General features: G+C 52.6%; 2 protein-coding genes across 2 annotated transcripts; both read right to left on the reverse strand.

Moving 5' to 3' along the window:
* Positions 1-7617: 7617 nt before the first annotated feature.
* Positions 7618-10887, reverse strand: LOC119861303 (TSC22 domain family protein 3-like). Its single transcript, XM_038416297.2, has 3 exons — positions 9897-10887; positions 9724-9775; positions 7618-8900 (listed from the first exon to the last, which is right to left on the reverse strand). The coding sequence occupies exons 1-3, from the start codon at positions 10016-10018 to the stop codon at positions 8655-8657; spliced, it is 420 nt and encodes a 139-aa protein (XP_038272225.1). The 5' UTR covers positions 10019-10887; the 3' UTR covers positions 7618-8654.
* Positions 10888-10911: 24 nt separating this feature from the next.
* On the reverse strand, positions 10912-107122 carry LOC119860913. The gene is made up of 3 exons (XM_038415112.2): positions 107034-107122; positions 58953-59633; positions 10912-12315 (listed from the first exon to the last, which is right to left on the reverse strand). Exons 1-3 carry the CDS (start codon positions 107120-107122, stop codon positions 12291-12293), a joined length of 795 nt encoding a protein of 264 aa, XP_038271040.1. The 3' UTR covers positions 10912-12290.
* Positions 107123-142568: the final 35446 nt, after the last annotated feature.

The raw sequence follows: 142568 nt of genomic DNA on the forward strand, positions 1-142568 counted from the left end.
ACCAGTGAGAGCGTTCCTGGGGCTGTCCTGTCCTGCCAGCACCTGCCTGGTGATGCTGCTGCCCTGGGAACACCCAGCAGGGAGGGGGCTCAGGACTGGCAGTCAGAGGAACAGCTAGTACAGAGGGCATGGAGGGTGGGGGGAGGACACACAGGGTGCAGGGAGGAGTTGGAGGCACAGGCAGCAGCGGGGTAAAGAAGTGAGTGCTGGGAGATGGAGAGAAATCCGATGGGGTGAGTGTGGTGACTGAACTGATCCCCCAAATCACATGGCTTCACTGTAGGGGCTATATGTGTGTGGATGGACAGACAGACAGACAGCGAGGGAGAGCGGGCGGGTAAGCAATGTACAATTGGACAGTTGAGGAATATGGATGGACAGATGGACAGTGTGTGTGTGTGGGTGTGGGTGGATGGACATACGGACGGTGGGGGATGGATGGATGGACAGATGGACAGTGTGTGTGTGTGTGTGTGGACAGTATGTGTGTGTGTGTGAATGGACAGACAAACAGACTGTGTGTGCACGTGACTGGACAGACAGACAGTGTGTGGTGTGTGTGTGTGTAGATGGACAGTGTGGGGGTGGATGGACAGACGGATAGTGTGTGGATGGACAGATGGACAATCTCGAGGTCATGGAGACACGAAGGGAAGCCAGTTACAGTCTCAGGCTGGGAGGGCACCACAGCCCCTCCAGAATGTGCCATGTTCCCCAACCAGCCAGGCTGGCCAAGTGAGCAGCACAACTCCAGGATGCAGATCCCAGGCCTGAGCCCCAGCCCCTGTTGGTTCAGGGACTTTCCACAGTCCCCCTCAAAACAATGCACCTCTGGCTTAGCACCCCTCTTTGTGCACAGTGCGAGTACCAGCGTGTGGGTGCTGGCAGCAGTGTGGGGCGGGGATGCACCAGCCCGGGGGCAGCAGGGGAGAGGCTGCATTGGTGTGTGGCGCCTGGGCACTGCAGAGCCATGAGCAGTGGCGGGTGGGGCATGTCCCCTCCAAATCCGCAGCGAGCGCAGCTCCCCTCCCCCATGCCCGCGGCCGGGTCTGGGTTTGTCTGTTTACGCAGCGTTGCACAGGGAACCGATGTTCTTGGAGCTCTGTGGCTCTTCTGCCACTTCCCCTCCTGGCATCACTGACTCCCCAGGGCTGGCTCTGAAACCTCCCCAGGCCCAGCTGTGCTGGGTGTGGCATCAGAGCCCAACAGCAACAGGAGAGGGGCTGCCGGGTGCCAGCAAGAGCCCAGCCACCTACCAGCGCCCCCAGGCCCGGGCACTGCCAGCCCCACAGGTGAATCCCCAGCCAGCCTCGGAAATGCAGCCTCTGTTTATAACAATGGATGTAATTCTCACTCCTAGTGCCCCCCCCAGCCCTGGGCACCCCCGAGCTCTGCCGATGCCCCTCAACCCCTCTGCTATCTCCGCGCTGGGCTCCACACACAGCTCTAGCCTCTGCTGATGCCCCTCAGTCCTGGCCCACAGCCCACCTCTAGTCTAGTCCTGGGCCTTGCCCAAGCTATGACTGACACCCCCTGCACCCTCATTGTGCTGCGTTTTTGCATTAGACACTGTCTGCAATGGACTCTCTAAGCCCACTTGCCCCTGTACTGCATTGTGCTCAGCCCTCAGGCAGTGCCCAGCACGCATGACTGGCATTCATGGGCCAGGGGCTCTATGGTTCCCTGCCATTGGACCCCCTCACCTTTGGAGCATCTGTAAATTGCCTGACCCGGGACTGGGCTGTCAGCCTCCAGCCTGAGCAAGGCTGTGCTGGCTCCTGCACCTTGGGATAGGGGGTGACAGCACTCAGGCATGAACAGGGAAAGGGGAACATGGGGATTGGCTGGAAGGCAAAGCCACCTCTGTCCTGCAGCATGAGTGGGGTGGAGCCCCTCCCTGTGCAGGGGAAGGGGAGCCTGCCCAGACATGCAGGGCTGGCTGCTCACCAGCTGCTTGGGAAGCACCATCCCCACTGTGCTGGGTCCCCCAGTTGCAGCTGCATTGTCCAGCACCTCCTGCGAGGTGCAGGGCTGAACATGTGCTGCCTCCCAGCTCTATGCACTTCGAGGGGCTGCAGGCCTGGAGCCATGGGGCTGGGAAGCTGGGAGCCAGGAGAGTTTAGCTGGGGGAGCTCGGCCTGGCTATGGGCCCTGGTGACAAAGCCAGCTGGAGCCAGGGACTCTCTGAGCCGTGGGAGCTAGTGTGGCCTGACACCATCACTACATGCAGGCTGGCCGGGAATCAGCAGTGACACACCCACCTGGGATGTCTGTGAGACCCCCCCCCCCCCCCGCTGGGGCACCTGCAAACCCAGCTCCAGCAGGCACAGCCTGTCTCGCCCATGTGCTGAGCCCAAGGGCAGGAGGACGCATGAGTCACATGCCTGCAACTCTTCATCAGCCACTCGCTAGGGCGAGCACAACCAGGGTTCAAGCCTCGTGGGGCATTTCAGGGGGGGGTTCCCCATGGGGCTGCAACTCCCACCTGCGTTACCGCTCCCAACCTTACAGTCACTCTGTTGTGGAGGGGACATCAGACCCGGGCAAAATCATGGCAAAGCTGATACAGGATTCAATCGAAAAAGCCTTAAGGCTGGACCAGGGTTTTGCGGCGACTTGTCAAACCAACCTGCTGTCTGTCTAGAGTGCATTCGGACCATGTAGTTGGACTAGACTTTTGTAACGCGTTTGATTTAGTACTGCACAGTGGTCAGCTTACAAAACAATCATTGCAAGTCTGCCCTAAACCCATGTGGGGTAGTGATTAAGACCTAGGGACCTGACAGATCTCACCATGTAATTCTCGCTGCAGAACCATCACGAACTAGGGTGTTGAAGTGGGGCACATAGGGCTCCATTCTGTGTTCAGTGTGTTCAGTGCCAACATGGACCATTTGCAGCTGACATGAAGCTGGGCAGCGCAGTAATGAGCACTGAGTCACATAGCAGGTGCAGGATCACTGGGGAGCTGGGCCCAGTCAAACAAAATGCAACGCCAAGTCATGCACCAAGGAGCGCAGGCTGCACCCCTAGGCTGGGGACCAGGAGAGCAGTGACTGGGAAGGATTTAGGGGACCTAGTGGACAAGCACCTGCACACAAACTCCTAATGCAACTCTGTGGCAGGAAAATGGCTCACGCGCCCGTTGACTGAGGGCCCAGGGGAATAGTGCATAGGCATTGGGAGGTGACCGCCCGGGGAGCAGCAGAGCACATCCTGGTTCTTTCTGCTTGCCATTCCCTGGGAAACTCGCCCCCTACCCCAACCCAGCCTCACCACCTCACGCCTTGCCTCTTTCCATGACCCATCGCTCCAGGTGTCCCCGCAGCCAAGCCCCACTGAGCACAGAGGAGGCTGTGCCTGCATTTGTTACCCTGGAAACGCTCTCCCAAAGGTGCCCAAAGCATTCCCTCCAGCCTTGCGGGGACGGCCGCCACTGGCCGCACAGACAGCCTGGTAGGTCCCCGTGTGCAAGGCGTGGACGGGGGTAGAGTGCGGACAGGGGCAACTGGGTGACAGTCTGGCAGGATGCTGCAGCCCAGTCCTGCCCTGGAGTGATGCCAGTGGGGAGTCACAGGCCCCTAAGCAGGAGTGAGGGTGGATGGGGATGGGATCGAACAGATCTGGCTAAGCAGAGCTGTCTTGCACCCTGAAGCTGAGAGCAGCTGTGGGGGAAGGTGGCCGGAGCTGGAAAGCCCCTTTCTGAGCAGCTCCCTGGGCAGCGTGGTAGGTGCCAGCTGGTCGTGGGCTGGGAAGTTGGGCAGCGGGTGGAGGGGTGGGCACCGCACTGCTAAGCCAGCCCACTGTTTGCCCCAGGTAGGTCAGAGGCCGCACTGGAGGCTGGGGTGCTGGGAACAGAAGAAGTGGGGTCAGTATCTCTGCCAGCTGCCATTCCGCCGCTGGGGACTGAAGGGAAAGGGTGCTTTGCCTGTTGGGGGGTGGGCTCTGGAAATGGCAAAGCCCTAGCTGCTCATTTGGCCCCCAGGGGCCAGGACAGGGTTGTTCCCTGGCGGATAGGATCCCTCAGAACTCGCCCAGGGGTGCATCTCCCAATCAGCCTGAGTCTCAGTGCATCAGGATCAGGATCCCTGTATCCCCTTGCATCCCCAGATTGCTGCCCTCCCTGGGCTCCTGGATCCAGTGCAGGGACAGTCCAGCCCTTTCCAACCTGCACTTTCTTCCCAGCGGGACCCATCCTGGCATGACTCCCCCAGGTTCGTCCCAGCAGCATCCACTGATGCTCATGACTAGAGAGGAGCATCGGTAAGGGATGATAGGGGGACATTCTTCACCACATAAGAACAGCCATCCTGGGTCAGACCAAAGGTCCATCAAGCCCAGTATCCTGTCCTCTGACAGTGGCCAATGGAAGGTGCTCCAAAGAGAATAAACAGACAGGTTATCATCAAGTGATCCATGTCCTGTCACCCAATCCCAGCTTCTGGCAAACAGGCTAGGGACACCATTCCTGCCCATCCTGACTAATAGCCATTGATGGACCTATCTTCCATGAATCTATCTAGGTCCCTTTTGAACCCCATTATAATATTGGCCTTCACAACCACCTCTGGCAAGGAGTTCCAGCGGTTGACAGTGCGTTGTGTGAAAAAATACTTTCTTGTGTTTGTTTTAAATCTGCTACCTATTAATTTTATTTGGTGGCCCCTTGTTCTTGTATTATGAGGAGTAAATAACACTTCCTTATTTACTTTCTCTACACCACTCATGATTTTATAGATATCTATCATATCCCCCCCTTAGTCACCTCTTTTCCAGGCTGATAAGTCCCAGTCTTATTAATCTCTCCTCATATGGAAGCCGATCTATACCCCTAATCATTTCTGTTGATCTTTTCTGAACCTTTTCCAATTCCAATATATCTTTTTTGAGATGGAGTGACCACATCTGTACACAGTATTCAAGGTGTGGGCGTACCATGGAGTTCTATAGAGGCAATATGATATTTACTGTCTTATTATCTATCCCTTTCTTAATGATTCCCAACATTCTGTTCGCTTTTTTTGACTGCCGCTGCACATTGAGTGGATGTTTTCAGAGAACTATCCACAATGACTCCAAGATCTCTTTTCTGAGTGGTAACAGCTAATTTAGATCCCATCATTTTCTATGTATAGTTGGGATTATGCTTTCCAATGTGCATTATTTTGCATTTATCAACACTGAATTTCATCTGCCATTTTGTTGCCCAGTCACCCAGTTTTGAGAGATCCTTTTGTAGCTCTTCTCAGTCTGCTTTGGACTTAACTATCTTGAGTAGTTTTGTATCATCTGCAAATTTTGTTTATCCCTTTTTCCAGATCATTTATGAATGTTAAATAGGACTGGGCCCAGTACAGATTCCTGGGGGACACCACTATTTACCTCTCTCCATTCTGAAAACTGACCATTTATTCCTACCCTTTGTTTCCTATCTTTTAACCAGTCACCAGTCCATGAGAGAACTTTACCTCTTATCCCATGACTGCTTATTTTGCTTAAGAGCCTTTGGTGAGGGACCTTGTCAAAGGCTTTCTGAAAATCTAAAAAAGAAAAGGAGTACTTGTGGCACCTTAGAGACTAACAAATTTATTAGAGCATAAACTTTCGTGAGCTACAGCTCACTTCATCGGATGCATTAAGTGAGCTGTAGCTCACGAAAGCTTATGCTCTAATAAATTTGTTAGTCTCTAAGGTGCCACAAGTACTCCTTTTCTTTTTGCAAATACAGACTAACACGGCTGCTACTCTGAAACCTGAAAATCTAAGTACATTATACCCACTGGATCTCCTTTGTTCACATGCTTGTTGACCCCCACAAAGAATTCTAGTAGATTGGTGAAGCATGATTTCCTTTTACAAAAACTATGTTGACTATATCCCAACAAATTGTGTTCATCTATGTATCTGACAATTTTGTTCTTTACAATAGTTTCAACCAATTGGCCCGGTATTGAAGTGAGGCTTACTGGCCTGTAATTGTCGGGATCACCTCTGGAGCCCTTTTTAAAAAATTGGTGTCACATTAGCTATCCTCTAGACATTTGATACAGAAGCTGATTTAAATGATAGGTTACAGACTACAGTCAGTAGTCCTGCAATTTCACATTTGAGTTCCTTCAAAGCTCTTGGGTGAATACCATCAGGTCCTGGAGACTTATTACTGTTTAGTTTATCAATTTGTTCTAAAACCTCCTCTAATGACACCTCAATTTGGGACAGTTCCTCAGATCTATGACCCCAAAAGAATGGCTCAGGTTTGGAAATCTCCCTCACATCCTCAACAGTGAAGACCAATTCAGAGAATTAACTTAGTTACTCCGCAATGGCCTTATCGTCTTTGAGTGCTCCTTTAGCATCTCGATCATCCAGTGGCCCCACTGGTTGTTTAGCAGGCTTTCTGCTTCTGATGTATTTAAAAAAATTTTTGCTATTACTTTTGGAGTCTTTGGCTAGCTGTTCTTCAAATTCTTTTTTGGTCTTTCTAATTATATTTTTACACTTTATTTGCCAGAGTTTATGCTCTTTTCTATTTTCCTCATTAGGACTTATCTTCCACTTTTTAAAGGGTCGCTTTTTGCCTCTCACTGCTTCTTTTACTTAGTTGTTTTACCCCAGGAGCTGTGACCCTCTCATTGCACCCTCATGCAGCCCCCCTCTCCTCTCCCCAACGCCACCTTCATGCAGCGCCCGCAGCCCAGCCCAGCAGCTTGGGAGAGTGCGGCTGCTCGTCTGGCATGTGACTGCACCGTCTGAAGGATCTTCCTCCAGGGGCACCAGTCCCCTTCTGTGGGCTCAAAAATCCCTCTCAGACTGGATTTGAGCTGTTTGGGAGCCCAGGCCTGGGACAGCAGGGGGCTGCGGGTCAGGACTGAGGGGCACCGACAAAGCTGTGTGGGAGCGCAGGGCTGGGACACTAGAGGGTGCAGGTCAGGATTGAGGGGCACCAGCAGAGCTATGAATGAGGACTAATGCACCCGTGCACGTCTCTCACTTTCAGTCCCATTCCAGGCCCTCGTGTCTCCCTTTTGTAACAGCCCAGCATCCAATGCCCCTGCACACCTGCCCCCTCCCCCACCGCACACTTCAGGCCCCCTCGCCTCACCCCTGCTCTCATCTCGCAGGCTGCAGTGAGGATGGGGCCCCCCACAAGGCTCCAAGCCTTAGCCCATTAGGCTGAAATGCAGAGGGGGCTGGGATTACTGACTCCCCCACTCACCCCCCCCAGCCCCCGACTCAGGGGCTTCACGTTGGAAGCCAGCAGCATCCAGTGCTAAAGGGAGTTTCCAATGTCCGGCTGAAGGCACTGCATCCCACGCTGCACCCCACTGGAGAGCAGCCCAGGAATGTGTGGGTGTGGGCAGGGGGAGCTCCCTGACAGAACCACTCCACAGATGTCACCAGCTGGCCTGTATCTGGTCACTGCACACAGGGGCCCGGGAGTCCCTCCCTGTGCAGCCTGAACCTCAGCCCACATCCCACCAAAGCTTTTGGAGTTTGCCCCCCCCATCCTTTCCCCTCCCCCCAGGGGCACTGATCCTCTCCCATCAACACTGTCCCACCCCCACCCTTCCCACTACCCAGCCCCTCCTCCATTACAAAGACACACCTCTCTGCATCTATTATCAAAAGTAGAGTTTATTGCCATTTCTAGTTAGATTCACACAGTCATGTTAATGCTCTGACAGTCTAACATCAAGAGTGAAGCCCCGTCCGCTCCGCGAGAGCTGTCTCGAGGGGGGGACGCTCATGGAGCAAATAACCTCGGCTCTCGCCCCCCAAGGGGCCATGCCACCCCGTCCATGACAGGCGGGTCTCATTGGCATGTTTTATTATAAAATCTCTGCTGTGGGTGTCCTGTGGCCCTGCACTGGGCGGGCTGGGGGACGAGGAATCTCCCTCCTGGGGGGGTCTGTATACAGACCGAGCTATGTATAAAAATCTATCCCACAGCGAGACAGCTCCAGTCACCCATTTATTTCCAAACACCATCCAAGCGGCCCACCTCCACACTCGGCTGGAATCCCCAGCCGGCCCCAGGCATACAGCTATGGGCAGCACCATCCATAGAGCCCCCCATGAGCCCCAGGCTTTGGTAGCCATCCCCAGCACTGGTGGCGTGTATACGTTCCTTAGATGCAGCTAAGGATATAAAGATCCCTGCACTAACGAAACAAAGCTTTCCTTGTAATCCCCAACCTGTGGTGTGCACAAGCCATGCACTGTCCACAGCCGCCAACACAAAAGTGCTGACGAGGTCAGTTTTTGGTTCCTACCCCAGGCCCATTCCAGGGTGGCAGGAGGGGCAGATTTGTATCTCCTCAGCAACAACTGGCTTCCTCCAAGGATCAGTCTTTGTCAAGTGCAGCAGGAGCCCTGCCGAACGGTACAGCGAGGGCACATGACCGGATGTGCAGCCCCTGCACTCTCACGGATTTGCAAAGAGGCCCCCCATGGGGGTCGTCTGGCTGTGCAGTGTCCCACCTCGCTCCTTCAGAGCCAGTCAGTGTCCCAGCAGCTGGGGCAACGCCCCGGCACATCTTGTAGCTCTCGCTAGCTTGGGAAGTTCTCCACATGAGATGAGGGAGGAAACAACTTTTAAGGAGATTAAGTAGAAAGAGTTCAGTGGCTCTGCCCACTCCGAGGACAGAGCCACCTTACACCGCAGAGCCCCCGGTGTGCTGGGCCGGGGCAGCTGCCCCGCCCGTCTGCTCCTCTGCAGACAGCCCCTCTGCTGGCAGCCGGGACTGGAATTTCTCCAGCTGCTCAGGGCTGGCCAGGGTTTTCAAGAGGCTGTTCTCTCGCTCCAGCTGGGAGTTCTTCTCCACCAGTTCTTTGATCTGCTCCTTGAGGATCTCCACCTCCTCCCGCACGGCATACATCAGGTGGTTTTTCACTAGATCCTAGGAGACAACCAAAGGCAGGGTTACCAAACTATTCTGCCCCAACTCCCAAGCTCAGCTATGGACTCTGGCTGCAGTCCAGGACCAGCTGGGCTCTGTGCTGCCATCACCAATGCCCAGAGCTAGCCTGAGCTCCCAGCTAAGCCGGCTGAATCCAGCTGTCTGGCTGCAGCAGGGTCAGTGGTTATGGGGCTCTGGCTAAAGGTCTCTCATCGGGCAGGAAGCAGGAGACGCTATTAGCACAGTTTAGCAAGGGGCATGTCTACCAGGGACACTGTGCACCGTTCAACATGCAGCAGATTTTGTAACAACTCCCTGGCGCCTTCTGTGGGTCTTTGAGCCCAGCTCTCTGCCCTTCTCAGCAGGGCTCAGTGGCCACACCGGGGCTGGGATCTGCTACCAAACACTGTCCCTCTAGCCCAGGGCAAGATCGCTGCGCTCTTTCCCCCGCAAGAGGAAAAACAATTTTAGAGTTTGATGTGCCACAGCCCTTGGCATGGCTGGCGCGCTAGAAGAAGGAGAAGAACCTTGCTGCTTTTCCAGCAGGGCCCCTGCCAGCTCCCAGGGGCAAGGGGCGGGAGGGTGCCGTGTCCTGCCTCTCTGGCTGCAGGGCGCGGGCCTGGGGCTCCGGGACTCCCGCGGGCGTCCCGCCGGCGCTTTGGGATCCTCCGACCCGCCCGGCGTGCTGTCGCTAGCGGCAGACAAAGGCGGGCGTGCGGCCCGCAGCGATCCCGGGGAAGGGGGCAGGCAGGAGCCCTATTGCATCAGCCCGGGGGGCCCTGCCCCGCCCCTGCCCCGCGGGGTGACCCCAGCCCGTGCTCACCATCGCCTGCTCGATCTTGTTATCAATCGCCACCACGCTGGCTCCGGAGGCGCTGAAAGACACAGGAAGGCGGCGGCCAGTTAGCAGCGAGCCCGATCCGCAGCGAGCCCCGCTCCGCCCGGCTGCCCCCAGCCCGCCGCCCCCCGCGCGGAGCCCCCCAGCCCGGCCCCTACCTGTTGTCCAGCTTGACGGAGACCACGTCCCCGCCGAGCAGCGAGGAGAAGAAGGAGATGGAGAAGTTATGCAGCTGGTACACGGCCACCTCCATGGCGGACTGGTAGAGCTCGGTGCTCATGGCCACGGCGCACAGGGGCAGGGCTAGCGGGCTCTCGCCGCTCGGGATCGGCAGGGCGCTCACGGGGCTGACGGAGCCGACCACGGGCCGGGCGCAACACAAGGGGGCTGGCAGGGGCCGGACGAGCGACAACCGCGAGCCGGGCTGAAGCCACCAGTGGGGGCTCGCCGAGCGCCGCCACCTTATATCGGAGGCTCCTGCTGGCGTCACATGGTGTCAGGCTGGGGCTGGGTGGGGCGAGGCTGCGGCTCTGCCATGTCCCCGCCCTGAACCCTGGGGCGATCTCAGGGAGCTCTCCGCGCTTTCCGTGCCCTGCCCCCCGCCCCCCCCCCGCAAGCAGGGCATGCGGGGGAAGGGGGCTTCACTCCGCCGTGCACAATTCTCCCTACACACAAGCTCTGGAGAGCTCCGCCCGCCGCCAGGGCTTTGCTAGCAGCCTCCTTCTCTGCTTGAAGCTGGTGTGTGTAGACCCCCGGCGCTATTAACCCCCCCCCCGAGGCTTTTATCCCCAATACACACGGATGTGGAGGGTCGTTTTGCATGTTGCAAAAACATTGCATCATTGGAGAGGCAAGTGTCCCGGATTCCAATGCCTGCCCCCCCCCCGAGATTTCTGCAGCTTGCAATATTGCAGTCAGACCCGGTTCAAGGGGCTCGCTGGAAAGCAAAGGAACCCGACCCCGACCCGTCCTCTAGTCGATCGGGAAAAGAAAACAGCTTTTAGCCCCCCCCCCCGCTTGCAAGCGCGCTAAACCCGGCGGCCAAAGCGAGTGTAAAAATGTGCATGCGAAACCAAACAGTTCTCGCTAATAACGCCCGAACAATGGCAAGCTCGAGGCTGCGCCCGGGAGCTAGGGCACCCCAGAAGCAGGTCGCTTTTTAACCAGGGTTACATAAGCTTCTACAAAACATGTTTTGACTTTCGAGTCCAACAGCTTCCAACGGCGCCGGCTGGTGGTTCCCTCCCTTCCTCGCGGGCACAAAGCGCCCCCTGGCGGCTGGCCGCTGCATGTGCAGGCCGAAGGTGCCTAAGAGAAAGGGCCTTAGGAAGATGCTGCTCCCCCAAGGGGATGCAACAAGAGTTATTGCTCCTGGGGGGCAGCAGCTTTGTGCCAGGCTGCTCTGGGCCGTACGAGCCAGCGCAGGCTCTGGGCTGCATAAACGGACGACAGCCTTGGTGGCCACAGTGTGCTCTTGGCACAGGCATGTGTTCCCCAGGAGTCCCTGAACTGCACATGCTAGAGGGCTGGGTGGGTACCATGACCAGATGGGTACCATGAGCGCCAGGGGAGAGGTAGGGTCACTCTTCCTGCAGAACAGACACTTGCATCATGGCAGTGAATCGTGGGCTGCATGTGTGTATTGAACACGGGTGCAGGGCTACTAAACTCTGAGCCCCTCCATCTGCCATGCTAAAGTGGAGGATCCACAGGGTAGCATGCTCTGTGCAGGTATAGTGTGTAATGTCCTGGCTTTGTGGGTCTGTGTCTGAGAGCACGATGCTGCTATCTAGTGCACTGGGCCCACACCCAGGATAAGAAGCCTACTACTGCTACTATCACCTGTGTGTCAGCTGGCGTGGTTGTGGAGTCGGAGAAGCAGGGTTACGGCTCAGCGGTGTGCGTGTGCATGACATTTACACAATCTGTCAGCAGCCCCGGGGCTCCTTGCACTGCAGGCCCCAATCGGAGCTCTCACTGGAGAGTGGGATGTTTATAACACATGCTGCATCCCAGTGTCCTTGCGGGCCCCTACCCCCCCTCCCCAGCAATGCTGAGCAACAGGCTGACTGGGCTCAGAAATGCCAAGCAAGGTGCGGTCCCTGCCCCAAGGTACTCGGCCTCTCACCAGACAGCCAGCGATTCTCTGTGAGGTCCCTTGAGTTGGGCCTGCCAGCTGTTTCCAGCCCAGCTTTCGCTAGGAGAGAGGGCTGCTTTTGGCTCAGACATTTGCATACTTGGATGTATTTGCTCATGCACTCCATAGTGCTGTGTTAGCTCCCTTCTCTCTGCTCTCTGGCACCCAGCGACCCAAGCAGCAATGGACGAATGCAGCAGCCCATCCTTCCGGGAACGTGCACTCTGCTCCTGGATCTCTGCACCGAGGGATGTTCCTCTGTTCCACAGCATGCCCAGCCAACAGGAACCGGCCTCCTCGGACACTCCAGCAAGGCGTCTGTGTGCTAGCACTTGGGTGCGTTTTCCTAGAGAGGTTCTGAGTGGCTGACGTCTGAATGGCTGAGGTATCTGTAGTTCAGAGGAGGTCTGTGCCTCTATCCCCATGTCTGTGGGATCCCCCTAATATAGGGTGACAAGATGTCCCAATTTTATAGGGACAGTCCCAATTTTTGGGTCTTTTTTTTAATATAGGCTCCTATTACCCCCCACCCCGTCCCAATTTTTCACACTTGCTGTCTGGTCACTCTACCCTAAGAGCTCAGAGCAGGCCCCACCATGCCAGGCGCTTCACAGATACCCAGGGAGCCAGGGTCGGCCTTCTACTAATAAACTAGAACTGCCAGCAAGCCTGAGCTGCTCAAGAGTCTGTTCCCACCACAGCCACCAGAGGCCCCCCACAACCACAGCAGGTCACTAGGAGCGGGAAAGGCAGCGGGGCTGGGGCCACATCTCGTGGGATCAGTAGAGCACCAGACACCCCAGCAGCAGTGCAGTACAGCCCCCACCCCAGTTCACACTCACATGGGCAGAGGTGGGTGCTACTGGCTCCCCGGGGAGATAAGCGTCCCCGTGGGCAGTGCATGGAGAACCCAGGCGCTATCTCCCTCGCGCGGAGGGACAACCCTGCAGCTCCTGGACATGGGGACTCCTTATCTGGGTGGCTCAGCCGGTGAGCACAGCCTGCTGGGCCGGTGCGGGTGCTGGCCACTGTTTGGATTCCAGAGGGTGGGGCAGTTATGGGGGTGAAGGCAGCAGGTGTGGGCACTGATCTAGGACCCTGCTTAGAGTAGGCCAGGGAGAACACGTTGTGATTGGGGGCATCGTGCCCTCAGCACTGTGTGGGGTTTGGCAGCCATCCTCTGCAGAGCTGGGGCAAAAACCAGCTGGCTCTGGCAAAGCTTGGAGACCAGGCCTGATGCAGCTCCCCCACGGCCCAGAGAGCAGACCGCATGCTGCCCCAAGGAGAACCCGGCATTCCCCTGACACTCATGCAGCTTGGCCATGGCCCAGAGAGCGTCCCCTAATGCTGCTCCCCACCAGCTGACACACAGCCAGAGCGTCAGCAGTTGGTATGCTCAGAGGGCCTTTGACTCTGCTCTCTGTGCAGCTGCCCTCCTGGACAGAGCCCATCAGAGCCCTGTGTAAGCTGGGGAGGTGCCTATGGGCCAGCTAAGCCCGGGCCAGGGGGTATGGGAGCCCAGGCCCAGCACAGGGCTCTCTGCAGTGTGGGTGGGGCTAGGCTGGAAAGCTTTGACAGGCAGCAGGCCACTCAGCAGACGGACTGCCCTGCCCCAGCCTAATCCTCCCCGGAGCAGCCCTGCTGCCGCTGACTGGATTTTTAGTGCCTCCTGGCAGAGCACCGAGACCGCCTGGTCTGCCATTCCCCACGAAAGGTATTAACCTCAGGGCACCCCCAGCCAGAGAGCTAGGGATTATTCCCAGATTCTGTGCCCTGCCTCCCTCCCCAGGCCAGCACCTGCCACTGGCGCCTCCAGACCCAGCGCTTGGCCGCAGTCATTCCCAGATGAACTTGCAAGCTGCAAAGGCAGCCAGGGAAGAGCAGCGAGGCCCCAGGAGCCCAGGTCTCTGCCTCTGAATGAGCTGAGCTGAAGGCACCCAGTGGCTAGTCATGGTGCATTCAAGATGCAGCCTTTCTGGAGGGCAGTCTGGGATGCAGCAGGCTCCAGGATCTGTCTCACTGACCCCTTCTCCCCCCTGGGGAACTGCGCACTGACACGGGATGGAATAATCACTTGAACACTTTCCACCCAAGGGTCATGCTACACCTTACAAAGTGGAACTGGGATCATAATCCCTACATTATAAATGGGGAAACTGAGGCACAGAGCAGGGGAGCAAGCAAGCAGCAAAGCTGAGAATAGAGCCTGAGTGCCTTGCTCTAAGCAGTGGCAAACACTGCCTCTCAGGACAGGGAATAGAAGCCAGGTTTCCTAGGTCAACCCTTTCTCTCATCACCCAACCACACACCCCTCCCAGAGCTAGGAAAAGAACCCAGGAGTCCTGACTCACAGCACCCTGCTCTAACCATTAGATCCAAGTCAATTCCCAAAGCTAAGAATGGAACCCAGGCCATCTAGGCCCCCTGCTCTTACCACTAGACCACTCTGTCCCTCTCAGATGGACTCCCATATGCTAATGCATTACCAGGCCATTCAGACAAATGTGAGCACTAATTCTGTCTTTATCTACTAACCCCCAGTGGACACCCTGAACCTGGGGCTGCCTGGATCTAGCCCTTGGACCCCAGCCGCAGGAAACATCCTAGCAGGTCCCTAGCAGCAGAGACATATCATGGCAGGAGAGAGCAGAAGGGATCGTCTAGCCTCCCTGTCACAGATCCCTCCACCATCCTTACAGCACACGTGGGGTCCCATGGCTTTGCTCAGTCTGCACCTGTAAAAGCTCTTGACCCTTGCCAGGTGACCCTGACCAGCAGGGTCCTGGGGCCAGGAGATCAAGCTCAGTCCCTTCCCAGCACTCCTGGGTCTCAGCCCCTTGTTACTGAATCTCTGGTCACCCTGGAAGGGATCCTGGCAAGGAAAGGCAGCTGCAAGCCTGGACATCCCTGGAAGCCAGTGGCACTGCAGAAAACCTGAAGGAGGTGGCGTTCTCTGTGCTGGGGCTGGCCAGCGGCAGGGGCATCCAAAGAACTGACTGAAATGCCCCAGGATGAGAAGAAAAGGCTGGCTCCGGGTCTGTTGGGAGCAGCTTCTGGAATCTGTGCATGGACAGAAATGGCTCAAGGTAAAATCAGAGTGATCCTGGGGCCAGCAGCCCTCCGAGGGGGGTCAGGGCCGAGCTGCCGCCATGGACCCTGGGTTAACAGATTGGCTCAGAAGAAACTTGCCCCCTACACACAGGCTGCCCAAGCTCAGTCAGGAGGGACCCCTGGAAGAAGCAGCCTCTGAGGAGAAGGGGCTGGCGGGGGCCACCCTGGAGTGAGAGTGGTCCCGGGAGTAGGCCAGGGAAAGGAACTAGGAGGTTCCCAAGAGAAGGAACATATGATGGGACCAAGAATATCCTGAAAGGAGGAACCAGAGGCTGTTCGTCAGGGGAAGGGAGTGGAGCAGCCTAGGGGTCCTGGCCCTTGACGTGGGGTTTGGCCTGGAGTACCCATGGCTGAAGCACCATGCAGTATTGGATTGCCCCTGAGATGGGCCTGAACATGAACTGCCTCTGGTTTATGTTAATCTTGTCATCAATACGTGAGGTCCTGCAGGGTGCTCTAACGCTCAGGTGGGCTGGTTTGTACTTGTCTAGACCTGGGTGAGGGGAAACAAGGCAGGGTTTGCATGCAGTGTCAGACCTAAACACTAGGCGGCAGGGAGGTGGAGCTGGTGCGCCCACAAGATCCTAAACCTTTAGACGCCAGGACATGGAAACCATTGTGCAAAACTCAGACAATGCTCATTGCACCATGTGAAATACTGGCCCAGCAATGAGCTTCTCATGGTGACATGCTTCACATGCATCTAGAAACGCTGACTTGGCTCAAGTGCGATCAATTCCCCAAGTTAAATATGACATGCTCAAAGAAGAAACACAAAACGCTCCACCCTGCCGACAGCTCGAGAGAGGAATTCTGGATGGACCAGGACGGTACTGGTCAGCAGAAGAAACCCAGACACTTGGACCTTCCTGGGACTATCCAGCGGAAATGACCGTACGTGACGGGGTTCTGCACAGAGGTCACTGTGTCAGACTAGCGCACCGAAATGCCAATCAGAATCCACAACGTTTAATTAGGAAGTGGAAGAACAGACCCAAGACGTCTTATGCTGGCCCGGCAAGTATGCCGCTATTGAAGATAAGGTATCCAAGTGTGAAAGCCATACTCAAGGCAGGAAGCCAAATGCAAAGGAACCAGTAAAACCGCATACAATTTCAGATCACCCTTGGTGCCGAGCTGACGCATATCTATGCACATTAAACAGGAATGATTGCTACTTATTAGAGGACTTCTCTACAGGGATATTTTCATCAACTAGCACCATACATGGTAAATTGTAACAGAGAATGGCTCTCAATCACAGCATATCCTTTTGCTACATCAGTTCTCATCTCTCTTATCCATCTTCCCCCAATCAAGTCCTAACCACGCACAGTCAAATAGGTTAGCTGAAAAGGCATGACCAATGTTAACAAAATATTGGTAGGAGTCTCAAGGGACCCGCCCTTAGCACTGTCAGGGGATCACAGCACGCTGTTCAGAGATGTACAGGCAGAGGAGCACAAATTCAATGTCCATGTTGCACGTGCTCCTTGAATCAAAGACAATGGCAGCAGTTACCACGGAGCTCTAGGACAAGAAACCAAGAGAGAAGAAATTCCAAGACAAGAATGTCAGGAAGGAGCGCTGGATTCCAGATACAGGGATGGGCCACCTGCCCATGCACCAGCAAACTGTCTGCCCCAATTCTAGGGCCAGGCAGGACCACTGTGATCACTAACTGAGCTCCTGTATAGCACAGTCAGAGGATGTGCCATAAGCATCCGAGGATGAGCCCTGCAGCAGGAACAGAGATAGCTAACCTAAGCCAAGTGGAGCCCTGGCTCTCTGCTCCTTGAGATGCCCACGGTGTTCCTGGTAGCATCCCTGTGCTGGCAGAAATAACCCAGTGATGAGCAGCAAAGAGGCTGCAGGCAGCCAATCCCCCTCCACAGGAGATGGTCAGGGATCAGAGGGGGCCAGGGGATCAGAGGCCACTGGGGTTCAGAGATGGGAATCGCTGCCGGATGCCCAGAATCCCCCTCTAATCAGTGGGGATCAGCTCATCTCTCCTGTCAGCCCTACGGTGGCATGTTAATAATTGGTTCCATTAGCTCCTGGAGGGCGGGCCAGGTAGGGTTGCCAAATTTCTAGTCACACAAAACTAGGGTTAGCCCCACCCCTTCCCCAAGGCCCCACCCCGGCCCCGGCCCTTCCCTGAGCCCCACCCCCACTCACTACATTCCCCCTCCCTCAGTGGCTCATTGTCCCCGACCCTCACTCACTTTCACTGGGTTGGGGCGCGGGAGAGGATGAGGCCTCTGGGCTGGGGGTGTTGGCTCTGGGTAGGGCCAGAAATGAGGGTTCAGGGTATGGTAGGAGGCTCCAGGCTGGGGCAGGGAGTTGGGGTGTGGGAAGAGGTGAGGGCTCCGACTGGAGGTGCAGGCTCTAGGCTGGGGCTGGGAATGAGGGATTTTGGGTGCAGGAGGGGGCTCTAGGCTGGGGGGGGTGCCTAGTGATTGGGAGTGCAGGAGGGGGCTGCGTGTTGAGGCAGGGGGCTAGGGTGCAGGAAGGGGGTACGAGCTCTGGACTGGGGGTGAGGGCTATGGGGTGCAGGAGGGTGCTCTGGGTTTGGGGGGGGGCTCAGGACTGGGGCAGGGGATTGTGGCTCTGGGTTGGAGCATGCGCTTACCTCAGGCGGCTCCTGGTCAGCGGCACAGCGTGGGGGCTAAGGCAGGCTGCCTACCTATCCTGCGCACGCCACGGAAGCTGCCAGCAGGTCTGGGTCCTAGGTGGGGGGGCCAGGAGGCTCCAGATGCCGCTCTCACCCGGAGGCACCACCCCCAGCTCAGAGCCGGTGCTTGGGGTGGGGGCAGCGCGTGGAGCCCTATGGATAGGAGTTGGACCTGCTGGCTACTTCGGGGGCACAGCACTGTGCCAGCCAGGACAGGTAGGGACTAGTCTGCCTTAGCGCCCCAGCATCACTGACCAGACTTTTAACAGCTCAGTCAGCGGTGCTGACCGGAGCCGCCAAGGTCCCTTTTTGACATGGTGTTCCAGTCGAAAACCGGACACCTGGTCACCCTAGTTCAGGCTGATGTTCTGGTTGGTTGTATGTGATCTGAAAGCAGAAGGGAAGAGGTAAAGCTGCTAGAGCCTGTGCACTGCCCTTGCCCCTCACAGGGGACTGACCTCTGAAACCCCAGCCTACACTGTCTCCTCCAGTATTCCTGGGGTCCAGGCCTCTTCTATGATCCCTTCTTAGCCTCGCTTTGGCGTGGGGGCAGGGCCCACCACAGCAGCTGGGGGGTGAGGCAAGGAGAATGCCTGGGCATTTACAGGTCTGTCTACACGGCAGTGTGAGCCTTGGGTTAGTAGAACTCGAGTTGACAGACCCTGGGTTTGGTAACCTAAGGCTTGAGCGTCTACACTCATTTGTAACCCCAGGTTAGGAATTGTTGCCAACAGCAACTGGGTACCAACAGCATCTGCACTGCATTATGTGGGCCTGAGTCCCCCCTACACACACACACACACACACACACACACAAATCCCAGACTACCTAGCACCCTCCCAAAATATGGCCACTGTAGCCCTCTGTCTGTGGGGGAGCAGGCAGAGTTTGGGGGAGCTCAGAGCTGCTTTGTGGGCCAGGCTGAGTTCAGAAGGAGCAGGATGAGTTTGGGGGAGCTCCTGTAAGTATGGCTGACGTTCTTTGTTCCCAGACATACACGTACATTTAGCCCTATTAAAATGTGGACTGTTTGCTGGCACCCAGTTTACCAAGCTGTCATGCACCAGCTATGTTTCTTGGCTTTTCCCTCTCACAAGATCATTCGGCACCCAAGAAAAAGAAAAACATCCCCAGCATGAAAGAAAGCAGCCAGAAAACCAAGCAAAAGCAGCTTTGCCAGCGGGAAGGCAAGGCACGGGCAGGTGTCACCTCTGACATACGCCAGTGCAACTCCACTGCTGCTGCCCTATCACTCTGGGCCATACCACATCCCCCCTCCCAGTGCAGTGAGCCACCTGCCCAGCGGGGCCAGCACCAATACCACAGGCTGCCTCCATACTGGCTCAGGGAGAAGACAGTCTCTGTCTGCAGCAGCCCTCTGTAGTGACCAGGCCTGGGCACCACAGGGAGGCAGGGTCTTACGCGCCGCCCCAGAGCCTTTTCCACCACCGCCCCTCCCCCCAAGAATATTTGATCCTTTTCTGCTCCTGGCTTCCACGCTTCGTAGCCAACCTAAGCTGACTCCTGTGTCAGCCAACTGACATTAGCAGTGGAGGACAGGCTGGCCTCTCGGGTTCTGTTAACACCCCAGGAGTTAGGGAGGCTGCAGTCAGCCTGTCAGAACCAATCCCGGGCCAGAGCTGGGGAGCACAGGGTCCTGGGTGGTGGAAAAGCCAGCCCCAGCCGGGGATCAGAGTCACGTCCATCATGATGCCCTCCCAGACCTAAGCACCTCGTCCACCGCCTACCCTTTCTGTCCCCAGTGTTAGAGTCACCATCCTGCTGTCTTTCACCCCCGTATCCAGATGTCACACGCGGTGCAATGTTCCTTAGTACATCAATGATGGTGCCTACCATCGCCAGCTCGACTAGCCCACCCCCTCAGCGGCAAACAGCAAGTACATCACAGGCACATCCCTTCTGGGATCTGCATCCCACCCTTCCCTGGCGGTACACCCTGATCGTGGCATTGGCCGTGGCTGAGAAGAATCCAGTCAATGTCCATTTCAGGAGCCCACTGCGGCCTATGCTCTAAGGTCAGGAGGGGTCTGTTTCACAGCTGTCTCTGCTACAGGTCCCTGGGCCCCATGCTCTTGGACACAGCAAACTGCCCTGCTCCTGGGAGAGCCTCAGGCTCAGAAAGCTGCTGCTTCTCTTGCCCCATTGGTTTTATGCTCATTGGAAGGCTCAGGCCAGAGAACCAGCCACATCAGGCAGGAGGGCAAAGTGTCCCAGGCCCGGTCCGCACACAGAGCTTACCTAACAGTGAGACCAATTTAACGAAACCAGAGCAAAGCCCTTTGTGGCTGCTCTGATGTTGGGTTAAACCTGGCTCATAGCAGTTCAGCTTGTGCGAGTGAATGTGTGTTAACTGGAACCACCCTGCTAATTAAACGGGGCACCCCTAGGTGCCACACGGTGGGAAGCCAGCACTGCTAGGTGTGCTGGGTGTTCAATTTGCTTTTCCCATCCCCAGGTTGGAGCCTCCCCACAGCTCGGGGTTTGGTTTATGCTCGTCTCTGCTGTAACCCAGTGATGTGGGAAGCTCATGAGATCTGGTTAGAGATGTGCCCCCCATCTGGCTTCTCTAGCTGAGGCCTTGCCCCCTCCCTGGAACAAGTTCTCAGGGGGTTTCCTGCCACCTGCTCCTGCTCCAGCCAGATGCCTCACAGGACACTAGTGACCTCTGGACATCCCAGCCCCACCGCAGGAACATGCAGTTCAGACTCATGTCTGGGGCGTGGGTTTGGGTGGGGTGATGCCCAGCACCAACTGCTGGCCAGGCTTCTCGCTAGACCATCAGCTCCTCCGTGAGCAGCACTAAGGGCACAGCTGCTTCGCTGGGTTTGCCCCAGAGCACCACTTGCAGCTCACTTTCCATGGCACAGCACATGCGGGCAGCTAGGGGACAAGGGGGGTCAATGCTTCCTGGAACCCAGAGCTCGGGCTCACTGCGGTCCTGGCATTTATTCCAGGATCAGCCATCTGGCACAGCCAGCCTCCCTCCGCTTTAGTCTGCACCAGGGCATAATTCCTCCTGGGCCGCTTGAAAACAGTGTAAACCTGAAACATTCTGACAGCAGAGGAGCAGGAGGGTCCAGACAATAATATCCTGCTGCCAACAGTGCCTAGGAAGAGCTAGATGGGCCCCCCAGACCATCAGCATGCCCTGTGCGTGGCTGGGCACAGCAGCGCGGGGGCACCGCTCCTGCAGCAGGGAGAGGGAGAAAGATTTCCAGCAATTAAAAGCAATTTTTCCTGTAATTTACTTGATACCTTATCAAACCCCAGGATTTTCCTCCGCCGTTCCTTCCAGCTCTGCCGCTCAGCCATGCACTCAGAATTCAGGCCATGAGTCCTTAGCAGCATTGCTCCATAAGAAAGAGGTGGGCAGGGTGGTGCAGCGATGAGGCACTGGGCTGGCAGATGAGCTTTGTTCCTGATCCTGGTTCTCTGTGCCTCAATTTCCCCACTGATACCTTGAGGTAATGCGAGCCACCTTTGTAAAGCCTCTAGGGACCAGTAAGAGGGCTCTTCTCTCCCTTTCGTTATTATTCCTACATGTCTCCGTTTCTAAGCCCCCTTGTTCAATCAACAAAGGAAACAGGGCTCCTATTAATTAAAACTCACAGCTGGCCCCTGGTGCTGCCTGCCAGTCCCAGCAGAGAGGTCCAGGGCTGAATAGGCCACAGAGACTCAATTCCCTTCCCACCAGGTCAGGGTGGAGACACATAGGCAGGGGGCAGTGTTGGGGGTGGGGGGAATTGGTACTGCACAAGGGCTCTGGCAGCTCAGGGGAGATTACCCGATGCCCCCTCTGCTGAGGAGTTTCCTGCTCTGCTGTGATATGGCCTGTTTCCAGCAAACTACCGAGAGCCCAGAGACCGTGGCTGCTTCTGCCTGAGACAAACCACCAGCATTAACTCCACCCTGAGCACCCCTCACTGTCCAATGGGGTCTGCTGGAGAGCGGACACTTTGCCCAGCACGAGCAGCGTGGCTGCGACGGACACCACTGGACTCACAAGCAGTACTGCTGCGACAGGCTGGGCTGGTGGCCCAAACACAGTAACAAGCAAGACGCTTGGACGCAAGGTGCTAGAAACCGATGACACTGTTTGGCCACAGTAAGAACAGACCAGAACCTTTGCTTCCTGATAGTGCACTTGGCGTTGCTGGGGAACTAGGACACCTGGGTTTTATTCCTGATTCCGCCACTGACCTTAGCCAAGTCCCTTCCTTTCTCTGTCTCACCGTTCCAACCTGTAACGTGGGGGATAGCGATCCTGAGCTACCTTCTAAAGCAGATGGGGATCGGGGGTAGGTGGGGAGGGGAGGTTACTCAGTCTCCTGTAAACAAGCCATGTGCTTTTCCTACCCTGAGCACCTCTCCTGCAGGTCTCCCAGCTCTGGGATTTGGGCCATGCCGCAGGTCTGGTGGCAAGGAACCGTGAACAAGCTGCCTGTGGAAGCAGGGGTGTGAGCAGCCTGTCGTTTCCCATGCAGCCAGCGCAGACGGGGCAGAGCAGGGAGGCTGGTGCAGAACGCAGATGAGTGCTGCCCCCCTCAAATGCTTTTCCCCAGCAGACTGGAGCTTTGTGACAACAGTTCAATAATAGATCCCGGCAGCCCCTCCTGTTCCCTAGGTGCCCAGGCTCTCTGCCCAGCCTGAGCTGCTCGGGAGGCCATGGTGCATGCTGGGAGCTGGGCTTCCGGTCCAACCTCATGGGGCCACGCTAGCGAAAATGTCAATAAAATTTGTTTTAATTTAAAATGAGCTTTATTGGACCTTTGGCTGGGGTGACCCCGCAGGCTAGTGGCGTGATCCTTGGCCTGTCGCTTGGCTATCCAGGCCAAACACAACATGGCGGCCGGGTTTGGAGCCAATACACCCAGCAGCTAGCACCAGGAGGCCAGGTGGAGTGTGTGTGTGTTGGGGGGGACCGGGGGGGAGTCAGGGAGCTGCCAAAGGGCGGGGGGGGGGTGTTCTTTTCACCCACTAGACAGGGAGAGCTCCTGGCCTAAGGCTGCACTGATGTATGCACCAGGGCTGCTGTGTGCACACAAGACATTGGGGTCACTATTCCTGGATGTGGGGTACCCGGGGGCGGGGTGTCACTGCTCCTGTCTACATGGATGTCTGGGGCTGTTGCTATTTGGAGCAGTGGAAAGGGTTGTGCTTTGTATGCAAGTGGTTACAAACGCAAATCCTGTCTACTCTACTAGTAGGCAGCACGTAGTGCCTAGAGCACCAGACGGGGAGTCTGAAGACCTGGGTCTATTCCGGCCCTGCTACTGGCCTGTTGGGTGACCTTGGTCCAGTTGCAGGCCCCTTGCCGTGCCTCAGTTTTCCATCTGGAACATGGAGATAATGATCCTGAGATCCCCACCTGAGGCAATGGGCTTTCCCACCTGATCCAAAGAGAGCTACAATCCATCAACCTACAGCCTGTCTCCCCCACACCTGGACAATGTAAACACTAGCCCATCGTTCCAGTTGTCCAACCCAAATGAGGGCTGGGGAACCTCACCCCTCCACCTGTGGAAAACTCCCTCCGGATCCAGCCTGGGGCAGGCTGCTGACTGTGCGCCCCATACCTGGCCATCACAGAGGGGCAGGACCTGCAAGCCAGACTGGGAGCTCCTTTGTGGCTGAGCATGGGCAGTGCTGCTGGGCTCAGAGGAACCCACAAAGGAACCCTTGAGAAACAGAGAGCCCCCTGCAGGGAGGTTCTGCTTGCCCTGCCCTGATCCACTCCTGGGGCTTGGGGGTGAGGGGAGGGATGGGGGAATTCAGCAGCAAATGTTTTAACTGCCCATTCCTCCAGCATGCTTATTAACAGGAGGAATCTCCTGTGGCCCCGCACTGTTGGGGTATAGCTAATAGCTGCTCAGCTGCTGCTGTCCACAGCCCAGGCACCCTGGGAAGGAGCATGTGATGCTGTTTGATTAGCTGGTTATTCATGGCTGGATAATAGAGCCATTCCACTTTGCTGAGTGCTGCCCAGCCGGTCTCTCCCTGTGGTTCTGCACTGTTTCCCTGTGCTGTGATCAGGGCAGAGAACAGGAGGGGAGCCCGAGGTAGCAGCTTCCTCACACAGGAAGGTTCATGGTGGGAGCGAGTGCCACTGCCAGCCCTGACTCCCTGCCTGCCACAGTGGGGACCAGAGCAAGCAGTGGGAGTCAATGTCACCTCCCCAGAGTGACCCTCTCACCCAGACCCATCCACAGTGCCCACAGGGACCTGCACCTGTAACCATAGGCCCTAGCATCAGGAGATCTGAACGCACTTTACAAGGAGGCCAGGATCATTATCCCCATGTGGCAGATAGGAAACTGAGGCACCGTCCGAGCCCCTGGGTGAGGCAAAGTGGCTCACATCCAAGTGGCAGAACTGAAATAGAATCTCTGCGCTTCCTGGTCCACTGCTTTATCGACTCAGCCCTGCTGCTGAGGGGACTGAAACAGCACATCAGCTGAGAAGCAGTCTGGGAAGTGAAACTTGGGGCTCAGGGGGCCCTGGCACTGAGATGTGTTACCAAGCCCAGGGGCTTTGTCCAACCCCACATTTCTTCCTTCCCGGCTGCTGCCCGGAGAATGAGCCATGTGCTCCACTGGCCCAAGAAATCTGACTGTTTCAGGCCTGCCTCAGTGGGAGGCAGGCGTTGTGGCTGGTGCCCTGGGGGTGCCCAGCCCAGCCTGACACTGGGGGCCTGGATGGGGGGAACCAATCCCAGTCTCAGCCCTCTCATCTCCAAATCCCAGCCCTCTCCAAGGGTTTGATTAAGAGGTGTCCCGACCCGCCGCTTCAACCACAGGTCCCTCCTCCCTCCCCTAGCTCCTAGGAGCCACTATTCCCTCCCCCTTCCCGCTGCTAGGCCAAGACCCCGCTCCTAGGCTGTGCAGGAAAAGCAGACCAGCAATTCTTGCAGAGGGACTGCAGCTGTCTCACTGCTGCATAGGCGCCAGGAGTCACAGAAGCCCAGCCTGGCCACTGGGTATAGTCTCTCTGTCCTATGCTCCCAGCTCCAGTAGGAGCTGACACCAGTGGGCTGGCCAGCTGCATTCCTCTCTTATTTGCCTTGCTCCTGTTGTGTGTAAAGGCATCACTGTCAGGGACAGTGTCAGTGTAACACCTCAATATCAGTGCCCAGTCACTGTAGTGAAATGAATCACCGTTAATGAGCACTGGGCTGATGCCATTGGGATCAGGGCCACCCCGTACCAGCTATCCATCAAGCCCTGACACAGGCAGGGGGTTATGACTGATGAGCCAACGGGAATGATCACTGCATAGAAACCTCCCCAGCCCCCCCGCACACCAGGCAAACCCAGGGCATCCGTGCTCCCCTCCCCCACCCTGAGCCAGGCAAACCCTGGGTACCGCTGCCCTGCAAATAGTGCTGGTGGAGAAGAGAGATATTCCCCTGCCCCAGCTGTTGCAGGAAAAGGTCCCTGCGTTGTGGAAGGTGAGATTGGCCCTGGAGAGAGGGATCAGGCAGAACAAGCCTCTGTTACTAACGGGGATACAGCTTTGAATAGGGAGCCAGCAACTCCCAGGATCCACCGCTGACCACATGGGACAACTGATGAGATTAACAGGCAGCAGGCTTCAAACAAGCGAGAGGAAATGCTTTATTCCATGCACAGTCACGCCATGGAACTCACTGTCAGGGGAGGTTGTGAGGCCAAAACTACAACTGGGTTAAAAAAAAAAAATTCCTGGAGGGTGGGGCTAGCAATGGCTATTAGCCAGGATGGGCAGGGATCCAGCCTCATGCTCTGGGTGTTCCTAGCCTCTGACTGCCAGAAGCTGGGAGTGGAGGACAGGGGATGGATCACCTGATTGCCTGTTCTATTCATTTGCCCTAAAGCACCTGGAACAGGGAGATAGGATACTGGGCTAGATGGACCTTTGGTCTGACCAAGTACGGCCGTTCTTGTGTTCAGGGATGGACAGTAACAAGAGGGTCTGGCTTTGGCTTGGGCTAGTGGGAGAATGGCATGCTGGGATAATACCAGCCAGGGGCTGGGGGAGTCCATCCCCACCACAGCACCCCTCACCTCTGAGCCACATTCATCGAGTGCTGCATGTGGGAGACTCTGCCTCTGCCAGCTGCAGCCTCTCCTCTGCGGACTGTGTGGCCAGCACTGCTGCTGGGCTGGAGCCACCATCGCAGGGAATGCAGCGCTCCTTGTTACACACTCCCAAGACACAGCTGCTTGGAGCACATCTGAGTCCTCAGCCATGGAGGGTTACATAAGATGCCCTTGTGGGGCCACCAGCTTCACCCCCACGCCCGGTGACTTTGCCCTCGACCAGGCTGCCCTGCTTTCTGTGAATGCCTCTCCGCAGGGATCTCAATGGGGCTGGCTTGACACCTGGCCCAGGGAGCGACTCCTGGATTGTGGGGAGATCTCTCGGATTCCCCACCCAGGGCCGAGCGTCCTCAGCTCCCCTGGAGCCAATGGCAGAAGCTCTCAGCACCCAGCCACCAGCGCACTGGGACAGCAGTGCAGAGTATTAGGTTCCCTGACACCTCCCAGTGTGACCCTTGGCTTTCAGCGGCTTGTAGTTCTGCCAGCAGCTGGCGGGGCAGGCAGGTCAATGCCTGGCTGCTCCCCCCAGGCAGGATCTTATATGGGGCACAATTTGCATTTTTATTTTTAACCTCAAACCCAGCCCAAGGAAACTACTTTCAAAAAACAACTCCCAAGAGCTACCCCCGGCTGGCAGAATATCACAAAGCAGACTGCAAGGCCAGGCACTTCGCAATTAGGTCATGCCAGGGGCACATTTCAAAGCGCTATGGTAGAGACCCGGCCACACAGCCTGTGCCTTTCACCCCAAGGGGCCCCCCACTCTTGATTCTGACCATGCTGGCTCAGGGGAGGGCAGGGAGGCTGTGATGATCAGCGATGGGTTGCCTGCTCCTGGGCAGCACGCAGCACCCCCCCCTCCAAAGAGGGCCTGGCATTGCAGGGCAGCGAGGCTGATCTCACAGAGTTTGGGATGGCTGGGAACCCTCCCTGGCCAGTGATGAAACAAAAGCACAAAGCCAGGCAGATCCCGCAACGAGAACAACCATATCCCATTCTGAGTCTCACAGCACCCACTCTAAGTCATTCTGCCCAGATCCATCCTATTGCAGCTCCCAGCAAACCCCCCCCCCCGCCAGCCCTTATCAGAGACTCCCTGTATGAGTGCAGAAACAATACTGCAAAGGGGGTTCGTCTCTAGCTCCTTGTTACTGATGGGGAAACTGAGGCACAGAAAGGGGTGTGACCTCCTCGAGGTCACACAGATTCAGTGGCAGAGCCAGAAATAGAAGCCAGGAGTTCTGACTTCCAGGCCTGCCTGCTCTAACCCACTATACCCCACTCCCTCCTAGATCTGGGAGTAGAACCCAGGAGCCTTGGCACCCACCCCTGGCTCTAACAACTAGACCCTACTCTCCTCCCAGAGCCAGGGATAGAACCCAGGAGTCCTAACTACAAGCCCCCAGTCTAACTGCCATGATACTGTGTCCCACATAGGCACTGACTCTGTGGGTGCTCTGGGGCTGGAGCACCCACAGGAAAAAATCTAGTGAGTGCTTAGCACCCACCGGCAGCCCTGCGGATCAGCTCCTCCCCCTCCCCCCCAGCCCTTCCATCCACCACGATCAGCTGTTCAGTGGCCTGCAGGAGGTGCTGTGGGGCAGGGGCAGGAAGAGACAATGGGCGGGGGCAGGGCGGGGCCAGGAAGAGATGGGGCGGGACCTGGGGCCTAGCAGGGCTCAAGCACTCCCTGGGAATGCGGGGAGTCGACGTCCTGTGTCTAGCTCGGCTGAAGTTGGACGGGTAACCCCTGGCCATATTTGCAGGAATGACACTATACTTGTATTTGATTCACTCCCCAAGGGGCAGCAGCATTAATCACAGAAGCATAGGACGGGAAGGGACGTCGGTCGGTCATCTAGTCCAGGCCCCTGCACTGAGACAGGGCTAAGTATTATCTAGCGTCTAGGTTCTAGACCATTGATGGGTGTTTGTCTAACCCGCTCTTAACAACCTCCAGTGACAGAAATTCACAACCTCCCTAGGCAATATGTTCTAGTGCTTAACCACCCTGACAGTTAGGAAGTTTTACCTAATGTCCAATTTTCAAAGTAGCAGCCATGTTAGTCTGTATTCGCAAAAAGAAAAGGAGTACTTGTGGCACCTTAGAGACTAACAAATTTATTAGAACATAAGCTTTCATGAGCTACAGCTCACTTCATCGGATGCATTTGGTGGAAATTAATGTCCAATCTAAACCTCCTTCCCTGCAATTTAAGCCCATTGATTCTTGTCCGGTCCTCAGAGGTTAAGGAGAACAATTTATCACCCTCCTCTCTATAATAACCTTTTACTCACTTGAAGACTGTTATGTCGCCCCTCAGTCTTCTACTCTCCCGGCTAAACACACACAGTTTTTCAAGCTTTCCTCAGAGGCCATGTTTTCTAGATCTTTCATCACTTTTGGTGTTCTGTTCTGCATTTCTCCAATTTGTTCATATCTTTCCTGAAGCGCAGTGCCCAGAACTGGACACAATACTCTATTTGAGGCCTAATCATTGCAGAGTAGCGTGGAAGAATTACTTCCCCTGTCTTGCTTACAACACTCCTTTTGCCCCCCCCCTTTTTTTTTGGCAAGTGTTGCGCTGTTGACTCATATTTAGTTTGCGATCTTCTCTGACCCCCAGATCCCTTTCTGCAGTACTCCTTCCTATGCAGTCATTTCTCATGTTGTATGTGTGCAATTGATTATTCCTTCCTATGTGGGGTACTTTCATATTCACCCGTAAGGATAAATGGAATCTTCCATAAGACAGAGAAGGCTTTGAGGCAGGAGGGATGAGAAAGGCAGGACCCTACTACCGTAGGCTGAGGGAAGAGCTCCTTACCCTTCCCTTTGGCTTTCCCCACCCCCAGAAGCCTTCTGGGTTAGTCAATGGGGAGGTTTCTTAGCCCCAGCTTCCCTCTCATGGACCCCACGGGGTAATACCTGGGGGGTGGGAGATGTCTGAGAACTGATAATTGCAGCATGCTCACGAGCCCTGCCGGGACAGCCTGGCCTATGACCCACATAGGGCAGCGAAGGCACGGGGAGAGGGTACAGAATGACACGTCAGGCTGCATTTGTCCAGCAAGGTACGAGCAGAGAGAGAGAGGCAGGTGAGGTCAGCTGCTCCCCGACACATGTCATGCGGAGACCCTGCCTGGCAGTGGGGACAGCATCTGCTGGTGCCAGGCAGGACTGTGCAGTCTCAGGGAGAGGGGCCGGATTGCGCTAGCTAGGAGCTGGCTCAGCGAGCCCAGCCCCTGGTGGTGCCGGGTGCTTCAGAAGAGGGTGTGCAAACCCAGAAACCCTCAACTGTGCCCCCCACATAGGGGAAGCCCTTCCTGGCCCTCAGCTTCAGCCCGGGGCAAGAGAACAGTCACCTTCTCTCTTGCTTTCCAACCGCCTCTTCCCAGTGTTCCCGGCCTGGGGCCCTGTGATCAGAGAGAACGGAACAAGGGATTGGATCGGTGCTGAGGCGCTGCTGGGTCCTCGTGCCCAGGGGGAGATGTGGCCCTGAGTGGGTAGCCTTGATGCTAGGAGAACTCCCAGCACAGCAGCTGATGCTTCAAGAGGGCAGAGACAGGGAAAGGAGAGCAAGGAGGCTGGGGGCCCTTCCTCACGCCCCTTGAGAGTCTCTACTCTGCACCTGGAAGTGCCCTCCTCCCAGGACATGGATGGGATCAAACCCTGCTGTTCCTAAGACAGCCAGAGGCTGGTTCCTGCTCTCCTCTGGCCTTCTCCTGTCAGCTTCTCAGGCAGCATCAGGGGCATCGGTAAAGGAGAAGAGCAAAGGGAAGCTGGGGCTGGAGGCTGCTCTCTGAACACAGCCCCCCGAGTGCTGGAGGAGCTGCACAGGGCCCTTTGGAGCCTCCGTTCACCGGTGACCAAGCCTGGCTCAGCCTTGGTGGTCCCCTGGCGAGGGTTGGAGCCTGGCTCAGCATGCACCATTGGATGCTCGCTGAGTGCACCGCGCAGGCAGAGTGCTCAGCCCCTGGGGAGAAGGGCCCCTCTGTGGCTAGGCTCGGAGAAGGAGCGCTGGGCAGGACTCGGGGGGGGAGTTTGCACTGGGGACCAGAAAAGGAAACATCCAGCACGGCCCAAGAGGTCTGATCTTAGTGGAGAGGGCCACTGCCCAAGCCCCCTGTGGGCTGCGCAAACATCGTGCTCCTCTCCCATCACTCCAATCCCCCACAGGCCCCTTGCTGGCTCCCCTTTGCTTAGAGCAACTCTGATCCAGTCCTTCATCTTTCCCACCCACAGCTCTGCACTCGCTGCACCCCACTGCTGCTTACACCCCCATATTCTGCCCAGCAGACGGGCACACAGGGCCAGCACCATCACCCCACTGTGTGCTCTAGCACACCTGCCTTCCCTCTGCCTGCTGGGATTCTTAGCACACAGCAGCATGGTTGCTTTAAAAGGACACACACATTTTGGCTTCAGCCCATCATTTGCTGCTCCTGGAACTGTCCCCACTCCTAGGCCTCTCTCCTCCTTCCGACCTGCTGCTCTGGAGGCCTCCTGCCCAGATCCCCTTGCCAACATCACACTCTGCCCGGCCCTGGCTGCCATCTCACCCCTTTGGGGCAGCTGAGCAGTCAAAGCTTCCATCTCCGGCTCCAGGAGTCACCTCATGGACATCCCAGGTGTATCATCCTGAGAAAAGTTTCATCTCCCTGCATGGGGCAGGGGGCTCAGGCTGCATGTGCTCAGATGCAAAAGTTTCCAGCACAGGCAAATACCAGAGACAGAGGCAGCGCTGTGATGTGCTACTGATCTTAGCCAGAGGGAATCAGAACGGTTTGAGTGTGTCAGAGCACCTGTACTGCCAAGAGCTAATAGCGATTTTCCTCGAGCTCCAGGGCAAGCAGGCCATCCTGTGGGAGCAGCAGCGCCCGAGTTGTGCCCTGGCTGGAGCTGTGACATTTTGGGTAAGGAACCATGCCATTTAAGCAGTCACTCATTTGTTAGGACAAGTCCAATGGACACCCAGCTGTAGTTACACACTACGCTGTATGGTGAGTCTGATGCATCAGTGTTGTATGGCTCCGTGCAAAGAGGCCCCTCTGGGAAATACACCCAGTGCAAAGTCCTTGCCTTGAGGCACAGATGTCTCCTTCCTGCCACAGACAAGGGGACAGCTGGCCACGCATGCCCCATGCTGCCCACTGTCCCTGGGAGTCTGTCCCTCTCTCTTCCCCCATAGGGAAACAGCTTTCCCAGCTTTCCCTCATGTTCCTGGGGTACAGCAATCGCTGGCAGGGGGGCACTGCCCCTGTGCACAGGTTATGGGGACCCCTTGCTTTCCTCTCCCTAAAAAGTGAGTGGCTGTGGAATTGGCTCTGTCTGGTGAGCAGCAGGTTGCCGACATGCCTCCCACAGAGCGCACCCGGCCTGCATTGCCAGCGCCGAGGTGCCATGGTGACAGATTAGATGAGGAGGCAGACAGACGAGCTAGAAGTCACTTTGCAAACGCTTTGTGAAGCAAAAACAAATTCACGCCCACGTCTGCACTGTCAAACCTGACTAGATTTGTCAGCCGAGGCCTGTTCACACTCATTTGGGGCACTTTGTAGTTATTCTGGGAACAATAACACCAGCTGAGATGGAATAGAACGCAAGCCTGATGCCGATTGTCATTCTTGCCAGAACAAAAGGCCTCTCTAATGAGCCAGATCTCAGAGGCGGCTGCAGAGACCACGCGCTTCGCTTGTAAGAGAAAATAATACAGATAAAGCCCAAACCTCAGACCAAGTTAGTTAACCAATACAGGCGCACGCACAGGCATGTACACAGATACACGCACGTACACACACACATGCCTCTAATGCAGCAAGCGCAGAAGCACTTCTCTGCCCTCCATGGAAAAGGCCAAGGGCTCCGTGCCCTAGCCCTGCAGCTCCCCCAGGATCCATGGATATCTTGGGGGATCTGCCGGGAGACATGGTAACTTTCCACAGGGTGAAGGATGCCCTAAGCAGGCATCCTCACTGCCTTGAGGCCCTTTTAAATGCTTCATGGTAGCAGCTCTGGTTTGTTCCCTTCCTAGGGCTCGGTTCAATGGCAGGAAGGTCCTCTGGAGGGGCCAAGGCATGGGAAATGTTTATTGCATTTCCTCTGAGCCACTGGAGAGCAATAAAGGAAAGAATTTAAGCCAAGCAAATGCTGGCTTCTCAGCCAGGCAAAATCTTCATCTTAAAAGGGTCACAGAGAAGGGGAGAAGAAAGCCACCAAAGAAAACTTCCCCTTTAATGGCCTGAAATGGTGCAGCCTGTAGCCTGGCTGGCCAGAGTAGGTTGAAGAGCTCAGGGCAGGCAGAGAACGAGATGGCAGTGGAGGTTGGGGGTCAACGAAGATGGGGGGACCTGGACACTGGGGTGGGACCCACAAGTGCTAGGTCCAGGCCCTCCCTCTGGGGCAGATTTCCTTTATGGCCCTGGGGAAGTCACTTGAGCTCCCTGGGCTGTAAAACAGGGCCAATAAACCTTCCTCCATCTCATTATTAGATTGGAAGCTCCCTGTGCAGAGATTGGCTCTCCCCAGACTTATGCAGCACCCAGCATGATGCCCCCTGCCTTAAGGGCTGTGGGTGACCGTAACACCCCGTAAGTGGGCTTGCTGCCAGCAAGTCGCTTGAGCATGACTTGCTTAGCCCAGCAGTGAGTCACGGAGGGGACAAGGTGGTATTATTAGCTAGTAATGAATGAAGATTGCAGCAGCAGCAGCAGCCAGAACGTGCTGAGTACGCGCCAGGCCCAGAGGAGGCTGCAGTCCCCACATGCATGGGGGTAGTGCCACAAGGGCTGCTGGAAAGTGGGTGAGCCAGCGGTGGCTGGAATTCAGTGCTGATGAGGGGACAACTCAGCTCCTAGCCCTGCAGGGCAGGGGGGAAGCCCAAAGAGGGCTGTTCAGAGCGATCTGTGGGGATGGAACTGAGGAGCAATGGGACAAGACGGAGCTAAGGAACATTGCTGCTGAATCCTAGAAAGAGTGTAGGAGCGGACTGGAGTGGGTCCACTTGCTGGCCTGCCTTCTCTGGTCCCTGGCCCCAGCACAGGTTGTACCAGCAGCTGGAGGAGGTGAAAATCGCCACAAATGCACACAGAACCCTGACCCAGCCATAACTAGCCTACGCCCTGCAGCGGCTGGGGCAGGGGGGTGAGGGGCCTGCCTTACCATGGTTAAAACACCTGACTGGTCATGCCATTATCCCATCCCCCGAGAGTCAAGGGGAACATCAGCACTGTCATAGCCCTGGGGAATGCACTGCAGGGAAGCATCCCCCCATGTGACAGGGCAGGCTGCCTCTGGGGCCTGTCCTGGCTGCATGGGCCATGCTGCACTCCCCTGCTCTCTTTGCAGGGTGCTATGACCCAGAGAGTCCTGCAGCAATTCAAACCAGGATGGGAAGCACATTGAAAGAGTGGGATTTCGGCCTGTCATTGATGCCACCCTGGGAACCTCCATGAGAGATAGAGGGGATGGGAGAGGGGAGGCGAGCAGGCTGCCTGGGGAAATCTAATGGAGCCCAGGGGAGATGACGTTGCCAAGGGATGTGCAGAAAGGATCCGTGCAGAAAGGATCCGTAACACGTGGGAGGCTCCAGAATGCATCTGACCCCTTCTGCCAGCTGCTTTTGCTGCTTCGCCGTCCCCACCAGCCCCCCATGCAAACATCACACTTCTGCCTCCCTCGCACTTAGACCTATGTACAGGCACCGCTGACCTGGGCTGAATTCATGACTCGCCCAAGGCTCCGCACTGAGGCGGCAGCAGAGCACAAAATGGAACCCAGGAGTCCTGACTCCCATCCCCCTGTTATAACCACTAGACAATTCTTCCATCCCCACCTCAAGGATATCCTGAGAGAGCTGGTCAGTGGATGGGGCTGAGCAGGGCCAAGCCAGCAGGAGCTCGCCTGGCCCAAGCTGGGCAGAGCAGCCCCCAGGGTCCCAGGGCACATGATCCGGAAGGGCAGGGATTCCAAACGGCGGATCTGTTCACTGTTCTGAGGTCACGACATCCCACCCAGATACAAGCCTCCTGTCCCAGAGCTTCCCAGACATCTGACCCCCCCAGGCCCAGACTGCAAGGGGGAGCCCCCCCACTGGCAGTATCAGCACTCCCACACCCGGCACGAGGCTGGACCTCCATCAGCAGCCAGCAGGACAGGGCCCAGGTTTGGTGCCAGTGTGAAGGAGAGCTCACCCCAAGCCAACAGCAGCCTGGCTTCCCCTGCAATGCAACCCCTGTGGGCTGTGTGCCCCAGTGCCCAGGCCTGAGCAGAGGAGCATGGCGCATGGCCTGATGGCGGGATGCTGGGAGAACACTGGGATGCCAGCTGGCTGGCTGTCGTTTCCTCGTCTGAAGGGCCAGTGTGTCCTGGAGGGGCTGTTTACCAAGGATTTGGCACTGCTTCGTGCTCAGCCTGCTGCGACTGCTTCCCAGCAGGTATCAGAGGGGCTGGCGCAGGAGCCAAGCCAGGCCTGGTATCTCCACTCACCAGCCCTGTGTTACCCACTGCCAACGGGCCTCAGGGCTCCCCAGCCACAGCACAAGCACCAACCTGAGGCTGGCTCCTGCCCACCTGGCCGCAGTGGCCTTCCTCTGAAGCAGCTGGAGATGGGCACTGTCAGAGCAGGATACTAGGCTAGAGATCCAGCTGACAATTCCCATGTGAGATTGAGGGTTCGTCTACACTTACCCACCACTGTAGATATTCCACCTCTTCAAGAGGCGATACTCAGGTTGATGGAAGAATTATTCCATTGCCCTTGCACTGTTTACACCGGGGGGAAGAATCATAGAATATCAGGGTTGGAAGGGACCTCAGGAGGTCATCTAATCCAACCCCCTGCTCAAAACAGGACCAATCCCCAACTAAATCATCCCAGCTAGGGCTTTGTCAAGCCTGACCTTGAAAACCTCTAAGGAAGGAGTAGCAGCCGTGTTAGCCTGTATCCGCAAAAAGAAAAAGGAGTATTTGTGGCACCTTAGAGACTAACAAATTTGTTAGTTTCTAAGGTGACACAATACTCCTTTTCTTTTTTCTAAGGAAGGAGATTCCACCACCTCTCTAGGTAACCCATTCCAGTGCTTCACCACCCTCCTAGTGAAAAAGTTTTTCCTAATATCCAACCTAAACCTCCCTCACTGCAACTTGAGACCATATTCCATGTTCTGTCATCCGCTACCACTGAGAACAGTCTAGATCCATCCTCTTTGGAACCCCCTTTTAGATACTTGAAAGCAGCTATCAAATCCCCCCTCATTCTTCTCTTCCGCAGACTAAACAATCCCAGTTCCCTCAGCCTCTCCTCATAAGTCATGTGCTCCAGCCTCCTAATAATTTTTGTTGCCCTCCGCCTGACGTTTTCCAATTTTTCCACATCCGTCTTGTAGTGTGGGGCCCAAAACTGGACACAGTACTCCAGATGAGGCCTCACCAATGTCAAATAGAGGGGAACAATCACGTCCCTCGATCTGTGTAATGTCCCTACTTATACATCCCAAAATGCCATTGGTCTTCTTGGAAACAATGGCACACTGTTGATTCATATCCAGCTTCTCCTCCATTGTAACCCCTTTTCTGCAGAACTGCTGCCTAGCCATTCGGTCCCTAGTCTGTTGCGGTGCATGGGATTCTTCCACCCTAAGTGCAGGACTCTGCACTTGTCCTTGTTGAACCTCATGAGATTTCTTTTGGCCCAATCCTCTAATTTGTCTAGGGCCCTCTGTATCCTATCCCTACCCTCCAGCGTGTCTACCTCTCCTCCCAGTTTAGTGTAATCTGTAAACTTGCTGAGGGTGCAATCCACACCATCCTCCAGATCATTAATGAAGATATTGAACAAAACCGGCCACACGACTGACCCTTGGGGCACTGCACTTGATACCGGCTTCCAACTAGACATGGAGCCATTGATCACTACCCGTTGAGCCCGAAAATCTAGCCAGCTTTCTATCCACCTTATCGTCCATTCATCCAGCCCATACTTATTTAACTTGCTGGCAAGAATACTGTGGGAGACCATGTCAAAAACTTTGCTAAAGTCAAGGAATAGCACTCCACTGCTTTCCCCTCATCCAGAGAGCCAGTTATCTCATCATAGAAGGCAATTAGATTAGTGAGGCATGACTTGTCCTTGGAGGGCAAGTGGGTACAGCCTGTTTCTAGGGTGGGGGGTGTGTGGATTTTTCACTCCCCTGAGAGACGTAGCTACACTGATGTAAATTCCTAGTGTATACCATGGCTGAGTCCCTCACGTCTCTGCCAAATTCAGGGCCTGATCCTGATCCTCCTGCAAGTCCAGACATGAACTGAATTCTAGAGGTGTTCCTATCCCTGCAGTGGGACAGAGCCTGACCCTGTCCAAACCCCAATTCCAGCCCAGAGCCCCTGCTAACGAAAACCTCTGGCAGTGTTGCAGCTGGACATGCGACTCTGTGCTAATGCCTGAGAGTGGGGAAGTGAAACTGCCTAGACACAGGCCAGGCGGGGTGCAGCGTCCATGCGGGGCACAACATCCATGCACAACGCGGTGCTGTTAATGCAAGGCACTTAGGATCACACTTCTAAAGAGATATACACACCTGAAGCTGCAGATAGGTCTGGAATTTTCAAAATGCCCCCAACTCTGTGTCCATACAACCCCTGGAGCCTGGCAGCAACCCTGGAGCCTGCAGCAGCTGGGTGAGATGCGAGGGGGCGCTTTGCATTTGCCATAGGCCCACAGACCCTATCTGCCCTGGTGATTGGGAAGACTCCGGGCTGCGACTTGGGTCAGCTATCTGTCCAAGTCTCACAGACCCTGGAAACTCTGCTCCTGGCCCCTCTGCAATCCCAGTCCAAAAGCCTTCTCCATGGCTGTGCTGCACAGCTGCCTCCAGGAGCTCAGTGGGAATATAGGCAAAGGGGCAGGGCTGGGGAATCTGAGCCCCCTACTCCCCAGCACTCCTGCTGAGAGTTGCAGTGGGGCCAGGAGCCTCTCCAACCCAGAGCAGTCCTGGGGAGAGCTAGTGCCCGTAACTCAGGTTGTGATGCTCTCTTGTCCTACTGGGATTCAAGAAACAAATTGAAATTAATTAACTAATTACCCAACATCTCTTACAGCTGTGATGAAGCAGCTGTGGCACACACAAACCAGCAAACCCATCCAGCTAAGGAGCTCTCAGTAGCTCTTTGCACGGGCCTGGGGGAGAAAAAATGACACTTCCTCCCCACCCATGCAATGGCTGAAGCAACGGGCACCACTGCAGGCAAGGGGAGTCTAGCAACTCCCAGGAGAGCATCCATGTGCTTCGGGAGGCTGCCCAAGGACCCCCGCCTGCCCAGCGGAACAGAGGCAGCTCTGTGGATGGCAAGGCTAGTGGGGCTGCTAGTCTGGCAGCCTCGCTCTCACCAACGGCCTCAGCGGATCGCAAGGGGCTGGCACCAACCGCAGACCCAGGGCTTCTCCAACCTGTTGTGTTTGAAAGGCTGTGGGAGGGGGAGCGAGACAGCTGGCAGGCTCCCCTCTCCAGTTGGGCAGGCTGCTTCCTTTGATAAAGCACTTGGCAGTACTCCCAGTTCTGTGTTTCTGGCATGTGCGCGCAGAACAGGCCTGCACAGAGCTGCGGCTTCGCTCTCTTGCTTTCCACTTTCCCAGTGGCCCCCCTGATCCCCCCCATGCACACGCTGCCCCTCCGGGCAAGGGGGTCCCTGCTGCCCCCATGGCTGGGAGAGGTGGCAGGTTCCAGAGGTAGGTCTCCAGAGAGCGTGGGTGAGTGGCTGTGCCAGCCAGAGCCCTCCCCCGCAGCACCTCCTCCCCCCCACCAAGCTCCTTCCCTTTTCTTGGTGCTGTAACTAGGAAGCCCCCCCCCGTACCTCAGCCTTCCCCCCTCCCCCGACAGGTCCTGGTGGGGACGGAAGGGCATGCTGTGCATGTTAATGGCCCTGCTAGCACACAGCCCTTTCACGCCCGCCTGCCAGCCTGAGCCTGCTCTACTGGACTTCCCAGGCAACTGACTGGATCCTGTCCTGCCATGTGAGAGCCAGTCCTAGGATCAGGGATCCCTCACGGGAGGAGGCTGCGGGTCCCATGGCAGAGGGTTTGTCCTGGCATGCACCACAGGGTGAGGGGTGTGGCATCTAGGCCCAGATCCTCCAAGGCTCATCGACACCTAGGCTCTGACTCCTACTGAGGCCCTAGCAACAGGCTGACTGGCCCGGACAGAAGATGAGCCTGTAGCAGAGCGCCAGCCCCCAGCCCCCAGGGCGGTTCAGATCCGGGTCACAACTTGATACCAAAAATCTCTATACTGGCCACAGTGGGACCCCAGACCAGAACGCTGCGAACCCCTGGGGCTCTGAGCAGAACCGACCTGATCCTTTGGCCCAAACTCAGACAGAATCAGAATCTCATCCCAGGGCCTCAAGAAAATGCCTGGCACTGCCTAGGAGGGCCAAGTGGGACAGAGCCAGGAGCTTTGGGAAAGGGTTCCTGTTGCTGGGGCCTCTCCGGAGCCTAGCCGGGGCCCTGGGGAGTAAGGCAGGCAACGGGTGAGGGGACCAGGGGTCAGACAACACTCTGCCAGTGAGCCCTACTCAGCAGGTCCCTGATGTCTCATGCAGGCGGCCCCCTCCAGGAACTGCAGCGCTGGTTAATGGAGCCCGAGCCACAGTCAGCAGTGGGGCTCCCAGCCCTGCTGGCAACATGGCCACAACCCATGGGATCCCACGGCCAAGACTGTTCAGCCAGGCACCCCCAGCATGCCCTGCCCCCCCCACTACCCGCCACAATGCCCAGCTGCCTTTCGGAGCACGGCAAGCCCTAGATTCCTGGGATCACCCTACCCAGAACCCTCCTCGCCACTCCGGGCATCTGACTTTTGGAACAGAACTGGCTGCTTTCGAAGGTCACTGTCCTGGAGAGCGGCGCACCAGACGCAGGTCATCTCATGTAATGAGAACAAGGAAGGTCAGGGCTGCTCCACACAAGAGTGTCATGCACGGAGATGGGGGCTTTCCCCAGCCCTCCCCTCTGCCTCCTACATTCCGATCTGGAGGTCCCAGGTTCAATCCCCACTGGCCACGGCCCACCAGGGGCAGGGCCTTATGCAAATAATAGGGGCAGCAACATGGGAGGAAATTAAATTAAGCTAAGCCTGGGTTAAAGAGCTTGGCGGGCACTTCCCTAGAGGATGTCCCAGGCCTGAGCTCCCTGCAGCCCAAGATGGTCACAGAAAGCCTAGGATCCAAGGGGTAACTGGGTGTTTGCTTGTTCCCAGTGGGATGCTGGGGCACGAATGGGAGCAGATGCTCACCGAGTGACTCGCCCGCACTGGCAGGGGCCTTCTCCTGGAGCACTGAGTAGGGGTTCTCTGATGGGGCAGTGGCAGGGGAGCCAAGGTGGGGGCTGGTCCAAGCCGCCTTCCCTGGCACGGTCAGATCCAGAGAGGCAGTGACGTGTTAGGAGAGGGTTGGATGAGGAACAAGCACTGCCCCCGGCTGTTACCCAGATCAAATCCGAACTCCCAGCGCTGTCCATGCTGCTCACGCCCTGGGCTCCAGGCCCAGTGATTCCAAGGCAGGTTCCTGCCCCGCATGATGATGGAGAAACGCCCATGTTGCGCCTGGGCTAGGACAGAGCAGACACCAAGCAGCCTGAGGCCCTTTGGCTGTGGCAGAGGGCTGGTTCTCAGCTGTTTGGTTTGCCCCTGAGGGAAGACATGCCCCAGAGGAAACCATTCCTCAAGCAGGGCCCTTGGTGCCCCAGGAAGGAACCACCAGGCAATTTGCACTAGGAAGCCAAAGGCACAGAGCCACGCTTAGCGCTGGCAGCTGCTCTGCAGCATGCGGGGAGCAGTCGTGCCATTAATTGAGGGGTAGCATGTTATATAATGAGAGGAGAGAGGCCAGGAAGCTGCCAGCGCGGGAGAGAACAGGGAACTGAAACCCACTGATCAAACCCAGGTTGCTGTGTTCCCAGCCCACGCCAGCCAGCTTTCAAACAAACCCTTGAATTTCATCTCTTTTCTTTCCTGTGTTGAGGCTTCAAAGGTTATGGCCAAGCACAAAGCACCAGCAGCAGCTTCGTGCGGCTCTGGGGTTCTTAGTCAGTCTGGCAAAGATCGGTGCCCGTGAGACAGGGGCAGTAGTGCTGGGCTGTACAAAGAAAGGGACAGAAAAGCAGACAGCTCTGCTGGTGCCCCTCATTCCCAATTCACAGCCCCTGCTCCTCCAGACTTGGGCTCCCCCACTATTCTGCTGACATTCTCAATCCCAACCTGCAGCCCCCACCCCTTACTATTCCAGCCCTGGGTACCATACACACAGCTCTGTCACTATTTCTGAACCCCACAGCTCCCTCTCCAGCCCCACTATTTCAGCCTTGGCTCTCCACACCCGCTGATGCCCTTGAATCCCAGCCTGGGCCTCTCGTTTGGGAACTGCCCCCTGCGCCCAGCGGCAGGCTCTCCAGAACCAGCAGACACTCACTCGGACCAGGACGTCAGCCCAGTACCAGATGTGTTTCACTGGGGCCCTCACAGGCTGCACACCAAGCAGAGAAAGTGCTAATCAGGGGCACTCAGGATTGCCTCCCTGCGCCCGCCGCCATACCCACTGCTTTTGCTGGCAGAGCCCTACTGGAAGAGACCCTCGCCCTGGGCGGCTGAGCACACTGATTCCAAATCCTGGAGGCTCTCCAGGCATCAGGTGGTGCATCTTGGCAGCCAGCAGGATGGAAGGGCTCACGGCAGGTGTGAGGGCGGAGCATGCCGCTTCATGAGCAGTGTATTTCCAGTGTGTTGTTAATGAGTCCTCCCGTTGCATAACGTCTGGCTCACTGCTTCCTGGGCCTCTGCCAGCATGGGGATGAGTCACCAAGCGTGGCCTGCAATCCCCTCTGTGCAGGGAGAAAGGGGACAAATAAGGAATAAAGCATGCAAGAGGCTCAGCTCTGGCTCCCCCGATGCAGCGGTGCATGCAGAACATGGCGACCACACTGGCTGGAGACAGTCTGATTCAATATGGCAGCTACCAGCTACTGGGCAGCATCAAAGCCTCACTTGTTGTCTGAAAGCCTGTTCCCAGGACCTCTCCAGCCCAATCTGAGCCAGGCTGAGAGATACATCCCAGCACCTGAAGGCTCCATCAGGCTGAGCCTCTGGAGGCACTTCTGCGAGCTTGGCCAGAGTTGGAGGTGGCTCCGTGATCTATCGACAGAGCCGCAGGCCATTGTCCTGGCCCACTCAGTTGAGTCTCCTTGCAAGAGGTCGGCCAAGGACACGCACAAACTTCCCTTTTGCATGCACCAGGCTGAGCCGTTATTAATATCCTACTTGGCCTTTGCAAAGAATCCTGGGTATTTTGAAGCTGGGACACTGAGTTAAAACTCTTCCCTTGCTGACATTTAACAACACCACAACACAACAAGCCGTCTGCTGGGCTTGTACCTGCAGCGTCTGTTGGAAAGCCCCAAGCTTGGCAAAGAGCCACGGTCCAGCCCACGCCAGCACACATAGGGCGGACTGCTGGCCTCCACTGCCTTGCACTACGTCCAGCCGCTCGGCATTGTGTTCCCAGATGTCACCCAGCCAGGCGCATTTCTTCCCATAAATGGTCAATAGTATTGGACAAGGGTGTGTGCACCGCTGCCCTCTGCTGGATACAATCGGTTCTGCACAACCGTGCGTGAGGCCCTGTCTGCAAATGGGGAACCTCTCCTTGCTCAAGCTTCTGGAGTGAGAGGATCGCAGGTGTGGATTGCACTCTCAGCAAATTTGCGGATGATACTAACTGGGAGGAGTGGTAGATACGCTGGAGGGGAGGGATAGGATACAGAAGGACCCTAGACAATTGGAGGATTGGGCCAAAAGAAATCTAATGAGGTTCAATAAGGATAAATGCAGGGTCCTGCACTTAGGATGGAAGAATCCAATGCACCGATACAGACTAGGGACCGAATGGCTCGGCAGCAGTTCTGCGGAAAAGGACCTAGGTGGTGACAGTGGACGAGAAGCTGGATATGAGTCAGCAGTGTGCCCTTGTGCCAAGAAGGCCAATGGCATTTTGGGTTGTATAAGTAGGGGCATAGCGAGTAGATCGAGGGACGTGATCGTTCCCTCTATTCGACACTGGTGAGGCCTCATCTGGAGTACTGTGTCCAGTTTTGGGCCCCACACTACAGGAAGGATGTGGATAAATTGGAAAGAGGTACACGAAGGGCAACGAAAATGATTAGGGGTCTAGAGCACATGACTTATGAGGAGAGGCTGAGGGAGCTGGGATTGTTTAGTCTGCAGAAGAGAAGAATGAGGGGGGATTTGATAGCTTGCTTTCAACTACCTGAAAAGGGGGTTTCAAAGAGGATGGCTCTAGACTGTTCTCAATGGTAGCAGATGACAGAACGAGGAGTAATGGTCTCAAGTTGCAATGGGGGAGGTTTAGATTGGATATTAGGAAAAACTTTTTCACTAAGAGGGTGGTGAAACACTGGAATGCGTTACCTAGGGAGGTGGTAGAATCTCCTTCCTTAGAGGTTTTTAAGGTCAGGCTTGACAAAGCCCTAGCTGGGATGGATTTAACTGGGACTTGGTCCTGCTTTGAGCAGGGGGTTGGACTAGATGACCTTCTGGGGTCCCTTCCAACCCTGATATTCTATGATTCTATGATTCTATGATTCTATCCCTGCTGCCCCATAAAGCTCCAGTCCCCAACCCGGGCAATGTCCTAAACAGCTCTAAGCACTCACTGCCGGGTTATCACACTAATGGGTTTAACGAGCGCTGGCGTTTCTAAGCCTCCTGCCACTGATGAACATCCAGATGCCAAGAGACCCCTGGGTGTCCCGGTGTCAGAGCACCCCACGAACAGCTTCCCCTCCACTCACAGGTTGCAGGGGGAACACTACACCTAACACTGAAACCACGGAGCACGACACAGACACCTTCTCATGCCAGCACGAATGCAGGAGGGAAACCAGCCTTTCCAGGTTCCCACCAGACAGCAAGACGGACTCTGGTCAGGTCAGGGCTGCCAGTCGAAGGCGAGTGTTTTAACCGGCTGGGGGACCCTCCAAAAAAGGGCAAATTTTGTATTCCGCCTCAGGTTCAAGCACTCACTGAACGCAGTGGGAGTCTGCCCAGAGCAAAAAACTGAGTGAGGGGCTCAGCATGCGGCCCCAGGATTTGTGCTTTTCACAGCTGCCTGCGTAGTAATTTCCCTCATCTGCCCCACCCAGGGTCATCATTTACTGGGACAGCAAAATCCCCTGAAATATATTTAGAGAGAGAGAGAATGACAACTTCTGTCCTGCGTCCAGCAATGTGCTACCCTGCACAAATATACCTCCGTGCCCACCAGTGAGCTACGGCCCGGGGACAGCGTGCAGCCTTTTAATAACTCTTGCGCGTGTTCACCACACACACGGTGCGTGTCCTGTGGGGCGGCAGCCCAGGAGGTATGCAGCTCTGGGCCATCCCACAGGCTCCAGGATGGGTGATGACCCAGACAGATCACAAGCTGTATAAAGGCAGGATTAAAGGGTAATCCTGCCAAAAGAGGACTTGCTACAGAACCTGAGCCTCCACAGCTCCAATGAAGGCAAATCAGATGTACTAGCGCAGCAGCTTGAGATGGAGGGCACAGGGCGGAAGAGATCGGCTCTTGGTTTTCTATCCATAGCTGCTCCTTGGGGTTGGATTTGTGAATGCGGGAAGTTGTCAGATTTGCAATTTTCCGAGCGCCTGCTCTGACATGGAACAATGACTAATGAACAAACACCGTGAGGCTCCTCTGATCTCCAGAATAGAACACACTCCTAAAGGAAGGTCTCATTTGTTCTCTAGACAGCTGCCAGTTATCCTGGGCCTTGTATTACCTACTATGCCCCTCAGGGAGAGCAACACTTCTGCAGGAGCCCACCAAAACTATACACATGTGCCCTGCACACCCAACCTCATGATACACCACCCACCATTCACATGGCATGTGCATAAACACACCCGCTACAGCACCACAACTACAATGAACATGCACACACCATCCACCCTGCATACAGGTATCTCTTACACTAGAGCCAGGAGCAGGCAGCACAAAGTATCTGTGAATTGCCATGTGAGGAACCTTGCCAATTTCCCTTGCTGTTGTTCATATCTCTGGTGTTTGTTCATTCACAAGAAGACAGTGAGGTTTCCCCCAGAGCAGGGCAGAGAAGTTTGCAGGCAACCCCATCAGAAGCCCTCACACAATGATTTATCTACAACAGGTTTATCAATGGGCTAGCAGCAGGTAGATCACAAGAGAGAAAAGGAGTTTCTTAGTCCACACCAGGGCCCCTATGCAACAACCTATGGCCAACCACGACCAGCAGCCCTCATCACAAAAATGCCACTGGCTGCAGTTCCTTCACACAGCCTGTTCCTCTCCTAGCTGAAAAGAGAGGAGAAACTTACAAACCATGCAACCTGCTTGCAGATACTCAGCAGAGCAAAGGGGTACCTTCAGCCCATCAACTGGTCACTGAGAACGGTTCCCCCAGCTCTGCCCTCCACAGACTCCACCTGCACGTGTGAGCACGCGAGGTGCACGCATGCATATATACACCCACACACCCCAAAAGTCAAAGGCTCTTACACAGCCATGCTCAGAGCCCAGGCACGAAAGCTGGTGCCCTAAGGCGCATTGCTACTATGGTCACAACAGGAGCCGGCACTTTCAGCAGCGTTCATGGATGTTATAGAGCTGCTCAGAGAAGGCACCGTATTGACTAGCACCCTCGCTGCTGACTAGTCAGGGGGAACCCCAACAAACATGGAAGGGTTTCTTATAGGCACTTAGGGTTTGCCATGTGTTCAGATCTCTGATGCATCCTGCCAGAGCAGCCTCCTGTGACCTGACGTGCCTGGGACCGAGCAGGCGCAGGTCACGCCCCTGGCTACCGGCTGGGTGGGAAAGCTCGGACCGCAGGCTGCATGCTGTCCTTTGGGGAGCAGGCCCCCAGGCGTGCCTACGTGTGACTGTGTGTCCAGGGCTGCATGCGTGCGCAGCTGGGGGAGAGCACGTTTGCACACACGTGTACTGCCACTGGCAGAAAGTGCTCCTTGAAAACGGGGAAGTGAGTCGCTCCGAGCCTGGACACCTTGGGCGTGCGAGTCCTGGGCCTCCCTTGAAGGACCTGAGCAGGGGCAGGATTCGAGCCATTGGAAGACACTTGATGCCCATGGGAGACTTTCCCAGTCACCCAGCCCCAGGCATTGGAAGCTGTATTCTCCCACTTGCACAGATGGGACTGGGCACCAGAGCAACACAGGTAATAGGCTCGAGATCACACAAGGAGCCTGGGGCAGAGCCAGGAATCAACCCAAGTCTCCAGAGCCCCCAGCCAATGCCCTCCCCTCACCCTTCCCCTCCTGTGCCTGACAGGGTTTGCCCTGCCCACGCTGCTCTCCAGAACACCCTAGGCTCATTGTCCAGGCCCTGACATTTGCCAGACTGTCTCAGTTTCTCTATCTCCCTCCCCCACGTCGTTCCCACCCTCAGTCCATGGCCCATGCTGTTCAAATGGTCCTTTGTTGTTCCCAGAGCTGGGCAGCCGCTTGCCCCTGCACAGTGGGCCCCAGATCCAGGGAGTGCAGCCAGCTCTCCTCCATGGTGACCAGGGCGTTCCCAGGGTGCACGTGCAGGGAGGAGATCCCCGGAAGAGAGAAGCAAAGAGATGCCATCTGGGACCTTCCCTGCCCCGTACCAGGTGGGAGTCAACACCAGGGCAGCCTGTGCCTATCTAGCAGCAACCCCCACCCCCATGCAGAAGGGACTGAGCCAATGCCTAGACCCAGAAGGCAGCTCTGTACCCAATCCACAGCCCAGCTCCACTGTGCAGAGCCTGCCTCCTACACAGGCCAAACCAAACAGTTGCAAAGTTCCCGGGAAGTCAGAGAGATGAGCTGTTCTCGGCACACCCAGCACCCGCTGCCTTCCTGGGCAGAGTCCTCTCCCCTTGCCAAGTGAGCCTGGTTCTTTCACAGGATAACAGATGAACACCAGGGGTAGTGGCAGTGGCTGTCATGGGTGATGAGCAGCGCTAACACACGACCACTCATTTATTAGCTAGCACTCGCCTGTACCAGCCAATCCATCCCAAATGGGGCGGCACTTTCCCACTCCTCAGCACAAGGTGATCCATCTATAGCCACATCCCCCCGCCCGGCTGCTGCCACAGCTCACTCACTGCTTGCGCTAGATCCTATTCATAGCCTCAGTGACACTGCAATTCCTAATCCCCCCGGATGCTGGCCTGCCGCTGAGGGGTCTCAGCTGTGCAGGTGGGCAATGTTGCGATTTCCAAGCTGCGCCATAGGGGCAGCAGGGTGGTTCTTGCAGCATCACAATAAAAGTTTTCCAGGCACGGTCTAGCAGTTAAAGCACAGGGCTGGCATCGGCATTACTTGGCTCTGTTCCTGGCTCCACCACTGACCTGCAACTTTCCATGTGTCCCTTTGCCCACCCCATACCTCAGTTTCCCCCTCTGTAAGGGGCAGCGACCTGTAGCAGACTCCCACCTATGGAGGGGATGTACTGAATGGTGTTGTTATTATAGACCCATTGGGGTTGAGGTGGAGCTGTGGGTTGGCACACCCTCTAGGAAGCTCTCACAGCACCACCAGTCCCAGACATGCAGGGCTCTACATGCTGCAGGCCCTGTTGGCAGGGCACAGGATGACAAACTTGGGAGGAGTGCAGCTCTCTGGGGAGCAGCCACTGAAATCCTGCACTAATAGCAACACTCAGCACAGCTGCAGCCTCTGCAAACACTGACAAATGTCATCCCATTTGCCTGAGTTTACAACTGCCAGTTTGTCCACAGCTGAGCAGGGGCAGCAACCTTTGCTGAGACTGGCATGGGCGTGGTGGGTGGGAACTGGGACTGAGGGGCATCAGCAGAGCTCCAAGGGGGAGCCCATCCCTGTAGTAGCAGGGGATGCAGAAGATCAGGATTGAGGGTTGTAAGCCAAGCTGTATGTGGGGAGTCAGAGCTGGAATAGTGGGGGGGCGGAAGCTGCAGGTGAGGATTTAGGGGCATCAGCAGAGCTGGGGGGAACACCTAGGATAGCATGGAAGCTACAGGTCAGAGCTGGGGTGGGGGGCAACTGGACAGGAGCGTACCTGCCAAGTCCTTTGGTGTATTGCCAGGACTCGGAGATGCTGACATTACTGGCATCTGCACTGTGCCTGGCTCTAACCCACCCACCCCTGACTTGCCAAAGGACTGCGTAGACAAAGAAGGTTTAAAGCAAGAGGGTCCCTGTATTGAAGTCCCTTCTGGTTGTGAACCGATGTGTGAGGCCTGCGCAGCTCCGCTTTCCTCCAGGATATTTTCAGTAGAGCTAAAGCAAACTGGCCAGGGCTTGACTTTATTATACAAATGTCTCCCCAAAATCACATAGGCTGGTCCTAAATCTGCACAATCCATGCAAACCTGGGGGAGGGGCAGATCTCCTTTTACACCAATCTCACCTGGTGCCGAGGACCAGAGGCTGTGCCATCTGGATTTGCATCCCAGAGCCATTCCTTCAAGTGCAAGAAAACCCTGTAAACTACACAGAGAAATGCCCAAGGAACAATGGGCCAGAGTGCGAATTTGGCTCTGCATGCTCTCTGGTGGACCTCTGCAGTGTCTGTGCCAGCACTTCATCTGTGTTTGTACAGTGCCTGGCACATAGGGTCCCAATTCTGGAGGGAGCACTGGACCCTACTGGAATGGAAAGGTGAAATACTAGTTCTTATAATCTTCACTGAGGCTGAGAGCCAGGGGGGCCTAGATGTATTGAACTGGATTTCCAGTGCTCTGACCATTTGTAAATGGAAGTGAAGCCCTCTGGAGCACTGACACCCACCTGGCATTACACACGAGACGCAAGCAATGGAGAATTAGGCCCATGATGTCTCCAGTACAGACAGACAGACTTGGGGGGGCTCTTTTGTCCAGCGTGCTCCGGGCACAGCTGAAGGGGACCTGTGCTTCTCTGGAGCTCAGTTCAGGACCTCTCATTGCTCAGAGGTGGGTTGGGGCTGCAGAGACGACTCCCTCACTCTGCACGGCGCTCCCTTCAGTTCCTTAGCATGCTGCTGTCTCGGGGCGCAAGTCCTGGCAAAGCTCCGTCCCCTTCTCCCATGGGTCCTTGCAGCTGTAGGGGCAGCCTGCAGAGACCATGGCAATGGGAAAACAGCAGCAGTTTTGCGATGGGATTTCTGCCGCAGCTGATAAGGAAACAGAACTGTATGCCCCATACACACCGTAGTCACTTCCTCTCTGGGTCTCCATTTCCTTGTCTGAAACCTGAGTAGAATGCTGTCCTCCCCCCCCCCACACACACACATACCTGGGGCCTGTCTACCCAGGGATCTCAAAGCACCCTTACCCTGGGGCACCCAAGGTACAGGAGCTGAAAGTGACTCAGCCATGGCCTCACAGCAAGTGATACCGAATGTCAGCCACAGGTCGCCCACCCAGCAAGACAAGGTTCATTAGTACGGGCAAAGTGCCTGGAGAGGATACAACCAGAATCATAGCACTGCCCCCCACAAAAGGGCTCAGCTTCATCACCCGGGGAAGGACCCTCCAAGCTCCTACAGAGCAGCATGAGCCTCTAGGCACTTCTGCGACCCCCCATGGTTCTATGACCGAACTCTCCACAGACATCACTGACCAGCCCGCAGCACCCACCACCAGGGGAAGCAGCTTCTTCTCATGTCCAACACATGGGTGCTGAGCACAGAGTGGGAAGGGACTTGCCAAGGTCACTGGGGAAGTCGGTGGCAGAGCCAGAGTTGCACCTGGGGTTCTTGAATGGCAGCCCAGTGCTTTAGCCCCAAGGCCAGTCTTCCAGCTGCAGGGCCTGGGCATGGGCAGAGCAGAGCCCAAGTTTGCAGCCAGGTGGAGTCTGGTGCCAGGCTCTCCTTCCGCCCGTCACTAGGTTACCCATGCAATGTGGTGCAGGGAGGGGCTATTAGTTTAGTTCAATGTATTTTCTCCATGTGCTGGGCCCACACACTGGGTGTGCTCATCCCTTCCCCATCTGCCCCCCATACACATCTAAATACACAATGACCAACTGCACACAAAGAACCAGCATGGGAGAGGCAGGATGGCCACCTGAGAACAAGGCTGTCCCTGTGGCTAAAGTGCCAGCACAGGCTGTGAGGTGATCATTCCTGGCTCCTTGGGGGACCTTGGGCGAGCTGCGTGGGTGGTTTGGTGATAAGTTAGTTAATGGCTGTGTGTGCTCAGATACAGTCTTGATAGGGGTAGTATAAATAGACAGGGTGACTTTAGCCAGCATGGCTTGCTCACAGCTCCTCCAGGTGATCTGGGCCAATAAAAGCTTTATAGCAGCCCCCTTGTCCCCCCTCTGAATGGTGTGCAAAGGTCATTTTTTTAATTCAAGTACAGAGGGGCACACAGCTGCATCACTCCTCCCCCCTAGGTGTCCGTGCCGCTCTGCCTTCTGGCTGCATGCCCTAGGTCTCGCCTCCGCAGGGGGATCCACAGTGGATATGGCTCTAGTGCCCGCTATCATGCCTGGGGTTGATGGGGTTCTTTGGGGGAGCTGTTGCGTGGATCCCCAGGCCCCACACCCCCAGTGGTTGGGGTTACGCTGGGAGGAGTGCAACATTCTAACCAGCTGAATCCTGGCAGAGGAAAATGCCAGGCTGGGGTGGGAGACAAATGGCCTTTGTAAGGTTTCCAAGTATAAAACAAATACAGTGCTGGCCCTTTAACACTCCTCCCGTCCTGCTGGGATGGGGGTTCCTTACATGAAGTTGGGTTATTCCGGGAACTCCCCCTCACAGCACGATGGGTTCAGTGCCCCAGGAAGGCATACGGACACGAGGTGTCAGGGGGCTGTGCGCACAGTGTGCTGTTAGCATACAGCCTGCAGTTTGGGGGGGGGGGGGTATGCCAGTCCTAGGGTGAATCATGCATTGTTAGAACCATCTAAGCAAGGAGACGGGGAGTCGTCTGACTACAATGGGCCAAATCAGAACCCAGATCTGGGGAACAGCCAGGCTCAGTGCACACCCCTAGCTAACCAGGATCAGCTCTTCCCCCTGTTACCCAGGGGCCTGTCTCTTAGCCCCAACTCTGCCAGCTATGAGGGGCATCTCCAGCCAGAGAGCGCTGGCCAGAAATATGGGACTATGGAGCAGAGCACTAGGTGCCCCCTGCAGAAGCCTGGGCAATTTAAAAGGACAAGTGGCAGATTCCCCAGCCACGTGTCTCACACACCCGCTGTGCCTTGGGCCATCATTGCATTGTGACAGGGTGTTCGCCCTATGCAAGGCCTGAAGGGGCTAAGATGGCTACGGGGGCCAATTAACTGCCCAGACTGCACATGGGGAAGGAGTCAGGGAGCAGGGATTGAAGAAGGGGTAGCTCAGTGGTTTGAGCATTGGCCTGCTAAACCCAGGGTTGTGAGTTCAATCCTTAATGGGGCCATTTAGGGATCTGGGGCAAAAATTGGGGATTGGCCTTGCTTTAGGGGGGAGGGATAGCTCAGGGGGGAGGGATAGCTCAGTGGTTTGAGCATTGGCTTGCTAAACCCAGGGTTGTGAGTTCAATCTTTGAGGGGGTCATTTAGGGATTTGGGGCAAAAATTGGGGATTGGTCCTGCTTTGAGCAGGGGTTGGACTAGATGATCTCCTGAGGTCCCTTCCAACCCTCATATTCTATTCTATGATTCTATGAAGAACAGGCTCAGCTGGGCAGGAATAGGCAGAGCCTATACAAGCCAGGAAGCTGGCAACAGAAGGGGCTGGAGTGAAGGAGTCTCCAGTCACTCCCTGAGAGAAGGGAGGGGTGTCTGAGGCTAGAGGCAAGTATCCTACGGTCCCTGGGAGAAGAGAGTGTGGCTTGCAGAGTCCAGAGAAGGGGAGAGCCAGAGTAGTAGGCAAGGCTCAGGGGAAAAGCAGCGAGGTCTGGAGCAGTTCAAATCTGGCTGCCAATGAGAGGGCCCCTGAGCTGGGACCGGGCATAGAGGTTGGGTCTGGGTCCCCCTACCAGCTGCTGATGAAGGGGCACTGATGGGGTGGTGAGCAGAAAGACTGCCCGAGCCTGTTCGTCAAGATACCCTGGAAGGAGGGAACACGTATGGTGACCCAACCAGAGTAAGCAGCGTCACAAAGAGGAGGCTGCGGTTCCAAGAGCGAGAGGGGCTGCAGCGTCGCCAGAGGAGGGCACAATACCTTATCAGAGCTTGGCCAGGAAGAGGTGCGACCTGTGGTGAGCCCCATGAGATGCATACATATGGAATCACTGCAATGACAGGGCTATTGCCTGCTAGTGGAACGCAGACCTGGTTTTGGTCTGTTGTACAGAGTGCGATGTGTGTACTGAAATACTGGGTGTGTGCACACGTCTCTACAGCCATGTCCAGTGTTTCGTGTTGCATGGTGGGTGCAGAATGTGGTATGTGTAGTTTTTACACTGTGTGGTGTGGTGTTTGGCATGTCCTGAGTTGTTCCTGTATCTTGGTGCAGTGTTTTATACTGTACAGTAGGTGGTATGGTTGAATGGGCAGAGTGGATTGTGCTGGGTGTGCACTGGGGTCTGCATGTCGTGGCACACTGTGTAGCATAGAATGTGCAGTTTTGTGCAATGTGGCACACGTAATGGGTAGCACGTGTAATGTATGTAACTGTGTGTATGTAGCGCGCAGTGTTGTATGTGCAGTGCATGATGCTATAGAATGTGTTGTGTGAAGGGGTGTTTGCAGAACATTTATGTCAATTCCTTCAGCTTTGCAGATACACACTGTCACGCCTGTGCTCCCACAGACCCTGCACTTAAAGAATTAAAATCTTTACACACACACGGCTTGGTATAGCGATGCGGTTTGTGTTGTGTGTGCCATGCACAGTGTTGCTGTGTGCCCTGGGTGTGGAGCGTGCGTTAACGTTCGGTCTGCTCTGCTCTGCTCTGCGAGGCGCGTGCACAGAGCGCTGCTAGGCGCAGTGTGCTGTGGAGGGGTCCCTACAGCGCTGACCACGGTTGACATCCGCCCAGCACCAGCTGCCTGTCACAGGCCGGCCCCGCCCCTCAGCGCTCCCCGCCCCCGCATGCTGTACACGTGCCGCCCTCCCCGGCCGGCCGCCCGACCTCCACCAATCAGCGGCCGGCTCTGGCAGGGGGCCGCCCTGTTGAATAAGCAGCCTCCGCGCCTGGCGGCCCACGTGCCCGGAGCCCCGCCCAGCCCCTGCAGCCGGGCCGCACCGAGGAGGGCCCTTGCACGAGCCGCGGGGCGGGGCTGGCCTCTCTCGAGTCTGGAAGCGCGGCCTGGCACCGCCCCGCACCGGCCCTGCCCGGGGCTGGGCACTGCCCTAGCCAGACCCGCTCCCCGGCGATCCCCCTCCGCGCTGCTGCTGCCAGCGGGCGCTGAGCCGGATCAGAGGCGGGAGCGGGTCTGGCTGTGCCGGGCTACCGGGAGCGCAGCAGTGGCGGGGCTGGGTTTAGGAGCGGGGCAGGGAGGCGCAGGGTCTTTCCAAGGCCAGGAGAGACTGCTGCAGTTCGGTAGCAAACAGGAACAGCCGCCGCTCACTGAACACAGCAGACGTCCAGCTCATCCCCGCACACGTGTTCTCCCCCCCACAGCGCCTTACTGGAATGTGCTTGCTGTAGCTGTCCCAGTCCTAACAGCTCTATGCTGCCCTTTAAACGCTGCTACCCCTGTCCATCTCCTCCTGCATCCTTCCCTCAGTGGGACCAAGATGCAGAAAGCGATGGAAGCAAATGGTGCAGCTCACCTCTACAAAAGGCTGGCCACCCAGTGAGCGCATCGGGGCACCTGACGCCCCAGCCCACTCACACCCCATGTGCTGCTGCATGAATGGACAGTTGGGCCCTTTGGAGAACTGCGGATGTGCACTGAACGCACCCTAATCTAGCACAGGGCTGGAGAACGCCAATGATCTAAGGGCTAATGGCTCCATACAATGATTATATCGTAGCTAAGAGAAAAGGAGTACTTGTGGCACCTTAGAGACTAACAAATTTATTAGAGCATAAGCTTTCGTGAGCTACAGCTCACTTCATCGGATGCATTTGGTGGAAAAAACAGAGGAGAGATTTATATACACACACACACAGAGAACATGAAACAATGGGTTTATCATACACACTGTAAGGAGAGTGATCACTTAAGATAAGCCATCACCAACAGCAGGGGGGGAAGGAGGAAAACCTTTCATGGTGACAAGCAGGTAGGCTAATTCCAGCAGTTAACAAGAATATCAGAGGAACAGTGGGGGGTGGGGTGGGAGGAGAAATACCATGGGGAAATAGTTTTACTTTGTGTAATGACTCATCCATTCCCAGTCTCTATTCAAGCCTAAGTTAATTGTATCCAGTTTGCAAATTAATTCCAATTCAGCAGTCTCTCGTTGGAGTCTGTTTTTGAAGCTTTTTTGTTGAAGTATAGCCACTCTTAGGTCTGTGATCGAGTGACCAGAGAGATTGAAAGTGTTCTCCAACTGGTTTTTGAATGTTATAATTCTTGACGTCTGATTTGTGGCCATTCATTCTTTTACGTAGAGACTGTCCAGTTTGGCCAATGTACATGGCAGAGGGGCATTGCTGGCACATGATGGCATATATCACATTGGTAGATGCGCAGGTGAACGAGCCTCTGATAGTGTGGCTGATGTGATTAGGCCCTATGATGGTATCCCCCTGAATAGATATGTGGACAGAGTTGGCAACGGGCTTTGTTGCAAGGATAGGTTCCTGGGTTAGTGGTTGTGGTGTGTGGTTGCTGGTGAGTATTTGCTTCAGATTGGGGGGCTGTCTGTAAGCAAGGACTGGTCTGTCTCCCAAGATCTGAAACCTATATCGTAGCTGCAAGCTAGGCTCAGGAGATGTCAAAGCCCTGTTATGTCTCTCCCACAGGCTCCTGTAGTCTATCATCCAGGCTCTGTTCAGGTCAGTTTGTATTGTCTCCAGTGAGGAGGCCTCCATCCCTGATCTTGGGAGACAGTTTCACAATCTAACTCTGGTCCCAGCCTCAATTTCTTTTGCACAGCTTTATCCTATTACAGACCCATGGATTCACCCAAGCAGCAACTCTACCTTCACACACTTCACTTCTCTGAAGACACTCACCTACACTTGCTCGTGCTCACTGGCTGATTTGACATTTTCGAGGCATTTAGCTCTTTTCAGGTTTCTGCTCCAGTCCCTCTGTCCCCTGGATCATTCTTGTTGCTCCTCTCTCAATTCCCTCACATTTCTCATTATCCTTTGGGTTCCATATTGCCCAGAGCTGATCACACAATCCTGCTGGGATGGGCATCTTCCCAGTAACTGTCCCCTCCCTGTACCAGGACAGGAGGATTGTGTGTGCGCAGCCCCCAAACTGGCATCCACTTGCTTCTTGCTGCATTGCAACCCCTGTGCTCTCTCCCCTTAGCTCCTTACAAAAGGCCCAGGTGGCATTAATTATTCTAAGGAGCTGGAGCGAGAACAGGGTGTTGCAACAGCTCTGAGCAGATCCAGGGCCCTCAGAGAGCCAAGCCCAGAGCCTGGCTCTGGGTTGGGAACCAGAAACCAAGACAGTGGAGCGAGCCACAGCATATCCAGGCCTCTGTGAGAGTCAGGGGAAGCCGATCAGGCCTGCCAGAGTCCTTGAGCTCTAGAGGTGCAGAGCTGGTGGGGGCACGCGCTAGGCCAGAGGCAGTCTCAGGTCACTTGCCCACCCCTGTAAAAAGGGCACAGCAGCCCAATGCTGTGTGGAGGGGCTGGGGGAAGAAGTGCTAAACACTAGCTTGGCTTGTGACAAGAGTGTGTGGGGCTTAGGGCTGGCCTGGGAACCCCATTCCCAGCGCCATGCCACCGCCCAGCCACCTAGGCTCCAGCTTAAACCCTTCACCCCAAACCACCTGAAACAACTCACAGAAAGCCAATGGTCAGAGCTGGGCCAAGACTCTATTGTCCACCGCCAGTCACGTGGTCATAAGTGTCTCAAGGGGTGATGCTGCCCCTCCACTCCCCCATGCTGCTGCCTATGCAGTCAGTCAGACTCAGCTGGGTCTGGGATGAGTGATCCTGGGTGAGCCACACAACCAGGGAGGCGACTGGCTGCTGAGCTCCCTTCTCCTACACTCTCAGAGCCACAGGTCGGGGAACTGCCTCGTGCCCTCACTGACACACCTGTGCACGTGGGCGTGAAACAAATCAGGGATCCCTGGTTACTCTCCAGGTAGGAGGGTTTCACGTCTGCTTGGCGGAGGTGTGAAGGCCTGTCCTCCCCCCAGGGCAGCCACAGCGGCCGGGCTATGCAGCTGAGGAAAGTGTGCACATGCAGTGGGCTGTGCAACATGCCTGAAGCAACACGTCCAGGACAGAGTGATAAGGCCTGGCCAGCACCTCCCAGGCTGGTAGGCCTCGATGCTCAAAGAGATTTCATTGAGGCCCTAACTTCCACTGAAATCAGTGCCAGAAGAAGCCAGACTCCCTTTGAGAATCTGGGCTGAGGGGTCTGCGCAGAGCCATCCCAGCGCCAGACTGGGAGCGCTGTACAAAGGGGGGGATGTCCTGAGCATGGATGGAACTGAACTGAACTGCCCCACTCCAGACACGGTTGCAGGGGCTCTCTCCATCCTAAGCTGATCCAACCCTTCCCCCAGGGTCTGGATCCCAGCTCCACTGCTCAAGCCCCTCCACTCCACTTCGACTGACTCCTGTGCCGAGCACCACCCACCTTGTCTCCTGCCTCAGTTTACCTAAGGGTAGGCATTGTGTATCCATAAACCTTACTGATCATCCTGGATGTTCTGCTGCTGACAGGCCTTCCTGTCCCCTGCCGGGCTGCGAATTAATCCTCATTACCAAAGGCCATAAACCCATCCAGTGCTTCTAGGGAGCAAAGGTGCCACGGAGGTGGGCCTCAACTCTGGCGTGTCCCTAGCAGTGCGGTTTATCAATGCGCCCTCGCCCAGCACCCCCGCGGCAGCCCTGCCACGCTACTGGCTCTCAGTTCTCTGGGCTTATTAGCCAGGAGGAGAAAGTTCAGGCTGAAGCAGAACAGCCACAAAGAAAGATGCTGGGCCTCTGCAAACCGTTCTAGATGCCCAAGGGGGATGCACCGGGCACGGGGCCTCAACTCCATGCAGGCAGTTCCCGTCCTGTTCAAGCACAGGCAGAGCAATCACCCCCAGGTGCCTAGAGAACAATGGGGGTGGTGTGCAGCAGGGAGCCCTCTTGGCTCAGATGATGCAGGGGCACGTTAGCCTGGTCAGAGAGGCAGGTGCACACTAGGATTGCTTTGTCCTGCCATCCACATGCTGCACACAAGAACAAACTGAGCCTCGCAGCTCCTTGGGAGAGGAGTCAAGATCATCATCCCAGTGTTAGAGAAGAGGAAGCTGAGGTATTGTGAGGATAAGAGACTGGGTCAAGGCTGCCGGTAAGTGAGCAGCAATGGAACCCAGGAGTCCTGCTCCTAGGCATGTCCTGTAGTAACCACCAACCATCCTCCCATCTAAGCAGCAGTGAGCATGAAGCAGAGTGAGTAGAAGCAATATTCAGTTTGAGGAGGGTGATGCCAGGAGCTGCTGGCACTGCCCAGACCCTGCTTCTTACATGGTGGGGCTACACTGAGCCCTGCCAGGACCAGGGGCCCAGGCAGTGTCTCATTTCCCTTCCCCAGCCAGAATGCCCACAGGTTTATGGGATGGCGGTTTCCCCAGGGAAGAGAACTCACTCTTCTCCCTGCCATTTTCCTCTGAATTGGTTTTGTGATGGAGGAGAGGCAGCTCTTGCCTCCCGCAGGCACGGTCATTAGGGCGTGGGCAGGAATGCCTCTCGCCTTGGCTCCCAGCCCAGCTCCTGCCTTTGCTACCTGAGTGCCAGCCCCACTTATGTAAGCCCCAGGAAGAGGGATTCCACTAGGATGGCTCTGAACAAGCAGCCTGCCTCAGTCTCTGACTAGTTGCCAACCCCGCCAGCTCCACCAAGCAGCAGCAAGATGTTGGTCCTGCACTGGCGCAGGCATGAGGAGCCACGTGCATACTGGTTTGAGGTGGAAACGTGCATGTGCGCATGCAGCTTTGCACGTGGCTGCTTGTGTGTGTTGTGCAGGCATGTGTGCCCCAGTGCACCCATATGTACATTGACATGTGCAAACATGTGCATATGAAGGTACAAGCTTACACACGTGTTTGTGTAAGCCTGTAACCCTGCATGCCAGGTTGCGTGTGTGTGTACTGTAAGTGTACATGCAGGAATGCACATGCATGCAGATGTAAGCAGGCGTGAGGGGGAAGTTGCTGCAGAGGCAGGGAGAGGTGGTACCCAGATGCTGGTGTGCAGGAGCACAGGTGTGCATATTGACTTACCCACAACAGGTTGCTGTGGGAGGGGAACAGCCCCCAGACCCTATAATGTACACAAAGCCAGGCCCCCATTAACTCAGCTGCTAATAAGGGTGTGAGCAGGCCTGTAGTGTTCCAGGGGAAGCTGTAACACCCTGCACACACCACCATGTCACACACTTGCACCACCAGTCCACCCCTAAACACCGCCTGGGGACACAGCAAAGCAGGTGGTTCAGCCCTGATTCCCTTTTCCTTCAGATGAAATCCCCAGGAACGTTACAGAAGCCTGGCCTGATGGAGCCAGCCCAGCTCTACCTCCAGCTGGGACCTTGGACAAATACCGGCCCTACCTGTGCCTCAGACTGTATAAAAGGAAACCAACTCCCGCACAGGAGGGCTAAAGAACTAATGCTCCACGAGGGAAGTGCTGAGTCAGGGCAGATAGCTCTGTGTATGCAGTTCCCCGCCCCTGGCAGAGGCAGATAGCAGGAAATGCCGCCCCCCGCCACGACAGATCACCTTCCCTAGGGCTTCAGACACAGCCTGCAAAACAGCCACAGCTCGCCCAGTGTCGCCTTTGGGGGCTGGGTGTCACTTGTAGCTCTCCTTATATCTCATCGCCCCCCCCGGCCCCCAGCTATTTTCCTCTCTCTCACACACCGGTCTCTGAGGATCATCTCTGCCAGAGGTGCCACCCAGTTCTCGGGTGAATGGGGACCAGAGGAAACTCCTAGGGTTGTGACGTGACTGCCCTGGTGCGGCAGTGATGCTGTTGTGCAGGGCACCCATATGCATACAGGGAGCGGACTTGGTCAGCCCCATCTCTGCTCAGCCAAGGAGCCTGATCACAGACCAACAGGCCGGTGCCCCGGAGCGCACAGGCTGGCCGTAAAACACCTTTGCTCAGGGTGGACTTAGTTACTACAGCTGGATCCACGGCCGCCTGGGAATTCGCCTTTCAAACCCCAGAAACATCACTCTGGCCAAAGCGGTTTGATCAGGGAGCACAGAGAAAACAAGGAGGAGTCTTCGTAGCACCTTAAGACTAACACATTTATTTGGGCATAAGCTTTCCTGGGATATAACCCACTTCAGAAGAGCACAGAGACAGGCTGCAGGCGAGCTGCCAGAGCAGGCAAAGGATAGCCTGGGCTCCTGGGTTCTCCTCCCAGCTCTGCCACTCACTCCCACTGTCACCCCGTGTGCCTCAGTTCCCCCTCCCCCAGCAGGTGATGAGGCGCGGTACAGCGGAGATTTAGGATAGGGCTAGCGGCGGCCTGCATGGAGCCGCGGGTCCGAGAGCCAAGCCCAGCTCGGAGCAGCAGGGTGGGCCTGGCCGCATGACTGGAGGCAGGCGCACCACGTCCTGGGAATCACAAAGGTGGCCAGGGCGTAGGAGGGAGCCGGACAGTAACCTCAGTCCGAGGCTCTGATAGCCGCCTGCATACACGCAATGCCCCAGCCGCCGGGCATCCGCCCCAGGCACCGACTAACAACACTGAGTGAACAACTCACACCCCTGGGCCCAGATCCGCCACTCTCAGCCCCCACCCGGGCTCGCCAGGACAGCGGCCTCCCCCCTGCCGGGCGGTTTCCCCCGCCCGAAGTGATTTCCACGGTGCTACGCCCAGGCTGGGGCGCTGGATCAGCTCCTGCCCCAGATCCGGGACAGCTCAGCGGACACCGGCCACGGAGAGGCACTATCTGAAGGTATGCAGGTGCCTCACGAAGCGATGTACCAAAGCCACCGGTCCCCAATCTCTGCGGGCCCAGGGCTTCCTTGGCCCCAGCCCGGGAGGAGCGGTGCGTCCTGGCCAGCCAAAGAGGGGACCCCGGCGCGCCCCGCCCGGCCTCACCTGTGGAAGAGGAGCAGGATGGAGAGCAGGGTCTGGTCGATATTGCTGTTGCAGATGCCCTGGTTGAGCAGGTAGCAGGGGTCCCGCACCACGGGCTCCAGCGAGTCCTGCCGCATGATGCTGCTCAGCTTGTCGGCGTTCAGGTTCTCGCACACTAGCTGCGCCCGGAGCTGCCGGAAGTTGCTCACCGTGGGGCTGCCCAGGTTGTTGTTTTCGCCCCCCGGCCCCCTCCTCCAGGCCGCTGCGGTTGGCCAGGTCCAGGCAGCAGCTGCAGCAGTCCAGCCCCACGGGCGAGCGGCACTCCTCTGAGGCCATCGCGGGCACCCGGCCGGCATCGCCACCGCCTGGAGCCGCTCCCTGGGCGCCCGAGCCCGCTGCGCTCCCCCAGTGGCCCTGCGCCGCCCCGCTGCTGCCCCGAGCGCCACGGGAGGAAAATAGCCACCGCGGCTCAGCAGCGCCCGGCTCCAGTCAGCCCAGTGCACACGCCCAGCCCCGCCGCGGGAGCGGCTCCCCCGCCCGGGCAGCTGATTGGCGAAGGCGCCTCCAAGCGGAGAGCCCTCCCCCCGCACACCCCGCCGGGAGTTCCCGCTGGCCGGGGCGCCCGGCAGCAGGGCAGAACAGCTCCGCCGGGGGCACAGGGCAACCCCTGCTCCCAGCCCCCACGCCGCGCCCCGCCCCGCCCTGCCGGCGGAGCGGGGCAGCGCACCCACGACGGGCGGGCAGCAGGCGGGCGGCTCCGGGCTTCCTCGGCACACAGCGCGTCTCTGGGGCTGGGCTCTGCCGTCTGCTCGCCTCTCCTTGGCCGGGGCAGCCCCCCCCCCGGGCAAACAACCCCCCCTTGCCCGCCCGCCTCTGCCGCCCCAGGCTGCGTGCTAGCCATTCCGGGTGCTGCCGGAAGACACGGTCCCTTCTGCTCTGAATGGAGCCAGCTTGGCATGGCAGCAGGGAGGGGGTTCTGGGACCCCCCCCCCGTGCCTGGCAGCGACAGGCTCCCAGCGGCAGCGAATGCCACCCTGTTCCCTGTGCAGGGAAGTGACTGTAACAGTGCGGAGCGGGGTGTGGCGCCGCCCCGGGACAGAGGGGGAATTCACTCTTCACATGTAAACAGGCACACCCTCCCTGCCCGCCTGTAATCACCGGAGGAAAGAGAGCTTGGCTACAAGTGTGAAGTCACCGCCACACAGCGACCGAGAATGGAGAACTGCGGGGCTCAGAGGGCACCTACTTGTGTTATACCACAAGGATGCCCAAGAGAGGTCCTGGAACCCCCTAGGCAGACAGGCAATCCTTGGTGACTGAGTTAAGAAGAATAGACAGAGAATTCAGCAAGAGACGCAAGGACAGCAGCAGGGTGTGATGTTCCTTGGAGTAAAGACACAGGAGTCACTGCAAGATTGTGTGGGTTTCTGCAAGTGACTGGCAAGTCTCCACCAGGGAGATGCACATTGGAGCCCGTAAGAGGGCATCATTGGGAACTCCACAGTTATAAAAGACTTCAGGGATCTCAAAGGGGAGCTGAAGAAGAGGAAAGTCCAAGTGATCTCTGTCATTCTTCTGGTCCCAGGAGCAGAAGGCAGAACATGCTGGAGGTTAACCACTGGCCAAGAGGCTGGTGTGAAGGTGAAAGTTCTGGTTTGGTGGAACACTGGGGCATATTCCAGTGGGACAGGGCTGAACGAACAGGACTGCCCGCATCTCAAAATGTGGGGCGGGTTATCTGGCTGGAGACTAGCTGGAGAAACTAGGAGGGGGTTCAACTAATGATGTAATAGAGGAGGATAAGGGGGCAAATGCAGAACAAATGGAACTCAAACTCAGGGTGTTGTGAACATACTGAACTGAGGTGGCAAAGGTGAAGAATAGACATCTTTTAATTGCTTATATACAGTGATAAGAGTCTAGGTAACAGGGAAGAATAATTGGAAATTATCATTGCTGAGGGGATATGGCTATAATTGGCATTATTGAAAAGCCAGGATTGGAACGACCACTGAATCTAACTAAAGGACAGGATGTGTTGTTCCTTAAGCACCAATCTGTAATGTGTGGGCCCAAATTTTGTTATCATGGACGACTCCAGTCTGGAAGACGTGCTGGAGGTTCCTTGGCCAGTAGTAAAACATAATTGGAGTTTCTAAAAATTAGAGATGATTTTCTAACACCAAACTCATTGCACCCAGCATGGAGTAACTCAATAGGACCTCACTATGAGGGATAAGCATGAACTGATCACTGAACTGAAAGTTGGTAGTTACTTAGGGACCATTGATCATGACGTGATTAGATTATATGAAAATAGGACAGTCCTAACCACTAGGTACTTATTAAGGGCTAATTTCCCAATGCTGAGGAAAATTTGGAGCAAAATTGATTGAGGGAAAATATTTAGACAGAAAAATATGAATGAAAATGGGAGGGCAAATTGTTTAAGAGGGGCTTATTAGATGGCCAAAAAGCCATAATTTCATAATCATGAAAGATGATGACCTTTTGTTTCAAAGCCCATCCTGGTTAAGGGGGGGAAGTAAAGGCAGCAATTAGGAATATAAAACTATATACAACAAATAGGAAAAAAATATATAGCAATTAATATAAGCTGAAAGTTATGCAGTATAGAAAATTGATAAGGGAAACTACAGATATCAGGGAAAAAATCCATGGCTGTCAGGGTTAAGGACAATAAAAAGGATTTTTAAAAGAATATCATGAACAAAAGAAATCCTAGAAATGGTATAGGCCAATTACTAGATCATTATGGTAAAATTGTTAATAATAAACAATTTTGTATTACCATAGTCACTAGGAGTCCGGGTCATGGGACAGGATGCCATTGTGCTAGGGCCTGTACAAAGGATAAAGAAAAGGCAGAAGTATTCAATAAATATTTCTGTTCTGCATTTGGAAAGACGGAGGACAACCTACTAATATCACATGAGGATGATGATGTACTTTCCAGTCCATTAGTAACTAAGGAGGATGTTAAACAATATCTGCTAGTCCTCCCAGGGTTGCCCGACGGTACCTCTGGCCCCTGATGTTAATTTTGAATAAAACTTGGAATATGGCGGAAATTCTGACAACTGGGAAAGTGCTTACGTTGTGTCAATATTTAAAAAGGAGCATGCAGAAGGACCCAGGTAACTATAGGACACTTAGCCTGACATCAGCCCCAGGCAAAATAATGGCAGAGCTGATATGGGATCCAATCAATAAAGAATTGAAGGATGGGACTATAATTCCACTTTGCACGGTTTCATGGAGAATACATCTTGTCAGACAAACCTGATTTCATTCTGTGATGAGATAGCAAGTCTGGATGATAGAGGTAACCCAGTAGATGTAATGTACTTAGACTTTTGCAAGGTATTTGACTTAGTACTTCATGACATTTTGATTAAAAAACTAACAATAAGACACATGTAAAATTGATTAGAGCTGGCTAATGGACAGATCTCAAAAAGTAGCTATGAATAAGGAATCATCATCAATAAGGGTGCTTCTATGGGGTTGCAGGGAGAGGTATAGGCCCAAGACTAGTTTGGAAGTAAATGTACAATCTCTGCTAATAACATTTGTGACTGACCCAGAGATTGGCGGAGCAGGGAACAATGATGAGGACATGGCAGTTGCACAGAGTGCTCTGGATAACTTGGGCCTATTCAAACATAATATCTCTTACTATAGCCAAATGCAAGGTCAAATCTCTAGGACCAAAGAATGGAAACCATTCCTACAGGATGAGTGGTTGTGTGCTGGAAAGCAGGATTTAGGGGTCATACAGGACAAGAAACTGAACACGAGTTCCCAGCATGATGCTGTAATACAGAGTCCTAAAGTGATCTTGGGATATTCAAATAGGGGAGTAGGAGCAGGGAGGTGATTTTACCTCTGTATGTGGCACTAGCGCAACTGAAATTCAAATGCTGTGTCCAGTTTTGGTATGCGGAGAAGAGCCACAAAAATGATTCAAGGGGTTGGAGAAAATGCTGGATAGTGAGAGACTTAAAGGCTCAATCTATTAGCAATCTAAAAAGATCAAGATCACTTGACTATGGTGTATAAATAACTTTGTCAGGTGAATACACTGGGTGCTAAAGGGGTCTTTAAGTGAGTGGGAAAAGGTAGAACAAGAACCAATGGCTAAAATTCAAAGCCGGACAAATTCAAATTAGAAACAAGACACTACTAAATGCATCCGATGAAGTGAGCTGTAGCTCACGAAAGCTTATGCACAAATAAATGTGTTAGTCTCTAAGGTGCCACAAGTACTCCTTTTCTTTTTGCGAATACAGACTAACAACGGCTGCTACTCTGAAACCTACTTTTTAACAGTGATGTGATTAACGTTGCAACAAACTCCTCAGGGAAGTGGTGCTTTTTCCAGCTCCTGCTGTCTTCATAGTCAGCCTGGAGGCTTTTCTGCAGGATCTCCTTTAGCCAAACACAAGTTATGGGGAGCCTCACAGGAACAATTGGGTTTAATTCTCTAGTCTGTGTGATGCTGGAGGTCAAACTAGATGATCTAATGGTCCTTTTGGCCTTGAAAGCCATTAATCTACACCCAGAGCCAGCCATGTACTCTATACAGCTATTCACATGCATTGCCATACATTTACCATATATACCCACTTAAATACGTGGCCATACATGCACCCTACATACCCATTCACACACATGGCCCACTCATATACTCACACACTCACAGCAATATCTAACCCATCCACATTAAGTAGCATAGAAATATTCAGTCTTTCAAACCCCCTGCCCCCAATACACACACAGTATGTTTACCATTCACATGCACAGCCATACATTTGTCTAGGGGCACATACAGACTCATTCTTATATGCAGTCCCTCCCTCCCCCTCCTGCCCTCCTGTGGTGACTCCCAGTACAGCAAGCATACTCTGCTTGTGATGCCTGCCTGCCATGTTCCTCAGATGCACTGTTTGGGGGACACAGAGAGAGAACAGCACTAGTAAATGAAAGTTTAACCCTGCCTGATGGTCTTCCCTGCTCTGCAGGCTGGGGTGTGGGGGGAACAGCTGTTCTCAGACCTGGCCGGAATGGGTAGAAGAACCCTGGCATGCATGGTCTTAGCTGTCCACACCCCCCCACACAAAGTAACCAATCTATATATGTTCATTGGGAATAGAGCTCTGCTGAGAAGGAGCAGGCAGGGCAAACACTGTCAGGGATGGTCTAGCTAATACTTAGTCCTGCCATGAGTGTAGGGGACTGGACTAGATGACTTCTCGAGGTTGCTGCCAGTTCTATGATTCTATATATTCCCATACACACACACAGGGTCAGGCACCTGTGGAACACATACCCCACCCCCATCCCCGGGTCTGTCTTGTCTATTTAGATTCAGATCCCAGTGTCCCATTCCCCCTGCTGGGCTGTTCAGGTGCTATGGAGCTCAGGGAATAGCAATGGGAGGCTGGAATCTCAGGTTGGACTAAACATGAGTTTGTATCTGCAAAAAAATAAAGCCCACTGCCCCACAAATTCCCATCTTCAGCTCCATGAGAGGCAACATCGTGTCATCACTCACACTCAGGATGTGACAGCTTGGTCCCACTAGATAAAGTGAAGATGGTGGCTGTCTCTGCATAGGCCCTGATGCTGGAGGAACTCAGGGTCACCTCCCCTGCTCTCTCCCACCTGGGCCTATTCTGCATGTAGAGAATGTTCTGTGGCACAGGATTGGGCTGGGGTGTGCGGAGAACACATTGCCCAGTCTGCTGCTGGCAAACTGGGCCCTTCCAAGCAGAACAAGCAGCCAAGTGATGTTATCTTAATTCCCATTGGAAAGCAGTTCCTGTAACCAGGGGAAATGGCCTGTGAGAGTCATGCAGGGGAGAGAGGGGCTGATTTACTGCCCCTGGCTAGGGCTGTACGCTGCCTCAGGTCACTTGCTCTGGGATGCCCTATGTATATAGCCTGGCATGGTTCCCTCTGGCCATAGGGAGCACCTTGTTCTTACCAGTGTCGGACAGAGGCAAATTCCCAGCAGAAGTTCTGGGAAGCTGCTGCCACCTTGGGGAGAGATTTCAGAGTAGCAGCCGTGTTAGTCTGTATTCACAAAAAGAAGGATACATCCGATGAAGTGAGCTGTAGCTCACGAAAGCTTATGCTCTAATAAATTTGTTAGTCTCTAAGGTGCCACAAGTACTCCTTTTCTTCTTGGGGAGAGAGTTGATATGACACTGTCCTGGATCTGCAGGTAGGACAGGTTCGAGTGGCAATGGGGAGGGTTTGTAACCAGGCGGCTGCTCTCAGGTGGAGGGGGCTTACTGAGAGTGGCTAGTGTGTTCCCCTTTCTTTTCTGTCTCTATTGTTCTCCACTCCCCTTAAGAAATGCCTCAAACCCCATCACCTCCCCAGTGCAACCCCACATCCATGGCTCTCTTGGCAGCTCCCCAGGACTGCCCCTCACCCTGAGTTATGTGGGAGACTCAGGATTTTGATGGGATGATCCTGGAGCCTCCAGGGCATGGCAAGCGGCACAGAATATCTGCAGGGCGGGAACGATGTGGCCAAGTCCCGCACTGGGACTGGGCATAGCAGGAATGTTCAGCATACCTGGAACATGGGACTATTGCCTCCAGGTACAGCATGATCTGCCTTCTACTGCCATGACACCATGTTACCACATCATTGTGATAATGCTGCAGATTTGGGATGTTATGCTGGCCTGGAGGGGAAGCTGGGCTAGACTCTTCTTGTCAGCTGAGCTCTATTCCCAATTGGGGGCTGCTTAGCCAGTTTAATTTCCCTCAGGTGTGGCCTATTAGATTAATTGGCCCCCTTCTTAGCATTGTTAACTCTTTGCAGGCTCATGTGCGGGAAATAAAGAATTTACCAACCGGTGGTCTGAGAATTGTTAGTCCAAACACTTTGGTGACTCTCACCGTCACATCTGGTGGCAATTTCCAATCAGACTAATGGGCTCAATTGCTAACAAATAATAAGAGCTGGTCCAGTGCTGGGTTAGAAGCCCCCTGCACATGTGTTCTGTGAGATACAGTGTTAGAGACATGATATCAGGTGGAGGTAGTATGGTTCAGTAGCTACAGCAATAGCCTGGGTCCTGGCATTGACTTCTTGTGTGAGTGGGTAAGAGAGAGTGAGACCTGCATGAGAGCCTTGTTCCTGCAGCCATGGCTCTGCTCTGCCATGCCTGGAGTTCAGGAGTCCCTGCTTTCCTTGCAGTGATGGAGACACAATGTCTGATGCCTGGAGTAACCTGAGAGACTCGGTGCCCTGCTCTGGCCTAGGTGGCAGTGCAGTGATGAGCTGCCAAAATCTTAACAACCAGTTCCCTCCTCACCCCATGAGGGGGTCCTGCCCCGCGCCCCGGGATTCCTGCCACATCCAACCCCCTGCGTTCCTTGACACACACACCCCCTGGATCCCTGCCCCATCAACCTCTGTCCCCTGACTGCCCCCAGAACCAGGCAGGATAGTCTTGTGGGCCACCGTAGTGGGTGCCTACTGCACCCCTAAGAGCCAGAGGCACCTGCTGGGGGGCAGGTGGGGAGCTGCCAGTGGGTGCTCTGATCCACTGCCCCTCTAGAAGCCCCTTTATGCCAGTGGGCAAAGGGCACACCCAGCACACTTCTATCAGAATACGTAGCCAGACAGTGCCTGGTAAGGCATCATATGAACGGGTTACACGCCAGTCATGAATAGCATGGCATGGTGTATGTACAGGGAGTGTACAAAGAGTTATGTATGTGTGGAAATATCTTCTTACAACAGTTGATCAACAAGCCTGGCCTAGACAAAGGTATGTGGATTTACTTGTCTGCCTGGCTTGAGCTAATAGGCCGATGAGACAACAGCAGGGCTTGATCACAAGCAAAGGACAGTGAAGGAACATTGCATTTAAGGTAAACAAAGTGATCAAGGCAATTGACAAGATGCGGAAGAAGGGGTTTGGCGCCTGCACCCCAAAGAACAAGCTGTAGGGGAGAGTAGCTCTGTACTTTTGAAAAGATCTATTTCAAAAGTTTGCTGAGCAATACAAGGGCAGGACGGGGCCTCCTTGGGTCCATCGCTGACGGGACAAAGGGATTAGCACCTCCTGGGTCTGGAAATGATGGATCCTCCCACCTGAGGGGCTGGAATTGCTGATAGCTGGATGAGTGAGAATGCTGCTGAGGCAAACTGTAGCTCGCTGGAGTTAAGAGTCATTTGCTAGAAAGTGAGCTGTTTGCTTTTGTTTGTAACCAGCCCAGTATCACTGAAATGTCTGCCCTTGGTTAATAAACATGTTCTTAGTTTTACTATAAACACTCACAGTGCTGTAGATTAAAGTACCATGGGGGTTCTCAGCTAGACTAACAGGCTGTGCAGTGGCCATAGGAATTCCTGTGAGTGTCCAGTCATGGGCTGGCACTGCAGAGAGACCGATGTCTTGGAGGAGCTCGGGCACTGGGCTTTGCTGACTGGTCCCTGCAAGTCATGGTGAAGCCTGGCAGAGTCTCAAGGAGTTTGCTGGGGAGGTGGAGAGACAGGCGTGGCAGGGATCTGACACACAGGTTAAGCTCCAGCAAAGCTCTCTCTTGCTGAGGCAAGGGGGTAACATTGGCTCAGGGTTCTGGGCACCTTGAGAGTTTCACCCCTACCCCACAGAAGTGAGCTCTAGGCCTTGCCCCAAGCATTCAGCCCAGGGCTGTTTGGTTTGGGTTGGTAGCGTTAGGCCCTAGTGCTCTCCGGACCTGCTGAGTGGTGCTGGGAGCTGGATGCTGGAGGGATGACAGGGCTCTGTGTGTCCAGCAGCCTCAGGGCACAGCCCCTTTCTAGGCATCACAGTTCAGTCCTGGCTCTTCTTTATGGTGAAGGGCACTACACAGGGCTCATCCCATTGATTGTGGGTCACCCATCAGCAGGGAGCCCTCTCTGGGATGGCAGGGCAAGGTGTTGTGAGGACAAGGGGGGTGTTTAAGGTATCCCCTTTGAACCAGATCCTGCTTTCAACTTCCTCAGTATAAATCCAGAGTGATCCCCCACACGCCCAGCAGCTCCCTGGGGCAGGCTGGGATTGGGACTGGCCTGGAGAGTTGACCGCCACCCACCCCACATCTGCAATGAGTGTACAAGGATCTGGCAGCCCCAGGCATCAAGAGGGAGTTGCATTTCTGGCCCATCCCCACTGCGTGGCTCTCTCCTTAAATGGTGCCATCTGCTCTGGGGGAGCCCATCCTAGCAATGCTGCGAAGCAGGAAAACCCCCTCTTTGCCTGCACTGGCTGCTAATATTAACTGGAGCCGTCAGTAGCGTGATATTTAGAGGCACCTGTCTCTGCTGCCTACTCCTCCAGCCTTCTGGGCACAAGAGGCATCTGACGTCATCCATCAGCCCCCGCCAGGAGTGGGTGGGATAACTGCCCAGGCCTTGTGTGCTGCCAGAAATGGCAGAATGGGAGAGCTCTCTCCCCTGCACTGGAATTATCCTGGGGCCTGCTGCCTTGGTAAGAGGAGTTCACCTATCCTGAGCCTTGGTGCCATTCATGCCCAGGGCCTGTTGATGCCCCAGCACCCACAGTGACTCTGGCTGTCCTCACAGGCAGTTCCATTGGCCCCTGGGAGTGGGGGTATATTGGGGGATCAGCAACAGGGAGACTGGAGCCCCTCAAAGCCATAGAAGTTTAGGGCCAAAGGCTGCACTCAGGGGCACTTCAGGGCCATGCCACTGACCTGGGGTGCTCCATTCTGGATTTATCCCGGGAGCATATCATCAGGATCAGCCCGCAAATGTCCCTGCCCAACGGGCCCAATTCTGATTGTGGTGACACCAGTGGGCCATGGCATTGCACATGGCATGACTCCTTCTTCCCCATCCCTGGAGACCTCTGATATTTATGGCAAAGGCCAGAGACCTTGTGTTCATCTGCCACCTCGCGGCAGCAGCCCTGTCCCCAGCCTCATGCCTGAGGTCAATATAGCTGTCAAGCCAGCAGACAGGGGCACTGGGCAGGGGTCCACCCACCTCCACAGGAGGCAGTGACCTTGCGGGACTGCTAGGCAGCCCATGGGGGAAGAGCTGGGGTGCCCTCCCACAGGCAATAGCCCTGGCAGACTCAGCAGGGACCCATGCACCGAGCAGCACTGGGGAGTGAGTGACCCTTTTCGCCCACCCAGGCAGCTGGGGAGGCTGCACGCAGGGCTAGCCCCAGGTTACACGGGGCCCTGGTGAGCCCAGGGCAGCATGGGTGACCTCCGGGAGGCTTTGGCAGAGGCAGGAGATGAGGAGGAGCGGCTGGGGGCACTCGGTATGGGGGAACCAGTAGCTGTGTGAATCAGAGTCCTCCGTGCTCATCTCAGGGGGAAGGGCCCACCTGGCTCTTCCAGGGCTCAGCTCCTGCTTCCCCCGGCCCCCCAGCTCACTGCATTGATGCCTGCCCTGCCCTGGCCCCAGGCTGCACCCAGGAGAGACTGCCAGTGCTCACAGCAATAAGGGCAGCGTTTTACCCTGCGTGCCCCACACCCCAGGCTTGGTAATGGAGCGAGATGCACACAGTGGCTGGGGGTGCTCATGTAAAGTGCAGACCTGGCTCTGGCCCAGCCATGCCTTGGGAAATACCCTGGCTCAGGTCTCGTAGGACCTTATCTCCCATCAGCAGCTCCAGATGCAGCTGTCACCTCTTCCCCCGCTGCAGAGATGGAGAGGGTGGACAGGGCAAGCTGGGGACACTGCTCAGCACATGTTCATCCCCTGCAGCAACTGCCCCTGCTCCCCCATCTCCAGTGGCAGAGGGGGTTCAGGGGTCCCTGCCATTGAGGCCCTTGAAGTTCAGTGCAGGGACTTTGCATGTGACCTGATGTTGGGCAGGGAGCCTGTGTAGTGATCAGCAGCCTGGGGCAATGGACATGGGGGACCAGAGGGAGCACCCCACCCACCTGCTTCTGCCACCTCCCCCGCTCCCCCGGTCACTGTCGTCTGCACCTGGGAGCCAAGCTATCGAAGAGCCACTATAAATCTGGGCCCCTGCATGCTCTAGCATGCAGCCTACTGCCTCCTACAGGCCAAAGTGGGTACTACACATAAGGTGACAGTGTCTCTATCACTCCCACATCGCAGGGGGCAGTGAGCGACCAGGGGTTGGAATGGTACCAGGCTTGGCTTGGCAGTTCTGTGGGCAGACTCTGACTAGGAGTGATCCCAGGCTGGGAGAACAGCGGGCTCAGCGAAGGCAGATTTTCTTTCCCTGGGAAATGGAGCAGGTCTGGGGTAGGGGCCTGAGCCAGCCTCGAGCCCCACAATATTTTCTGCATCCCCACCCTGCTCAGATAGCAGCACTTTGAGGCATCCAACCAGCTGCTTGTGAGTGACCGGAACCCCTTTGGGGTGGAGCACTGCAAAGAGGAGGGTCCATCAGAACCCGACACTCCTGCCCACTCCTCTCTGGGGAAATCACTCTGGCAAGCTGGAAAACAGGCACAGAGAGCCAGGCTCTCAAAGGTATTTAGGCCCCTTACGTCCACCGGGTTCAAGTTACGAGCCTAAATACCTTTGAAGGTCTGGGCCAACCCTGCACTGAGCCCTTAGCTGCTGTTTCTGTATGCTCCATAACGTGGTGCAGCAATGCCTTGGCACAGAGGCCTGTGAGGAGCAGGCCTCCAAGGAGGCAAAAATAGAAACAGAGCAGGAACAAACTATTCATAATAAATGTATTAATTCCGTGAGGAACCCTCAAGCCAAGGAAGCCATGCCACTGACTCGCTGCGCAGCCCTGGCACCTCACTTCGGTAACAGATACTCTTGCAAAGGGCACTGAGCTCCAGGCAAGGAAAGTGCTGGAGAAATGCTTAGTTTAGGAGTACAGCGGGGCTGTGCCACCTTGATAAGGGAGCGTGGGGAAACCAGCACCTCGCTCGCAGTCATGCCAGGCTCTGTGTGCATCTCAGCCACAGCTGCTTCACTATGCTCAGTGTGCGACTTGACCACTCTCAGCCCTGAGGAGCCAGCACCACCAGGGGAGAACCTACTAGCCTCCAAGGCACTGGATCTCCCCACTTGCTGGAGACACTGCTCCTGAAAGGCAGAGAGATCAATACATTTGCTTGATCCTGTTTCAAATCAAACGGTGAGTTGCAGCAGATTGAGGATTAGCCCAGCTCTCTGCAGGTGCCGTGTGACTGTGAGGGGCCTGAGCCAGCCCTGGGGAAACTGCAAAGAAAATTACACAGAGCTGAGCTGAGTCACCATTCCCCTCCCCCCCCCCGCAGAGCCAGACGCCTGGGAGAGGAGAGAAGACACTTCCTACTGTTGCCCACACAAAATTTTCTGTAATATTCACACACTCTAGGGTCACCCACCTTTACCCAGTTCCCACAGGCACTGATTCTGTGGGTGCTCTGGGGCTGGAGCACCCCCAGGGAAAAATTAGTGGGTGCTCTGCACCCACCGGCAGCCAAGCTCCCCACCCCACCTCCCCTCCACCTCCCCCTCCCCTGAGCACGCTGTGTCCCCACTCCTCCGCCTACCTCCCAGTGCTTGCCACCGCCAAAACAGCTGTAGCAAGCTCTGGGAGGGATGGGGGAGGAGCGGGAACGTGACATGCTCGGGGGAAGAGGCAGGGCCGGGGATTTGGGGAAGAAGTCGGAATAGAGGCAGGGAGGGGGCGCAGTTGGGGCGGGGACTTTGGAGAAGGGGTTGGAATGGGGGCAGGAGGGGCAGGGCAGGGGTGGAGTCAGGGAGGGGCCAGGAGCAGACGGGGATCGAGCACCCACTGGTGCCAGTAGAAGTCAGCGCCTATGCCAGTTCCTAGGGCTCAGGCGTAACCTTACGCTATAGGGCACACACCCTTACCCTGTTCCTAGGGCTCAAGCATAACTTTCTGCAGGTTTGCAAGACCTTTACCAGTGAAAGAGCCTTACACAGTAATAGCCTTATCCTCTATTTATTAACAGTTACCAAAACAGACTGCACATGTTACACATACAGTGCTCACTACTCTCAATAAGACAGATGAACTTTTCCCTGCTGGACAGTCAGGATCAGGTTCATCTGGGGGACTCCAATTTCTGCACGATGTCATTGGCAGAGTGTTGAGGTCTGGCAGCTCTGATCTTTGGGGCTGTGTTCTGGACTTAGTTCCCAAAGAACTTCATTTTGGACCCAGTTTATATAGTCAAACTTGAGTCCTGCTTAGCTATACGTTAACCAATCATTTTACTAAAATTTTACTAACCAATCCTAACACAGTGTAACAAAATTCTCTAACCAATCCTACCTCACCACCTAAATTAATTTACACCTAGCAAAATTAATATGTAACAGACAGAAACCATCAAAGAACCAGACAGAGACCATACAGATAAACAATACGGAAGTGGGGATCATAATGACAAAACAATAAAGAAATGAGGATTTCACAACCACAACTATTGATAAGTGATTTCTTGCCAGACAGGATGCTATCAAACTACGTTTTCTTTAACCATCTTAAGATCTGTTTCCTTATCTGGTGATAGTGGGTGCCATTGGGATGGGGTCTCCTTCTTAACAGCCTGGTATTACATTGTTTTAATGTAATTTAGATGAAATGTGAGGATGTGACGTCCTGCTTCTCAGCTAATGGCTGCTGTACTTTTAATCTGGCCACAGATGAAGGTCTTAGGTTTTAGGCCTCACGATATAGCTACAAGCCTTACAATATGGCTGCACAAAAAGGCCTTATCTTTACACTACTAATAGCTGGGTGGCACTTTGGCTCACCAGATAGGTGTGAAATGCTGAGCCCTCAAACAGGGGTTCCTGTCCCACAGCTAGTCTGCGCGAGGTGGGGCTGGAATGTTTGTTAAAACCTGGATAATGTCATCTGCATCCCTGGAAATTGTCCAGAAACACTAACTTCCCCCACCACTGGCACTACCTACTCCCTGGGAGCCTGAAGTCCTGTACTCACACATCAGGGCCAGCATGGGTACTGGCAGGGCCAGCTTCCCCTGGCCCATCACCCACCACTGAGCCGCAGGCTTGCCCCAGAGGGATAGCTGCAGGGCAGAGAAGGGAGTTCTGTCTCTGTGACCCATTCAGCCCTTGGCCTCTCTGCTGGGATGGCCCAAGTGGGAGCCATTTGGTGATGGATTTGGGCAGACAGAACTTGTGTCTGAGGTCTGGCCTGAGATCCCCCAACTCATCTCAGTGAGCGGTCACCTTTGATTAATAGGCACTCCCACAAAAGCAGGCCTGGCCCCCCGGCTGGGAGAATGACACTGCAAAGCCCTGGGTCACACACACATGCTCAGGGCCCCCGGGACGTTCAGCCTCAGGAGGGTTTCAGCAGAGGCAGGGCAGAGCTCGGGGCCCAAATCTCACTGTGATTCAGAGGGCACTGAGTGCCTTCGCCCTGAGGCTGCGGAGCTGTCATGCCCTATGCAGGCTGAGCTCTTCAGGCTTTAATCAGTGTCTCCCTGCAGCTGGTTGGGGGTCCCTGTCCCCATGTGGCGCTGAAAACTCCTGGGGTGATGACAGGCCACAGGGAATGAGAGGAGGAAGCCTGGCAGCTGAGCCCCAGTCCCTGGGCACTGCCCCAACGAGCCCATCTCTCTCCTCCAGGAAAGGAGCTTTCCAGCGCTGGGTACTGTGGTGTTGCCATGGCAACTGAGCCCTTTCCACCCCATGTGGGAAAGCAGAACATGGTGCTGGAGGGGGTGCCCGCCCCCGGTGCTGCACCATGGAGGTCGTGACAGCTGCTGTGCTGGGGCAGCATAGTCACGGCCTCAACATGGTGTTTGCTGCCCAGCCCATGGGCATAGGGTTTCCTGACCCACCGCACAGCACCTGCACCCAGCACACTGTGCCAGGCCCTTGTGCCATTGTTGCATCTCATTAGCTCCCTCTGCAATCCTGGCACACCCTGCCTGAGACACTGCTCCCCCACCATCCAGAGCCGTCCCGGGGAGGTGGCTATGTAGCATGTGGAAGTGCTGTGCTGGTCGCCAGCTGAATGGCACTGATGCACACATGGGGCTGCAGCAGGAGGGATGGGCAGCAGGGCCAGGGGAAGGGCAGATGGCACCCGGTCCTGTCTTCCTCAGCCCAGCCTCTAGCTCTCGGCTAGGTGAGAAAGAGGAATTTCCTATTGCCTGAGAAACCCTCTGGGGAGGAAATGGTTGTGTGTGCAGCTGGAGGTCTAAGTTGCTGGTGCCCATCACACACCCGCAGTCAAGGGAGGGATAACTCTGGGGGAAAGCTGCTAAGCACAAGGCCAGCAGGTCAGGAATGAGGAGGGATTAGCCGGCCTGTAGGGTGCGGGGGAGTCCTGGCATGAGATAGGAGGTTGGGTTTGAGAAGCATCAGCAGAGCTGGAGGGGGAGCATGTGACACTTCCCAGGGCAGTTGGGCACCTGGCTACACCTGCCCTTACAAGAGGGAACCTTGTCTGTACCTGCCATGGGTCAGCTCCCTACTCCACTGGCCACGGCAACACACGCCCTCCACTCTAGGTCTCGCAGGCCCAACTCCCTCCCCCAAGCATTTGCCTGGAGCATCCAGCCCCCAGTCACAGATTTGCTGCTCGTAAGGAAGGAGCACACCCTAATTTACCAGTTATACCTCGGATCATCACTCCGCTTAACTCACAACGCTTTATCATAACATGGATTCTCCAGCCTAGACTAAACTACCAAGCCTCCCTCATGTCTAGCAGACTATTGTTCACCCAACCCCCAGCAGTGCTTTACAGCCAGGCTGGCTGTGGCCCTACTTTTGTGAGATGCGCACACTCTCCATTTCTCTCTCAGGGTTTATGCTGGTGCCCATCCCCACCTGATCCTAACCATCCATGTTAATGAGGTTGGCGTAATGAGATCCCTAGCAGAATTCATTGATGCATCCCCTTTGCCTGAAGCTCCCACAGGGATCTCCCCTCTCCCAACTGGTGTGATGGGAATGACATCCAATGTACAGCTGGGGAAACTGACACACAAAGAGGCATCAGTGGTTTTCCCAGGCTGCAGTGGGTCAGTGGCAGGGTTAGCAACGGACCACAGCAGAGCTCTCAGTCTGTGCTTGTAGAGGCAGCAGGAGCTTGAGGGGAGTCTAACTGCGTTGCCTCCCCTGGGGCTCTCAGCTGGGAGGAGGATTTATCCATGCTGTAGGAAGGCAAGCTCTGTAGGGAAAGGAATCACTGCTCTGTGTCCGTTTCAGCTTTGGCTGGTGTCCCTGCGAAGGCGTGTGAGCAGACAACATTCCTGCCCTTCTCCAAATAGAGTATACAGCTGCTGTGTAAGTGCATGCTCAGTCCGCGTTCGGTCGGGTGGGGCTTTATTGATCACACTAATAATAGGAAATGAACATGGCCCTCAGTCTGAGCTTTCTCCTCAGTCCTGGCTGGTCTTAGGGGTCCCTGCAGGTCCTCCCTGCCTCTAGTTCCTGGTACCAGAGAGTCACACCCACCTCTAATACCCTGCTGGGGATAACAAACTGCCCCTGCCCCAGGGAGTCAGCAGAACTCGCTCAGCAGCTTTGGTTCTGCAGGGTTCTGCTAAGAGGCTGGGTCATCCCTCCAGCCAGCCAGGGTTAAACCCTGCTCCCTGTTACAGACTGGAAGACATAATAACAAACTCTTCATAGAAGAGTCCATCCCATAACTTCCTGGCTTTCTTCCAGCTAGACATTGTGGGAGTGAGCTTCATGTCTGATATTTTGACCAGAAAAGTAGTGCGGAGGCCCGTGTCCTTGCTGGCTCAGAGCCACCCCCCAGGAAAGGAGCTGACCTGGCTGAGCTACTTATTCCCATTAGCCAGGTGTGGAGATGCTCTGCTATCACAGGGTGACTTTGGCCCATTAGGGTTCCCAAAAGTTATTTTCAGAGCTGTGTGGAGAACAGTTTTCATCCCACAAAAAATTTCACAATTTCAAAAATAAATAAATAAATAGATAGATAGATAAAAACCTCCTTCCATCTCAAATTGGGATGAAAAGCCTAGTGTCATGCTCCCTCTCCCACACAACAGGAGATATGGGAAATAACCATCTTCTGGGAAAGAGGTCTGGCTATTTATTTCAGAGACCAATCCCTCCAACAGGCATTTGGCTGCATAACCCAACAGTTCACAACAATAGCAAGCAGGGTCCTGTCTGTCAGTTATTGCAGGGATCTGAGCTCTGCCTTCAGCAGATATTGGCCTCTCTTCACATCCTTCTGGCAATAGGGTGGGGCTGCCCTGCCTTCCTCCCTTGAAATCCTGGGCAAACTCCCAACACCCAGCCAGACATTGTCGTCTTCTGATAGGAAAACAAGGACGCGGAGGGCAGCATGATCCTGAGGCCCCTTTTGGTCCACAGAGTTTGCAATATCCCTCCAATGCCATCTCTCTGTGCAGAAGGACTGAGCAGTGGAGATACCATAGGGCTCTCTGTAGCCAGTTCTCAGCTGCATCTCCATGTGCAGCTTGTCACGGAGTCCCCGGGTGATGCTCTGGAACTGCTCCCTATGAAGCCAGTCAGGACTCTGGTGAAGTCTCCTCTCTGTGAGCAGACTGTCTTCAAGGCAAAAAGCTCACACGGCTTCCACCTTCCTGGGTCTAACCTTGGAGCATTTAGCATCCTCTGCCCCTCCAAGCGCTTCCCACAGCGAGTCTGCCCAGGAGGGGTCCTGGGGAAGCCAGAGGGTCCTGCACCCCAAGTCCGCAGTCAGACGTGACTCTTAGCCAGCCAGTAAAACAGAAGGTTTATTAGATGACAGGAACATGGTCTAAAACAGAGCTTGTAGGTACAGAGAACAGGACCCCTCAGCCAGGTCCATTTTGGGGGGCAGTGAGCCAGACAACCACGTCTGTACTTCACTCCTCGTCCCCAGCCAGCCCCAACTGAAACTCTCTCCAGCCTCTCCTCCTCTTTGTTCCTTTCCTGGGCCAGGTGGTCACCTGATTCCTTTGTTCTCCAACCCGTTAGCTCTCACCTTGCAGGGGGGGAAGGGCCAGGCCATCAGTTGCCAGGAAACAGGGGGTTGGCCATTCTCTGTGTCCAGACCCCTGCACACACCTGCCCTCTAGGGCTCTGCAATGATCATACACCCTTATCCCACCACCTAGATACTTAAGAACTGCATAGGGGAAACTGAGGCACCCCACAATATTCAGAGAAAACATTAAGAACAGTCCCACTTCATCACACAGCTCACATGCAGAACAAATTCTAGGCATCTCCTGTGACGGGAAATGAAGGATGACAATGGCCAGGAGGAGATGAGCTGTCCCCAGCACCTTTCTTTGCTCTCATAGGGGGGCCCTCCTTGTCTCCCCTTGTTTTTCAGGGATTTGAACTGTCCCTGTTCCTCTGAAGAGTGTTTCTCCAGTGGGCTCATCTGAAGATGCTCCACAACCAGTATGGGCACAATGGGCAGTGCTTGCAGCACGTCTGGCCGTGCCTTGTACGTGAGTTGGGTGTACCTGGCTAGCACTGCATGGCGACTGCAGGGCTGATGGGTGTTGTGATCCATCCCCACCCCAGACCACCTTTCTAAGCCCACACACTGAGCACCCAGGGAACATGCTCTGTCCCCATTTGGTCACTGCCTGTTTGCCTTGTTCATTTCACCCAGCACTACCAGGTAACCTCTGCCTTGGCTATAGAACATCTTGGGGACTGTCTTTCCCCCATGTAACTTCACTGACATCAGTGGAGCTACCTCTGGGGTGAACATGGCTTGTTGTCGCCTCCTGGTTATTCTGTCTTTCAGAGGCCTGATTCCCCAACCCAGGTTTAGGAACCTTTTTAGAGGTTTTATTGTATTCTGTTCTCTATAGGTTCTTATACTGCTTTCACCGCCACAATATCCAAGCACCTTCCAGTTATGCAGTATGAGTAAGTAGTGTGACTAGCATCCGTCACATGTTGTTTGTTTCAGAGTAGCAGCTGTGTTAGTCTGTATTTGCAAAAAGAAAAGGAGTACTTGTGGCACCTTAGAGACCAACAAATTTATTTGAGCATAAGCTTTTGTGAGCTACAGCTCACTTCATCGGATGCATTCAGTGGAAAATACAGCGGGGAGATTTATATACACACACAGAGAACATGAAACCATGGGTATTACCATACACACTGTAAGGAGAGTGATCACTTAAGATGAGCTATTACCAGCAGGTAGGGAGGGTGGGGGGGAAGGAAGAAAACCTTTTGTGGTGATAATCAAGGTGGGCCATTTCCAGCAGCTGACAAGAACGTCTGAGGAACAAGAGAAGTGTGTGCAGTGGGAGTGTCTTCTTTTGGTAGTTTTTTTTTTAAAAAAATATGCATAGAATCATAGAAGTCTAGGACTGGAAATGACCTTGAGAGGTCTTCGAGACCAGTCCCTTGCACTCAGGGCAGGACTATATAATACGGATGATGCTCTGTATTTATGTTAGAGAAGGCAGGTCAAAGAAATGCCCCAGGCACTAGGAGCCGAAGGTGGGGAGGTTTAGGGTGGTCCTTCATTCCTAGGGGAATTCATTCCATAGTCTTGGACCAGCTCCAGAGAAAGTTCTGTCTCCAGCACAGACAAACTTTACCCTTATTGCAGAGAGTTCCACTTTATTGACCACAATCTCATCCCAGATCTTTAGACTCTTTTAGACACCCTAGGACCCAGACCGTGGAGCACCTTGATGATAAAGACCAAGACCTTGAACTTGATTCTGTATTCTATTGGAAGCTAGGATAGTGAGTGGACGACAGGTGTGATGTGCTCGCAGTAGCCTGTGTTGCTGAGGAGACATGCTGCGGTGTTCTCACTAGCTGGAGTTTCCTAACTGAAAAAGGCTTCATGGACAAATATATCATGCTGCTGAAGTCCAGCAAAGAGGTGATGAAGGCATGAAAATCTGAGGTCATCCTCTGCCAGAATGGGATGGAGTCTCCTAGCCAGCCAGAGGCAGGAGGAAGCGTAGGTTGAGGTTGCTGAGACGGGAGAGCTCACTGTTAGCCAGGAATCCAGGAGCCTCTTGAACTCAGACCGATTGACCAAATGTGGATGTGAACCTACCACCAAAGGAGACAGGAGTGCAGCTGCAAACTCTTCAAAAGGTTTTCCTCTGCCCACCAGCAGCATCACCTGTCTTACTCCACATCAGCCACAGCCAGCTGCTCTTCATGAGCTGACCTCAGGGTATAAGAACTGTGCTGTCCTTCACAGGACTATTATAATACCCCACAGTAAATAGATGGGCCATGGTCAGGGGGCAGAGCGGGGGGAGGTGGTCGGACCCTTCCATGCTCCGCCCACAAATAGTTGCCACCCAAGTGAATTGCCAAAATGAATTGCTGCTTCCAGTAGATTGTGCAGCTATTCGTAATATGGTAGCATGTGCTGCTTGGTCTGCCAGGGAGAGGGCCTGGGAGTTTGGCCCCTGCTAGAGTGAGGGGAAAATAAGCGATGGTATCTTCCGGACGCCACCCGCTTCTGGCAAAGAAATGAGACAGGGCTCACTGCAAATTGTGGAGATCTGAGATTTCTGCTTCCCTTTCTGCACATGACCAGTGAAACAGGGACATGGCTGATGTTTAAATGATCATCTCTAGGCACTTGGACTCACCCTCCTGGAGAGGAATGGGGCAGTTCACATCTCACAGAGCTGTTTTTCCAGGCAGTTTGCTGGCTCATTTCTGTGTCAGTTACACTCAGATCGGGTTTTTAAAGCTTTTTCTCCACAACCATAAGACCTGACGACTTTTTTTTTTTTTTAAATGAAAGTTGAGACTGTGGGGAACAAAGCAGTAACCTCAGAGTGGTGCCGGTACAGCACGTGGGCACGTACTGGATGTTTCCAATCCCTGGCCATGTGCTTTCATTTTCCTGGACCCTTGCCTGTGGAAGGGGCATGTGCCGTCATTCATATTGTGCATTTCTTCCTTCTTTTCCTAGATACAAAATAACCACCAGATCATCCACAAATTCCTGTCCCAGGCTCTCAGATACCTTCAGGCCCTGGAGATCAACACACAGCTGCAGCTGCACTCTTTGGTAAGCACAGCCAGTTAATTGTATTTGTTTTAGATGCTTACCTTTAAGCCCTTTTCTAGTTGCTTGCTTTGTTCCCTCTGACTGCACTGCTAAACTCCGGGGTCCCAGGACCTAAGGCTGTAGCACAGTGGAGTCAGAACTGACATGTTTTTCAAAATGGAGGGTGCAACTTATCCATCTCAACCCCACCAAGTGCCCATCCCACAGTTCTCCAGCTGCACCCAGGGGATCCCCTGTAGTGTCTTGTAAATACCATCTCCTTTGGAAATCAGTCCCCCAAGAACATCCTGGGCACTGCTGCTATCTCTGGGCTCAAGAATGTGTCTATTTTGGAAAGGTTAATTTGCTGAGGTCGGAATGGGGGAAGGGTTTGGGGAATATCAACAGCTTTAGCAGAAGAATTTGAAAAGAGAATGAGAAATTTGTTGTTTTAGTTGCCTTTCTCAGGCCCTCTATCCATCATTAGAAGGTTGTAGAAGGTTGAATCAAGATGACATCTGTTTGTGTGGAGGTAAAGAATTACATATATGTGTGTGTGCGCGCGCGCACGCACATGAAAGCATGGGAGTGCAGCACTGTGCTAGAATATGGGTGTGCGTGTCTCCCCATGGCTCAGGAGGGTATTTAGGGGAGAAGGGTGGGGTTGTTGTTGGGGAGACACAGGAGATGTGTGACCATGCCCAGTCAGTGGCTCTTGGTGCCTTGGATTCTCCAGCTGCAAAATGGGAATACGCGGTGTGTAGAGAGGCTTTCTACATAAATGAGGAGCTTCCATGAAGGAGGCAGGACAGAAATGCAAAGTGTTTTTATTATAATTGACCTCTAAAATGTTCTGTGACGGCTTCGATCACAGAGATCCCCTTGGGACTGTCACCTGACGTGCTGAAATTACCTCTGAGCCCATTTTCCCTGCCAGCCTGCGACTTCTAGAACCTTGTCTTGTGAAGACAGACATGCTAGCCTGCTACAACACAGACCCACGGTCGGTTCCAGACCCCCAAAGCTGCAGACTTATCTGAAAACAGCTCAGCAGGTCCAGCACCCAGACACCCAGTTCCCAACGGGATCCAAACCCCAAATAAATTCATTTTACTCTGTATAGAGTTTATGCAGGGTAAATTCATAAATTGGCCGTCCTCTATACTGATAGAGAGATATGCACAGCTGTCTGCTCCCCCAGGTATTAATGACTTACTCTGGGTTTATTAATAAATAAAAGTGATTTTATTAATTCTAAAAAGTAGGATTTAAGTGGTTTCAAGTAATAACAGACAGAACAAAGTAAGTCACCAAGCAAAATAAAGCAAAAACATGCAAGTCTAAGCCTAGTAAATTAAGAAAGTGATTACAGGTAATATCTCACCCTCAGAGATGTTCCAATAAGCTTCTTTCACAGACTAAAAAAAAAAAAAAACCAACAAGGAGTCCTTGTGGCACCTTAGAGACTAAAAAATGTATTTGGGTATAAGTTTTCGTGGGCTAAAACCCACTTTCATCAGATGCATGGAATGGAAAATACGGTAGCAAGTATAAATACACAGCACATGAAAAGATGGGAGTTGCCTTACCAAGTGGGAGATCAGTCTAATGAGACAATTCAATTAACAGTAGGATACCAAGGGAGGGAAAAATCACTTTTGTAGTGGTAATGAGAGTGCCCATTTCAAACAGTTGACAAGAAGATGTGAGTAACAATAGGGGGAAATTACTATGGGGGAAATTAGGTCTTTTCAAAGGTAGACCAGATCTTTGGCTGCCACCCGAAATCCTTTCTTTCCATCTGGACTACACCAGGCTCATTCTCATGCCAGGCACTGAACCACTCTGGCTGGCTCTTAGTTGTTCAGCTTAACCCAGCAGCACGGTGCCAGCTACACATCACTCATCTCCCAGAAAGCCAGCTCCTCTTCTAAGATGGACCTGCAGGTGTTTACGGGGCAGTGGGAGTGTTGGTCCTGTAATAGCTCACCTCCTATACAAAGAGCTGGGCGCTCCTGTGAAGGAATTCTTTGGTGCTAAGGCTGTAATTGTAAAGGGTGAAAGTGTGGGGGTTGGAGCTGCACAGCTTGGCCCCCAGGCAGGTTTGGAGGGTCCTGCAGTACATCTCATCTCTGACTCCTCCAGAGTTCAGGATGATCTTGTCTTTTGAGCCTTCCATCAGACCGGCATCAGTTGGCTTCTGTTATCTCAGACAGTCTGCAAGGGTGAGGCAGGAGTAGTACGGAAATAAAAACCAACCCCCAAAGCTGCAAATCTGGAGCAAGAGAGTTTTCTGTGGTGCATCACCCCATTTTGATAGAGCTCCTGTGGCAGATTATGTATAGTGGTCCAGCCATCAGAGTTTATTGACTCTGCATACTGGTGTAACTGCTACAAGAAATAGACGAAGGAGTAAACATGAAGCCAATGGTTCAAATGGAGGACCCATCAAACTGGCAAGGACCACACTGAAATCCCCTGATGGAGGAGGTTCTTGAATTAGAGGAAAAACTGATAAATTCCTTTAAAACCTTGTTCACCAGCAGATGAGAATAAAATGGTGTAGTCTTGTAGTGGTGTGGATGCATCGAATTAGCAGGCTGGTGAACCTGCGGTGAATGTATTGGCAGGCCAGAGGTTTGCAAAAAATACCAATATTCAAGGATGTTAGGAATCGAAGCCTTTTGCTAGAGAAAGATTGTGTTAAGATGACCACACAGGAACATGCTTCCATTTCACAGCATACATATACCCTGGGCAGTGTTTTCTAATTTGAACTCAAATCTTCTGCACACCTATGGAACAAAATCTTCCCAAGACTGTTAACCAGACAATCACCTCACTGTGAGATGTAATGATGGGTGAAGGATGGACCTGTTCCTCTGATTGATGAGGTCCAGAAGCAGAAGTGAAATGATTGGAGGGGACACAGATAGGCTCCTAAGAGCTAGGTAACAATACTGTGTGGGCCAGGCTGGAGCACCAGAATAACATGAGCTTTGTCCTGCTTGATTTTCCTTAATACTTTTAGGATCAAGGGGATTGGTGAATAAATTTAGAATAGGGCAAGGAATTAGGAAAGTGTTCCCTTGAGAACTGGGACACTGCGACTCTGCCCTCCCTGGAACAGAAGGTCTTGCATTTCTTGTTGGACTTCTTTGCCAACAAATGGGGGGGGCACCCCATCAGTGCAATACAGATATGATGACTGAGTCCTTTATGGACCATTGGTGGTTGTGTGAGAAATGCCTGCTCAGATGATCTGTTTGGTGCATTCTGAGGACATAGCAAGTAAACGGTAGCCAGAATACGTACATGAGTCCTTTGGCATATGTGACACTATCAGTCTTTGAAGAAAAAGGCTCAAAGGGAAGATCTTCTATAGCATTTTCAACCTCTTTTGGCAGTCTGGAGGATAGCCATACATTTAATAGAGCATCTGCAGCAGCATGTAGGAGGTCTTAGCTGTTAATTGACCTTTTGTAACTAAAGACTTGAAATCAAGACTAGAGCTGGGTGGTAGAACAGTGTGAGGTCTAGAACCTGGGTCTGTGATAGCTGCTGCTCCCACAGTGCCACTAGGAGATCATGCAAAGCTATAGCCAGGGAGCAGTGTGAAGAGAAGATGCTGCAGAAAGTACCATGCCAGAGAGCTAGAGTGACAGTACCCTTCAGCCCTCTGATTGGCCTAGCATCCTATATAACTCCAGGGGTTGCCTAGGAAGGTGTCTGGGCAACCACAAAGACTGTGGTCTGCTGTGACTCCAGAATTTGCCTGGTCTCCAATCCCAGCCTGACTCTGACCCTGACTCTTGCCTCCACTCTGTGCTACCTCCCAACGCCTGCCTAGATTTAGGCTTAGTCTTTGATGGGTTGGTGGCTGGCTTAAAACAAAATAGGAAAATAAACAGGGATGTTCGTATAAAGTACCCACACCAAGGCTGGTCCCATTGTCCTTGTGGCTCTCTGGTCTGGATTCCATGTGCAGTTAGGCTGGCTCGTGGTAGCCGGACAATGAATCTCTCCTCCGCCTTTTGGGTTTCTGCTTTCCGTTGGGATGACACTGTCCAATGTTCCTAAAATCCCAAAAGGACTCAAAGTCTTCCCTTGGGTAGGAATGTGGAGTGAAAAAGGGTCTGGCTGTGATGCTTCTCTCTCTGCTCCACTCCAAACACAGCCAAAATTGAAACCCTTTGTCTCTGGGTGCGGGTAGTGTTACTAGCCAGGTCCCTCTCTGCCCTGGTTTCTAACTGAGTCCTGAACCTTTGCCACCCTAGTCCAGAGCAAGTCCCCTTGACACTCAGGGACTTGGGCTCCCATGTCACTTAGGCACTTGTATCACCCACAGCCTCTCTTCACCCCATCTCTTCCCAGAAGCCTTCCAAGCCCAACCAAAGCTCTCCCGTTTTATCCATGAAAGAGCTTGTGGCTAAAGAAAGTGATATCAGGACAGGAGACAAAATGGTGACAGGACACTTGCTTTCAAGTGAAAGGCCGTCCCTTGGGTTGTTCCTCTCCCTGGGCCATAGCACTTTACCGGTAAGGCACAGCAGGGGTTCCAGAGCTAAGGTTACACCGACCTGTTCACTTGAATCTGTTGTTCACAGCTAAGTGACTGAATTGAGGCACCATGTTCTACATTCTGCTTTGGACTCCAACTGAATCTTCTAACACTGGAAAAGTCACCTGGAAGCAGCACTACTGACTGGGTAGAAGCAACATTTAAAAATGCTCCTTTTTAAAACACTTGAGTGGCAGCATCACACCTTTTCTCAAATGCCTCTAGCTACACAACCACAGCCACCGTGTGGCCCAACTGCCCACACCACCATGCACCACAATGCAGCTGGCACATTTCTCCGGACCATGGGACTGATCCTCAGCTAAAGTAATCAGCTATTAATTATTCCCACATATGTGGACAATCACTGAGAATTCATGGAAGCATTAAAGAATGGAACCCTTTCACAGATTTTAGCATGAATTATTATTACTTTGAACATTCAGACTAGAAGAGAGTTATACAGTAGGAGTTATTCTTATATTATAAAATATTTCTCCTCTCCTCTAGGAGTTGAAACCAGGTCATGTGACTTCAATGACATTCCACCCACAACGTGAATACACTAATCAGCGTGAACACGTCTCAGACAATTGTGGCAAATTGCTGGCACTACTATGATGGGTCCCACGCTTTCTCTTCTGGGCGGGGCAGGGGTTCAGGGCACCATTTCTTGCCCCTGAACTGGGGTATTAACTGCCCCACTAGTGTGCTAGAGGAGGGGAGTGGAGAGGGAGGGACCCAGGCCCACCCTCTACTCCGGGGCCCAGTCCAGGGGCCCTAGGGATAGCAGTTAACCACTAGAACAAGCGGTTCCTTCCGCTGGGCTACTTCCCTCTCCTGCCCTTCAGCTTGTAGGGCTTCTTGCCCTCCCTTTGCACAAACCAGGTGTCCCTTTACCTAGGGTCTTGGTCTTCTTAGCCCACCGCAGCACTTCTCCAAACCCTCCTCTGCTTCCCTCCAAACTGCTCTCTGCTCCAACACCAAACCACTCTGCTTCAACTCCTCCTCTTGAAAGGGGGGGGGTGGGGGGGTTATCATGTGACTGGCTTCAGGTGCTTTAATTGGCTTCAGGTGCTTTAATTAATTTATAGCAAACTTTCTTCCCTACAGGGAATAAGGCTCCCTTCTAACACTCTCCTGCTGCCCTCTGGCCCTGCTGTATCACACAACATACAGGCTCTGAATAACTGATGTGCACTGCTCAGCAAGTATTTACGAGAGTCAGGCCCTGACCCTGAGTGGTTCTCAGACCAAAAGATGGGCCACATTTGTATTGATTTTATGGTCTGCTTCTGCCTTCATCCCAGATTTAACACTAATGTTACTCCATTAACTTCAGTAATGTTATTCCTGATTTACACCTGTGTACGTGAGCAGAGACTAAGGCCTGCTATCTGTAAAGGAGACTTTGACCAGTTCTAGACCTGCTACCGACCAGGTATTAAACATTACACAGCACATCATTTGGGAGCCCTGAGTCAGTTAAGTTAATCTGGGGCTGGAGCAGTGCAAATTCAGATGTTCTTCTTTAAATGTGACAGGTTTCATAGTAGCAGCCGTGTTAGTCTGTATTCGCAAAAAGAAAAGGAGTACTTGTGGCACCTTAGAGACTAACAAATTTGTTAGTCTCTAAGGTGCCACAAGTACTCCTTTTCTTTTTTCTTTAAGTGTGTTCTCTCTCAGGCCACCTGCTTTTCCAGACCTTAGATCAGAGGTTAACCAAGGTAATGGTTAGACTAATGCTAAACAGGTATGCTAGAGCCTCAAGAGCATACAGGCAATTTCTGTGTTGGGAGTCAATTCCCCAGCTCGCTTTACTTGCTGTCACTGCACTGCTCTTATTTCTGTCTGCTAGTGCTGTGTTCTGCTTACTATTGGTATGCCCATTTGCTGTCCCACACTGTGCTAGGGCTTGGGCTCCGTATTTCCTACTCTGCTGAGTATAGGGTGACCAGACAGCAAATGTGAAAAATTGGGACAGGGGGTCAGGAGTAATAGGAGCCTATATAAGAAAAAGACCCAAAAATCGGGACTGTCCCTATAAAATCAGGACATCTGGTCACCCTAGCTGAGTATAGTCAAGTTGTTACTTAGTGCACTGCAAAAATTCCTCTCCTCTCTTCACACATGCCCTGTCATTTCTCCCCGCCCCTCCCTAAGCCTCTTCTCTACACAAAGTGCTTGTCACCTCTAGAATCCAGCTGAGAGATATGGTGGCTACAGACAAAATTCACTCAAACTCCCTTGAGGCTGTGACTTGACCAATTGGGAAGCTCAGTGCGACACTGCTTCAACCATCAGCAAATTAATTATTTTTCTCCAATTCTGTGTCTTAAAGAGAGGGGGAGTAAAATCAAAGGTCACTACTGGAAACGTTTTTGACCTGCTGAGGTTTTGTTCTTCTGGAGAGTGTCTGCAGCTAGGAGGCATCTGACCAGCATTTGTGGATTGATCATATACTCAGGGCTTGATTTATGTTTTAATGAAATGACTCCTGGTTTGTGCCCACACATTTGTGGGTGTAGCGGACATCACTTAGGCCAGGTTTGCACTCAAAACTTAAGTGCACCCAGCTACGCTGCCCTGGGTGTGTAAAATTCACAAGGCTTCCACCTCTCCCTGGCCTAGGGATGGCTGACAGAAGGGCACAGGACACCCACCTTCCCCCAGGACCAGGGGATGGCTGACAGGAGGGCACACAGTACCCACCTCTCCACAGCCCAGGTGACGGGTAATAGAAGGGCACATGGCACCCACCTCCCTCCGGCCCAGGAGTCGGGTGACAGGAGGGCACAAGCTCCCTCCTCTCCCCAGCCCAGGGGATGGTTGACAGAAGGGCAAAGGGCTCCCACTCCCCCCTGGCACAGGGGACGGGTGTCAGGAAGGCACAGGACTCCCATCTCTCCCTGGGCCCAGGAGATGGTTGACAGAAAGGCACAGGGCACCCACCTCTGCCCAGCCCGGGGACGGGTGTCAGGAGAACACAGGGCACCCACCTCTGCCCAGCCCAGGGGACAGGTGACAAGAGGGCACAGGACACCCATTTCTCCCTGGCACAGTGGACAGGTGACAGGAGGACACAGGGCACCCACCTCTCCATGGCCCAGGGGACAGGTGATAGAAGGGTACAGGGCACTCACCTCTCCCTCGGTCCAGGAGATGGCTGACAGAGGGCACAGGGCTCCCCCCAGGACCAGGGCATGAATGACAGAGGGGAAAAGGGCACTGACTAAGTAACAGTTTTCAGCTCTCAAAACGGTACATCATCCTGCCAGCTGCCTTCATCATTCCTCTCTGAAAGGCTATGGGGTACTGCCCCTCCCTTCTCCCCTGCCCCTTTGGAGGGGTCATTCTGAGCCTCTTCAACCGTGTTTTCCCCTTCACCACCTGTGCCTCTTCTGAGTCCTGGATCCCTTTCCCTCCAAAACCCTCCTCTGTCTTCCCTGCACCCAGTGCAGTGCTGCAGCCCCGACCCAGGCCTCTCCTTCCCCTTTGGCAGAGTAACCCTCTTCAGTACCCATCCCCAGGTTCTCCTCCCCAAGCTGCCCCCTCCAGGCATGGACATGCCAATCACTTCCCCCGGCAGGGATCTCCCTGCTGGGCTCTCGGTGGCTGTCTCCTCAGCACTGCCGGCATCCCCATCCCTTGGGGTACATCTGTGCCGGAGCTGGAGGTATGATTCCCAGCTCTAGGAGACAGACCCATTCAAGCTCTCAGTTAGCTCGCGTGCTAAAAGTAGACGCGTAGCTGCAGTGGCACGGGCAGCTGCTTGGGTAGCTCTCTGGGTGTGTCCCTAGGGGCTCACAGGAGATCTACTTGGGGTGGTGAGCCCATCCAGCCGTGTGAGCTCGTGTAGGCACATCTCCTCGAGTGGCAAACACATCTCCCCGCTCCAGCATAGGCATATCTTGGGCACTGAGTGGAGCAGGCACCAGCAGAGCCTGGAGCAATAGCCCCACCTGGTGTAATGCCGAGAACACAGCAGACATTGGCCAATGCAAGAATGCAATGCATCTAGACTCCCAGATGTTGCCAGACGCAGGCAGGGTGTATGCATGCATATAGGGCCCTCATCTTTTCCCCAAGCATCTAGGCAGGGCAGCTCCCTCTGGTCCAATCACAATAAAGGTTCACCATTCAAATTGGGATGTTCATCTTATGGAGAACCACCAGAGCAGTTACTACATACATTGAATCATAGCCACATGGGCCGGCTGCCCAGGCGGGCAAATGGCTGCCCAGGCACCACGAGGAGGCAGAGCTCAGAGGAGAGCCAACCCCTTTTCCAGCCTGGGACACCCTCGTCTGCAGCTCTGGCTGCCCGGGACAGCCTTTCTGACACCTCTGCCTCATCCACTCTTCTGGTTGTGCTGAGTCCCAGCAGAGGAAACCTCTTTTCCCGTGCCTTTACCCCAGTGCTTTCCTCTTTCCTCTCCCTCTCCTTGTTTTATGGTAACTCTAATGAGATGCCCTCAGCTTAGACCTGAACTCCAGTCTATGAGTTAGAAGCAGTTTCGGGTCATAGGGACCAGCCCCTAGTGCCAGTGTGTGGTTTTGTGTTCATTTGTAAGGGGGTTTCCTCTCCCCTAATACAGGGCTAGAGATCCAGCTGTGGGCAGGGCACCCCAGGTCTGGTTCAATGGTTCCCAAATCCCAAGTCATAGGCCTGCGAAAATCCTGCTGGGGTTCCCTTCTACCATGGAGGGGCCTTGGTTGCAGGGCACCTGCACCTATATTTCCCCGCAGTGGCCCAGCAAAGGCACCCAGTCTCAGTGTTCCTGAGGCCGCATTTTTCCCCCTTCTGAGCAGAGTATTTCCAGGCTGCACCATCCCCTGCCTAGACTGGGTTATTCCTGCAGAGCAGCCCGCCCAAGCATACCTGCTGGTTCCCATCAGAGACTGTTACCAGTGTGGCTGCCTGCAGTTATAGACACCACACAGCTCTTCCTATGCAAGCCTATTTTATTCCTAAGGTTAAAGCACTACATAGAAAGAAAACATGTTAGAAACAATCAAAGAACCAACACGCATGATAATAAGCTTCCCAGCGTCCACCCCAGCCCTAACATGGGCTCTGGGAGGAGCAGTCCAGCATCCCACCGAAGCGTTGTCCTTGTGGTTCAGAACAAGCAACCAGTTGTTTGGGGCTTCCGTAGGCCAAAGACCTTCCAACTCATCCCGGGGCCCCTCCATAGATGGGGTGCTCTCTATTTGCTATATCAGAAAGAGGGCCCTGAGTCAGTTTAAACTCACACTGTTTCTCCAAAATCCTCTTTGTGTGTTGGCCCCTGGAGAGTCCAGTGTGAACTAGTATATGGGAACTTCTCCGGGGCTGGCTGATAACCAGAGGAATTACATTAGTAACTCCCCGCTCAGGGCCGGATTTGCACTTTACATGCCCCTAGGCACAGCATCTTCAGCGCCTCTCCTACCTACAGCTGACCTTCATGAGGCCCACAGTTTTAGAGGGGTAAGGTGCCCCTAGAGTGCCAGTGTCCCTAAGCACATGCCTACTGGGCCTAAATGGAAAACCAGCCCTGCCCCTCCTCCCAGAGAAATTCCACCCAATTCCACAATAACATTCACAACTGCATTTTGAATACAATGGACCCCAAGGTATTAAACCCAATTCAAGAAGATGGAATTTAATTCAGTACATTTCGTTATGATATTGCAGGAAATTGTCCGGCTGTCACAGTCCCCAGTGCCTAGGCGTACAGGCTAATGTTCTCTAGACTGCTTAAGAGATCATACATCCTCCTACCCTGGTCTCTCAGTATCAAACAGGCCACCTCTTGCCCCTCGTGCTGTCACTAGTGCTTGTGCTAGGTGCAAGGTCAGCCTGCTGCACCCTAGGCTTTGCTAACCTGACTGGTATCTGTTCTGGTGGTCACTGAGCTGCTTATAGCCCCTCTGCTTCTCTTCCAATCAGGCTGCAGCTGTGCTCCCGGCCATCCCCTCACCGCAGGTTTGGGCCATACACGCTGATTTCCCCTCTGCCCGGTGTGTGCTCGACACCCCATCCCCCTGCCCCTGGCCCTGCCCTTGCCCCACCCCCTTCCCCCAAGTCCCCACCCCTGCCCAGCCTCTTCTTCGCCTCCTCCTCTGAGCGTGCCACATCCCCGCTCCTCCCCCTCCCTCCAGGAAGTCCTAAGTGCCACCAAACAGCTGTTAGGCGGCGGAGGAGGGGGCGGGAAGCACTGGGAGGGAGGGGGAGGAGCAGGGACATGGTGCGCGGGGGCGGGGGGAGAAGGAGGCAAGGATGGGGGAGCTTGGCTGCCAGTGGGTACAGAGCACCTGTTAATTTTTCCCTGTGGATGCTCCAGCTCCGGAGCACACATGGAGTCTGGGCTCCCAGCTCAGAGTCCAGCAACCAGCCATCCACCCAAGGGAAAGTCCCTGACTGGGAGGGGAAGTGAAAGTGACTATACACAAGGTTTGGAATAAAGAAAAGGAGTACTTGTGGCACCTTAGAGACTAACAAATTTATTAGAGCATAAGCTTTCGTGAGCTACAGCTCACTTGAATGGCAGGCAGGTCCCCCTCTGACCCGTTCCAGTTCTAGAGCTCTCAGAGTGACTCGCGACTGTGGTCGGTAATGCTGTTCGGACAAGTGCAATTTCCACCATGAATTTCTATTGGGATTTCTCCCCTTGAAGCGATCTGGGCCCCAGTTTGTGTTAGGGCAGTGGTTCCCAAACTTTAACAACTCATGAACCCCTTTCATGAAAACATCAAATCTTGTGAACCCTCTCCTAAAAATGAATATTTCTGGGTATTTTCTCCCTTATCTGAGCATAAATTATAGATGCAGTGATCTTGGAAATAATTTGTTTATTTATGACATGCTTATTACCCACTATTTATTATTACATTATTATTTATCATTATTAATTTTATTACATTGTGAAAACGGCAACACTCTTCCAAGATTTCACTTTTGTAGCTCATATCACTTCGATTAAGGCTCCTACATATTTTATTAAGGAGTACCAGATGTGAAACAGCATGAAGGTATTTAAGAAGCCAACTTAAATAAAGAGTTCCTCCCACAAGCAATTGGGTCTTGAGCAGTCCAGGGAAACAACGCACGTTACAACAAAGCTTAAACTTGTTCTGCCAGGAAGTCATGGTCATGGGGCTTGAGCTGCCGGCTCCCGTGCCCCACAAGGCTCAGGCTGCTGGTCCCCATGGGGCTAAGGCTGCCAGCCCCAGCGCCTGGGGTCGCTAGGGATGGCTCTGTCCGCCATTACAGAATTTTTTTCTGAGAACCCCCTGATACGTTTCGCGAACCCCCAAGGGTTCACAAACCCCAGTTTGGGAACCACTGTGTTAGAGACACAATGACAAATAACATCACATTCAGCTATCACGCTCTCCTCAGAACATGCACCAACTGAAGAGCATTAAATAGTCTGGATGCCTGTTTGGGTAGCAGAGACGTGCAAATGTGCCCTTGAAAATCCGAGATGTAAAGAGTGGCACTGAACAGAATCATGAGCATGAGAGATGGAACAGGCCTACACGTCATCATCCCCGGGCCTAGGCATGAGACAGGCTGGCACCTACAATGCAGTCTGAAATGCTTGATCTGGTCAGTTTTAACTGGCCCTGGAAGATGGTCCAACTTTATTTCAAAGGTCTCTCACTAGGCCCACCATCTAGTTCTGATTCCAGGCAGTTCTCCACAGCTGCAGTTGTTGTTCCCCCAGCCATTTCAGTCATGATTCTGGATCCATTGCTACCATCTGGCTGTGGCAATTGCCTGCATTCTCCACCATGGATGAGCTGCTGGGCTGCCTCACTGGCCCCAGAGAGAACCAGTGCCATGCCCGAGTCCATTTCAGGCCCTCGCCTCAAGGCCCAATTCATGGTTCAAGCACAGAAACCCATGAGTGACACAAAAACAAAGCAATTCCCAGACCAAAGCAGGCTGCAGCCCCGAAGGCTTCCCTCCTTGCCTTTCTCAGCCCTGGAAAGAGAACACCACCTTCCTAAATACCCTGCTATGTCATGGGACAGGCCTTCAACCCTTGCCCGGCTGTTTTATCCTGCCAGTTGTGTCCTCTCCATAGCTTTGTCCATCTTGGTTCTGGCCAGCGGAGACTGTGCAAGTGTCTGTCTGGAACCCCCTCAGTTACCAGATGACAGCCATCAATGGAGAGTTCACAGCAGACAGTGCAGCCATGAGCTCGCCTGGTTTGAGATGCAGAAGGAGATGCGGTCCTGGGTGGAGACACACCATCAGACCAAGCAGCTCTGATGCCAGTTCCTGGTGCCTCAACCTGCTTGACAGGAGCTCCTACAGCTGCCCCATGCCATACGGGCAGCCAGGGCACCTGGGCAAGGGTAAAACCCAGGAAAGGCTGTTGGCTCAAGGTTATATAAAGAGGAAGCAGAGTTCTGCCCGTCATGCCTGGGCATCCTGAGGCTGGGGTCGAGCTCCTGCCCCTTTAATTCCCCGACCCATAGGTGCTGACTTTGTTTTTTAACGGTGGGTGCTTTTGAAGAGGTGTGTGTGTTTGGAGGGGGGACACTCTGCCAGTTTTGGGGGGAGACTATTTCCACCATATTTATACACTTCTTTCATATTCTAGTTATTGAATATGTGTCTATCATTGGTATCTTTACTATTTTAATAATGATTAAATTGTCATGAACTACATAATTACATTTTCATAAATTACAGTATGTTAAAATCATTGCAATCACCTACAAGTTGTCTTCTCTAACATCCCAGTTTAAAGACATTATGTCTCACTGTCGCTTTCTGGATGAAACTATCAACAATCTTATTTACATCTAGGTTCCTTGGTATTATTTTGATGCGTGTTAAGGACAGCTACATTATTCAGTTGTGTCTGTTCCATTGATCACTGGAGATAATTTTTAAGTCTTCTGAAGCAGGAGAATGAGCATTGCACAGTTCAGGATGATACAGGTACAGTGAGAAGGATTCTTATGAATTTCCAGTATTCTGGAAACATAGTGCTTCCACAGTACTGCAAATTACTCCAAGATCTCTTTCTTGAGTGGTAACAGCTAATTTAGACCCCATAATTTTGTATGTATAGTTGGGATTATATTTTGCCATGTGCGTGACTGTGCATTTAACATTGAATTTCATCTGCCATTTTGTTGCCCTGTAACTCTGTTTTGTGAGATCCCTTTGTAACTCTTTGCAGTCAGCTTTGGACTTAACTATTTTGAGTAATTTTGTATCATCTGCTAATTTTGTCACCTCACTGTTTACCTTTTTCTCCAGAGCATTTATGAATATGTTGAATAGGACTGGTCCCAGTACAGACCCCTGGGGGACACCACTATTTCCTTTTCTCCATTCTGAAAATTGTTTCCTATCTTTTAACTGGAGTGCCTGGGAATGCTTTCAGGATCATCTAACAATCATTAATTTAATTTAATGACAAGCCTTTTGTTATCTTAATTATTCTCCCTCTGTTTATAAACAAACTCCCTGCCCTGAGGGCAGAAGCTGGAGCAGCACAGAACACATCACATTCGACGCTCAAGCGCTGTCTGGAGCTAGGGTGTGCACTGTGAGTAGACCTCATGTATGAAACTTGAGGGGGAGGGCAGGAACCATTATGGCTTGTGGGTGCTGATCACCCTCTATTTTTCCCCAGGGGTGCTTGAACCCCAGAGCACCTGCAGAATCGGCACCTATGCCCCTACCGACTCTTTGCAATCCCCTTTGGGAGGGTGGGAATTGATATAGGAGGCCCCTAGCAAAGAGCATCGAAGGACACAAGTTCATCCTGGTGCTGGTTGACTATGCCAGTGGTTCTCAACCTTTCTAGACTACTGTCTGATTGTCTTGCATACCCCAAGTTTCACCTCACTTAAAAACTCCTTGCTTACAAAAACAGACATAAAAACACAAAAGTGTCTCAGCACACTATTATTGAAAAATTGCCGACTTTCTCATTTTTACCATGTAATTATAAAATCAATCGATTGGATTATAAATATTGTACTTACATTTCAGTGTATAGTATATAGAGCAGTATAAACAAGTCATTGTCTGTATGAAATTTTTGTTTGTACTGACTTTGCTAGTGCTTTTTATGTAGCCTGTTGTAAAACTGGGGAAATATCTAGATGAGTTGATGTACCCCCTGGCAGAGCTCTGCCTATCCCCAGGGGTACACATATCCCTGGTTGAGAAGCACTGAACTATGCCAGCCAGTATCCTGAGATGGTTCTCTAACAACATACCACAGCTTTCATGGTGGCATGGGAACAAGTCCAGCTGTTTTCCAGGGTGACCTTCCCTCAGGTCCTCACCGACCAGGGAATTAATTTCATATCTCGAGTGCTCAGAGAGGTTAAAAGTATGTTGCATCTGAAGAAGTGGGGTTTTTTACCCACAAAAGCTTATGCCCAAATAAATCTGTTAGTCTTTAAGCTGCCACCAGACTCCTCATTGTTTTTGTGGATACAGACTAACATGGCTACCCCTCTGATAGTTGAAAGAAAAGCCTCTCCGTAGCTCCATCTGGCAGCGCAGACAGTGGTGGAAAAGTTCAACAAGATGTGTAAGCCAATGTTAAACGTGTTTTCAGGGACAGAGGCTAAAGACTGGGCCTGACTGCTCCCCTGTCTGTTGTGTGCCATGTGGGAGGTGCCACCAGTTTCTCTTACTTTTGAGCTCCTTTCTGGGAGACAGCCCCAGGGCTGGATTTGGTTAGGGAATCCTGGGACGCACACCCTATGCGCTCTAGCAGTATCCCCCAGTAAGTTCTCTAGGTGAGAGAAAGGGTAGAGCACATAGCAATCTGTCCTGGGCTCAGGGGGGCTCCGGTGCAATACAATAAATGGGAGTTTCCACTAGAACATCAGGTGCTCCTGTTAGTTCCCAGTTCCAAGTTCAAGGCGGGACCTGCAGACTATGAGGTTCATTGCTTATGAAAGCAAAGGCAGATTTACCATGTGTGTAGGTAGGTGGACTGATAGATTAACCCAAAACCTCACCCTGGTTTGCCAAAAATTCAGCTTTAGTTTGTGAAAGGTTCCTGTAGTTACAAAAAGTTTTGCATGGCTCTATTGGTGACTTCCATATGCTCTGCATCCTTTTTAGTATTGTTTCCTTTTGTTTGTCATTAGCACCAATTAATATTTACTTCCCCTTTCTATTTGTTCACTTTCATGCTCAAATCTCGCTGGCTTGATTGTTATTTAGGTTTTTTTTTAATTCACTTTCCTTTTTGTTTTATGTGACTCCCTCATATTCTCTGTTTCTTTCTTTTTCCTTTTGCATTCTGTTGAACAGAGATCCTACTCAATTGGGGCAGGGACTAACAATTACTACAAATCTGTACAGTGCCTAGCACAGTGGACCCAGATCTGACTTGGACCTTGAGGTATTACTGTAATATACGTAAATTATTAATAATGTATCAATTACTACAATTTTAAAAAAAAGTCAATCTCTTAACACCCTGGAGGGTATTATTCACTCAAGGAAGATGGAGAGGCCTGGGACTCCAGGCCCCAGCGCCTGTGGGTTTTGAGGAAGTGCGGCTGCTCTTCCCAATCCTCAGCAGAGAATACATTCTCATAAATAGAGGTACCACTCCAAAATTTTGTTTGACTGTCTCACTTATTTAGCTAATAGTTCAGAAATAGACTTGCACAACTGACTGCTAGTGATGTATGCTTTTCAGGAACACCCAAAGGCTCCAATCCACCCCATCGAGCTGCTAGGCACTATCCAAATGTACATAAGAATAAGTGGGCCCAACCCTGATGAGTTTGCAATCTAAACAGATAAAACATTCCAAAGATGGGCAAGCAAGATAAACCATTCAAGCACTAATGTTAGGCAAAGGTGGTATTAATTCCCTTTTCTTTCACCCAAGAACAGCTTCCCTATTAACATTTTAACCCACAAAACGCTGATGACAAGTCTTGTATGTGTGCTGGAGATGCACAGGCACAGCCGTCCCTTGGGTAGGGCGAATCGGGGCAACCGCTCTGAGCCCTGTGCATTGGGGGGGCCCCATGCTTCGGTAAAATCAGGACTGTCCCAATATTTAGCGCTTTGTCCTGCATCCTGACCAATGTATGATCGGGATGCCTTTGTCCCAATATTCAGGTGAGGAAACTAGAGGGGAGGCAAGCGGCATGGAAGGTGGGTGGATGGCAAGGAGGAGAGTGGCGGGCAGGCAGGGGTGTGTGCCGGGTGGATGGCGAGGAGACTAACGGGGAGGCTGATCTGTCCCAGGCCCCACACGCACTTAGGGACAGCTCTGTGCACAGGAGAATGTTTTCTCTCTAGCAGACCTTCAGATCCTGAAGGAAGGTCAGAAGAAGGCATTGGTTTATTTGGCCATGGCTGACCGAGAGGGTGGTGAATGGGTCTTACCCCAAAAACAGATTTAGGGTACCCCCAATCTATAACTAATCTGTTCTCATTAGGTGTGGGTCCCCAGACTGTTAGGGAAATACTTGGACGACACGGAATGACTGACACAAGCAGCATTCTTTCCAAAACAAGGCACGTTTTTATTGGTGCAAATAACAATCCCTGATGATCCACAAATCCCTTACAACAAGTTAAAGAGCACCCAGACCACAATGACATGCAGTTGAGATGATCCTAAGTGAAGCACCCTGCTTACGCTGATCAGTTGGTCCCAGGGTGAAGGGTGCAGTTGGTCCCAGCAGTTTTTAAATATTCTTTAGGTCTCATGTATATAAATTCCTTTCACACTTAACACCCACACATCTTTATTACCCCACGCATCCACACTAACACGATACTAGAACTATAACTGTATCTGATAGACATCCTATGCTGCCAATGCTGCACTGTCTCTCCTCGGGCCTCTGCTCCTTCTCTCTCTCTCTCTCTCTCTCTCCCCCTGCATTGCCGTCTGTGTCTCTGCGGTCCTTTGCCTGTTCTTCTCAACCGCCAACTCAACTCAACTGTCCGCTGACAGCTGACCTTATACCATCTCTCAGTTCTATTATTAGACCCATGACACCATCCTTGTTTCCCTTCTTTGGCTAATTGCCAATTCTATTTTTAAACTCACAGCCCTTATTCCTAATGGTCAATTCTATTTTTAGAGTTGCTTCTAATTGCCAATTCTATTTATAGCCTGTGACCATTATTTACAGTAGGGGGGATAAGCTACTGAATCTTTGCTTACGCCCTTTTCCCCGCCAATGGGGCTTTCCCAGAATCCTGCCAATTCCATATTTAGTGCTCTGTGACCTGCAGCTTCCATCTCATGGTGGAATGACTCTTGCTTATTGAAAATGGAAGCCAGGGATCTGGGGACTGGAAGGTGGAATATATCTCTGATATTGGGGGGAAGTCAATACAGATAAAAGATGAGTCAACCGAGGTCATGACAGGGCTGTAGAGTGGGGAATCCTTGGTGCACTAGTGACAACAAGGGATAAAAGGCAAGAGAAGCCCGAGGATGGGCCTTCTGGGGTGTAACAGACAAGGGGCCTTGCCCCAGTGGAGAAGCCATGCCTTGGACTTGGACAGGGCTAATAGGGAGGCACAAAATTGTGACAGGAGGGACCCAGAGAAGGCCACATAGCTGGGGAAGCAGGTTCGGGGACCGAACAGGTTGGTGGTGCTGAAGAGCTGCAAGTGAGAGAGGAGGGAGAAGGGACCATCACTGAGGGAGAAGAGAAGGCTGTTAATTACATGGAAGAGGGGAATTTGTGTGCTCCAGCCAGCCACATCCAGGCAGAGACTAGCTCAGGATCGGAGAGGAGAAGGTAGTAGGAGGTTGGGCAAAAGAAAGGGGCCTGGGGATCTCAGACAGGAGAGGGCGAACACAAGGGCCATTGTGCTGGAGATTTCTGGGGACTAAGGGGATCTAATAGGCACTGTGTGTTCCCTTTCTGAAGCAGCTCTTCGCCAACTGTGGCTGGATCCTGGCAGCTCTGTCTCCACTATTGCTTCCCAGAGCACTGAACAGCTACAGAATAGCTCGGATCCCCCGAAGGGGGGCTATATAGTTACCAAGCTGCAGGGCTGAGTCAGGGAGACAGACAGGTGGCAGAGAGAGAGATACCACGGGGCGAGCGACTGAAGGAGGGGACATCAGAGCAGTTGAGAGCTAACCCCCAGATGTGCCACAAGGAGGCGCCCCAGTGGTGAGGGTAGCCCGTGATAGTGTGCTATTGGTGTGCTCAGGGCTGTGAATACATTGAGGGCAGGCTGTGAGTTATCATTAGCTGGGAAGGCAGTTTTATTTAAATGCCAATTTAATCCAATGTAGAAATGTAGGGTGAGTTTCTCTAGCTTGTTCTGACCCCTGTGTAATTCCCCAGCTGTAGACAGCTACTCGGCCTCTCTCCCTCTAGCTCTCAGTTCCAGGGGCTAGGAGGCAAGGCGTGGGAAGAGCAACCCATGCAAAGTGTTCTCGTCTCCGCTGCCACAGAGTCCCTATGGCATCATAGCCAGCTGGAGAGTTCAGAGCAATCTCCAGTCTGTGGGGGCTGAGGGGGACCCACCCTTCTGCCCCCGGGCCAACAGGAGTCATCTCAGCCAGGATCCCCTCCTGCCCCCTCTGTCTCTTCCTTTCCCACCACCCAGGCTGTCTCTTCCTTGCCCACCACCCAGGCTGCGTTGCTTAGTATTCTGTACTGTTGGTACAAACGTCTCCAGTCAGTGGAAACTGAAAATGCTTTGCGGCTGAGGCAGGCCGAGCCACTCACCCAAAAAGAGGTAGCACTGTACTGAGCGACTGTCTGTGATATGGATAGGTGTCAGCAGGGGGCGATACAGAACCCCTGCAGCCTGCTGCGCCAAATGGGCACTCAGTGGGCAGGATCCGTGGAAACTGGGCATTTCTGATTTTCCAATTTCCACCAAAATCAGCAGGGTTTTGCCCGGTGATGCTGCCGACTCTCAGGGTCTGGTGCTTTCCCCCCTAGCTCTGTGCAAACTAGGCCTCTTTAAAAACAGGCCTTGGGAGGGGGCTGGATCATAGAAACTGCTTAACTGAATGACCTCAAACTTTGCTCCAAGCTCTACCCAAGCCATTTTCACACTGAGCTGTGTGGATTTTAGTGCCTGCTGAAAATGTGGCTTTAACAGAAACTGCTAGAGCCTTAACTGTGGCATGGCTCCTGCCAACCTGACCGCCAGTCACCCCCTTGCACCAGGAGAATCGTCCTGCCATGGCAGGGTAGGGGGCTCAGAGCAGATGCTGCAGTTAGCAGATGGAATCACAGCAATGGAGGAGCTGAGAGACTTTCCTGCCTGCACTCGGCACTGAGGCTGCTTCCCTCCCTTTGACCACTGGGTGTGTGCCCAGCATGATCCCCACAGACTCATCAGAGGCACCAAACCGGGGCGGGCAGGCGGGTAGGATCCAGGTCCTGGGTTACCCTCCTCCCTGCAAAGTGCAGAGTGTGTGTCGGGGGTGGGGGTAGATAACATTCTCAGCTCACTGCACCATCCCTAGCACACCCCTCTTATAGTCAATCCAAGTCAATTTTGCCATGATGGTGGATTCCCCCCAGGGAGGTAGGATTAGGGTGATCAGATAGCAAGTGTGAAAAATCAGGACAGGTAATAGGGGGTAATAGGAGCCCATATTAAAAAAAGCCCCAAATATCGGGACTGACCCTATAAAATCGGGACATCTGGTCACCCTAAGTAGGATGTCTCCATCAAGCCCTCTCTCTGGCTTATCCCTGATGGGGTGATGGGAGCTTGCAGAGTGAAAATGTCAGAGGTGGCTTTGAAACCCCCAGGTGCCATTGGCTTGTACAGTGCAGAGAAGGGGTGGAAGGATCCCAGAGGCTGGGAGATGGAGAAGCAGCAGGAGAACACGGACCCCCTTGGCCCTCAGACTGTCCTGATGCTGAGATCAGATTCACAGAGGAGCTTTCAGTACAGCCTGCCGCAAGAGCTGGACCACCCCAAATCCTGAGATTCTTGAGAAAGATCAAACCATGGTTTTTAGTCTGTTTTTGGATGTTTGAATGCCTTGCCCACGCCCAGGGTGTGTGCCACAATCAGCGGCATATTAACGCCTAGGCCAACAAGGCCTAGGCCAAGGGTGGCAAATTTATAATAGCAGCCAGAGGCTGCTTCCCTCGGCACTGGTTCGTGCCTTCCGCTCCCGGCCCCGCCCCAACTCCACCCCTTCCCTGCCCCTATTGGTCCCCTTCCCCAAATCCCCGCCCCAGCCCCACCTCCTCTCCTGAGCACGCTGCGTTCTCCCCTCCTTCGCGAAGCTGTTTCACGCACAAGCACTGGCAGGGAGCGGGGAGAATCAGGAGCTGGTGACCCACTCAGGGGAGGAGGCGGAGTCAGAGTGGAGGTGAGCTGGGGCGGGGAGCTGCTGTAGGGGGGCGGCAATTATTTCAGGGCCTAGGGCGGGCAAAATCATTAATCCGCCGCTGCCAGCTCTTGCATAGTTATTGCAAGTAAGAAGATTTTGGCTCCTGCTGCAGGAGATGGCAGGTACCTGCCCAGGCTGGGTCAGCGTGAGGTACAGGAGAGGTGGGAACTGGGATCAGGTGAGGTTTGGGGGATGATCAGTGAGGTCTGAGCCAGCAGGAGGGAGGGGGAGCAGGAGCCCAAGGGAGCCAGGAGTAGGGTTGGGGTGGGAGCAGTCGAGAGGGAAGGGGTTGGGGGAATGGGGAAGCAGGTGTGTGCTGCGGGGAGCAAAGAGGGGGAGGCAGATGAGTGCAGGTGGGTGCTGCCCACTGGGATCATCACATGAACTCCCACAGCAGGAGCAGGAGTTGCAATACACTTATGAGTGATGGCACCACTGGGCCGTTTTCCTGGGAGGGGGAAGAAGTCCCACCTCCTCCATGAGGGGCTGGCAGAGCCATCCTAGGTGGCACACAAGGAAAACATGGACAGTGACTTGGTCCCCAGCAGCATTGTGGGGTATTAGTGGGATCAGAGGCGTAACTAGCACCAGTGACTTGAGCCACATGCCCAGCACTAAACTCTCAGTCTGGGCTGAGGCACAAAACCCTCCCTCCTTCCCTCTGAGGTTGTAGTCAGGATCTTGGGCCCGTCCCACTCCGCAGCACCAAGCAGGATTTGTCTGTTTGGGCAGGGGGAGCAGACGCACTGGACAGCCTCACTGTCATGGATCTGTGGGGCTCCAGGGCAGACATCTTGTGGGGGGACCATATCAGAATAGGGGGGCAACTTTAACTGTGATTCCAGGGACTACTTAGGCACCTGAAAACTCGAGGGTTTTGCAGATAAGAGGGAAGGGGTGCAACCAAAATTATAACTCCAAGGGGGAACTCAGTTCAAAAAATTTGAAACTGCTCAGGGTGCAGGCAGAAGGTAGCTGGGGGCTGTGTTCAGGGAGGGTGTAGCTCAGGGTCCAGGCAGGGGGTAGCTAGGTGCTGTGTGTAGCGAGGTGGGTAGCTCAGGGTGCAGGGAAGGGCTATGTCCGAGGCGATGCTGCTGCTGTGTGGCCAGCCATATGCTCTGTCCCTAGTTGGCTCAATGGCACCATCTCTGTGCAGGAGGGGCTGGGGTGAGTAGCGCGCTCTGCCCACCTGGGTACACGGTGGGCAGGGGGAGAGGAACCCCCGACATCAGCCCCTGCCTGGCTTTGTGCAGCAGATCAGGAGGCAGTTGCTTGTGTCAGACCATGGTGTGAGGAGAAGAGGCAGTGCAGCAGCTGCAGACAGCAGTGGAGCAGGGCAGCAGAGGGAGAAGGGACAGCATCTTCACTCCTGCTGCAAACTTCACCCAAATATGGTATGAAATGGGGGGTATCTTCCCCCCGATCCTCCCTAAATGGCACCCCTCACATCCCGCACCTCTGAGCCCAATTCTTCCCTGGGATATCCAGGCTCTGCTCCTGCTGGCTGCCATGGATGTAGCTGAGAGCAGAACTGGACCCAGTGTCTCTGCTTACACTTGTGCTACCAAGGCAGCCATGTTCTTGCACATACCGGCCACTGGGCCTTTTGGGGTGTCTGGAGAGCACTGTGCTAGGTAACAGCTATAGCCATGGTGCAATGGGCCTGGAGCCTCCTGCTACACCGGCCTGGCTCTGACATGCAGAGCTGTTCTGGAAGCCTGGAAGAAGGGAGCTGAAGGTGACGATACCGACAGATGATGACGGTGGTGATGATGGCAGCAAAGCTCCCATGTCCTCACCCACAGGAGGGGCCATTATAAGCAGGAAATTTGAGTTGAACGCCCTGGATTTCCCACCCTCACCCTCCTGAAGGAAAGGCTGTGGGGTTAGCCAGCCCAGGGATATGGCCCTCTGAGCCTACTGATATCCTGGGATCAGTGGGGAAATCCTGGGACTCTGAGGTCATCCATGGGAGCCCCATCTTCCCAGCACACCTCCTCTCCTCTACTTCTCTGTCTACATGTGGGCCCAACTCCCTCTCTGAAGGGCTTTGACAGTCAGGAGCAAGAGCCCAAGGGGTTTAATGCTGACCCACTCAGGAGTCTCCCTGCAGGCTCCCTGACTCTCGCACCTGCAGAACACACACCAGTGCTGCACCTGGCAGGCTGCAGTTAGGGCCATAGTGGGTCCCTGCTCTGCTCCCCTGCTCAGTTCACAGGTGCAATTGCTTCAAGCACCTCACCAACAATGCTGCCAAACACTTGCTGCTTGCAGGGCACCAGCACGGCACTGGGCACACAGTGAGGGAGTGTGCAATTACTAGGGGCATCAGTGGGCCATCCACAGGGAGCAGAAAGCAAACCAGTGTCTCCTTTACAGATGGTTCTAAATCTCATGCAATTAAAAACGCCCCCTCTCTCCCCACAGTACCTCCATATCCTCATCGTTATTACAATAAGTCCCTATTGTGGTGACGTGAGTTACCGCGGGAGTCCACTAGATGGCAGCAGAGCACACAGCCGTGGCCCTAACTGCAGCCTGCCGGGTGCAGCGCTGGTGTATGTGCGGCAGGTGCCCGGTTCCCAGCTCGCAGGGAATCCCACACGTGCGTGGGGCAGTGGGTTTGCCCTGCAGCGCCTGGCACGATAGGTCCTCGTGCATGACTCAGGTGGGCTCTTATGCTCTGCGGAAACACAAACAATAATAATAACGACCTGTCTGGTATGGAGGATTTCCTAGGCTGCAGGGAGCACCCTGGCCAGCTGGGTAGCTCTGCCACAGGACCCAATGTCACGATTCTCCTTGTCTTTTAAAAGCTCTCCTGCTTCTGCTTCCTACAGGTGCTGAGGGCTGCAGGGTCTGGGCGGCTTTTTCCCTGCGGGCGCATGGTCACTGTACTGAGACACCCACAATAACCGTGGGACTCTGTAAGCAGCCAGGGAGCGTGTGCTGTGCACTTTGGGGTGGGTGGGGGCCCTCGGGGTAATCTCTGCTGTCTCCTTTGCTTGCTTCATTCACAGTCACCATGACGTGCCACAAGGGCTCAGCTCATCCACAGCTTCCCACACATCCATGGCTGTCCCCAGCTTCACCATGCAGGCACTAGGCGCAGTGTGCAGTAAGATAAAGAGACAGCCCTACACGTTGGGACCCGGAGTTCCCACAGTCTGCAACACAGTCCTTGGAAGGGTTGGCAGCAGGGCTTACATTCAGCAGGAACCATCTGGAGCAGACCTCCAGTAAATATTTTCAAATCCATGGGAGCCCTGGCACCTCCCTGCTTGTGGGGATAAAGCCACAAGTCCCCCCAACACCTAATGGGAGAGAGGAAATAATCTCTGAGAATTTAAGCCCTGGTTGGCAGGACTCAAACTCAGGTCAGCAGAGCTATCAGGCCATGGAGGCCCCCACATCACTCAGCTGCAGCTGTAAACTGGTAACTCCTTGTGACTCACAAACCATAGTAGATATATGCTATGGGAAGTCCTGACCCAAAGGCTCAATTGGCAGTCTCCTTGGAGGCTCCTGATTAGCCCCTTGACCCCATAAAAGCCCATGGAGCATATCAGGAAGTGTCTAAGCAAAAATGAGGATCTGTTGTAAGATGCCATGGCTGACTCTATTCCTGGCATCCACTTTGGCTCTGCCCTGGATTCTGCTCCTTGTGGGGGTTTCAGCTGCCCCAGCACCACGGTGTCTGAGCCCCTCGCCCACTGCTGAGTATACCCACACGGCAGCCCCCATAGGGAAGGGGTATTATCCCTGGGCTACAGATGGGACCGGAGCCCAGAGAGGGTTAGTGACTGGCCCAAGGTCACACAGGGAGATTGGAACCAAGCTGGGAATTGAGCCAGGCCTCCTGAGCCGAGATGGGTTTTGATAGCAGCCTAAGGGCCATGCCCCACCCAGCTCCCACTGATAGCAATGAGGGACACCCAGGCTAGAGCAGCATGGGAATCACAGGGGCCAGACACTGCAGGCTGCCTGATGCACAGCCCTGGGTGCCAGGGCAGGACTCCTCCCTGCACAGAGCTTCCGTCTCTCTTCAGTCTGGTCACGAATGGTTCATCCCTTTCCCTGGGATCTACAGCCCAGGCTCATGTTAGGGGCCATTCTGTGCTCCACTGCCAGACTTTTCCTTTGGCCAGCTGTGGGGTTCTGCAGGTCTAGCAGGGGGAACTGCTTTTTTCAGTACCCAAGGTCAGCAGCTGTGATTGATACAGATAGAGCCGGTGCTGTGCTGGGCAAGGCGGGGCCACTGGCACAGTCACATTAGCTCCTTTTACCGTCCCTCTGAGCTGAACCCTCCAGCCCGCATCACACTCTGCTGTTTGATTTCCTCTGACCTTTGCCATCTTGATGGCAAATACCAAAGGGGCTGAGCCTCAGTGTTTGCACCTAGAGCTGCCTCTGAAGTTGCCCAGGGTTTGAGCTGGGGTTTGGTTTGGTCTCTGCGTAGGTAGGAAGTGCTCAGAGCTGGAACCCATGTTCCAGGAGCAGTAGCCAGGGCTGTGCTTTCCCTGTTCTGAGATGAGGCCTCTGTGTCGGCAGCCCAACACTGTGCTGGCGTGTGGCAAACGCTCATCTCGTTTGCTGGCCCAGATCTCGTTCTGTTACTGCCTCCTAATCCCAGTGGCTGGGTGTCAGCCCCTTTCTCCTGGGGGGATCAGCGTCCCTTTTCCAGGCTGACATTCCCTCCCCTCCCGTGCTCAACTCTCCCGCCTCCCTCCAGTCAGTATTTCTCTGTGCAGGACAGCAGTTCTGTGGTCTCTGTATGTTTTGTTCCCCTCTATGCGCCATGTACAACAGCTTAGATCCCTCCTGGGCCCCTCCCTGGGGATATGCTTCATGACTGGACCGCCAAGGCCAGGCACTCCAGGTGCAGGGGGGAGAGAGACAAGTTCTGACCTCTGGCACTGACCTACTGTGCTTTCTGTGGGGGAGGTGAGCCTGGGGTCTTGACCCAATTTCCCTTCCAGGGCAGGTGTTTTCCAGAAGGTCCCCTCCAGGTGATTTCCTGGGGCTTGCAGCGTTGGGAGACGGGCTCCCCCGCCACTCCTGCAGACAGCATAACTTCTACAGCTCGGCTGCTTGTACCACCCTTGCAATGCTGGTGTCCAGACAGCTGGTCCAGTCAGTACTAGATGCCCATTGCTCCCATAGCCAAGTGAGTTAGGAGTTTGTGTGCCCCAGAACCAGCTGCCACTTCCATTCATTCTAGAGCTGGCCAGGTCGCTATGGCCATGGGGCGCTGGCTGCTCAGTGCTCTGCTGAGGGCTGGAAGTACAGGCGAGCTCAGAGTCCAGGTGGCGGCAGTCTGAGATTATACAGAGCGGTGTGACTGCAACACCCCATCCATCATCCACGGTGTTAGCGGGTGAGGGCCTGGCCCCACAAACGCCTGCGAGGCAAGAGACGGGCACTGTCTGACAGGCCCTGCGGGGTGAATCAGGGCAAATCATGTTGGGTCTCCAGGACAGAGCCCATGGGGAGGCTGGAGCAGCCTGGGGAAGAGAGAAAGCTTGATGGTGGGGGATGTGTTTGTGTGTGTGGGGGGGGGACAGGCCTGGGCCTGGGGGGAGGACATGTGGCCCAGGTGAAGGATGGGGGCCAGACAGGCAGTCTCGGGGGGAAGACAGGTGGCCTGGTGTGGGGGGCAGGCAGTGCGGGGGAGGACATGTGGCATGGGGAAAAAGACAGGTGGCCATGACAGAGGACGCGTGGCCCAGTGGGGAGGATGTGGGGAAGGACAGGCACAGGCAGCTGATTCTCAGTTGGGGGCACAATTGCTTTTCCCCAGCTCCCCTCCCCCACCAGCCTGAGGGAAGGCTGGATGGCAGCAGAAGTTGCGATGGCTGCAGTGAAGCACGGTTCTGCCCCATCTGTGCACAGGGAACTGCCACTTTGGCAACAGGGTTTTGGCTGGGGCTGGAGCCCTGAGCAAGAAGCTCCAACCTACTAGTTAGCCTCACATGGTTGGCTAAGTCTTCTCCCAGCAGCATGGGAATGGGATAATCGTCATAGACTGCAAAAGTCCATATCCCTGACCAGCCCTTGTACTGCACAGGTTACTTGGCTGAAGGCAAGTTAAAAGAGATGGCCTTAAAGGGTTGCACCATCACTTGGGCCTCTGGGTCGATGAATTTGGGGTCCACCAGGGATTGGTGGATAGCTGATACCTGTGCATCAGTGTCTCTCCACGCAGTAATCTTCTTCCCACCCACACTCACCGTTTCCCTTCGCTCTGGGGGTATTTGCGAGGCATCTGGGCCTGAAGGCTCTTGGGACCCTGGGGTGATGACTTGCAGTTGGCCTTCATGTGCCCCAACTCATTACATTTGAAGCATTACCCAGCTGACTGTGGACTGGGGCAAGGTGGGTGATTGGAGAGTGAGGGGGTGGGACGAGAGGGCATCTGGGGTTTCCCTGTCTGTGTGGAGGGTTCCACCTTGCGAGGTGGGGTTTTGGGCTAACCCCGATGATGGGGTGTTGTCTTAGATTGCCCCTTCTGGTATCTGCTCCAACTGCTAATAGCTTTCTTCTTCTCTGCCACCTCCACCCATTTGGTTCCGATCTCCCCACCTCAGTTACAGTTTTGGGCTTCCCATCTAGGATGTACCTTTCTATTTCCTCAGGAACACCCTCTAAGAACTGCTCCATTTGCATTAGGAAAGACAGATCTTCCAGAGATTTAATGCTTGCTCCTGATATCCAGGCATCCCAATGTTTCACAATGTGGTAGATGTGTCGGGAAAATGCCACATCTGGTTTCCACCTTAGGGCTCTGAACTGCTGACGGGCATGCTCAGGTGTTAGTCCCATCCTAATTCTGGCCTTTTGTTTAAAAAGTTTGTACTTGTTTATGTGTTCTGTAGGCATTTCAGCTGCCACCTCTGCTCAGGGTCCAATGAGCTGCAGCTTTAGTTCCACCGTATACTGATCTATAGGGGTGTTGTACCCAAGGCAGGTCCTTTCAAAATTTTCTAAGAAGGCCTCTGTATCATCGCCTGCCTTGTATGTGGGGAATCTCTTAGAATGGGGAGCAGTACCTGGAGAAGGACTGTTAAGGTTACTTGGTTGATCCAGCTTAGCCTTTTCCAGCTCTAAGTGCTTCAGCTCCATTTCCGCCTCCAAGCACTTCATTTCCAAGCGCTTATCCTCTCGCCTCTCTTACACTTCCAAGTGCTTTGCCTTCGCTTCTGTTTCTGCATGCTTCATCTCTAGGAAGAAATTTCTTTCTGCCTGAGTTAGAACTCGGCCTGAATTAAAGGCATCCCTCCATCCTGGCACTGGGATCTCAACTGGGGGAGGGCTGAACCTTCTCTTCTGGGAAGTCCCCTTTCCCCCATCCATTCCCTTCATTTCCATCATGGAGCTGGATGTCTGGGCTTGATCTGGGTCTGTCTTCTCCGTGGCATGCCACTTTGGGAAGACTGGTTTCTCTAGGGTTTCCATGTCTGACTGGAACCTCATGCACATGCTGCCCTACTCTAGCCTAGCTATTTCATGGCCATGAAGCTAGAAAAGAAAAAAACTAAATTGCTTGTTGGACTTCCTGGCTCCTTTGGTGTGCCTATTTCCCCTCAAGCAGCAAAGAAAAGAAAGAAGGAAAAAAACCCTCCCTGGCTTTCAAGCAGCCAAAAGGAAAAATGTGTCCTTTTAAAATCCTGAGGTCTGTGCTTCTGGTTCAAAATGATCCCATCGCTCTGCCACCATGTCAAGGCTGAATACCCACTCTGTCACTCCGAGTGCAGAAGGTGGGGGCCCACAAGGATTTTAAAAATTAATACTTGCCACTCCAGACTTGTATTAAACTCCCAAGGTTACAGCTTTTCTCTGACTTTGGCTTGGTAAACACTGCCACCACCCAAATGCAAAAAAAAACCCTTGGAACCCAGGAAGGAACCCTTGGGAATTCCTCCCTGTGGGGTACCCTCAAGCCTTTTCACCCCTTCTCCCCCTTCCCCCCCCACTCCAGGGAAGAGCTGAGAAAGAAAACAAAGGAAATTATCTGTGGCCACCAGCTAATCAAACAGCATATGCACAAACCTCTTAGGACACAAAAATCCAATCCTTCTTAAAAAACATAAATTTTATTAAAACAAAAAGAAAGAAAATACATTTGGAATTTAGGTTGTTGCTAGACTTTAAAAGAGTAATTCCATCAGGGACAACTCCTGTTCCCCAGGAAAAGGCTGGATCCCCACTCCGGGTGTTGTGACATGGCACTGCATCCTGTGCACTAGGTCACAATCTAGTACAGCCTGGAGTGGGGAGCCAGCCCCACCCCCCGCTGGACGGGCGCCATAATTGCCAAATGAGCATGGGGCAAGCTTGCTCTCCAGCCACCACCAATGACCCATACCCCCAAACCCTGGTTGCAGGGAGAGAATGAGCCGGCATTGGGTTTGGAGAGAAAAGGCCCAATAGGCCATTGGAGCCACCCAGCCGCCTCCATCATGAGCACAGCAGAGCCAGGGCATTGTGGCCAGCCCTACTCACTTCTGGAGCATTTGGAGGCTGTCGGACAGAGAGGATCTGGCCCTCTCTGAAGCAGGAGCACTAGGAGCTCCAGGACTGCTCAGGAAGCTGGGGCTGTAGGGAATCTCAGCTTGCGGGGACTAGGACACTATGAGTGCTAATTCCATCTCAGAGCTGCCAAGGCTCAGCCAGGGTCTGAAGGGTGAATCAAAGGCTCTTGTTATCAATCCCAACCTGCGGCAGATGCTGCCTCCTGATAGCAAGGTTAATCCTCTCCCAGGAAGGCACTCACTGGCACAACTGCTTAACAGGAGCTACTTGACTGTGCTGGGATTAACGTTAGCAAAGGAGCTGTGGCTTCAGATGTGGAGGAGGAACATGAACCTTTAAGGTGATGATCAGCACAGTGCTGCCGGACAGGGTATGGGGCCAACCCTGAGCATAAGGACAGGGTACTTTCTGAAGGCTTCTAGCGATGATGGTCATGGTGTCCATCCCCACTTTGGATCTGTGTGGCTGGATCTCGGACCCACAATCTAAAATGGAAACAGTGTCAATGGGCCACATTTTCTAAAGTGGCTATGTGTTCTAGGAGTCTAATGCCCCTTGACTTTCTGCAATTTGTAGGTTCCTAAATCACATAGGCCCTTTTGGAAATGCTCCCCAGTAGGCCATAAGAGCATTCACCCATTTAGCAGACTGGTTAGCTCCCCCATCCCTGCCCACTTGTATTGGGAATCTCTCCTGCGGGGCTTTGAGAGTATGGACTCAGAGTGGTGGTGTGGACAGAGAGAGACTGATGGGAGAAGCCTGAAGAAACCAGACAGTTGTGTTTTTGTAATGATATTATGGTGAAAGTGTTAGTGGAAAGTGGTCAACTGTGAAACTCCCCATGGCTAGGGTTAAAAGCAGAGAACCTGGCCTAGGGCACACCACAAAGGCTGGCTACAGCAAGCACCCCAGCTGGCTGCTAGGGTGACTCAGTGGGCTAAGCGCTGTCTTGTGTCTGGATGGAGACTCGCAGAGTAGGAAGCCCCAGTGGATGCTGGCCCAGGCAGGACCTCTCTGAGCTGTCCCTTCATGATGTAGTGCCAGTATCCTGGGAAAAAGAAAAGGAGTACTTGTGGCACCTTAGAGACTAACAAATTTATTAGAGCATAAGCTTTCGTGAGCTACAGCTCACTTCATCAGATGCATCCGATGAAGTGAGCTGTAGCTCACAAAAGCTTATGCTCTAATAAATTTGTTAGTCTCTAAGGTGCCACAAGTACTCTTTTTCTTTTTGCGAATACAGACTAACACGGCTGCTACTCTGAAAAGTATCCTGGGAGGCTCCCCATGCACTGAGGGGCAGCAATCAATGTAGCACGACACTGTGGGGGCACGCAGCACAAATGGGAAGTGCAAGTGCAGCAGTGTGAGCACATCCTTTCCCCTGCAAGGGGGCTTCTCCTTTGTGGGGTCACCAGCAGTCCTGGGGGACACAGCATTTCTCTGCCCTTCCTGGGGGTGCAAGAGCTCCTGCTTAGCGACCGCATGGGGGCTGGGGCAGACAGAGGGACATGAGTACGTGTCATGACTCTGAGAACTAGGGTATCGACCTGTCCCCACCTAACCCTGCACTGGTGCACCAGGAGCCCCGCTCAGCCCATCACCCCTGCTCAGCCTCAGTCCCTGCACTCCCAGGCACAAGCAGCAAGGGACTGATGACAGCACTAGAGCCGGGTAGGGGCAGGAGGGTGGGACTATGGCTCATACCAGGCAGCTGTAGCTGGGTGTGCCCAGAAGGTGGTGACCAAAAGTGGTCCACTTCCAGCACTCCCCTGGGTGCAGACCCACCCTCCTGCCCACCACAGTGCATGGTGCTTTACAATTCACTCTAGCTGCTGCTTGCTCAGTGCCCAGCTCTGCAGTGCTTCTGAGCTGTGCAGCTCTCAGTGCAGCCCTTTAGTGCTGAGGAGACATTCTCCTGCTCAGCTGGCAATCGCACTGGTTCTGTGGAAGGGAGATCACCGCACGTTCCTGCTCCAATGGCATGAGAAGCCCTGGGGTTGGTAGCTGTCTGCTGCAACAGGGGCTGACACAGCAGGCTCCGCCACTCCTGTAGTTCTGACTGTTCAGTGACAGCAAGTGGCCTGGGTCACACTCACCCATAGTCTGGATTGTGAGCACTCGGGAGGAGCTGGCTGTGCAGTTAGGGTATGCTATAGGGATGTAAAATGTTAACCGGTTAACCCGCCTTAACTGTGAATCCCCGGGCCAACCAGGACACCTACCCCAGAAGCCCTGTACCAGCCGGAGCAGCCCCAGCTGTGCCGGCCAGCTGGATTGGCCCCAGCTGCACTGGCCAGCAAGATCGGCCCCACCCCCAGCCACACTGGCTGGCTGGCCCTTTAATCTGTAAACCATTTAAACTAAATATTTGTAATCATTTAAACAGTTAACTTTTAAAACAATGTTTACATCCCTAGTGTGCAATGCCCAGCGCATGGTGGGTGCTACCAGAAACACATCCTGGGGTGGGGGTGGGGCCTCGCTGTGAAATGATACTGTGGGGAGGATGCTGTTTGTAGATGGTGCTCTGTGTGTGTGTGTGTGTGTGTGTGTGATGAGAGCCCTGTTTGGTGATGGCAGTAAGTGAGGGAGAGGGGGGATGGGAATTCAGTTTGGTATTGTCATTGTGAAGGTGGGGCTGGGGTGGATGGGCTGGGAGCTTGCTCTGGCTCTGGCAGTGGAAGGTTGGGATGGGGGAGCTAAGGGAGGAGGGCCAAGCACTCTTCATTCCACTTCCCTGTGCATGTGAAATGTCTGGCTATATGTTACCTGGGTTAATGGGTCTAGCAAAAAAGGGAGCCAAGCTTCTTGGTGGGTAGATGAGAGATGAGGAAGGCTGCAGTGTGCTCACCTTGCCAAGGGTGCTGAGCCTTTTGATTGGGTGAACCCTGGGGGATAGAAGGCTGACTAACCCAATTGGAGAGGGGATAAGGGGGATCAGCCTTATGGGAGAACAGGTGATCTTCTAACTGTCTGCCCCTGCCTGAGGGTAGCTCAGGCTATCCCCTGACTCTCTCCCCCTGCCTTACTGGAGTTCATGTGATTTCCTGACTCTTCCCCTGCCTGGGGTGTTTCCTATCTTGCCTTGTAAGTAAAGTGCACATTGATTATTGGTTCAGCCATTACAGAGGTGTCAGAAGAGTATATGTCTGAGATATGAAGCTAGTAATAGGGATAAGTACTGGGTTGGGAATAGTCAAAATCACATAGGGAGGTACAATAGGGTTCCTGACTCCCTTAAACAGTCTGGTGGAGGCACCACCAGTTAGTTGCTAAGAACTCAGGCTGTTGAAACCCACTGCGATCAAAGCAGAGGGGTAGCGGGTAAGGGCTCCTGTCGATGATTAGCTGCCCTTAGGGGTATGGCAACGTGTAAGTCTGAGGTTGGAGTGACTATTGAGGGGATAGAGTGTACAGCTGTTCTAGATAGTGGTTCTCAGGTCACTATCATCTTCAAACCCTTTTACCGGCAACATCCCCCCATCTGCCCCTGCAACCCCTAATGGGGTTGGCCATGTGGAGGTTAGAAGATGACCAGTACCCATACCTGGGATATGTGCTATTGAAATTAAAATGCCCAAAAGATGTGTTTGGAATTGAGAAAGAGAGAGACACTTTTGTTTTGGTCTGTCCCTCCTCTGGATATCCAAACCAGGTGCCTTGTATTGTAGGAAGAAATGCAGCCATGTCTGGAGCTTTGGTTCAGTTATGCAAAGAGTTTGCTGGGCCTAAATACTCACAAAGCCTGAAGATCCAAACGCTGTGTTTAGAAGCATACCAAGCTAAAGAAGGAGAGCAAGACCAGTGTGGACTTGGAGAACCAGTGGGAATAGTCAACCTAAGATATGGGCCTCCAGTTATTCCTGCTAGGACAACCCATCTAATGGATGGAATTTTCAAGTCGTTCAGAAGGCCACCAATCAATTAATTCTCTCTGAAGCCCCAGATACAAATGCGCTGCTGGGTGGACTGATGGTGAAGAGAGGTGTAGCCAAAACCTCATCTCGTACAAAAGTATCAGTAAAGCTACAAGTGGCTAATTAAACTGAGCACTCAATCACTCTCCCTCAGGGAACTGTGTTAGCACAGGTATATTTGGCTGCAACAATGGCCCATACTAGACTCAGCAGAAATATAATACCCATATTTGACCAAGAGACTTTGAACTTGGAACTCCCCAATTCCTCCATTGTGGAAAGAGATTGAAACAGAAACTAATACAAAGAGCCCAAGTATTCTCCATATGTGAATGGGATGTGGATTGTGCTGAGGGAGTTGAACATTACATTCAGCTGAATGATGATAGGCTTTCCTTTGAGAGATCGAGGAGGCTAGCACCTGCAGATGTTGAAGATGTTTGGAAACATATCCAGGATTTGAAGACAGCAGGAATCATTAGGAACTCTAAAAGTCCTTATGCCTCCCCAATTGTTGTGGGCAGAAAAACTGAATCTATCAGATATCCGTGGATCCAGCTGATATGGAAAAGACAGCCTTCATCTGTCCACTCGGATTCTATGAATTTCTGAGAACGCCCCAGGGAAAATTTGGGGCCTCCGCCACATTCCAGAGATTAGTGAAGTGGACAGTTGGCAACATGAACCTTCTGGAAGTTCTGGTGTATCTGGATAATTTGATACTGTTTGGTTGCACTTTGGAAGAGTATGAAGAATGCTTGCTAAAGTGTTGGACTTCTTGCAGGAACAAGGGTTGAAACTATCTCTAGACAAATGCCAGTTCTGTCAGGAAAAAGTAAAGTACGTAGGACATATTGTCTCTTGAGATGGAGTTGCTGCAGATCTGGATAAGCTGAATGCCCTGAGGACATGGCCAAGACCCAAAACCTTGAAAGAATTGCAGTTTCTTGGGGTTCTGCAATTAGTATAGGTGATTTGTAGAAAGATTTTCTGCCCTTTGTAGACCCCCTACTACACATTGATACTAGTACAGAAGGACTTGGAGGAGTCCTCTACCAAGAATATCCAGATGGATGGAGACCAGTTGCCTATGCTAGTAGGAGAAGATTTGGACAAGAATCTTCAGTTCACATATTAGAGTTCTTAGCATTAAAGTGGGCTGTGATCAAGAAATTCCATGATTATCTCTATGGAGCGAAATTCAGTCTGTTCTGATAACAATCCCTTAATTTATACGCTGAAGTTGGCCTGTTTGGATGCCACAGGGCATAGGTGGTTATCAGCATTGGCTACCTATGATTTCAAATACAGTGTCGGCCAGGACATTTGAATTTGGTTGCTGATGTAGAAGGCCACAGAGAGAGAGAGAGGTTACCAGACCAGGAATGGTTTGACATCCCAGCTCCTGGAGTGAGAACTTTGTGTAAAATGTCTAAGACACATCTTATTGATGCCAGATTAGGACATCAAGGTGCTTGGAGCCCTCCTTATGCTATACCTGTGGTGTGTACAAATGTCTCCCATCTGGATCTTTGTTCATTACCCATATTGCACCCATGGCACCGCTGGGATCTCTGTGCATGAAAAGAGGCCAAGCCTTTGCCATCCCCTCATATATTCTGGCTCCTTCACTCCTTGGGCAAAGCCTGTGGTCCAGCAGATGAAGCGTGTGTCATTGCCCCATATACTTCATGCTGAGTTTGCAGTGTGAGTCATTGTGCCAACATTGTGCTGTTAATGGGGATCTGCAGAGGAGACAGTGGTGGCCTTTTCAGCTCCTTTATGGTGGATTAAACCCTCAGAAAGTTTTTTATTTTCTTGCTTATGTTAAATACAGACTTGTGCAGATACTGAGAGAGGAGGCCCTAGTAAATTGAGCATGGAAGTGATTGTCATGGAGACTCTGCAATTTTGGTTTGTTTTTGTTAACTCCTGTTTCACAAAGCCCTTGGGGAAGAGCTGTTTCTGAGGGCTTCTGTGCCCTACACCGCTCTCAATGCGCATTTCAGAGCCCTCCACCCAACACCACCAGCACAAGATGGGACATTCATTTCTAAGGGCAAAGCAAGCAGGAAATCCTCCCTCTGAGAAAAGGTGCCCGGTGGTCCCTACTGATCTATAATGCATGCCAGGGCTGCACGAGTGTTGCCAGACTGATCCAGACATGCAGCCCTCTAGCCCAGTGTCCCATCTCTGACAGTGACTGGTTCCAGATGTAGCTGCAAGAGCCCTGCAGTAGAAGTGATGGGACAACCTACCCGCTCAGATCATTCCTCCAGTCCCCATTTGTTCATGGTTAGTATGGCTGGAAGCAGGTAAATTTATGTCCCTTCTACCCAGATGATAATCACACAGCAGGGCACCCCTGGCATTCAGTGCTGGCTCAGGGGGAAATGTTAACAGCTGAATCCCCACCACTGCTGCCTGCAGCTTCCTGCGTTTTCCAGGAGGTCTCCTGCTCAGGCATTGACCCTGTCAAGCCCTATCTGATGAGACCCCAGCCTAATCCGGTAATGTTTTGCCTTCCAGTACAGTGTGTGCCTTTTGCTGCTATGCTAATGTGCAGAATGGACAGCTCCTTGCTGCCATTATTCCATTGCTCTAAACAGCGCACAATAATGGAGGCTGCACTAAGCTCTCTACCTATTTTATTTGCATAACCCTCAAGTTCTGTAAATTGCTCTTCTCTCAGCGATGCAGTCCCTGTTAATATCCTTCCTCCCTGCTTCTTTGATGTCTGTTTGTTTGGATCCAGGTAACTGAGGCTGTTTCAACTCTTTGATCATAGCTTTATTTGAGCAAAGGCAGTGTCTGGGAGGAGCTCGGTGGGAATGCTGACAGGCTCAGGCATTTGCAGTAAAGCAAAATCACCAGCCTCATTTAGGACTCAGCTCACACACATAGACTTTGATCCTCAGTATTTTCTAGATGCCTCCATAGCAGCCATGGCTGAGTCACATGCCAGGATTTTCCTCCAGCCCAATGTCAGCTTTCCGAAGGGGCCAGCAAGTGAAAGCTCTTGTCTCCAGGGGAAGCAAGACCTGGAGAGGGTTGACAATGATTTCATCTTTGGAATGCTGGGCCAAAACAGGGAGCCCGGTGGGCCAATGTTGAAGGGCGCAGGGCATGGATGAGGGGTTGAGCAGTGGGGATGGAAGGGAAGAGGTGGATCCAGGAGTGCTTCAGAGGGAGAAGCATCAAGGTTTGGCAAGAATCTTGCTATGGGAGGGACAAGAGGAGTCAGAGAGAGCTCCGACCTGAGAGTCTTAGCTGAGGTGCAGGGAGGAGAGCAGAGCCAGCACCGCGGATGGGGCAGGGGAGTGGGAGGGGACTTGGCAGGAAAGACGGGGGCTTGACTGTTGCCATATCTGGTATCAGGAGGCAGCAGGACTCTGTGTGGAGATACTGGAGAGGGAGGAAAAGCCAGGAGCCCAGCAGAGCAGAATGAATGGGGCAGTATGGGGCTTCGGCCAGCCCTTCCCAGGGCTCATGTCTCCAGTGGAGTCCTAGTGACTCAGAGCCTGTCACAGGCCCTGGGGCAAAGATCTCCACCAGAGGGCTCCATACTGCAGGGTCCAGAGCAAGTGCTGGGGAGGGGGAAAAGGGAGATGGGTGCGGGAGTGGCAACACACCCACCTGGAGGACTGTTCTCTTGGACACGATGCTGGGGCGATGCGGCTGCTTCAGAGGGCAGCACAGGCAAAGGGTGTGTCACACTGTCTGGAGTGGCTCGTGACTGGGAGTGCCTACCTCAGGGCAGACTGTCAAAACAGGGCAGACATCCTAGCTGGTGGTGTGTTCTATCATTAGATTTCACCAAGCCAGTGACAAATGTGAACTCCTGGATCATTATATCAGTCTTACCATGGAGTCACAGACAGCCCCCCATAGACTCTCCAGTCTATCTTGGCACCCAGGACCCAGACAAAGTGGACTTAGTGAAAAATGGTTACTTACACCAAAAATCACAACACATTCAGGTTGCTTCCAGTCCCAAGAGACCAGTCACTTCCCCAGATCAATTGGTACCCTAGATCTTGCACCAAAGATGATGCCTGTAGCCAGTCCTGTAATAAACTATCTAAAGGTTTATTAACTAGGAAAGAGAAACAAGAGAGTTATTAACAGGTTAAAGCCAGCAAACGTACACACAAAGGCGTTATCATCTAACTCCTCAGTGTGACAGATTGTAGTGATCTGTCAATTCAAAGTATCTTTCAGGTTGGCCCAGGGGTAACCCCAGGGGATCTCTGCCTCTGTTTAGAGTTTTTGGCCCTGGTCTGTCACATTCAAACAATGAAGACAGAGATGGAAAAATTGACTTTGTTTTATTTCCTTCATTCACCTTCCAAGTCCACAGGCTGCGCTTTCTTGCACATAGCATTTCCTAGGTGCAATAGGGCCATTAATCAATCGATTGTATTGTGATGTTCCTTGTTGGCCCATCTGATTTTGATAGTTCTTCTGGATGGGCAGTGGGGACAATTCCCATGCTTGGGTTTACAATTTCAGAGCAAACATTTTAAAAGTTATAAAGCAAAACTTACATATTTTCTTATGGCCTGGAATTCCGACATTACAAGTGAGATTAATGCATGCAGCAACTTGCAAGCATCTCATAGACTCTAAACACTAAATACATTCTTATAAGACTATTTGAGCAAAACTAACATAGCTGGTCTGGTCTCCAGCTATGAGTTTTTTTGTTCTAAGCTAATGCCTGCAGCCTGGGCAAGAGCTAGCATCTAGCCTGCCAGCATCACAGGGTGTTTGATGGGAGGGACAGTCACCTGCCCCGATTAAATCAGGCCAGGTAATGCACCAAGGGCAGGGGAGTCTGGTGTCCAAGGCCATCTGGGCAAGGGGCAGGGCTGAGCCCAGCATCTCCATGGGCCAAGAACCAGGTAGCGGAAGCTGAGTTATACTGGGCCCCACCAAGAGTAGCGAGAGGCCCGACCTCCATCCTCGGTCCTTTGCTCTATGAGCCAGAGTTCACAGGGCAGTTCAGAGCTCCTGCATGTATTTCAGGCCAGGTGATGCAGCATGGTGGGGCTGTGACCCTGTGTCACTAGAGATGGGCCTGATCCTCAGTGCGTGCTCACCCAGAATGCAGGGCATTCAACCCTGGGCTGTGGTGACATGGCATGATGGCTTGGCATCCTAAGGTAAGTGTCCTGCAGGCCCCTCACTGTGAGGCCTCTAAGGAACTTGGGATGCTTGTGTGCTTTGCTTTTCTTCCCATGCCTTGCAGTGACATCTCAGTGCTCTAGCTGTGGCATTGGCTCTGGCAGATTGTGGTGCTCTGGCTGTGGTATCAGCATCTCAGTGCTCCAGTTGTGGCACTGGCATTGGCATATCCGTGTTCTGGCTGTGCCATCACTGGCGTTGGTGTCTCAAGCACTCTGGCTGTGATGGTGGTAGCTCAGTGTTCTGGCTGTGGCATAGGCACTGGTTTCTCCATACTTCAGCCACTGCTTGCTCTGGTATGAGTCTGAGCCCACGGCCTATGGCTTGTGGCCCCTCCTTTTCTGCTGACAGTGACTGCGGCACAATGGGCCACAGTAGGTAGAGTCCTCTGCAGCCGTCCTGCTTGGAGTCGAGGCCCATGTGCCAGGTGCAGAGCAGTATGTCCTGCTGTCCTGGCTGTGTTCCCTGCGGCTCATGCTGGGCACATCACAATCAGCTCCTGGCGTAGCTGACAGCAACAAGCTGCCCTGGGCAGCACAGCCACCACCAGGGACCCAATGCCTGACAAGCTGGAAGGCATTGGTATGGGCAAGAGCAGCATTGTTAAAAACAGCTTTCTTCTCCAAGGCAGCTCCTGCTACTCTGCTGAGGGGCTAGTGCCGTGATCAGCCCAGGGGAAAGGGCCAGGGCATCAGCGGATGGCTGTGGTGCTAAGAAAAGGGAGAGAGAGAGAAAGAGACTGACAGCAAAAGGAAGAGCTAGAGTGCAGAGAGGTAATGAATACCCCTTCTCTCACCATCTCTGCTCGTGCCCCTCAATCCCCACCTGCAGCTCCCTGCTATCCCAGCCCTAGGCTCCCCCCACCCCAACTCTGCCAGCGCCCCTCAGCCCTGACCCACATCCCCCTGCTAGCCCAGCCCTGGGCTCCCCACAGACACCGATCTGCCGATGCCCCTTAATCTTGACCAGCAGCCCCCTGCAATCCCACCCCGGGTTCCCCTCTACCCAGCTCAATCCTAACTTGCAGCCAGCTGCTATTCCAGACCAGGGCTCCACACAGCTGTGCCAATGAGCATCAGTCCGGATGCTGCTATCTAACTTCTAGGCTTCCTTGGAGCAGAGCAGAGCCGGCTATGCAGATCTGCATGGTTGTTTTTGTAGCTCACCAATCAGGGCTGGATTACCCAATAGGCAGACTAATCACGTGCTTAGGGCACCAGCAAAGCAGGGGGGCACCAAAAAAAAAAAAAGATTTTTTTTTTTTAAAAAAGAAGTGATATTTGATATTTCAAAAAAAGCATCCAAGTAGTCATCATGGGAAAAATCAGAACTTTGTTTGACTTCCTTACACTCCACTCCACACTCTTCCCCCATTTTTCTGTTCTCTTTTTATTACTTATCCCCACTGAAACCAGGAGGGTGTCCTACTAATGTAGATTGAAATAATGCGAGAGAATCAGATCCTGTCATGTATTGCAATAAATTCATGTTTTATTATTGATATATTCTTCTGAGTTATACGTACTTGATTCATTTTTTTCTTTCATATTTTATATATATATTATATATATATATATAGTGTACGTTGTGTAATTTGTTTGGTTTTTTTTTTAAGTTCAGATAACTGAGATAAGGGGCAGGATGAAACGTAACCAACTGAATGGAGCACAGATCGTGTGTTGAAATGTGTGTGTGTGTGTTGAAATCTCTTTCTAATACTCGCTGGGAGGCACATGCAGTGGCAACAAGTGCAATTCTGGAGTCCTACTCAAAGATTGTGGATGCATTAGATATTATAGCTGAAGACCAATCACAAAAGGGAGAAACTATACGAGAGGCAAAAAACATTGCAAAAATGCAAGAACTAGAGTTTGTATTCATGTTGACCATGAGGAATGAAATTTTACAACACTTTTACCACACAAATCAAGCTCTTCATGAAAAAGAATTGGATTTGAAAACATGTGCAGAGCTCTGTCAATCATTAGCAGACCACTTACACACTTTGAGGAATGATTTCGAAAGATTTGAAGACATATCAAAAGATATCTTGCCTGATACTAACTACAAAGAAGCCCAGTCCAGCAAGCAAATCAGGAAAAAACAAGCAAATGATAGCAGTGCAACAGAAGCAGCATCGAATCCTAGAAACAAATTTTGTGTATCATAGATTCATAGATACTAAGGTCAGAAGGGACCATTCTGATCATCTAGTCCGACCTCCTGCACAACGCAGGCCACAGAATCTCATCCACCCACTCCTGCGAAAAACCTCACCTATGTCTGAGCTATTGAAGTCCTCAAATCGTGGTTTAAAGACTTCAAGGAGCAGAGAAGCCTCCCTCAAGTCAACCATGCCCCATGCTACAGAGGAAGGCAAAAAACCTCCAGGGCCTCTTCCAATCTGCCCTGGAGGAAAATTCCTTCCTGACCCCAAATATGGCGATCAGCTAAACCCTGAGCATATGGGCAAGATTCACCAGCCAGATACTACAGAAACTTCTTTCCTGGGTAACTCAGATCCCATCCATCTAATATCCTATCTCAGGGGATTAGGCCTATTTACCCTGAATATTTAAAGATCAGTAAATTACCAAAATCACATTATCCCATCATACCATCTCCTCCATAAACTTATCGAGTAGAATCTTAAAGCCAGATAGATCTTTTGCCCCCACTGCTTCCCTTGGAAGGCTATTCCAAAACTTCACTCCTCTGATGGTTAGAAACCTTCGTCTAATTTCAAGTCTAAACTTCCTGGTGGCCAGTTTATACCCATTTGTTCTTGTGTCCACATTGGTACTGAGCTTAAATAATTCATAGATTCATAGATTCATAGATACTAAGGTCAGAAGGGACCATTCTGATCATCTAGTCCGACCTCCTGCACAACGCAGGTCACAGAATTTCACCCACCCACTCCTATGAAAAACCTCACCTATGTCTGAGCTATTGAAGTCCTTAAATCATGGTTTAAAGACTTCAAGGAGCAGAGAAGCCTCCCTCAAGTCAACCATGCCCCATGCTACAGAGGAAGGTGAAAAACCTCCAGGGCCTCTCCAATCTGCCCTGGAGGAAAATTCTTTCCTGGGTAACTCAGATCCCATCCATCTAATATCCCATCTCAGGGGATTAGTCCTATTTACCCTGAATATTTAAAGATCAATTACTTACCAAAATCCCATCATACCATCTCCTCCATAAACTTATCAAGTAGAATCTTAAAACCAGATAGATCTTTTGCCCCCACTGCTTCCCTTGGAAGGCTATTCCAAAACTTCACTCCTCTGATGGTTAAAAACCTTCGTCTGATTTCAAGTCTAAACTTCCTGGTGGCCAGTTTTTACCCATTTGTTCTTGTGTCCACATTGGTGCTGAGCTGAAATAATTCCTCTCCCTCTCCTGTATTTATCCCTCTGATATATTTATAGAGAGCAATCATATCTCCCCTCAACCTTCTTTTAGTTAGGCTAAACAAGCCAAGCTCCTTACGTCTCCTTTCATAAGACAAGTTTTCCATTCCTCGGATCATCCTAGTAGCCCTTCTCTGTACCTGCTCCAGTTTGAATTCATCCTTTTTAAACATGGGAGACCAGAACTGCACACAGTATTCTAGGTGAGGTCTCACCAGTGCCTTGTATAATGGTACTAAAACCTCCTTATCCCTACTGGAAATGCCTCTCCTGATGCATCCCAAAACCGCATTAGCTTTTTTCACAGCCATATCACATTGGCAGCTCATAGTCATCCTATGATCAACCAATACTCCAAGGTCCTTCTCCTCTTCCGTTACTTCTAATTGATGTGTCCCCAACTTATAACTAAAATGCTTGTTATTAATCCCTAAATGCATAACCTTACACTTCTCACTATTAAATTTCATCCTATTACTATTACTCCTCTCCCTCTCCTGTATTTATCCCTCTGATATATTTATAGAGAGCAAGCATATCTCCCCACAACCTTCTTTTAGTTAGGCTAAACAAGCCAAGCTCCTTAAGTCTCCTTTCATAAGACAAGCTTTCCATTCCTCGGATCATCCTAGTAGCCCTTCTCTGTACCTGCTCCAGTTTGAATTCATCCTTTTTAAACATGGGAGGCCAGAACTGCACACATTATTCCAGGTGAGGTCTCACTAGTGCCTTGTATAATGGTACTAAAACCTCCTTATCCCTACTGGAAATACCTCTCCTGATGCATCCCAAAACCGCATTAGCTTTTTTCACAGCCATATCACATTGGCAGCTCATAGTCATCCTATGATCAACCAATACTCCAAGGTCCTTCTCCTCTTCCGTTACTTCTAATTGATGCATCCCCAGCTTATAACTAAAATTCTTGTTATTAATCCCTAAATGCATAACCTTACATTTCTCACTATTAAATTTCATCCTATTACTATTACTCCAGTTTACAAGGTCATCCAGATCCTCCTGTATAATATCCCAATCCTTCTCTGAATTGGCAATACCTCCCAGCTTTGTATCATCTGCAAACTTTATTAGCACACTCCCACTTTTTGTGCCGAGGTCAGTAATAAAAAGATTAAATAAGATTGGTCCCAAAACTGATCCCTGAGGAACTCCACTGGTAACCTCCCTCCAGCCTGACAGTTCGCCTTTCAGTAGGACCCATTGTAGTCTCCCCTTTAACCAATTCCTTATCCACCTTTTGATGTTTATATTGATCCCCATCTTTTCCAAGTTAACTAATAATTTCCCATGTGGCACGGTATCAAACGCCTTACTGAAATCTAGGTAAATTAGATCCACTGTGTTTCCTTTGTCTAAAAAATCTGTTACTTTCTCAAAGAAGAAGATCAGGTTGGTTTGGCACGATCTACCTTTTGTAAAACCATGTTGTATTTTGTCCCATTTACCATTGCCTTCAATGTCCTTAACTAATTTCTCCTTCAAATTTTTTTCCAGGACCTTGCATACTACAGATGTCAAACTAACTGGCCTGTAGTTACCTGGATCCCTTTTTTTTTTCCTTTCTTAAAAATAGGAACTATATTAGCAATTCTCCAATCATTCGGTACAACTCCTGAGTTTACAGATTCATTAAAAATTCTTGCTAATGGGCTTGCAATTTCAGGTGCCAAGGTCCAACTCTACTCGACTTTTAGCCTGTCTCACTTTATCCCTACATGTTCTGACCTCAATAAGGTAGCTTTCCTTGCTGATCCCTCCCATCTTTTTCTCAGCTGAAAAGAATAAAAACCCCTCAGAGAACAACAATGTGTCAGGACAGCCTTGATTCACTTTCCCTATTGTGTATGGAAGCGGACATGCTTCGTCGAGTCAGCTTCGATGAACTTATCCAGAATTTTGCAATCAGAAAATCTAGAAGGAAGCTATTTTAATTTCAGTATGCGTGTACGTTTTGTGTCATTTCGAAAAATAAAATTTTATTTTACAGTATAGTATTGTTTTTATTTTGAATTAAATATGGGGGAGCACCATAATCTTTTCAGTGCTTAGGGCCTCTAAAGGTCTTAATCCAGCCCTGTCACCAATAATCGCTAAGATTAGTTCTGCCAAACTCATTGCACTGGACCCCTAAGCATGAATCTGAAGTGAGCTCAGCTCTCCAGAGAGGGAAGGCTAGCACATGGAGACGGTGCTCTTGGACCCTAGGCAGGCTTAAGGGCTGATGACTTGTGACTCATCAGGACTAGAAATGGGAACTCCATAGCTCTGGAAAGGGAAGCTTGCTGGCTTTCCAATGGCTCCAGCATTGGCTTCTAGCCTGATGAGCCTAAGACACAGCTCCTGCAAATCTCAGCACCAGGTTTCTAGAAAAAGCTGGTCCCTAGAATGGACTGGCAGAGTTTATTCTCCCTCCCTCACCTAGCAGCTGGACTGAGACACCCAGGTATGGAGCAGCCGCCTGGAAGGGCTGAGGGTGTGTGCCCCAATGGCAGGGAGTGGACACTGGCTGGACAAGTTCCCAGAAAAGGAGGGCTGGAAAGGGGGATCTATTCTAGCCCACCCTTAGTGATGGTGACAGTTGGGAGTGTCAATCAAAGCACCAGTGACTGAATCCAACAAGGCAAGTTTGGTGCTGTGAGCGTGCCACTCACAGCCCTTCATCGATCCAGGATCTTTGGGGGAAGAGACAGGCCTGCATCCCGCAGATGGAGGCCACTGCCCTGCTGACCCAGGGGAAGCTCTACTTTTCCATGTGATTCCTCACCACAGGAATCCTCCTCATCACAGGCAACTCCCTCCCCCGCAAGCTGAGAAAATGCAAAAGTGCCTTAAAAAACACGTGAGCAAATGAGGCCCGCCCAGCCCCCAGTGTGAAGGGCAGCAGGCAGTACCTATGGGGTCCCTGTGCAGTGCAGGGTCCATGGCACAAGCGTCTCATTGCCTGCCCCGACGGGGGTGAGGCAGGGTTAGCGTGGGTGTGGCTGTGCTGGGGTGACACGTGGCTGTGGCTGCGCTGGGGTGACACGTGGTAACCTTGTTGTGGCTGTGCCACTCTGCCTCCTGGGAGAGGACATGCAGCTAAGAGGTTCCCTTCTGAGCAGGGTGGCACAAACACACCTGAAAAGGCCCCTTCCAGGAGATTCTTCCTGTGCAGCTCTGGTCCCGCCTTGGCAGCTGGTGAATCACAGGCCCCCAGCACTGGCTCAGCCCCAGATCACTCTGTTCATGGGGACAGGGAGTTCACCTTCCCCCCAACATGAGCCCCACCAGCATTCTGAGATATTTAGATATCCACACAAGTGAAAGGCTGGGACAGACCAGCTGGTCACAGGCCAGGATACTATGAGCTCCGACTGCTGACCTTCCCCCAGCAATAGGGAGCAGCGAGTACCCAACACATGGGCTCAACTCGCCATTGCCCTGCACCTCGTGTCTTCAGTGGTGCCAGTGCAAAGGGAGAGTGAAATGCTCCTGCGCTGATTTGGTGGGTAGCGTCTTACTCCTGCTTTGTACCCCCTTCGCATTGCAACCAATGAAAACCCTTGGTGCAGGGCAGAGTGATGGGGCCCAGTAGCTTCCTCCCCCTCTGGGAGGCAGACACATGATGGGTGGAGTGAAGGTTGGGAAAGGCTCCTTGTTCATGGGTGGTAAGCTGTGCAGGACATTCCAAATGGGCACTGATAAAACCTTTGGAACAGGGAATCTCAATCAATGAATGGAAACTACCCTCACTACATCACAAACTGGCTTCCACGCAGCTCGAGCCCCAGCTTAGTCTCTGTTATTTACCAGGGGTGTGCTCTGACTGGAGCTCTAAACAACACACAGTGACCTCTAGAGGCTTAGTAATATCCTACAAGGAAACATATCATTACTGCTGCCATGTAATTGGGATATGCCATTTGTTCCAAAAAAAACCTCACCAAGCACCTATTTCAGGATGCATGGCAGAGTATAACAATCCTGTTGGGCCTTTCTCTCTGTCTACACTACCCTGAATCCAACTGTGCAGAACTCAGAGGAAGCCAAAAATGACCTAGAGAGCTTATAAATGCCATGATTTTAAGGTCCAGCATCCTGGCACTTTCAAGGCCTAGAAGCATATGCTGGGTGTCACACTGAGACCTGATAACCTCCCTTCTCCTAGGGAATGAAAATGACCCTGGGTGCTGAATTCTGCCTTTGGTCAGGTGTGACGCTCTGAGTCCAGCGATCTCATGGGGAGTCGTATGCACGTAGCCCAGGGCAAATGCCCATATCACAACTGGTCCCCTCTGTCCTTTGAAAGGCAGCCCGGGCTTAGAGAATATGGGGCAGACTCTGGCAGTCACCATGGCCAATTATGACTGTTGCTCCCTAGGACAGTTTTCCCACCTCACTATAGGTCTGGCTACTAATGACTATATTGCAGTAGTTTTACAACCCAGCTGCTGGGAACAGGATTCCCAGAGATGAGCGTGCTACAAACACCACAAGTTTCAGAGTAGCAGCCGTGTTAGTCTGTATCCGCAAAAAGAACAGGAGTACTTGTGGCACCTTAGAGACTAACAAATTTATTAGAGCATAAGCTTCCTACAGCCCACGAAAGCTTATGTGCTAATACATTTATTAGTCTCTACGGTGCCACATGTACTCCTGTTCTTTTTGCAAACACCACAAGGGCATCAGACTCCAATTGTTATTGTGGAACTCCCCCCCTTCCTTACACCTCTGTACATGTGTGGCAGTTCCAGCGTCACAAGCTCTCATACAAGTACTGAGGAAGTCGATTGTGGCCCTACTGCAGGAACTCTTGACAGAGAACATGGCAGAGTCAGAGACAGAACCTGCCGTGATGAGCAGTAAAACAGTCAATCCATGAGATCAGAAGACATCCCAGCTCTGGGCTGGTGAGTGTATCTGTGTATCTGCCTGCTGGGGCTAGAGCCATTGGAGTCTCATTTCCAGGCTTTTGAAGGCAACAGGAGGGCCGGAAACAACCTTTTAATTTGAAGCAAAGGCAGAGACCTGCTGCCATCCCCCTCTCTCAGTCTTTGGAGCTGTCTGCCAACCCCAGGGTCTGTGCCTGTGCTTTCTATCCATGCCGTGCTGCCCCTCCAGCATGACACTGGCTTTGTGCCCAGATCCCTCTGCATCAGGTCAGAGACTGTCAGTGTAGTTAAGATCTGGAACAGGTGACCTAGGGAGACTGTGGGATCCTCATCACTGGAGGTTTGTAAGAAGAGGTTGGACATATACCTGTCAGGGATGGTCTAGTTTTACTTGTTCCTGCCTCAGTGCAGGGGGCTGCGCTTGATTACCTTTTGAGGGTCCTTCCAGCCCTCTGTTGCCATTATCCTGTCACTGTACAGCTCCCAGTATGGTGCTGTGGCTCAGATTCAAGAAGAGCCATAATCTGTGTCCCTGGCTGGTCTGTAATCTGGGCCCCTAGTCTGTAATCTGTGTCCCAGTTTGGTCTGTAATCTAGGTCCCTGGTCGGTCTGTAATCTGAGTCCTTGGCTGGTTTGTAATATGGGTCCCTTGTCAATCTGTAATCTGGGTCCCTGGTCTGTAATCTGGGTCCCTGGTCAATCTGTAGCTTGGGATTCAGAAGATGCAGACTTCCTGTGTGACTTTGTGTGGTGGGGCAGTGCCCCACCCCCCCTGAGAAGAAGGGCTGAACCAGGCCAGAGAGGTTGCTCAGACCTGCAGCCAATCAGAGAAGGTCTGGGGAGAGCCAATCAGGGCAGGGGGAGAGGCAGCCAATCAGGGCCAGCATAGGCCCTATATAAAGGCTGCCTAGCAAAGAGGAAGGTAGTCTTTCCCTGGTGTGCAAGGAAGGAGGATTGGCTCCTAAGTGGAAGGAGCCGTGGTGGGGGAAGGGCAGAAGGTGCTTGGGAGTTCTGGCCAAGCAAAACCCCAGGCTGTGGGCCTAGCTACAAAGGGCCGGGCAGGTGCATAGGGTCAAAGGGGAGGTGGCCCAGGGACAGTAGAAGGGCAAGGGGAGAGAAGGAGGGCAGAGAGGCTGCTGCTAGAGGGTCCCTGGGATGTGACCCTTCCCCCTTGTACTACACCTGGCTAAAGAGGAGCATGGCCTGATCCAGACTGTGGCTGGCCCCTGGGACAAAGGGGTTAGACTAGGAGGCTGCAGCTGGCCATTACAGCAGATGCAGATGATGGATTGCTGATAACACCAAACCTCGGGAAGGGGGTGAGACCGGAGCAGTGGGCGCTGCCAGAAGGCAGTGTCCTGAAGAGGATGCTGCTGAGCGAGGAGCAACATGGGTCCAGCTGCCAACAGAGGGTAAAGAATGGATGGGACACCACTGGCAGAGGGCACTTTGCAATGGACAGAGCTAATTCCCAGATGTGCTAGCAGGAGGCACAGCGATGGTGAGTCCCAACCCTGTTGTACCTTGCTTCTTAGTCTCTCTGTGCCTCAGTTTCCCACTTGGGGTTAATAGCAATGACCTGCCTTCTTAGGGTGTTGTGCAGATAAATACACTGGAGAGCGTAAGATGCTAAAATACTAAGGTGATGGAGGCTGGATAAATACTTTAGCTAGATGGACCAGTGAGCCTGTGAAGGAGCCAGGCATTATAAAGTGCATAGTGACTAGAGCTCAGAAAACATGGGTTTTGTCCTCCAGTAGTTGGAAATGTCTTGTTGGTGTCTTTGCTGGCTGCGTCTCACCCACAGGCACATGTAGCAGTGTAAAGGCCTGTGGAAACGCTCCCCTAGATCCCAGCCTCAGTCTGCCATTTCAGAACTGACGGTCAAGAATGGGCTGCTCTAGTGACTGGAACAGCTCAAAATCCAGAGGGTGTATAGCTGGTTTACAGCCAGGCTAGCCTCTTCACCCCTTGGGCTGGACCTCCCAGAGAGGCAGCACTCAATTACTCACAGGCCTTTCCCTGGAAAGCTGAGCCTAATGGCAGAGCCCTCTCATTACACTAAGTCTGCCCTGTGATGCTCCTACTCCTGGCTGCAAACTGACACCACCCTGGGGCTTTCTTCAAACGCTTCCCTGCTGGTAGCTTTGCTAAGCATGCTGAGAAGCACTGCTGCTGTGTTCTGCATCTCCTGGGTGGCTCTTCTTCTCCATGTTGGTTTGGGCTGGGGGAACTAGTGACTCTTCTCCTTTTATTGGTGTTATAGTCAGTGATGGTCAATGAGAACAAGGGATATTTACAACTGTGATCCCTGGGGCTGCTCGGACAACAGATGCTGAGAGAGGAAACAGGACAGTGATGGAACCACTTAAGAAAATATTAAAGTCAAGATATTAAAAATGATCCGTGCAAAGCAATTTTACTTACCTGGAAAGCCCCCAGTCATGAAATTGTTTCTTTTTTTGCCCTTGTTAATTTATGGACAATATTATAATTTATCAAAGACAGAAGCACCAGACCCAATGTTATTTTTAATTTCATCTTTAATTAGAGCTAGCGATGGGCAACCCAGGCACTGTGTTGCCAAGAGCAGACTTCACTGAATTTCCACGTAATCTAGTCACTTGGGTGACCGTGGAGATCAGGGCTTTATTAATATGAATGAAGTTGCAGTATGTTAAATTGAGTACAGAAACTAATTTAATTGTACAGAACGCTTGTCCGATCCATACCAAAGATTAATGGATAAAGTTGCATTTTGCCAAGTTTCCCAAGAAGAATCCCAGCCTCTGGGAGTAGAAGCTGCCATGGAGCTAGCTTGGACCACATCATGAAATCTACCACCCTAGAAGGATGGAGCTTCAACTGAGACATGTATTTGGGAGAGGAGGAACTGCTGATCCCTTGGGAGCCAGTTGACATCTCCATCCTGACAGTAGACAGCACACCCAGCCCAGTGTGAGGCAGGAATGAGATACCCAAGTTTAGTTTGGAGAAGCAGTCAGATGTTTGCCCATTTGGTGTGAAATTCTCCTGTGCAGAGGCTATGCACTGCTTTAGACTGTGTATGTCTGTATGGTAGTAGCTTTTCCATAGTGCTCATTGCCAGTCTATGCCACAAACTGAATATGCCCTGAGATGAGCTGGGAAACTAGCTACCTGGGGGACAGACTGGAGTCATTTGCGTGGATCAGCTCCACTTGAACCCTAGTGAGATCAGAATCAGAATCTGCCCAGTGATGGTCATGCAGATTAAACTATACCTCCGTCCCTGGTTAGTGGGAACATGGCCCCTGCCGCACTTGAACCTGCTGGGGAATATCACAGAATGGGAGATGGAAGAGGCTGACCTGGTCAGCCTCTTCCCCATGCACTGGGGCTAGTGTCCATTCCCTAGTCCCATTTGAAGTGACTCAGACCCAGCACACTGCCAGTAAGAAGAGCAAGAATGACAATAGCAATGGTAACCAACAATAATTCTGATAACAATGTAATGCTGACTACTAACCCCTGTGGGGTCCGGGTGCCCAGCACTGGCTGCAGAACACCAGGGGTTCCCTCAGGTTCTGAGCAGGGGGTATGTGGGGGTTGTCTTTTTGAAACATAACTCCTTACTGCTGAGAGACCTTTCTAAAGGACTGTCACAAAACAGTGCTACTGGAAAGGCTCTTGGGCTTCCCAGCTGCTGTTAATTTGACCCTTTCCCAGAAATAATGACAGTTGACATTAACTGGAGAGATGGGGAGAAGGTCCCTGTCTCTGATGAGAACCTGTGATGAGATGGACTGGGCCTGGAGGCCCCTTGCTGGAGACCTCATGACCCTGCCCCAGAAAAGAACAGGAGAAGACTTCCAGGCAGCTTAGATTGTCTGCTGTCCTACAGCCAATCGGAGGGGCTGCCGGAGCAACCAATCAGTGACCAGAAGGGCATATAAAAGAGCAGCAGTGGCAAAGCAGGCAATTGCTGCCTGGAGCTCGGAGTGTGAAAGGGGGGCCTGGCTGGCTGAAAGAGCAGCAGGACCATGGACAAGTCAGGCTGAGCTGAGGGGACTGAGCCCAGAACCTAGCTAGACCAGGAGAGGGTACTGTGATGGGTAGGGCCCTACCAAATGCACTGTCCATTTGGATCAATTACATGGTGGTAGGATTTTAAAATAAATTTCATGGTTTTAGATATTTAAATCTGAAATTTCACAGTATTGTAACTGTGGGGATCCCAACCCAAAACAGGGCCAGGGGGAGCACAAGGCTATTGTAAAGGTGGAACCACCACAACCCCCCTACTTCTGTGCTGCTGCCTTTAGAGCCAGAGGGCAGCTGCTGCCTGGGTGCCCAACTCTGAAGGCAGTGCCACTGCCAGCAGCAGCACAGACAATACCATGCCACCCTCGTTTCTGCACTGCTGCTGGTGGCAGTGCTGCCTTGAGAGCTGGACTCCCAGCCAGCAGCCACAGAACTTCCTGCAGCCAGGGGAGGCTCCTGGAGATGGGTCTGACCCAGCCTCAGGAATGTCCTGTGAAGAGGAAGTCCTCTCCCTCTGCTGTCCATTTGGGACTAGCAGCTGGAGCCCAGTGCACAGTAGGAGCCCCTGGCTGGGGTGCCCTCAACACTGCCCCTCCTGGCTCCAGACCCAGCACTTGGGAATTAAAGGGGATTTGGACAGGCTGTGTGTGTGGGAGGGAGAGGTGACCAGGGCATTCCCCTGACCACTAGGCCCTGGGCAGTCACCCACCTATAAGGCCAGTCTCCCCCACCCCACAAAGTGATGTCCCTCCATACCATGCCACTGTCACTTCTGCACTCATGCTGGCAGTGGCACTGCCTTTGGAGCTGGGTTCCTGGCCAGCAGCTGCTGCACTCCGGCCGCCCAACTCTGTGAAATCTGGTCTGCCCTACAATAGCCAGATTTCACGGGGGAGATCAGATTTCATGGTCCATGATTTCAGAGTAGCAGCTGTGTTAGTCTGTATTCGCAAAAAGAAAAGGAGTACTTGTGGCACCTTAGAGACTAACAAATTTATTAGAGCATAAGCTTTCGTGAGCTACAGCTCACTTCATCGGATGCATTTGGTGGAAAAAACAGAGGAGAGATTTATATACACACACATAGAGAACATGAAACAATGGGTTTATCATGCATCATGGTCCATGATGCGTTTTTTCATGGCCATGAATTTGGTAGGACCCTAGTGATAGGCCCTGCTGGTCTGGCTGAAGCCTGAGCCCAGGAAGGGCTGCTGAAAGGACACCAACTGAGCATGGGAGATGGGTATAATAGGCCAGGGAAGGCTAAGCCTTCCCTGATGCAGCTGCTGCCAAACACCTGGGCCGCAGTGGCCCTGCCCCTTCCACGAGGCCCCCACCATCTGCTGCCTGCTTGTTTGCTTGCCATGTCCCTCTTCCTCAGGGGTGGAGGAGTGAGGAGGGAACGTGGCAAGCCAGCGGTGGGTGGCAGGGATCTGGTGGGGGTGTGAGGCTGTGCACTGGGGCTGGCCAGGCGTAGGAGGGGGGAGGTGGTTTGGTCCGGCATGGCTGGGGCTGGCCTGATGCTCGGGGTGGTTGGCAGCTTGGCCAGGGTGGGTGGGGGGCACTTGGCCGGGGCCGGCCTGGAAGCTCGGGGCCGGCAAGGCCTTGCATGGCCGGGGCTGGCCCGGCAGCTCAGAGGGGTGGTGGTGACTCAGCCTGGTGTGGCTGGGACCAGATTGGTGCTCGGTGGGAGCAGCCTGGTGTCCCTGGAGTGGCCAGACTGGGGCTCGTCCAGTTGCAGGGGGAGCCCTCAGGGCTCCTCCTGTTATGGGGGGTGGGGTTTGGGACTACAGGGGGTGGGGCCTCTTGCAGAAGGGGTGCAGCTAGTGGGCTAGCCTCCCCAAAGCGAGGGTTCACCTGCTATCCATGCAACTGAGGATACTGAGATGGGCCCTTATTGGGCTGTTAAAGAAGGCAGTGCCCCTGGGGAGGAAGCCTTGGTGCTAAAGCTCCATACCAGGGCCATGGGACAGAACTAGACTGTAAACCCCAAAATGAGGATAGTGTGTGTGACTTGGCCGGAGGGCTGAGTTGCTGAAGACCTGCAGAACAATCAGCGCTTGCGAGAGGCGGGTGCCGCCCCATTGTAAGAACGGAAAGAAAAGCAGGTTCACACCTGACTAGAAAGAAGGTGCCTATGAGAGATAGGTGCCACCTCCTGAAAAACAGTTGAGGGATTGCAGGCACATATCGGGCGGAGACGGGGCACTTGCAAGAGGCGAGGACCGATGTTACAGAACCCCATGTGCAGCAGTGGCTAAAAGCTTTGTATTTGCAGCCACTTACAAGCATATCATCATTAATGATCAATGGACCCTGGAGACCCAGCACTCTACATTGGGGCGATAAGGGTTAACCATGAATTATACCTTGCTGCAATGGTTGTAATGGAAGCCTAATGTTGAGATCGATACCAAGCGACCTATAAATATCAGAGTTGAATGTGGGTCTTTCTGTTGGCTGTGTCTGTGAGATCGTAGCTTAGGCTGGTGAGGTGGATGCTAGCCAAGCAAACAATGAGGCCTGAGAAACGATCCAAAGCCCTCATTTTTTATGAAGATAATTGGGTGTGTATATAGGAGAGCAGCTCCCTGCTCTGGGAGAAATCAATAGCCTAATCAATGTGCCCTCTCAGGTGAAGTCTTATGCAATATGCTCCCCTTGGGGGATTCACCATGGCCCATCCAGTCCCAGTTATGACAGACACATGGCTTCACTCTTACCGAAGGGGCAGAATCGAGCAGATGAGGGGCATCCTATGGAGGTGGGAGATAGGCACCTGGTTTAGAGTAGTCCCTGGGATGGACACACACTTCAGACTTTGTTTTTAAGTAGTCAGATGCCAAGGCTTCTTTCTAGGAGTAACCCTTCTTGCTCAGGGCTGTGAGTTCAGCCCCACAGTGCTTGGCTGGCCTGCAGAAGCCAGGGAGAGAGATGCTGCCCGACTCTGGCGAGAGCGAGGAGCAGACAACTCGCCTCCGCAGCAAAAAGCTGATGCCCTCCATGCTATCCTTGCCCTTTGAATAATGGCCGGTGGTGTTTATAACACAGCTGGGGAGCTGAGTGCTGAGCATATAATTGCTCCTGGACAGGAATTTCCCCACATATACACCCCCCTCCCCAGAATTTCCCCAACACCGCCCCCAGTTTTGTGAACTAGTTACATGCAGTGTTTCCTGTTTAGTGACTGTTTAGCAATTTGAATTGAAACATTAATACACACTTTAAAAGCATATACAGTGTGTGACAAAATACACGTATCTGAAAAAGTTCTAACTCTCAGGTTGGGTGCAGCAAGTCAGATACTTTTTATTTTCTCAAGCAATTGCACAGAGGGAGTGAGTGCACTAGGACACAGGGTTTTCACCCACCTAGGCAGGTCTATCTAAAGATAAACAACTAGAGCAAGCATTTATACCTTAATTGTTTATACATATTCCTTCATGATATTTTATTTTTCTCACCAATTTCTCATAGTCTACATTCTATTCTTATCTAATACAAGGTCACAACCGCCTCTGAAGTTTTTTCCCACTCGCTTCGCACAATCCCTGCTTCTACAAATCTCATGTTGTTAAAGCTAGAGTTAGCTTGACTCCTGCTCATTTCAGAGCCCTGCATCCAAATTCCCTTTATCTAATTCCATACTATAATAGATTTGAAAAGTATGAACAGACTGGCATAAAGAACAGCTGTATAAGGAAGCTAATGTTAGTGCATTCATTTCAGTGATGTTGGCCAACCTAATAATTTCAAATTATGATTTTTAAGCAAAGCTTAAATAATCTCTCCAACAGCTAGTGATGAGCTGGGGGAAAAGGCTTCAGGACCAGATTGTATTTACATTCACACCTAATCTACCTGGGCAACACAGCTCTGTTTGCTGGATACCTAAGTGGTTGATTTTGTAACCCAACCCCAGCCAAAAATCTCTTGAATGTGGGGGGGGGGGAGGTGGAGAGGGGAATGAAATGTTGTTCTTATTGTCTGAGTAAAGGGCAGTAGAACTGTACTTAGCCTGTGCTGATTGAGGGCATTGAGAGAGGGTGGGGACAGGTGTTTGTCTTGATGGTCTGCCTGAGTCACAAGTACTGTTTGACCTGCCCCTCTCTACTGTTTAAAGACAAAGCTGACTAGGCTTCACAGAGAATCTTGTTTTAAGTGACCACTCCAGCTGAAATCACTGATGATCAGGTCTAAGTGCTTAGACCTGCTGTGGGACAGGGTTTCTGTGGAAGAGATGGCCCAGTCTGCACTAGCAGTAAGATTCCCCCACTGATAGCTCAGCTGAAATCACTGAGAGCTGGGTGGAACGTCAAGAGACCAACTCGCAGAGGTGACAGTGGCAAGTGGCATCAGAAGGTGATGGCTCAGGGCCATTGGCAACAGAGCAATGGAGTGAACAATGGCACAGTGAACAACAGTGGCCAGAGCGAACAGTGAGCAGCTGGAGGAATGAGCAAGGTGCCTTCTTGCCCCCAACCTCGGAGGTGAACTCATGTGAAAGCTCCTCTGAACCCTGAGCCTCCACTGACCAAGGACAACACCGGTGAGTGTTAATGAGGCTGTTAAGAATGCTGGAGACACAACACAATTCATGCGACAAACATGGCTGTGGCATCATACTTTCTATTTAAGCAAGAGATGCCACATACTACAAACTGGAGGCCAATGTTAAGTGCATTGTCACTTGTTCATCCTGAAGTTGAACACTGGTTCTGAACAAGGCCAGCAAATGCTCACTATCTTTCTGCAAGAAACTCAACTGACTGGCTAAAAGCATGTGGTGCAACAGTTGAAAGACTCAACAGTTGAAAAAGTGAACTCTCCCACCACAAAAAAAAAATTGCATACATGGCTGATGAATGCACTGATGCAAATGGGCATCAAGTATTAAGTCATCATGTATGTTATCTTGATGTCAGTGGTAAGCCAATAGATGCATTTCTAGATCTTCAAGTTATAGAAGACGCATCGGCTGCATCTGTGACGACTCACATCTTAGAGTTATGTGCTTGTCAATTGGACCCCAAACAGATGGCTGCTTGTGTATTTGATGGAGCTGCAAACTTCTCTAGAAGACATGGTGGAGTACAAGATTTGCTCAGAGAAAAGCTTCAGAGTAGCAGCCGTGTTAGTCTGTATTCGCAAAAAGAAAAGGAGTACTTGTGGCACCTTAGAGACTAACAAATTTATTAGAGCATAAGCTTTCGTGAGCTACAGCTCACTTCATCGGATGCATTTGGTGGAAAAAACAGTCTCTCCTCTGTTTTTTCCACCAAATGCATCCGATGAAGTGAGCTGTAGCTCACGAAAGCTTATGCTCTAATAAATTTGTTAGTCTCTAAGGTGCCACAAGTACTCCTTTTCTTTCAGAGAAAAGCGTAACCCTAATCTCTCCTTTACATACTGCAGAGGCCATCTACTCCAACTAGCGCTAGTACGAGCTGCAGACTCTTCAAAAGACATTAAAAAAGCTATAAATTTAATGTCTTCAAAATAACTTAGAAAATACACTGGGACTGAAATTCAAATTAGTCCAACCTGGGAAAACCCTCTGGCTTTCTTACGAGCAATCCTTGGCTGTTGTCTTAAAATTACTCCAACCATTATTACTGGCTTTGGAAAATATCTACCAAGATGGGATGGATCTAAGTAGTGAGGCTGGTGGATTACTTTTGCTACTATGGTCAGAGAAGACTATTGCCATTCTCTCTCTTGTAAGTCTACTGTTGAACCCACTTGGGTCATTAAACAATGCCCTCCAGGCATCTGCTACAACAGTAGTAGATCTTTGTCCAGCAATAGAAGATACAGTTGGATCAATCAGAGCTATCCATTGAAAAAAGTACTAGAAGAAGCAAAGACTTCAGTCCAGAAGTTGCAGAAGGAAGGCATTTATATTGAATCCTTAAGTGAAGAGGACAAGAAATGTTTAAGACAAGTGAAAAAGTACACAGACTTGATTCTTAATTTACAACAGCAACTTAGATTCCACTCAACCTCTATGTAGCTTTTACAGATCTGTCCTATAAAACACTGACAGTTGAGTGGAGTGAGGCACTACCAGCAATGGGGCTGCCGTGTGTTCGGGACAGAATAGAGAATTTGAACACAGAGTGGAATATCATATGATGGATGAAGATTTGACTTCAACGTTTTTATCATCACTAGTGGCTTGACCCAATCTTTGTGCTGTTTCCTGGGAAGAAAAGTAGGAATTAATCTCTTTACTCCCAGTCACAACAGCTACAGTTGAGCATTCTTTTGCTTCATTGAATAGAATTTTGTTCTGAAAAGTCACCACCTGTCCATGTGAATGAACTAATGAGCATATCAACTGAAGGAATGGAAGTATCAGACACAAGAAGCCACCAAAGATGAACGCATTGCATTCAAGAAGTTCATTAACAGCGTTGTGCAAAATCATAACAAGAAACCAAGAAGGATGAAGATGTAGTTCTTCATAGAAGGCTTGAGTAGCCAACTTTTTTTAGATTAGCAGCCGTGTTAGTCTGTATTAGCAAAAAGAAAAGGAGTACTTGTGGCACCTTAGAGACTAACAAATTTATTAGAACATAAGCTTTCATGAGCTACAGCTCACTTCATCGGATGCATTTGGTGGAAAATACAGAGGGGAGACACACACACACAGAGAGAGAGAGAGAGAGAGAGAACATGAAACAATGGGTTTTATCATACACACTGTAAGGAGAGTGATCACTTAAGATGAGCCATCACCAGCGGCGGGGAGGAGGAAAACCTTTCATGGTGACAAGCAAGGTAGGCTATTTCCAGCCGTTAACAAGAACATCTGAGGAACGGGGGTGGGGTGGGGGGGAGAAATAACATGGGGTGGTAATTTTACTTATCCATTCCCAGTCTCTATTCAAGCCTAAGTTAATTGTATCCAGTTTGCAAATTAATTCCAATTCAGCAGTCTCTCGTTTGGAGTCTGTTTTTGAAGCTTTTTTGTTGAAGGATAGCCACCCTCAGGTCTGTAATCGAGTGACCGGAGAGATTGAAGTGTTCTCCAACTGGTTTTTGAATGTTATAATTCTTGACGTCTGATTTGTATCCATTCATTCTTTTACGTAGAGACTGTCCAGTTTGGCCAATGTACATGGCAGAGGGGCATTGCTGGCACATGATGGCATATATCACATTGGTAGATGCGCAGGTGAACGAGCCTCTGATAGTGTGGCTGATGTGATTAGGCCCTATGATTTCATGTTCTCTGTGTATATAAATCTCCCCACTGTATTTTCCACCAAATGCATCCAATGAAGTGAGCTGTAGCTCACAAAAGCTTATGCTCAAATTTGTTAGTCTCTAAGGTACCACAAGTACTCCTTTTCTTTTTGCAACTTTTTTTAATTTTTGTGGTGGTTTTAAAACAAGTTAAATCTAATAATCAACTTTTTTTCTTCAGTTTTTACTATGGTGCCACAGAGCTACCTTCACAGTCATGGCCCTCTGACACCCCCCCCCCCCCCCCAAATTTCAATTCCTGGGAAACGCTGCTCCCGGAGCCACTTGCAGCTGCAGGGGCTCAGTCCTTTGGAGTATGAGGCCAATGCTGTCAGGCCAGGAGGGGCAGCACCAACACCTGCTGGAAACTGACATGCTATATGCCTTGTCTTTGACCCATTGGCCCCTGATCTGGGGGGAATGCTGCTCTGCTCATGCGTGGCAGGGAGGCAGTAGGAAGCATGTAGCTAGGATTTACTGAGGACAGGGGTATTTAGACTGAGCTGTGAGAGCTGGGCCTAAAACCTGCCTCACAGGTAAGGTCAATGAACACCCATGTATATCCTGGCAACCTCTGGGGTCCAGGTTTCTATGGCACACTCACAACTGTACAAAAGAGCCACCCAGGGACACCAGAGGCAGTTGACCTTGGAGTGGTCCAGGTTGCAAACCAAATTCAACTCAAGATCAAACCACTGTTACTTGGGACCCCCTTTGTCTAGCCTGTAAATTTCTGATACTCTCAGGAAGCCCTAATTGAGACTGGTTTCCTCAGGCAGTTTCAGGGTGACCTTAGTTTCAAGAAAGGCTTCTGTCTCGTTAAGGAGAGACAGTCCAGCCAAGACAGCCATTGGGATTGAAGCAGAGATGTGCAGTCTCACCATGGAGAGGAACATGATGCTACCCACACAGAGGGAGCTGGTCATTCCCAGCACTTGGGAATTTAGAGTGTGTGAGAGAGACCATGGTGTTCCCCTGACCATGGGGCCCGATGGAAGGGCTGGAAGGCATGCAGGACCCCCCCACCATGAGGCCCACATGAACTCCTAGTGGCCCAGACTGGAAAGGCTGCATCTCTATGAGAGCTGACAATTGAACCCCAAACATGGACTAGGGCAGGGGGCTTGGTACCTTCCACCCTGAGGTGACTGTGTATCCAGAGATGGGGCCCAAAGTACTAGCAGTCCAGCAAGGTGCTGGGGAAAATAGAACATCACTGAGATAGAATGAACTGGGAGTGTGGCAGGGAGAAGATCTCATACAGGCTGGGGCTCAGACGGAGTCTGTTGCCTGGGCAACTGTGAGCAGCCTGGACTTTGCTGAGAAATTACCTCCATGTCTTCTCCACTGGGGATGAAGTCCTTGGGTGCAAAGGGTTGACACAGCACCAGATTGAGCCTGGAGATACCAGACCTGTGAGACAGAGGATCTCAATCTGCAACCAGGCAGGGTTCAGCAAACAACTTCAATAGACATTGGAGAGAGGCATCGTCCAGGTCTCTGAGCCCATGGACTGCACCTGTAGTCTTGGTAAGGAAGACAGGTGGAGGGATATGGATACATATGGACTATTGGCAGTTGGATGACATTACCAAGTGTTTGCATATATCCTCCCTAGGATTGAAGACTCCCTAGACTTGCTGCCGAAGGCCTGTTAGTTCTGTACCCTGGGCCTGGCCTGTGGCTACTGGCAAGAGGAGGTGCATGCTGATGATCAACAGAAAATGGCATTCACGATGAACAGGGCCTCTTCAAATGTAATGACCTGTCCTTTGGACTCTCGTGCCTTTGGAATGTTCTAAAGGTTGGTGAGTGTATTGCTGGCAGACCAGCAGGGCAGATCCAGCCTGGTGGATATTGTTCATGAGAGGTTATTTGAGGAGCCCCTGCAGGAGCTGAATAGGCTATGCCAAGCCAACTTGCAATTTTTTTCTGTAATGAAGGAAATTACCTGGGGCATGTAGTCTCAAGGGATGGTGCAGGGACAGATCTGAAAAGATGGAAGCCATCTGATTCTGGCTGGTGCCATGTACTGTCACTGAGGCAGTGTTATCAGCCTGTCTTCATATTATTGGAGAATCATTGCTGATTTTGCCACAATGGCATAGCCCCTGCACAAGCTGACAGAAGGGATGAACATTTGAGTGAATTGTCCCATCATGCCTAGAAGCCATTCTAGAACTAAAGCAGATGCTAAAGTCTGCACTGATTCTGGCCTATCTAGATCTGTGGCTACTGTTCATCCCATACACCAATGCCAGTGAAGTTGGCATTGGTGCAGTCTTGGCTCAGCCCTCTGGAGATAAGGAAAGAGTAGCTGCCTATGCCAGCCAGACCCCGAACAAAGCAAAAAGGGGTTGCTCCACAACTAGGAAAGAGCTGCTGGCACTAGTGACCTTTACCAAACGTTTTCAGCACATCTTCCTGGGGAACAAACTCCTGTTAAGGACAGCTCGCTAACCATGCAAGGGGCTTGACAGTGTCCATGAACCCCAAGGACACTTGACTCAGTCACCAGAGCAGCTGGCTCCATTCCAGTACAAGGTAAGCCTCCATCCAGGGAAACAGCACACAAATTCTTGATGCCCGTCTAGGAGACCAAGCCTGGACAGTGCCAGCCAGGAGCTGCACTACCTCCCAGTTTACTATCAGCTGCTTCCCTCCTTAGCATACTCTTCTCCGCCTCTTGTTATATTGCATTTCCTTTGGGTAAGAGACCCTGTATTGCTACCTGTGTGTGCAGCGCTCAGTCCAATTTGAGCCCTGATCTGGCCTGTGAGTGCTGCTGTAACCAAAACATGATATTAATAGTGTCAATAACAGATACTAATAATCTAGCTCATTCAGCTACATTTCTCATGAATGCTTTTCTAAAATCCAATCCCATCACACGTACCATGTTCCCTTCAGTTGCCAACCCTGTAATTCTGTTTGTAAAGAAGCAATCATGTTTGCCCAGAACAAACACAATACTCCTTTCTCCCAGCTCCATTCTCCTCTAGTTGTTTGAGACTTTTCTCGCCTAATTACAGGTTTCAGAGTAGCAGCCGTGTTAGTCTGTATTCGCAAAAAGAAAAGGAGTACTTGTGGCACCTTAGAGACTAACAAATTTATTAGAGCATAAGCTTTCGTGGCTCACGAAAGCTTATGCTCTAATAAATTTGTTAGTCTCTAAGGTGCCACAAGTACTCCTTTTCTTTTCTCGCCTAATGATTGCTTCATTGTTTTAGTGGGGACAGAAGTCAGGGTCATGGGGCAGTAATTGCCAGGCGAATGCTCCACCCCCTGTTTGAGAATCATTACTGCATTTGCTCCTCCTTGGCCTTACGGGAAAGCAGGCATGCCCATAACTTTTTCTTGAAGTGTCAGTGGCACATTAAGTGGGTCTGGTGCTGTCAGTCAGGATCAGGTCCATGGTTGCTAATCCCCTAAACACTAGGATACATGTAGGCTGAAGTGGACATGGTCCTATCTGCCAAGTTCTCTGCTTGCTTGCTTATCTGTATTGGTTAGTCCTGTAAGGGCTTCCTGATTAGGTGATCTTCAATATAAGGAACTTTAGAAAGCAGGAAATGGTGATCAGAAGAATGAGAGCCAATGGAAGGATTGCATGGAGACTCGGAGCAGGATGTCTGTGACTCGGCACAGATACCTTGTGCTGACAGAACCAAGGAGCAGAGGGCACAAGTGAGATGCTACTGCCGCCACAACCCCCAGTTCCCAGCAGTCACTTTCTTTTGCAACATAACCCTCAGCCTGGACCCCTGCCTCCGCAGCTGAGATTTATTGACATCTGCAGAGACATGGGCTCAGAAACAGGAGTAACATTGGGCCCTTTAAAGTGAAGTATCAGACATAGCTGGCAAAGTTCTTCCTTTTTGCATCCTCCCATACAGCAGGATCTGGGCCCCTGGCACATGGCCTAGCCAGCGTGCACCTCCCCAGAGTGACCATGTCTCTGGGAATGCTTAATGTCCCTTCACTGTCCTGGATCTCTGCAGATTGCATGAAAACCAAAGCATGCCTAGCTTTGCAGCACACTCATTCTAGTGTAATGCAGAGGTGTAGAGACAGCATGGAAGCCATCAGGCTGAAACCAAAGGGGGAGAGTCCCTTCTGAGCTGCCAGTGCACTGCAGCCTTGTACAATGGTACTCCTGTGCTGGAGAGGCCAGCATTTAGGTGCTGCGCTTCTTTGGGTCACCATGGCAAATACGGAAGCTGTGTGTTTAAATGCAGGGGGAGATTTAAAAACACAGCAAATACGGTGTCATGGAGATGCAGTCTACGCACACCCCTGGCGGCGTGGCTCTGCAACAGCTGTGCCTCAGATTCCCAAGAGTCTTCGACACACTCCAGTTATGGCTGTGGCTTAAGTCCTCCAGCCTAAAAGAATTTTTAGCCCTGCTAGGCGCAGCGTTCAGCCCCCTTCCATTCACGCAGACCCCATCACAACTGTTTGCTTACGTGCCCGCCAATGGGGGCCTGGTAACAAATCAGTTAATAGCTTGCACCAGGCCTGCCCTCTTCAGTCAGCTCCTGGCC

Source organism: Dermochelys coriacea, chromosome 9, assembly GCF_009764565.3.
Source record: "Dermochelys coriacea isolate rDerCor1 chromosome 9, rDerCor1.pri.v4, whole genome shotgun sequence".
NCBI lineage: Eukaryota > Metazoa > Chordata > Testudines > Dermochelyidae > Dermochelys > Dermochelys coriacea.

Excerpts from the sequence above, each read along its gene's own strand:
- LOC119861303 (XM_038416297.2), bottom strand. The coding sequence starts at position 10,018 with ATGAGCACCGAGCTCTACCAGTCCGCCATGGAGGTGGCCGTGTACCAG. Across the intron at positions 9,776-9,896 it reads TCCGTCAAGCTGGACAACAG|CGCCTCCGGAGCCAGCGTGG; the intron begins GTAGGGGCCGGG and ends TGTGTCTTTCAG. Across the intron at positions 8,901-9,723 it reads ACAAGATCGAGCAGGCGATG|GATCTAGTGAAAAACCACCT; the intron begins GTGAGCACGGGC and ends GTTGTCTCCTAG.
- LOC119860913 (XM_038415112.2), bottom strand. The coding sequence starts at position 107,122 with ATGAAGGCCAACTGCAAGTCATCACCCCAGGGTCCCAAGAGCCTTCAG. Across the intron at positions 59,634-107,033 it reads CCCCAGAGCGAAGGGAAACG|GGCGGGGCGGGGCGCGGCGT; the intron begins GTGAGTGTGGGT and ends CTCCGCCGGCAG. Across the intron at positions 12,316-58,952 it reads ATCCTGCTCCTCTTCCACAG|GGGGATCCCACAGACATGGG; the intron begins GTGAGGCCGGGC and ends ACCCTATATTAG.